Source organism: Mixophyes fleayi, chromosome 2, assembly GCF_038048845.1.
Source record: "Mixophyes fleayi isolate aMixFle1 chromosome 2, aMixFle1.hap1, whole genome shotgun sequence".
NCBI lineage: Eukaryota > Metazoa > Chordata > Amphibia > Anura > Limnodynastidae > Mixophyes > Mixophyes fleayi.
This window is the reverse complement of record NC_134403.1, coordinates 335,644,107-335,787,318: the sequence shown is the minus strand read 5'-3', so window position 1 is coordinate 335,787,318 and position 143,212 is coordinate 335,644,107. Positions and strand designations below refer to the sequence as shown.

Below are 143,212 nucleotides of genomic sequence, written 5' to 3'. Positions count from 1 at the left end.
TCCACAAACATAGAAGTCAGAACCAGGAAAGTAGTCAGGAACAAAACAAAACAGACAGAACTAAAATGGGTAAACCACAAGGCAGGTATGTGAAAAAGCAGATGCCCAAACCACTAGCCGCGAACCAGGCCTCAGAGTGCCACCCTTCTCTTGAGGAGGACCACTTAGATGTTTGGATGACTCCAAGACTTAGAACAATGAACCTGCCACTAAAGCAAGTGATTGTGATAGGACTATAATTGGGAAGGGGGAAATGAAATATGCACATTTGGAACAGCCAGATTAGCTCAGGAATAACAGCAGTATAGGATCACATGACTGGAAAGGCAAAACAAGAACACAGACAAAACAGAAGCAGGGTCAGGACACAAGGAAGATACTCAAATGAGCAACAAGAGAGACTATGGGCTAGATTTACTAAGCAGCGGGTTTGAAAAAGTGGAGATGTTGCCTATAGCAACCAGATTCTAGTTATCATTTACTCTACAAAATGACAGCTAGAATCTGATTGGTTGCTATAGGCAACATATCCACTTTTTCAAACCCGCACTTTAGTAAATATACCCCTATGAGTAGGACACAGCTAAAGCAAGGTAGAAGGTACAAGGCCAAAAGATATGGCAGAACACATTAGCTAAAGAGGAGCACTGGAGGCAAGAGGAAGCGATAGCAAAGAAAGGAAGTATTTCCTATCAGCCACCAACAATCTGTGAAACTACTTTTAATAATAATAAAAAAAAGTATTATTTTCCAAGTTGGTTTGTTGTTTTAGCCAAAAACAATTCCCATGCTGGTTTTATCACATAACAGATCCAATGTTATTGGGGTTTTTGTTAGATTTTCTGTAGCATGTTTTAGTTCCCAAATTGCGAGAATACAGTCAGTTTGATTTCTAAATTAAAGAGACGTTCACATTCCAGCAGAGGGCGCTGTGTAAAATGCATTTCCAATCCTTTATATTCCAGCAAATCAGAGAACATCTTAATGCATCATGTGCATCTCCTTACAATGTATGGAGCTTTCTAACAGGCTTCCCGTATGGTAAGATCACAAAAAAATATTATAGTAGATGGGAGGCCGATGAAAGGAGAAATGGGATAGGTTAAACATGTATCAATATTAAACTTGGCACCAAAACACACGCTCTGTCAGCTCTCTATATTTTCCATAAATCGTCCCCTAACCTGCAGTGCTATTTGTATTATCTAAAATAATTTATCCCCATTAAAATCATAACAGAATTGTCATCTATCTATAGCAATCCAAGTTAACTATAAACTCTCTTGTGATCTTGGCAACAAGTTAATGTGTATACACCTCATAAGGAGATGCAAGTTGATCAGTTTTAGCAGCCTTCTGATTGGCTACAGTATAAAGTATTGGAAATGTATCAATGTAAAAGCAGCATGTTGGTAATCTACATGCTAGGTACAAATGGAGGTTTGGGGGCAGTTTCAAGGACTAAGATTAGGTACACACTGGAGAATTTTTCGACCAATCAGTTATATCTACAACGATTGTACAACCGAAGGTCCGACCAGTCGGGAGATTCATGCATACACACTACACAAGATTTACCTTCAGATCTGTGCTCTTCATCAGCTTTTATAGTGGTTTAGAGAATGACAGCAGGATCATATCAAATAAAACGACAATCGTCACTTTGGAACCACTGTCATTCACCGTGTAAGTATACACACTAACACAGTATGTGGCTGAGCAGTTATTTATCAGGTGACTGGCCCGATAATTGGCTGAAAAACCTCGTGTGCACCTAGCCTAAAACATGGGTACAAAATGAATCAGTGCAGGTCCCTAAGTGACCCTTATGTATTGGAACATATCCTCTTGCTTACTGTGCTAACAGGAGAGGGTGAAGCTCAACATGATCACAAGACTAGAATCTGGACTGATTTATCTTCTTTTTGTATCTTTAAATACTCTTTACATACATAGGGAGCTTCGATCACAGAAGGTATGCAAACAATAAAATAAATAAGAATAGCGTGTTTATATTTTGGCATTATGTCAATATGTCCTTGTTGCCAAAAGACTCATGTGCAAGTTCAGTGAGACATGGTAACCCTGTGTAAACATTGATAGAGTAAAACAATAATCGAAGAATTGGTCTTAAATTGAATGCATCCTATACATAGGGGGGGCTGCCATTTATTAGACTGATCCAATTTTCGTAAGCATGCAATACTAATGTGGTGCCCCAAAATCTGAGTACCCTGGGGTGTATCTATATGTTTTTAATTTGTTAATTGTTAAAAGTGTTTATAAAGATGTAAAAAAAATAATAAAAAAAAAAAAATCTTTAGGGAGAAGTAACAGGAAGGAGGAGTGTGTGGCATAGCAACAAGTCCACTAACTTTGGTAATAACTGTGAACTCCCAGAAGGCAGTGGGAAGAGGAAAGTCCTAGACTTCTGAGGGAGAGAGATCCCTGTGTCTGCATAGACTGAGAGAGATCCCTGTGTCTGCATAGACTGAGAGAGAAAAATAGGGACAGAATGAAAATCGGGCAAAGTGATATATAAGCAGATTAAAAGTGAAGTGTAAGAAGAGAAGAAGATAAGAAGTGAGCCAAAGAGAGGTGTGAGTAAAAAGGAAAGTACTGAAAACAAATAAGCAGTATAGAGATCTGTGACATCACACTAAATAGACTGAGCTATGTACTGAGAACAGTGTGAGAGGAGAGAAAATAGAGAGGTCTGTGAATACACACAACAGAGACTGTGTAATACAAAAGATCATCAGCTTATTTGGCGTGAAAAAGTAATTTATGGGCCCCAACCACGTGCAGCACTTCTACTAAATTCCTGTGCACAGTTCAACCCAGGACTGAGTGTAAAATATGGTAACGTTACCAGGGATAATATTGGTTCACCAAATGTTTTAGTTGAATATTAATGTTAAGTGATTTACCTGAAAATTGATTTATTATTATATGTTAAATGCTATTACACCTTAATGTTATTTACTAACCTTAGAATGATTACATCAATAAATGCCAGGTATGTTTTATACAGATTTTTTTTTTATTAGATCTCTGTTACTGCAATACAAAAAGGGTGTTGTATAAACAAATTCAAGAAAAAAAAAAAAAAAGAAAAAAATTTAAACGATTGCTATTTATAAATGGAGCGTGTACTCATTTCACCCACATGGGCATTTATTTCTGTAAACTGTCTCACTGCATAAGATTACCAGTTACTGGGGAACAGACCAAGCTTCAGGCCACAATATACCAGTACTAATATCTTCTACTATCTGTGCGATATGGCAAAATAGTGAAAGACAAAATTTTAATAAAAAAAAAAACAACAAAATTCTAAAACACCAGTTTGCTTTTTTCTTATAGTTATATTTTAGAATTATAGATGTATAATGGCTTATGTACCTTTCTATTCGTACTTTAAATTGCATAGAGTGTTTTTCAGAAGAGTAGGACAAACAATTATCCTGATTAATAACTCATCAGTGCATAAAAGGTGAATGAAGATTAAAATGCAATCTGCTCCTATAGAAATGAAAAAAACATTATAAAACATAAAAGTTTCAATGTCTTGCCATATCTTATGACGTTAAATGTCTAACACTAAATACTTTGTGGCATTTAAAATGTTCTTTATACATTTACATCCGACTGCAGGGATTCAACTACCCTTTCTGAGTGGTGTCACATGGAACTACTTGAACGCTGGGCTTTGTCATCAGCTAGAAAAGCGCAATGGTAAAAATAATGTGATTACTACCTTGGTGACAAATTAACGCCCTACCTATGTCACACTAAAGAGATTCAGCTCGTAGTATCTTCTGAGCCCATGTGCTACATGGGAGGAACATTAATACAAAACATCTTACGTAAAATTAGCAACAAAAGTTTTTGAAAGTACAAACCACGCACCCATGGCAGATAATAGTACACTTTTGCACGACACTATTGTAAGGCTGGGTACACACTATTGCATTTTGCTGCAGATGTGATTTCTGTAACGATTTTCCCAACTACTGAAAGTCCCGATGATGATGCAGATTCATGTGTACACATCTATGTGACCTGCAGCTCTCATAGCCATCTGCCCGAAAAGACCGTGACTCCGCACACTCTATAGAGTAGCCTACACTGCTGGCCGTGAGTGCACACACACTTCCACATTTGCCAGACATCGTTCCATCGTTGATAGCGATATTTAGGAGTTTTATAAAACCAAATTAAGAAATGCTATGTGTTTTGGCAAGATAGGACATGATCGTGGGAGAGTACACATTCTTGCAACATCTGACCATACCGTGGTTTATCGTGTGATCTGCACGATAATTGCATCAGTGTGTACCCAACATAAGACAGTCAGAGCGCTCCCTCCCTCCCAAATAAACAAAACACATACAGATACCTAAAAAGCAAAATAGTATTTTATGTTCATACATAGCATTCAATAGTGGAGTGCTTTATTTTGTTTCTATAAAATTACAGTTTCCAGAATAATTTATATTTATTGTAGAAAATGATTTTTATCTTAAAACAATGTTATTGATCAGTCCTTCTCAATGTTGTTAGAAAGTAAGTTGTGGTAAGTTTACATTTAACTCAGTTTCTTAATTCCACTTTTGGACTTGGAGGTACACCATAATCTAGGTGGCCAATGCCATAGGGACTTCTCTGTGCAGTTGTATATTCTCTGTTTCTCTCACAGCCCCGAATGAAAACTGGAGAAGTAGAGGTGAAGGGGCGAATGTGGAAACCAATTACAAGCCACAAACAAGTGATTGGTCTACCCCGCTCACACCCATCTCCCCTCCGCAGAGCCGTAACTAAGAATTCTAGCGCCTGGGGCGAGAAAGACAAATGCAGCCCCCCTAGCACTCAATTTCAAACTAACCTAAAATACTCCTAAATTGCGCCCCCCTTCAGCGTTGCGCCCTGGGCGGTCGCCCGTCGCACAGCCCTAGTTACGGCCCTGCCCCTCCGCAGCCATTTAAACATGGAAAACAAAATGAATTAAGCTGCCAAGGAACACTGTTGAGCTTCTAAGAGGCAGATACTACCTATCCCTTTTACAGCTGCACTACTACCACCCCCCTCCCCCCCCCAAGGAAAAACTTTTCCTAAGGTGGCCCCTCTCCTTAACTGGAGTCCCTGGGGCTGCTAAGAGCAAACCTGTACCGGGACAAACCATGTTGCGATGCAAGGGGTGCTAATGCAATCTTGTTTTTTGAATGCAAGTAAATTACCGCCTGCTATTACATTTAGCACTAATACTGGGCAGCTTTAATTTTACACTGTGACTTATAAATGAGCTATGACATGCTCTCCTTCCAACTCTGTCCAAACATTTAGGGGGATTCAATTAGGTGTCTCCAGACCAGTCCGTGGAGAGAGACAGCCTCAATCTCCTCTCGTTTTCCCTCACGTCCTATAGAGAGGAGGAGAAAGTGAGTGCAGAGTCTGTACTGTATTGGCCGGCAAAGTGCGTAGCCAGACATTGAGGCCATGTCCAGCGGCACCTCACGGCTAATTCAATTCACCCCTTAAAATCAGTGTAACATGGCTTTGGTGCAAAATAGCACCTACTAGTCGACTCTACTCCTCACTCTAAATGATGCCCTAAGGGTCGCTTTTATAAATATAACCCCTATGCTATATGTAAGAATCTGCTAAATATACTCTCTAGTAGAGTGTACATAGCATTACTTGTCCTGTAAGCTCCCCCTATGTTTGGGGGGAGGGGTGGGGGTCTGGCGGTGGGGAGACCTCAGTGCATGGCCAGACTCCTCCACAAGGTCACAAACCTGACATCAGGTTTGATCTAAGCAGTGCAAATTGCTAGGAGCTATAGGACAGGTAAGTGCTTCTACTAGATAGTATGTTTAGAAAGAAATTACACACAGGATAGGTGATATGGTCTATTGTACACATTTAAACTCTAAGAAAACAAAAAACACCTTTATAAAAGTGTAATTTTCCTTTAAATGAACTTACACTATACTACATCGCCAGCAGAGATGGAGACATAAGATTTCTTTGCAGGGGGGAGGGAGGGGGACTCAATTAAGCATGAGGTGTCTCCAGAACGTAAACAGACACATGGCGCAGATGTTATGGCAGGAATCTCTGCTCAGGTCTTCCCTCAAACCCCAGAGGTGTGCAGAAAAATGAGATACCTACTCTGCACAGATTCCATGTTAGTAACAATGCATTGATTAAAATTACCAAATTCAATCTAATACAGGATCACTGAATACTTTCATTATGAAGGAGAAGAATTCTGTAAATGGACAACATTTTTTCAAAGTAATTACAATCATCTGCTTTGTCTTTGGGAAGTTTGCAGAATACGTTTTTTTAACGGCTCTTGTTCAATCTTCTGCGAGCGATCAGCTAAACAGTACATAGCACTGAAAACACGATGAAAAGAAAATATCTTGTAATTATTAAAATAAGAATAATCTGCTGAAACTGTTCTACATCTAGCATAGGATAAATCTGTCATGGCATTGGTGTGGCTGTATTTATACATTTTACAAAACATTAGTCTAGTATCCAAGAAATATAAGAGAGGATCATAAGAGCTGTAATTTACTTTAATTGTTCTAGTTTTCACATTCCAAAATTCCTCTGTATTTTAAAAATATCTAATGCTGGCCCTACAGTGACCAGATCCCGGTCAGACCTGGCCGTATCACACAGGGCGGCACCCCCCCCCCAAAAAAAAGCTCAGTTTCAGCAGCACTGTGCTATACAGCAGCCACGGCGCTGTCAAAGAAGCGTCTGCGGCGGTGCTGTATACAGTCATCAATAGCCTGAATTTTACTTGACCGGGAGTCTTGAGTTTGTCCAAACTGCAAATTACGGCTAATTAGCTCTAAAAGAACCTAATTGGTCATCAAAATCACAACATATATGTGCTACCTTTGTCCTACGATTATCTAGGTCATCATAGTCTGTTTATAAATTAATATAAAAAAATAAAAAAAATATCTGCAGATAGAACGTATTATGTAATGCTTATTGTTTATACATACTGAATATAAATTATAGGTTTATTATAGGTCCCTTAAACTCTGATATAATGCAACAACAGTATTATACGGTATGGACATATGTATAACTTTCTGTAGATATTTCTATAAACTAGACTAGTCACAGGAGTGTTAAAAGCCTTCATAAAACTACTCAGAATAGATACTGTCAAAGTTCCAATATGTATTAACACATTCCAACCAAGCAGATTTGGTCTAGTGCAAGTTAAACAATGTGAGTAATTTACTGACATGGTTAAAAAGAGCACAAAAACATAACAAATTAGATTATCTGTGATCGGTCCCCTTGGGTGATTGCACAGTCATGTTTAATAAAAAAAAAAAAAAAAGGTGCACGTAGAACACTTGCTGTACCCAATAGCTATAAATCAAATATAAGCTCGTCCTTGTCTGCCTACACTACACTTCTAAAAGCCCATATTTAACCGATATTGATTACAGCACATCATTGCTCTCTGCACCATCTTACTAAACAAGTCTCATGTTAGTGTTTGAGCTCCGATTAAAGCAAACGTCTCTTTAACGCGCACATAAAGTTTTGTTAACAAATAACCCACAGTATTCGTAAGTATGCATATTTTTTCCCAGAAATGCAGCCGTTATCTGCATTGCAATATTTTGTACATCCGGGAAAACTAAATACATATTTGTTCTAACTGCACGGTCTACTAAATATGTAAAAATACTGACTGTCCTTATTGCTGTCCAAAGTAGGGAAATGTCCGGCTACCAACTTAATGATCCATCCTGATTATTTCGAAAAAAAATATATATATAAATAAATATCAGAGTTTGCGCTATTTGGTAAAAAGCAATAGGTCATTTAGGCAAAACATTTTGAACTTCTCAAACTTAATATACCAGCAGGGAACATGGCAATGAAAGCACAGTGCAATTATAGGCAGCGAGTGCAACAGAAGGTTGGTAACCAACACGCAAAGACATTCGGAGGCAGGAGGAAACGTTGGCCTAGGATAACCTGGAAAAGTATGACGTAAACTGGTTAAGAAAACAGAAGTGTCCGCTGAAAAAATACTTTGAAGGTCAAAGCGTACAATCTAAAGATGTAATGGTAGAGACTGTAAGTGCTCTAACACTAAAATAATGACAGCACATCTCCCGGCAGACTCCAAAAGACTTAATGGAAGTCTTTCCATAGACAGAATTGCCTTTTCACAGTTTGTAATGGTCATTTGTTCCGTGATTTCTTAGTACAGTGTTTTCTCGTCCAGGCTCCTTCTGGCCCTGTGGCATTAACAGCGATGTCAATCAGGTAGTCTGGGGTTGTCCACCTCAGGAGGACTAGACATAAAAAACTAACTACTACAAACAGGGCAAAGATGCAGCCAGTGACTAAGCCACACTGAGTTATCAGTGTCTCCAGTCTTTCGTTCATAGGTAAGACGGTCTCATTAGCAACACGATCATACACCTAGGGGGAGAACACAAAAGACAGGTATGTGTAGTGCAGTTTTCTATGGTATATTATAGATAAAACAACAGTATTCAGTGTGATGGACTGTGGCTTAGACATATGGAATTTGCTTTATATACTGCAAAACAGTATTTGAGACCAAAAAAGGAACTACAATTTTTTTTATTGTTTTTAATTATCATAAGTACACTTGGGTGTAGATTTATCAAACCTTCTACAAAGGAAAAAAAAGTGGATGTGTTGCCCATAGCAACCAAATTCTAGCGATCATTTTCTAGAATGTACTAGACAAAGCTATAATCTGATTGGTTGCTTATAGGCAACACTTCCACTTTTCCTTTATGTCAGAATATATTATTATTATGCTTTATTTATAGGCCTCTGAAAAATGACAAGGAATCAGGGGTGGGAACCAGCGCTCCATATTTACTAGTGAGGGTTGCTGCCTTACTAAAGGGGGTGAAAGTAAAGGGAAGTCCCAGCCCCTCAGATGTGAATATGGAGATAGATTCCCCTAGGCGCAAAGGTACTTGGTATAAATTTGGATATAAAAGTGGTGATGTAGAAAATGCTATAAGCTCAGCATTAAGGTGATGGTCGCCACGCTACATTGTCTCTATATATTATGCATAAGGGTGGCAACTCTGGTCATATGTACTACTTGATACATGTTTATCTGTATGTAATAAATTGCATGACCACAGTGTTGGACTGCACATATAACCATACAGTGTTGTAACCATCACCTTAATTCTGAGCTTATATCGTTTTCTACATCCTCTGGAAAATTACACAGAGGTTAAACATGGAACATATGTGGTGTTTTGTTACGTAACGCCTGTTCGGTTCTTACATATTAGCAAACGTTTAATATTTAGGAGTGAATTCAATTTGACGTGTTACTGCCAAAAGTAACGCGGCCTGGCCATTATTACCGTTAGTACAGTAATTTTAACCTGGATTTCTCCCTGAGCAGAACTGTTCTGTTACTTGCAAGGTCTCTTTATAGGAACTTACAGGTGAAGCAGTGGCAGGAACAAGTACAGTGACTGTATTGCCTACCTCTAGTGGCACCTCACCACCCCAGAAGATAGTGTGAGTGTGTGAAGGTAATGTAGCATGCTCTGGGATTTTAACATCCATTAAACAAGAGGTACGTATAGAGCCTTGCTCCAGCTATATACTAAGAAGCCACTGTTTACTGGACATATTTGTCGGGTGTTATGTTAATGATATATTGGCAGTAGCATTCCATAACACTTTAACATCTATAGCAGTGTCCCCATTGATATAACTTATATTCTTAAAAAAGTAAAAATGTGTGCACTGAAATTGTATTCAAATGACAGTGTTTTTAGCACTTGTTGGCATTAAAATGAAATGCAATTTTAAATTTTATTCATATGATGCATGACAAAATCAGAATGCATAATTCTTTTTGAAGACTATTTACAATTTATCTATCTATATATCTATAGGGAAGAAAAAAATCAATTTCTAATATAATAAATTACAGGTGTGTGCTTGTTTATTTAATTTTTGGGAAATATTTAAAAGAAAAAAAAACAAAAAAGAAAAAAAAAAAAACTATGCAGATGAACTTACTTTTTCAGTTCTCTCAGCGACTTCTCTCCATGTATAAAAAGTTTTTACCGTGTTGTGGATAACTTCAGGGCCTGGTAATGTTCCTGCTTGTAACTGGTCAATAGCCTTCTCTAACCCAGCACACAGAGACTTTACAGAGGGCGCACACAGGATAATGAAATTCTCAGGCAGTACCTCCGGGATTCCCCCAACTCTTGTGCTCACCACCTGTTACAACAACATAAAGCTGAAAATTGATGACCGATGTCATGCTGTAAAGAACTCAGAAGGTGCAGCATTGACTCCAATGACATACATGTACCAACATTCTATTCTCCTTTATGAGCAGCGCTCATATGTGTATTAATATAGCTTCAGGCCCGTCATTCCCCTTCCCCCCCCCTCACCTACCTCCCTCTCACATCCATTGCTTTTTTGAACAGTTGTCTTTTTGTAGTGATGAATGAATAGTGCTGTACTTGACATGTCATATCATGGTGTATTGTGTTTCAGCTGCACTGCAACGCTGTACACTTCAATGTAATGTTTTAGGTCTGTTTTTATGGATCCTTATGCAAAATAAATCATACATTTTTCAATCAAAAAATGAATACATTGTCTCTAGATAGTGTAATCTGCCAAAATCTGCTTATAGTTCAAGTCAGACAAAGTGCAATCAGGTATTTTGCATAATTCAATTACATTGAATGGAGCTCCTGCTTTTAACATTTTACGGCTATTGCTGTATCACCCCTACTACTCTCCTTGGAAACCCCAGACTGACACAATACCAGTTCTAGACATTATAGAGAGCCATTTAATGATAAGGAACACAGTCGTTAAGATCTTAATTTACATAATTATTTTCACTCTCCTATACGCTATTCAACAACTGTAATTGATGTGGAAAATTTTGTTTGCATCTTAATTAAAAGTAGGTACAATAAAACGTTGTGTTTTCCTCACCAATATATAGTACAATGAATGGTTAATGATTTAACACACATTGATAAATAGGCCCCTTGTCTGTATTTGGACAGAAATCCGCTGCTTAATACATTTACCCCCTGATCTCTCTGTGTGCCTCACAGCCACTCCCTTCACAATATTAGCGGTTTCTGTGTGCCTCACAGTCGCTCTCTTAAGATTACAGGGAGCTAACTTTTTTTAGCAGCTGAAGTACTGGATGGCAGTTCATCATCATCATCAACACTTATATATCGCCAGCAAATTCCGTAGCGCTTTACAATTGGGAACAAACATTAATAAGACAATACTGGGTAATACATACAGACAGAGAGGTAAGAGAACCCTGCTCCCAAGCTTACAATCTATAGGACAATGAGAGATTGAAACACAAGTACACATGCTACATCATATTGCACAATGGACCAGCTAGAATGCAAAGGTAAAAGTATTGAGTGGGCTGTGTGTGTGGTAGTGTTGGTCAGAGGGTTGTTGTCTTGTGTTAGCTGTGTAGTGGGTGGTAATAGGGTAATCTAGGGAGATTAAGATGGTGGTTGAGGAAAATCATAAGCTTGTCTGAAGAGGTGGAATTTCAAAGAACACTTGATGGTTTGAAGACTAAAGGAAAGTCTTACTGTGTGAGGGAGGGAATTCCACAAAGTGGGTACAGCCCGAAAAAAGTCCTGTAACCAGGAATGGGAGGAAGTGATGAGAGCGGAAGAGAGACGCAGATCTTGTGCAGAACGGAGGTGTCGATTTGTAAGATATTTTGAGACCAGTGAGGAGATGTATGTCGCTGCAATTTTGTTGACGGCCTTATATGTTAGTAGAAGAATTTTATATTGGATTCGTTGAAATACAGGCAGCCAATGTAGAGACTGACAGAGTTGCTCAGCAGAGGAATAACCGTTTGCAAGGAAAATCAATCTAGCCGCTGCGTGCAAAATAGATTGTAGGGGTTCAAGTCTGACTTTGGGAAGACCAGTAAGGAGGGAATTGCAATAGTCGATGCGGGAGATGATGAGTGCATGAATTAATGTTTTTGCGGTGTCTTGTGCAAGATATGTGCATATTCTGGAAATGTTCTTTAGGTGTATGTAACATGATTTAGATATAGAGTTGATGTAGAGAATAAACGACAGTTGTGAGTCAAGGATTACACCTAGGCAACAAGCTTACGGGGTGGGATTTTTGGTCATGTTATCAACAGAAATAGAAATGTCAGGCTGGAAGCTTCTGTTTTTGGGTGGGAATATTATTACCGTAATTCAGTTTTTGAAAGATTGAGTTTGAGTTGGTGAGAAGACATCCAAGATGAAATTGCAGAAAGACAGTCAAGACAACACAGATGGTGAAAGAGCAGGAGAGGATAGATAGATTTGGGTATCATCCGCATAGAGATGATACTGAAATCCAAAAGAGGCTTATTCGTATTCCAAGAGAAGTGGTGTATATAGAGAATAGCAGAGGACCTAGGACTGAGCCTTGTGGTACTCCATCTGATAAAGGAAGCGGAGCAGAGGTGGATCCAGAGAAATTAACACTGAAAGCCTTCAAGACCTAAGGATTGTAGCGTTTGTATGAGGAGAGAGTGGTCAACAGTGTCAAATGCAGAAGAGAGATCCAGGAGAATTAGAAGAGAGTAATGGTTATTACTTTTTGCTGTGATCAAATCATTGACAACCTTGGTCAGTGCAGTCTCTGTGGAGTGTTGAGAGCGAAAGCCTGACTGAAGAGGATCCAATAGGTTCCCTTCACATTCCCACCTTTGATAACCTATATAAACTTGCTGTCACTTTCACAACAGACAGAGATGTTATCACATAAAAAATGAGCTGAATGCAGCTATGGCAATGCACTAAAACAATCACTATTACCAATAGAATTCAGTATTATAGTAAAAACATATATTTAGCCTATAATATTAGACAAGCCTTCATCTCCTCCAGCGAGGGAATTTATTGACCAGCTCTTCGACTATTACTTAAATAACAAATAGTTATCAAACATAACACAGGGACCATTGAAGTTATGTACTGGATTTATACCAATAAAAGTGACAGATCAATGAGCCCAGGGAGATACATTGGTCAATATGAGGATTTTCTTGGTATGTATTCATTGTGACATTATGGTGCATTACTTGTCAAAGATGGAGAGGAGCTGGTTTCAGAGAGTGGTGAACCACAGCGAAGGATTAAGTGAAGGATAAATACTATTTTATTTTTATATTTTTATACAGAATTGTTCATTACTATAAATAAATAAAAATTATTAAACAACATGATGAACTGTTCCCTGTAGTAAACTGTACTAAATCAAGACATGGAAATAACCCATCATTGACATGACAATAAATAGTGAAGATTGACGATCTGATTAAGAAGAAATAGGAATAAAATAAAAATGTAATAATCCAGCAAAATACCTGTAATCCACAGCTAGCAGCTTCCACAATTGCCATGCAGAAGGCTTCAGTAAGGGATGTATTCAGGAATATGTCCCCTTTCACTAGGACATTCCGCACCTCTTGATGTTCTAGAGCACCTAAGAGCTGCACTCTAAAAGCCACAATATAAAAACAGAGTTAATTACAATAATAATCTAATTATTGGCACCTAAATCAGTTTCTCCACCATCAAGTTGACCAATGTATTGCCCTGTATAGGCAAGTGTGTTAATTTTACTAAATATATTGTTTTTTCTTACTAGCTTCTTTGTGGATTTTTTATTAGCTATGTGTTCACATATTCAGATCTGCTGTGTCTGCAAAGGATACAATTGTATAGAAAGAGCAGCACTGTGTCATATCACAGGAAAACAAAAAGAAACAACTGTCCGATAGATAGATAAGTGAATGGCTGAAGCGTATAGAAAGATGTAAAGAAAGAAAAATCAATGCATTTAGTAAAATTTGCAGGATGGCACGTGCGAGCCAATAACCTAGTGATCTGAAGGCACAGGACGCCTTCTATAACATATTATAGTGGTCATGTGACTGATTGACAGCCACAACCAACAATCACATGCTGCATTGTCATGCTCACAAGCAATCATCTGCCCCTTTATGTGGTCTGTCTCTTCACCCTCTACCCCACAACAACCTTTCAAACTTCTAGCAGGCTGGGCGGAAACTGTTAAAAGCAACAGCCTGTGGCTTATAAAGCAAGGGGACTATTCAAACCTGTTTAGTAGTCATAAAAAAAGGGTGAGTCACATTTAATAAATAGAATACTCTGTTACAAGGAGAAGAGCATTCTCTACATCTAGGAAACCACTGAAGTAACTCTCCGAAATCTCTCCATAATTAAGTCACTGACAGCCACACAAAGCATTTTTGAAGTGGACAGATCATGTCAGCCCACAGGGAAAACACTTTAGTACAACATATAAGAAAATGTCCAATTTACTGTGTATTATAACTACAAATCCTTCACTTTTCTAATTTAATTCTCTATACACAACAACACTAGTGAGCAATCCTTCTTTCCAGTCTATTAGAATGCCTAATAAATCTGACTCATATGTTTTCTTTGCAGTAAAGTTCACTGGCATTAGACAAAGGACAAGAATAAAGAGCATGTAGATCACAGTTCAGAAAGAAAGCATTGCTGGAACATAACACAGAGAGATTATGGATATTAACATTAATATTGTTAACAAGTCCCTACCTCCAATTACATTTTACAGATTTTAGTGAAGCCTGAGGTGCGTGATCCTATAACCAGGTGTAGTGTAAAGACTGAAGGGGGCTTTGGTCTTTGGACCCTCTCGAAAAGGAGAAGGGCCCTGTTGATCCCTAAACCATGGAGCCATAAGGTCCCTTAGGGAGCAAGGATCTTCAGGCCCACCTTCATTGCAAGGCTTGTGTGAGCCCCTTTATCCCCAAGGTCAACTGAAGCTTCCACCGTGTAACTGGATTCTTCAACTTGGGAGTGGGTGACCAGAGGGTCTCACTCAAACTCCACAGAGACAATAAATTATCATCAACATTTATTTACGTAACGCCAGCAAATTCCATAGCGCTTTACTATTGGCATGGAAAATATAGAAAAATAAAATGCTATATGCATAAGTGCCAAGAATCAAATATGTGAATAAAAAAGTGCCATAAGGCCCAGCCAACAACAAAAAGTACCATAAAGGGGTGCCTGTACCAACACCGAGAGCACTAGCACCTCTTAGCGGAAGAACCATGCGATAACCTATCACCTACTGGGTGCACCTTTAAACCCCACAGTGTATACAGGCATCTCAACTTCATAAAAGCCAATAGGTCCTAACATTTACTTCTAGTAAAATCACCTTTTTCTACTAAAAGCTGTACATTTCCACTATGCTACAAGCCTTGTGACGCCTCATTTACTAACTGAGAAGAGATGACTTTATAAAAATGTGCCGGAGCTCACATCACGTAGTCAATCACTGTACACACACCCACACACATCAGTTGTGTAACGAAACATTACGGTCGCCACCCGCAGTAAGCACGCAACCACACGACCAATCACAAGCTGAGCAGCGCCACAACCCGAGCAGCGCCATCACAACCAGAGCGGACGAAGCACGCATGCATCAGACTCGACACACAAGCAGCCAGCATGCACTGTTTTAATGATTGTGCCGCCGACCTGCTACACTCGACAGGGTGATTCAAGACCACATGGACCAAACATCAAAATGTTCAAAAGTTACTTTGAAAACTTGGAAAATCCATCAAAAAAAAGTGCCGGAACTCAGTTCTGGTGAGTTCTACGACAAAAAAAGCACTGACTTTATTTAAAAGTAAAGAACACCGTGTTTTATACAGTTGGAGCAATACAAGTAATATATTTATTTACACAAAATGTGTGTTCCTAAGGCTTTCCAGCAAGTAACGGGATAAACAGGAGTCAGCCCCCAGACACAGGGTGGGTAAATCTCATCAGGCTGCAGCTTGGAATACGGTTTTGAATTACTTTATAAAAACAGAGGTTAGAGGTCATCTAATAATGTTTTATAGAGCAGGAAGAACAAATTATGCTTTTCCCAGAAATTTCCATCTGTCAGAGCTCTATGTTGGAAATAAGCCATTAGTACTAGTAGTGGAACTAGTACATAATGTTATACAGAAGCAGTCTCTTCATTTAAAGGGGAACAAATATAAACAAGTAACTTCATTTCGTTTTTCAGTATAAATGACCAAAGATACAAAGACACTAAATCAGGCCTGTCCAACCTGCGGCCCTCCAGATGTTGCGAAACTACAAGTCCCAGCATGCCCTTCCCGCTATCAACATGTTGTCTACTGGCAAAGCATGCTGGAGCTTGTAGTTTCACAACACCTGGAGGGCCGCAGGTTGGACAGGCCTGCACTAAATCATTCTGTCCAACCTATTGTCCTCCTAAAACCTCTTCTTACTGTCACCATTTCTTTGTATACATTCTGTGACATGGGCACACTTCAGGTGAAGCACACAGGAACACCTTCTTGCTTTTCAACGTTGCTTTTATTGTTAGGATGGTAAAGTAAATTGACAGCATAGAGTTCCACACTCTTTCTTGTGACCCCAACGCTAGATAGAAAGAGACCAACTCACTAGCCACTGGCTGCTATCCAGCATTGGTCACAACCGAGCAATGAAACAGACAGCCTTAAACAGTTTATACTCCTCCCACAGCTCTAACACGATAGCCTGATGACACTCCCACTTTGCCTTTAAAAAGGAAATTCGTTGCAGGTGTTCTGTTTGATTGCAGACACACCGGGTCATGCTGCTGCTTGTTGTGGAAAAGATGATTTTTAAACCACTTCAAAATATGTAAGTTAAATCAGACTCTTTACTATTATTTTGTCACACATACGTCCTTCACCTGTATCTCTTTAACTTAAGTGAACAACTACACAAATGTTTAACTCTGTTTGCAGCCTTTCTCTGCAGATTGTCAGCTAAATACCTGTCTCTTCTCTTAGAAGCCTGTGGCAAACACCTCCCTTTGTCACAATTCTCACTGACAACTAAATATAATGACAAATAAATTGCATTTCCCTTCCCTAAATCAGAATGGTTGGACAACACATTTCTTCAAAAGGGCAACACATTATTATTGAGAAAAAGAGTACGTTAAAAGCATATATTTATTCAAAAAGTGGAAATTTCCATTTGAATAAATCACACATGCACACCAAAATACCCCTCAGATTTCTATACATGTCAAAGTCCCACTGATTTCAAAACACCCCTCGGACCCCTCACAATGTCCATTAAAACAAAAATGCCCTTTAGAATCCATTTACCATAAAATGCCTCTCATACCATCCTTTTGCTCTAAAACAATACTCAGCCTCCCCATTCACTTATTTGATAAACTGGCTGGGCCATAAAGCTGAGCTTTAGAGTGAGGAAGAAGACGAGACATAAAAGAGAAAGGAGCTGGTGGCCACAGGTGAAAGCTTGGTGGGCCGCCTGGTCCCCATCGCTGTTCCAACACATTCCTCAGTGGTATTAATCAATATTTCAGGAGAGTGCCCAAGGAGACAATAAAGCATGATTTGCATTTATATTTTTTTCCAGAAGATAAATAAACATTATTGTGTTACCTGTCATGGAGCTGGTATCGTTCTCTTACTTCTTCCAAAATGATCCTCTTGGGCCCCTCACCCCCAATAAGAAAGTGCAGTTCTGGGTATTTCTGGCACATTTCAGGAATGATTCCACTCAGCAAGTCAATTCCTATAAGAAACAATAGGGGACTGTACTAATACACTGAGAAAAAAATACTTTTTTTTAACTGGATCTGGTCTGTGATCATGTATTTATAATGTATGCTTATTATTTTGCCTACAATCTGGGCAATACCTGCCATACAGATTTGTACATTTCTTTCACAAGAACTTTTTTGATACAGAGAAGCTGCGTCCCCCTGCGGAATGGTTTAGGCTAGAGAATGACTTCCCCTGCTGGCCGATGATTACAAAAAGCTTCCAAACATAATTAAAAGTAGCCAGCACCTTGGTTACCATTTGCAGGTAGCAGTTTACAAGGCTCCCTCACAATCAATGCAGTAACCACAAACAGAAAGAACATTTCTGATACTCTCACTACACCTCTTAGAGGATTCCTCCACCCAGTGTGGATAACGGCCACAGAGCTAGGTGGAGTCTAGAGAAAAAGGGTGTGTGTGATTGGTTAATAGTGACTCTGTCCAATCACAGACGGCTGACAACCACCTCGCACTCCTGTTCAACTGTGTGACTGGTTAATAGTGACTCTGTCCAATCACAGACGGCTGACAACCACCTCGCACTCCTGTTCAACTGTGTGACTGGTTAATAGTGGCTCTGTCCAATCACAGACGGCTGACAACCACCTCGCACTCCTGTTCAAATGTTTTACGATAGTACAATTTACACTGACAGTATTACTAGTATAGGTTAGACAAACTCTAATAGGGTCATTCATTTCAAAGGGTCGTGAAATTCGAAGAATTTCACGATTTATACAAATGATTGCAGGTTATGCAAAAAGTTCTCTGTTAAAATATAAAAAGAATAAAGTGAGTGTCAAACACAACACAAATGGCTGCACCCTTTCCTATATATCCAAAGGATCAATACTTGGACCTTTCCTGTTTCCTATGGTTAATTCATACAACGGTCTTTGTATGAATTAGCCATAACGGTTTACCCTGGAACACAGAAAACTCCCATGCTGACAGTTGTATCCAATGCAAAGAGCAGAGTTGATCTCTGTCATATCCAGAGGCAACACAAATAAAATCTCTGCAGATAGGATATAAAGGCTATGGTGAAAGACAAGGAAGCCAGACCAATGAAACCATGTATTTAATAAGGCTGCAAGAGGGCAAATCCAGCTCAATGAATTAAACTTGTCTGAAGGTGGAAATCTTTAAATATACAACTAAGTTGAATGAATGAGTAGCAGGAGTAACCACACCTGTTATAAAGGATTGCCAACATATTATGGAAACTGATGCCAAGGACAACGTGTTACCTTTTCTGTAAACAAGTCGGCTGACCACCACAATGGTGATCTTACTAGTCTTCTTTTTATGTAGGTCTGGGGTGAAGTCTGTGGGGTCCACGGCATTGGGGATCACAGAGACAATCTCGGGGTTCAGCGCCGCTCTGAGCACAGTGTTTTCTTTGCTGGTGTAAGAAACGCAGATGATGTGGTTGGTATCACATAGCGATACGGTGAGAAGCTTGTTGGTGAGCACGGAGCTGACATCGGCAAATCCAAACAGTGAGTGGTCGGTAAATACTGTGTGGAGACCCATAGTCTTAGCATGGAAGAGCGCATCATGGGCCATGGAAGAAAAAGAGCTGTGTGAATGAACCACAGAGACCTGCTCCCTTACGAATATATTTCTCAGGAGAGGTAGACTATGCAATAGTGTGGTGGCCGTGGACTGGTTATACATCACCTTCAGTGGCAAGTAATATACTTTCAGGCCATTGGTGAGGTAGCGGATTCCTTTCCGCTCCCCATATGCGTGAGTGACGATTATAACCTTGTGTCCTCTCTCAATCAGGCACTGCGACAGCTGATAGATGTGACTTTCCACCCCGCCCATGTTTGGATAAAAGAAGTCAGAGACCATACATATGCTGTGGGTCCTGCGAGGGGGGTGCGCAACTTCTGTAGTGGTGTAAGAGTTACTATGGGAACAGTACCTGCCCCCTTCCCCTCTGGGGTGAACCATGGCGGAGATGGGTGGGGTGGTGAGATCCCCACTGCGTGGATCTATAGAGCAAACACAGACATCACACATCAACCATTTTTAAAAACTAAGTGAAAATACATTGGATAACAGACTTAAATATTTATAGTATTATACACACATAGGTTCATACAAGCAATTGTTTTTATTCAAATTGAAACATCTATAATGTAATGAACATTGTCCCCCTTACTGTATAATAGTAACACCCCAGTGGCTTCTATTAAAATAATTTACTTATTTTTCTTTCAAGATCAGTGCGACAGCTAGGTGCAGATTCAATTCCCTAAACATCCGCAGGACGTGCCTCCAGAAGAGCCATGAGACAGCTCGTGCAGATATTTTTTTGCCTGAAGTAACGCAGATTTATTTTTTTAACTCGTGCCCCATAGAGGTGCGAGCAAAACTCAGCGTTACTTTTTACCAAAGTAACGGTAAAGAAAAGCGTGTCCATTGTGGATAATTGAATCTGCCGATAGGGGTTAAATGTGCAAAACAGACTCCAAGAGGGTTGAGTCAATACAGTGCAAGGTCCCGCAGAAAGCTCGTGTAATGTGCGGTTGTACAGATTACCGATAGTTACGGTAGATTTCAACCCAGACGGTGTCACGGAGTGTCATTGCGCGGGGCTCCTACAGGAGAACACGCTGAACTGAATTCCCCCCAAAGTCTATTTTGCAAATATAATCGGTAACCAATCTGTAAGAGTACGTTATATACACTCTAATAGTTTGTATAGCACTTTACTCCCCCAACATGCCTGTCATGCGTACCTGTCATCCTGGCTTTATTAAACCCTCTACCTACAATTGCCCCCATGTCTTTTTGCAGACATCATTGGATTTGAACAGAGTAACACAAAAATCTAGTTGTACTACGGAGTTCGAACATGATGACTTGGGGTTTGTGACGTGGACGTGGAAGAGGAGGCTGACTATAGACCCAAGGACTCACTACGGCCAACCCACTGCGGACCTCCCGTAGAGGTACCATGTATATACAACAAATGCTTACAGATAGGATAGGGGTTGTATTTGCAAAATAGACACAATGGTGTCACCATTTACATTTTCCAGTGAGGGACGAGAACTTTTAAACTTGGTCCTTTAAACGTATAGTATTTTAGGTTCAAGACGTGACTAATCCATCTGCAGACAAACCAAACACATTTTTATAATATTTTTTGCGAGATGCCCAATAAGACATTTATTTAAGTTTTAGACACAGATAACAATTTATAAAATATATGATCCAGAAATCCAACCTCAGTTCATGGTTTATGGGAAATGTATTCCTAAATGACTACCAATAAACACCTTTTACACTCCTCTGCAGTTATACGATGGGTGCCCCACCTCACTGATAACAATGCCATCTATTTTCAGAAATATATAGTACATGAAAACCAACAGGGTCATCTAGGCTTCTGGGCATGACTCACAATGCAGTTTCCTTATTTGCCAAGTCACCACAATAAAGCAGAGCAATATGAAAATTTATTTTTAATTCTGTTAATAATTAATCCTTTTAACAAATTTTGTTCTAGTTTATGAAAACAAAAATACCTGATCTGTTTGCATATTTACTATATGTGATGTAACACTATATGGCTACATGTATATGTATATTTAGACACAGGAGAGTGCAAATAGTGCAGTCAATTTAAATACCAAGAAAAAGGTCATAAGATTAAAACTATGTACATTAGAGTATAGAGAATGTTGCATATCTGGATGAATATGGCAATTTAGAGTGACAGGTGGGCAGAATCCATGTTTTTCTTTTCAAGTGGCGCCTGTAGAATTATCAAGTGCCCATTTATCCATAACAACTGCACTGTTGCACCTAAAACATTCTCCCTCTCTCTATAAACAGGAATACTGAAAATTTGTCTGATATCCAGTGGCAGGAGCACAAAAACAGTTTAAAAATATATCACAATGTGTTACTGTGGACTATATGTCAAATAACAAAACTCTTATTTGTGGTGAAGAACCAGTTTAAGCACCTTGGAAAACGGGCATAGGCCAACATCAAACTGTCATTTTTGTATCACAGAGAGATATTCCTTTTTAATTCAAATACAACACCATTCTGTTTAGAACAGCTTGTAACATTGTTATATTAAGACTCCTTGGGGCATATTCAATTAGGTTTGGTGATCGCAATTTATATTCCACATATGTATTGGCTGTATCCTGCAGTGTACTGTCTGTTAGAGCACAGCGCACCTAGAACTGTATTCATCAACTGACGTATCTTTACAGATCCGCTACCTTGTTGAATACAGACCTGCGTATGCCCAATGTATGTGCGTTTTTATAAATAGATACTTCTTAAATAAACCAGCGCCACGCTGGTCAGCACTGCCTGTACATTCTAATCAGATCGAATGCCATTTTCAAGACTTCCAATGCAGAGCTCAGCTCCTCTAAACTTAAACCCACTGTCTGATTGTCTGTCTGTCTGCTACCCCTCCCCCCTCCCCTGAGCCCACTGCCTGTTGGTCCGTCAACCCCGAGCCCACTGCCTGCTTGTCTGTCCGTCACCCCCCCCGAGCCTACTGTGTCCGTCCGTCACCCCCCGAGCCCACTGCCTACCTGTCACCCACGGCCGGCCTGCCTGCCACCCACCGCCGGCCTGCCTGCCACCCACCGCCGGCCTGCCTGCCTGCCACCCACTGCCGGCCTGCCACCCACGGCCTGCCTGCCACCCACGGCCGGCCTGCCTGCCTGTCACCCACGGCCGGCCTGCCTGTCACCCACGAAACCCACGGCCGGCCTGCCACCCACGGCTTGCCTGCCTGTCACCCACGAGCCTGCGGCCTGCCACCCACGAGCCCGCGGCCTGCCACCCACGAGCCCGTGGCCTGCCTGTCACCCACGAGCCCGCGGCCTTCCTGCCACCCACGAGCCCGCGGCCTGCCTGCCAGTCACCCGCGAGCCCACGGCCGGCCTGCCTGCAAGTCACCCACGGCCTGCCAGTCACCCACGAGCCCACTGCCTGCTTGTCTGTCACCCACAAGCCCACTGCCTGCTTGTCTGTCACCCACAAGCCCACTGCCTGCTTGTCTGTCACCCACAAGCCCACTGCCTGCTTGTCTGTCACCCACAAGCCCACTGCCTGCTTGTCACTCTTGGACTACCTGCCTGTGGCAAACTAATCTGATTACAGTGTACAGGTGGTGCTGTATAGAGCGGTGTCCCTATGATGAGAAAGTACTGTAAAAATGCATGTGCATATTGTATGCCTCTTCAAAAGTATGAAACAAATATTGAAAACAGACCTTTTTTTTTAATTACATTTGGGATCAAGTTACATTTTTTACGGAATTTATTTGAATAGCAAGAAAACAAACAAATACAGCCCTGCAAATAAGCAAAAGCAGAAAAAAATGTCCATGTACGTTATAAGGAAAATCTAAATAGACTAACATGAAACTGTCTTTACTCCATTTAAAGTAAAAAGATATTTTGTAAAAACAAAACAAAAATGTCAACAACAAAAAAATCATTTGATCCACTTTGCTGCTGCTGTGAAATACATCCTGTGTTAATAAAAACAAACCAGAAACTGTATTGTGTAATATTATATAAATAAAAAGCTGAGACTGAAGTCCCTGCGGAAACTGCAGCCTTCCCTTACCGGCTCAGCCGTGAGGCTGCTCCCTGCATCCACCTGCCTCCGGCTCTCAGCCGTTCCATGCACGGTGCTCTTCCTGGTTACCCACCCATACAAAGCACAGGCCAAACGCAGCTCACAATGCACCGTGAGGACAGCGCGTCCCAATGTTACATGCGTTCTCATTCGCCTTACACCGTTTGCTCTGTGATTGGCTGGTCTCAGGCTGGTATTGGCTTAGAGGCGGGCAGCCAGCCTGTGTGAGCAGATGGGCTCAGCTGTCAGTGTGGGAGGATGCGGCAGATTTGTGTCTGTTTACAACCAGTGAGAGTTAATATATTCTTGGCATGTGTTCTCCTTTCATAGGAAATATGCATGTATAACTAGTCCACTAACGCTCCATAAATCACTGTGTAGTATGTGTTAGTGTGAATGCACACCTCTTAGAATAGACCCCTGGTTGCACCATTCTATACCAGTGATGTGCAAAATTATGTATGAAGCAGGGGAAGGGGGGCATTTGCCCTCCAGGACGGTCCCATAGTGGGCTATCTTGGCTTGGGTCACCTGCATTTTTTTATCTTTGAAAATTTTCCTAATAGACTATTAAATCAAGTCTTGCTAAACTTTGCCAGCCCTCTCCTAATATGAAGTATGTACCTGTCAGCTGGAAACCATAAGCTCACAGAAATATATCACTATTAATATTATCTTTTATTTATAGGGCACTACAAGGATTAGGCAGAGTTTTATATAGAGGTTTAGAATAAACAACAAGATTATTTAAGTACATACTGATAAGAACAATAGGGACAAATAAGCAGAATAATACATGCATGGTTACAATTGCCAGGACAAATCACATGACATACAAGAACAATTCAGCATAAGACAAAACAGACAGAGGAAGAAGAGTGGGCAGACATGAGATAGGGTAGAGGAACCTGCCTGTGAGAGCTTACATTCTAAGGGAGGGCGAGAGAGACAATAGAGGGGAATTGGAATAATATGAGGGCATTCAGATCCAATATGAATGCAAAACAGTTTCTGCAACAGAAAATTAATACCACACTATAATTGTAATTGGTATATATATATATATATATATATATATATATATATATATATATATATATATACAAACACAAACCTATTAGTCACATCATTAAACTCACTGATAAGTTAAGTAAATGACATTGATTATCTCATTACAGTAGCACCTATCAAGGGGTGGGATATATTAGGCAGCAAGTGAACAATTCATGTGTTGGAAGCAGGAAAAATGGGTAGGTGTGTAAGGAGCTGAGCGACTTTGACAAGGCCCAAATTGTGATGGCTAGATGACTAGCCATCACAATTTGGTGAGACTCTGGTCTCACCAAAATGACAGGTCTTGTGGGGTGGTCCTGGTATGCAGTGGTTAGTACCTACAAAAAGTGGTCCAATAAAGGAGAACCAGGAAATCTGCAACAGTCATGGGCAACCAGGGCCATCTCAACAACATTATGGGCCCAAGGCAAAGGGGGGGGCAGGCCATGATGATGTCATCATGCCAGACATTCACTGCGAGCACAGCACCGAAGAGGGAGCCGGATCGCCACCTGACCGACTAAAAGGTACTTTTTTTTTGTTTATTTTGTTTTTTTTAATAGGAGTCCTGCCTCGGGACCCCTTGTCCGCTGGGTCCCCGGGCACCTGCCCATCGTGCCCAGTCGGAAAGACGGCCCTGTGGGCACCCAAGATTCATTGATGCGCTTGAGAAGCAAAGGCTAGCTTGTTTGCGTCAGTCCTACTTAAGAGCTACAGTAGTACAAATTGCTGAAAAAGTTAATGCTGACTATGATAGGTGTAAGCACACACAATGTATTGCAGCTTGCTGTGTAGCTGCCCAGCGGTCAAAGTGCCCATGCTGACCTCTGTACAGTGCCTCTTTTATATTGATAAATATATATTGTACCAAAACCACCCTTTTAAGGATAGGCCGTCACTTATGGGCCTGTGTGTATGCTTGTCCCCCAGGCCAAAGTCTGCCAGCCAACCCCTGTCCAGTTTAACCATACCTTGAAATATAGGCTAAAGAGATGGTGTGACAAGAAAATAGAGGTAAGCACAGTTTTTTTCATGTTTATTATTTGCATTTCAGGAATATATGCAGCTACAGTATTTAGTTGGTTTGAATAGTTTTATGGGAGATGTCTGAGAATGGTTTTACATATGCTGAAGGAGGGCTGAGAATAACAGACCCAGCGGTAGCCAAATGTGGTCCAGTTTGTAACCTAACTCAGGAGATGTTGGTTATAGCAGCTCCAATTGTCCAGCAGCATGTGTAGCAGGCCTAACAGCATCAGTAGTGAGCCTATAGCATATATAATAGGAATTAAATACACTATGTTTTCCATCCTCCTAATTCATAGCTTTGTTATTCATCATGATATTATTACTCCTCCATAGGTGGTGCCAAATCAGAAACCCTACAGGTTATTCACTTGTCACAGTACACAGCACTTGGCTGAGATCCTTAATCTCCTCCTGTAAAGTGACATCTGGGGGTAAATGTATCAAGCTGAGAGTTTTCCAGTGGGTTTGAAAAACCAAAATTGATTCTAGCTATCATTTATTTAGTACATTCTACAAAATGATAGCTAGAATCTGATTGGTTGCTATAGGCAACATCTCCACTTTTCAAAACCGCCGGAAAACTCTCAGCTTGATACATTTACCCACTGGAGGGGTTTGGTGCTGGAGCCAGAGGTCTGCAGTGCAGTAGCAGAGGGTGAGAAGACTTGTGGTGGTGGGAGAGGTGGAGAAGAAAGTATAAACTTAAATTTAGTGAAACTAATTGGAAATGAAGGGTAAGCAAGGAACTTTAAACACAGTTTAGGAGGAAAAGAAAATAATAGGTAAACTGGAGATGTAACAAAAGAGAGAATAATAGGAAAAACTAGCACCTCCTTAGAACCTATACATTGAGTAACTTCCATTTCTGTATAGTTGTTTGAGAGTCATGTTCTGATATCAGTAGCTGATGGGGAGTGCTGGTCCTCTATTGCAGTCTGGAGGCTCCTGGGGTGCCTCTTGGTTTATAGAGACTCTTATTGTTTCGAGTTATACAGGTAGAGAAAGTATTTTAAACTTTTTGACTAAGTTGGTCAGGAATTGGTAAATAAATGTACAAGCACAACGATGGGAGAAGGGATATTTAATAAAGAACATGCAATAGAAACATTTGGTCAATAGAAGTAATAAGATTAAGTAGAAATATAATTGTAAAATAAATGGTAAAATTACATAATGTAGAATACAGGTGATATTTTGAAAAGTAGAATTATTCAAACTTTGCAGCTTACTGTCATGAATAAATATTGTTGATTAAATAATACATGAATAAAAAAATATAATTAGAACTAATAAAAATAATGAATTAGAAAGAAGATGAGCAATCTGAGCCTGATTCATGTTTGGACGCAACCTGCACCCAAGTTGCGTTTTAATATAGAGCACGGAACGTGAGCACAGTTCCAACCATATTCAAAGTCAAGTGTATCCCAAGATACTTTCCAATTTGAATCTGGGTGTACGTACGCTCGACCTAAACATTACATTTAAAAATTATAAATTAAATTATTAAATCATAAAATAAATGAACAACTCTTAACAGTATTATCATTCATAAAAATATGGATTTTTTTTTACATTAAATGCATACATAAAATGCTTTTAATGCATAATTTTTGAAATCTATCTTCCTTGCATACACATGTTCTGTGTTAGCTAGTGACACACATACGTGTAGATGTAATACAAAGTCTATGCCGTATCAGTCATCACTATCAGTCGGCACTTACACCTGCACTGTAGCTGGTGCAAGTGGTGCAGCTGAATCCAGGCGTAATTGCGAGAAACCCAGGACTTGAAAGTAAAATAAAAATGAAATAAAGTTAGAAGTGGCTATAAATGAGGACCCTACGATTGACTGGTCCAGTTCAATTGTGATGACTTCAAAATCCGACCGGGCAATTGGTTTTTGCAGTCATTTCAATCATACCTCATTTTGATGCACCTCCAAGCCCAATCATAATGACTTCTTTGAAAGTTTAGCCAGTGCTTGGTATTTACAATTTACATTACCAAAGTCTACTAGCAGGTGCCTCTTACAGCTAAGACAAATACAGAGTTTGCTACTCCTTTTGGCCTGTTCCAATATAAAGTTGCTCCATTTGGCTTACACATGGCACCAGTTATATTTCAATGCCTTCTAAAGCCCCTTGCTGCTTGTTTAGCCATCTACCTTGATGCTGTGATGGGTCCTCTTTAATTAATGGTAGTAAGTGACACAGATATGCTGCAGAAGTACTACCAATTTAATAATTTAACTTACATTTAAAGTTGTATTTAGATAAAAGTGTAGAGAAATAGTAGCAGTGGTTCCAAAAATAGTGAGAATAGTGGTTCCAAGTGAGAGGTAACCAAACAAAATGTGTTTTCTGTTGTTAGTGAGCAGTGGTACAGAATAGTGTAAAGAGGAGGCAGCTCTGAGAGGAAGCATTCATCTGTCCAGGGACATATGGAGACCTAAGAAATTGAAGCTTTCATGTTGAGATTAAGGAGTTGTGGGTAATATGGTGAATGATAGTATGATAGGAAAATAGTAGGTAATAGGACAGATTGGAGTATATCATTGTAGCACCCCACATGGTTCTCATTTTTACTGTTTTCAGTGAGGCTGAGTGTTGATCATGGTTGTTTTTTGTGGGGACCAGTGTTGGGAATTAGTTTACATAGAACCCAGGACAAGATCATGTGGGGAGACCAAGTCGTCTGCCCTCAGGTCAGATAAGTGATCATAATGGTGAACAAAGCAGCAAAATAGGAAAATATAAGGCGACAAAAACTGACAGGATATGTAAGGAGAATGAGCAGCAAGTAGTGAGTGAGAGAAAGAGAGGGAGATAGAGGATAAAGGATAGTATAAGGGGAAAGAGACTGACAGGATATCTAAGGAGAATGAGCAGCAAGTAGTGAGTGAGAGAAAGAGAGGGAGATAGAGAATAAAGGAGAGTATAGAGGGAAAGAGACTGACAGGATATATAAGGAGAATGAGCAGCAAGTAGTGAGTGAGAGAAAGAGAGGAAGATAGAGGATAAAGGATAGTATAAGGGCAAAGAGACTGACAGGATATGTAAGGAGAATGAGCAGCAAGTAGTGAGTGAGAGAAAGAGAGGGAGATAGAGGGTAAAGGATAGTATAAGGAGAAAGAGACTGACAGGATATATAAGGAGAATGAGCAGCAAGTAGTGAGTGAGAGGGAGATAGAGGGTAAAGGATAGTATAAGGGGAAAGAGACTGACAGGATATGTAAGGAGAATGAGCAGCAAGTAGTGAGTGAGAAAAAGAGAGGGAGATAGAGGGTAAAGGAGAGAATAAGGAGAAAGAGACTGGCAGGATATGTAAGGAGAATGAGCAGCAAGTAGTGAGTGAGAGAAAGAGAGGGAGATAGAGGGTAAAGGATAGTATAAGGAAAAAGAGACTGACAGGATATATAAGGAGAATGAGCAGCAAGTAGTGAGTGAGAGAAAGAGAGGGAGATAGAGGGTAAAGGATAGTATAAGGAGAAAGAGACTGACAGGATGTATAAGGAGAATGAGCAGCAAGTAGTGAGTGAGAGAAAGAGAGGGAGATAGAGGATAAAGGAGAGTATAAGGAGAAAGAGACTGACAGGATGTATAAGGAGAATGAGCAGCAAGTACTGAGTGAGAGAAAGAGAGGGAGATAGAGGGTAAAGGATAGTATAAGGAAAAAGACACTGACAGGATGTATAAGGAGAATGAGCAGCAAGTAGTGAGTGAGAGAAAGAGAGGGAGATAGAGGATAAAGGAGAGTATAAGGAGAAAGAGACTGACAGGATGTATAAGGAGAATGAGCAGCAAGTAGTGAGTGAGAGAAAGAGGGAGATAGAGGGTAAAGGATAGTATAAGGAGAAAGAGACTGACAGGATATCTAAGGAGAATGAGCAGCAAGTAGTGAGTGAGAGAAAGAGAGGGAGATAGAGGATAAAGGATAGTATAAGGAGAAAGAGACTGACAGGATATATAAGGAGAATGAGCAGCAAGTAGTGAGTGAGAGAAAGAGAGGGAGAGAGAGGATAAAGGATAGTATAAGGAGAAAGAGACTGACAGGATATATAAGGAGAATGAGCAGCAAGTAGTGAGAGAGAAAGAGAGGGAGATAGAGGATAAAGGAGAGTATAAGGGGAAAGAGACTGACAGGATATCTAAGGAGAATGAGCAGCAAGTAGTGAGTGAGAGAAAGAGAGGGAGATAGAGGGTAAAGGAGAGTATCGAGGGAAAGAGACTGACAGGATATATAAGGAGAATGAGCAGCAAGTAGTGAGTGAGAGAAAGAGAGGGAGATAGAGGGTAAAGGATAGTATAAGGAGAAAGAGACTGACAGGATGTATAAGGAGAATGAGCAGCAACTAGTGAGTGAGAGAAAGAGAGGGAGATAGAGGATAAAGGAGAGTATAAGGAGAAAGAGACTGACAGGATGTATAAGGAGAATGAGCAGCAAGTACTGAGTGAGAGAAAGAGAGGGAGATAGAGGGTAAAGGATAGTATAAGGAAAAAGACACTGACAGGATGTATAAGGAGAATGAGCAGCAAGTAGTGAGTGAGAGAAAGAGAGGGAGATAGAGGATAAAGGAGAGTATAAGGAGAAAGAGACTGACAGGATGTATAAGGAGAATGAGCAGCAAGTAGTGAGTGAGAGAAAGAGGGAGATAGAGGGTAAAGGATAGTATAAGGAGAAAGAGACTGACAGGATATCTAAGGAGAATGAGCAGCAAGTAGTGAGTGAGAGAAAGAGAGGGAGATAGAGGATAAAGGATAGTATAAGGAGAAAGAGACTGACAGGATATATAAGGAGAATGAGCAGCAAGTAGTGAGTGAGAGAAAGAGAGGGAGAGAGAGGATAAAGGATAGTATAAGGAGAAAGAGACTGACAGGATATATAAGGAGAATGAGCAGCAAGTAGTGAGAGAGAAAGAGAGGGAGATAGAGGATAAAGGAGAGTATAAGGGGAAAGAGACTGACAGGATATCTAAGGAGAATGAGCAGCAAGTAGTGAGTGAGAGAAAGAGAGGGAGATAGAGGGTAAAGGAGAGTATCGAGGGAAAGAGACTGACAGGATATCTAAGGAGAATGAGCAGCAAGTAGTGAGTGAGAGAAAGAGAGGGAGATAGAGAATAAAGGAGAGTATAGAGGGAAAGAGACTGACCGGATATCTAAGGAGAATGAGCAGCAAGTAGTGAGTGAGAGAAATAGAGGGAGAGAGAGGATAAATGAGAGTATAAGGAGAAAGAGACTGGCAGGATATGTAAGGAGAATGAGCAGCAAGTAGTGAGTGAGAGAAAGAGAGGGAGATAGAGGATAAAGGAGAGTATAAGGGGAAAGAGACTGACCGGATATCTAAGGAGAATGAGCAGCAAGTAGTGAGTGTGGGAGAGAGAGAGAATAAAGGGAAAGAGACTGACAGGATATCTAAGGGATTGAGCAGTAAGTAGTGGGTGTGAGATAGAGAGGATAAATGACAATATAAGGGGAAAGAAATTAACAGGGTATCTAAGTGATTGAGCAGCAAGTAGTGAGAGGATAATTGAGAATGTAAGGGGACAGAGACTGTCAGAATATCGGAGGGGATAGAGCAGCAAGTAGTGAGAAAGAGTAAGAAGATAAATGATAATATAAAGGGACAGATTGGCCAAATATCTGAGGGGAAATAGCAGCGAGTGCTGAGAGTGAGAGGAGAGGAGAATATCAGGGGACATTGACTTGTGAAGTGTAAAGTTAGCTATACATTGTGAGTCAACTATACTTCAGGCCTAGTTGTAGTCTCTGTATTATGAAAGGATATTTCAATTTAAGACTGAACTTTTATCATTTTAAACCAGTACCATCTTGGTATTGTGCTACTTGGTGCCAGAGGTAGAGGTAATCAACAACTGGGGTCTAATCTTTCTTCAATTCAAAATAGTTACTGTCAATGAGGGGACAGAGATTGATAAAAAAAGAAGAAGATAATTTGTGAGTAAACATACAAAAAAAGATGAATATTGTGAGGTAAACATTGGAATTAGAGGGAAAATACACAGAAATTAGTGAGCAGACTAATACCACTTTCACATTGCCACCTTTGCAATTTCCCAGGTTTTTCAAGCTGGGATTTTGCCGGATCACAGAGCATCCCAGATCAGAGACCCCGCTCACATTGCACCTTGGACCCAGGAATTTCCCTGTTCATACTGAAAATGGGTCTGCCTGGGTCTCCCTGGCAATATCACAAGAGGAGCTCTGATTGACTCCTCTTGTGATGATTGTTTTTTTTTTTACTTTTCAATGGTGTTCGATGAGACCCGGGTTGAAAATCCCAGGTCGCACAGTTCACGCTGCAGGCAACCCGGGACTAACACAGGAATAACTCTGCAAAAGTCCTGGGTCTAATTCGCAGGTCATCACCCGGTATTTTGCACTGACCCCCTTTCACACTGAGCCTCGACCCGGGTCGTCAGAGCTCACCCCTGATATACCAAGAGCCGCATAGGAAAAGTGTGAAGAAGAAGACAGAAATACGAGCTCCGCCTGAGAGGGACCTACCATTCTCCCTTCAGGATTAGCAATGCAATAGTGAGCAATGCAAGGTTCCGTATCAGGACTGGCAACAGCACCATCCATTTCAGGAGGACTAGATATCCTAGGCCTCTAAGCTAGACAGATAAACACATTAAATAAACACTGCAGTACGCAACATATTTTAGCACCATGCAATTCCTGTCCATGTGAATGATGTAATCTTTACACTTATATTTGCTAACCTAACAGTTTGAAAAAGAGTTGCGCGAAATGGAAGAGGCTACAGAACTCTGCAAGTAAACAGGGAAATTAGTCCCAGAGAAGCTTGGAACACTTGTGAATTCATGATGTATTGTTAGCATATAGTGATCAGCTTGAACATTCATCATCATCATCATCATTTATTTATATAGCGCCACTAATTCCGCAGCGCTCTACAGAGAATACACATACATCAGTCCCTGCTCCAATAGAGCATACAGTCTAAATTTCCTAACATGGAATTAAGTTATTATTGTGGTAGTTTTGATACATATGTATAAATAAGTTAATAAATACTATTCTAACAGTTATTGAGATTATTTTTAAGGATAGCCGGGGTGATTTATTGAAACAGAGGATGATTATCATTTGTTAATCAGAACAATCCTGCCACACCAAACAATTTTTATTCCCTTCCCTATCTGTATAACTATCCATATCTCTGTATAATACAGCAGGGATTAAAAATGTCCATTTTTTTGGTTCTTAATGCGGAAGATGCTTCACCTCTCTCTGTGTTGGGATTGGCAACCTCGCTCCGGGTCTATCTCGGAAACGCGGATGTGGTGGATGTTCCCCATGAGGTATAGAAGGAGAGCACCACATAATAAATAAAAAGTGTTCTAGAGAGAGAGCGAGAGAGAGAGAGAGAGAAAACTAGCAGCTGACTTAAGAATGGACTGAAAATGGGGAAAAGGGGAAAGATGGGGGAGAACCATTGATGCTGAAAATGGGGATAAACTCGTTAGAGGTATGAGCGTGAGCTTAAATGATTGATATGAAGAAGAGAATTGAGGTGGAGATGGAAGCAGATAGGGAAGGTTTATAATGTGGATTGAAAGGAGGGTTGAGCTGTGTGTAAAGTGGGTGGGAGCTTTGTGTGTAGGCCTGGCTCATACTTTTTAGATTCTAAAATATTTTATAAAAGTAAAATTTTAATTCTGTATAAAGGTTATTTTCTATTGAAAGTACCAGTTTTCTTTCAGAAATCTTTTACTTTTCTCTGTGTTCAGTTCAGTAATTTTAGCCACAACCTGGCAGTCTTGTCAGTAGTCTCATAAGATTCGTCTTTGACAGTACCAGGCATTTTGTCATCAAGACTCATCATGGTATCGATGCATGACACATCCGCACTACTCCTGGTTCTTGTGGCTTTGAACACCGCATTGTAGGTGTCCTTTCACTGACCACTGGTTGATGTTGCCTGCCTCTATGGACCGTCCTATTGGTTTATTTAAACATATTTCTAAAATGTATTTGTGTGAGTCTAGCCACACCTCATCTATTGTAGTAAATAATCAAATATTACATATGGTGCTGTTATGCTCCAAAAACGGAGAACTATGTTTTAATGTTTATTAGTACATAGAGCTTTAAAGTCTTACGTTACATTACTTTAACAGTTTTCAGGTTGGCCACTAGATGTCCTCTGTGCTTCATAAACACTTGACATACCAGTAACCACAGAGGACCTGCTTCATCAATGCACACAAAAACGCATGTAATTCGGACATACGCACAGTCGTAGTCAACGACAAGTGGATCTGAAGAAATGTCTCTTGTTGAATATGGGTGTAGGGTACCATCTGCATGTACAGCACTTGCCATATTGAGTCAGACACAACACACTGAATGATGCAAACAATACATATATGTGCAATATAAATTCTCAGCAGAAAAGTGTATTGAAAAAATGATCGTCACCTTTTAATAATTTAATCATTTAGAAAAAGACATTGAATTTTTTTTTTTAAATTTCCACCAAATACATTTTCAAGATGTTCTCAATGCATACGGTATATAAAATGATTATATACAGTTGCTCCTAATTGCAAATACATGTTCTGGCATGCATACATGTCTATCATCACTATCACTTGGCACATCCACCTGCCCTATAACTGGTGCAAATGATTCGACTGAAAACCACGTACCTTAGAGATGCCCGATGCTTGAATCAAACGCTGGTGTGTGCACTTTTCCTCGGCACACCCCTTGCTGTACTTTGACTACAGGCATACACCCCCTCCCTCTCCTGTTGCACCGATGAAATTGTAGACTGTCGGAAGTGTCCTTTGCATTCAAAGATAATTTGGATGTACTCGCGTTCAATGACGTATAGTCCTTTTCTGAGCACGCACAGTGCAATTTTACGCAAAATACGGCACATATTGGCATTTACGTTCTTTAATGTATTAGGCCCTAATTCTGAAGTACCCTATTTGATGGCGTATAAGACTACTTTTTTGTCCTGAAAAACATGCCTCCAAGTGGGGGGGTCGTCTTATACACCGGGTCCAGTATCGCGCGTATCCAGTGCGGCCGCGGCGGGTCATCAGCGTGGCTGCGGCGAGCATCAGCAGCGATACAGGGGTGCCAGCCTTTTTGGCGTGACCGGCCCGTTCTGCTGACAGGGAGGGCAGACAGGGAGCAGGGACCAATCCAATCAGGCTTTGTATACAGCCAACAGCCAACCACAGTACTGCACCATTGTCCAGTACAATACAGCATAGAAAATGTCCAGCAGTCAAACCCCTATCAACCCTATCATGGCACCAGCAAAAAGAAACAAATATGATGCAAGTTTTAAACTTAAAGTTGTAAACTTTGCCATGGAACATAATAATTGTGCTGCTGCAAGACAATATGGAGTAACAGAAAAGATGGTTCGGGACTGGAAATCAAATGAAAAAGCATTAAAGATTATGCCAAGGGGTAAGTGTGCACTTGCTCTCTCCCTCTATTTGTTATCTTCCTTCTATCGTTGACTAGTGAATTACGTTTAATAAACTTGCACTGTTTTATGTTTACTGTACATGTTTGATAACATACAGCCTTGTGACAGTTTTCCTGCATGTCATAGGCATTCGAATATAAATTAACATGTTGAATTCAAATCTGATGTTCTTTTATGTTTTATTTGGTGTGTGGAAGGTGTGCGGAAGAGGGGGTAGTCTTATACGGCGAGTATATAACAAACTCCATATTTTGAGTGGAAATGTTGGGGGTCGTCTTATACGCCGGCAAATACGGTATGTATAATTTAAAGCTGATCATCATAAAACTATTTGTTCATGGTTGAGCCTTGGAGAGATCTCTAATATGGGACCATTTTTTTGCAATCGAGCATAGAAACTATCACATCCATATACAGTCAAGTCCATAAATATTGGGGCATCGACACAATTCTCATATTTTGGGCTCTATACACCACCACAATGGATTTGAATTGAAACTAACAAGATGTGCTTTAACTGCAGACTTTCAGCTTTAATTTGAGGGTATTGACATCCAAATCAGGTGAACAGTGTAAGAATTACAACAGTTTCTATATGTGCCTCCCACTTTTTAAGGGACCAAAAGTAATGGGACAAACTAAACAATCCTACATCAAACTTTCACTTTTTAATACTTTGTTGCAAATCCTTTGCAGTCAATTACAGCCTTAAGTCTGGAACGCATAGATATCACCAGACGCTGGGTTTCATCCCTGGTGATGCTCTGCCAGGCCTCTACTGCAAATGTCTTCAGTTCCTGCTTGTTCTTGGGGCATTTTCTCTTCAGTTTTGTCTTCATCAAGTGAAATGTATGTTCAATCGGATTCAGGTCAGGTGATTGACTTGGCCATTGCATAACATTCCACTTGTTAGCCTTAAAAAAACTCTTTGGTTGATTTTGCAGTATGCTTCGGGTCATTGTCCATCTGCACTGTGAAGTGCCGTCCAATGAGTTCTGAAGCATTTGACTGAATATGAGCAGGTAATATTGCCCGAAACACTTCAGAATTCACCTTGCTGCTTTTTTCAGCAGTCACATCATCAGTAAATACAAAGGAACCAGTTCCATTGACAGCCATACATGCCCACGCCATGACACTACCACCACCATGCTTCACTGATGAGGTGGTATGTTTTGGATCATGAGCAGTTCCTTTCCTTCTCCATACTCTTCTCTTCCCATCACTCTGGTACAAGTTGATCTTTGTTCCAGAACTGTAATGACTTTTTTAGAAGTTGTTTGCCAAACTCTAATCTAGTCTTCCTGTTTGTTTGGCTCACAAATGGTTTACATCTTTTGGTGAACCCTCTATATTCACTCTTGTGAAGTCTTCTCTTGATTGTTGACTTTGACACATATACACCTACCTCCTTGAGATTGTTCTTGATTTGGCCAACTGTTGTGAAGGGGTTTTTCTTCACCAGGGAAAAGATTCTTCTGTCATCCACCACAGTTGTTTTCCGTGGTCTTTTGGTGTTGCTGAGCACTCCGGCTCGTTCTTTCTTTTTAAGAATGTTCCAAACAGTTGATTTGGCCACACCTAATGTTTTTGCTATCTCTCTGATGGGTTTGTTTTGATTTTTCAGCCAAATGATGGCTTGCTTCACTGATAGTGTCAGCTCTTTGGATCTCATATTGAGAGTCGACAGCAACAGATTACAAATGCAAATGTCACACCTAGAATCAACTCCAGACGTTTTACCTGCTTAATTGATGATGAAATAACGAGGAAATAGCCCACACATGTCCATGAAATAGCTTTTGAGTCGATTGTCCCATTACTTTTGGTCCCTTAAAAAGTAGGAGGCACATATAGAAACCGTTGTAATTTCTACACTGTTCACCTGATTTGGATGTCAATACCCTCAAATTAAAGCTGAAAGTCTGCAGTTAAAAGCACATCTTGTTAGTTTCCTTTCAAATCCATTGTGGTGGTGTACAGAGCCCAAAATATGAGAATTGTGTCGATGTCCCAGTATTTATGTACTTGACTGTATAGTGAGAAAAAACAGATGCAATGGACCATTTGTGACAGTGAAAATGTGCACCCCAGCTGTGCACAAGCTACTCTGTGTCGCAATGCACCTGTTTTTGTAGAAAGGAGCCTATATTTTTCATTTCAGCACATTTGTGCCTCCTCTAGCATTGTTATTCACACCTCCTGTCAGACGCCGTCCCTGTGCTATGTCCGCCGCACAGGGACGGACGCCTCCTTTTGTTGCCGAGCGCCTGGTTGCTAGGCAACTGGGCGCACTTCCGGGTCGGCGGTCACGCGTTCCGTTGCTAGGCACAGGTTTCCTGTGAATTATCCGGCTTGTTCCTGACTACTCCTGTTCTGTGCTCCCTGTGAATTGACCTCGGCTTGATTGACTATTCTCTCCTGCGCTCCTGACACTGACCCGGCTACCCTGACTACGACTTTGGATTTCCCCTGTGACATCTCCTGATCTCTCGGTTGGACCCGGCCTGCCTGACACCGTTTTCATCTATCGCTTCACTGGTTACTCCCTCTGAGGACCGCGACCTGCGTGTTCCCCGCAGCTAAGACCATACTTCCTTGCGGGGGATCCTGGCGAAGACCTGGGACATGTTAGACTCCGCGCCTCTTTGGTGAGTAGTGCAAAAACCAGTAAGCAATACCCTGAGTTTTGTGACACCTCCTAGTGACTGAATTTTTGGTCCCAGCACTAGGACCCAGAGGAGACACATGAGGAAAAGTTGATTAGCAACATAAAGCTGGTATGAGCTGAGGAGAAGTGTGTGGGGAGAGAGTGGGAGGGTCCCAGGACAGAAAGTAGGAGGTCACGGGATGCCCAGGCAAATTTGGGGTTAGGTCTATTACCTGCTGCCACAAGGGGCCAAAGTACATCATAACTGAGAGAATATGAGTGAAAGGGGACAGATTTGGGGGCAAAGTTACCTTAGAGCGTAGCTGCATATAAAGAGGGGAAAGAGTCCTAGGGGTATATTTACTAAACTGCGGGTTTGAAAAAGTGGAGATGTTGCCTATAACAACCAATCAGGGGGTAAATGTATTAACCTCCGGTTTCTTGAAATCCCGCGAGTTCGGCGTCTTCAGCGCTTAAATTTAAAGCGGTGCTGCCTTGTAAAGTGAAGTTTCCCTTTACAAGGCAGCGCCGCTTTAAATTTAAGCGCTGAAGACGCCGAACTCGCAGGACTTCAAGAAACCAGAGGTTAATACATTTACCCCCAGATTCTAGTTATCATTTATTTAGTACATTCTACAAAATGACAGAATCTGATTGGTTGCTATAGACAACATCTCCACTTTTCAAAACCCGCAGTTTAGTAAACATATATTTTTTTTTTTGGGTTTACAGCCCGTTGTGTAAGATACAATTAAATCATATAATTCGCTTTTAACATAATTTGGCACAAGTTAAGTCCGACTCTGCATGAATACACATATGTTGCTGTCATAGACTGACCAGCGGTAATTGTACAATACCTAATAAACTGGCTGTGCACCCGTATGTGTGTGTTGTTTCTAATGTATATTTCACTTGAATCAGACAAGCTGTGGAGCATAATTTAGACCTATTGAATGTATTCGGTATTTCTTGAATGTATAGAAATAGCTGCACCAACTGCCTACAATATCTAAGACATTACTGACCCTGCCTCCTGCTGACAGTGCTTTAAACCACATGTAGGACTATTTTATTTTGGCAGACTACTGATGTCAGGAGAATACTTGTAAACCACTTTATCGGGAAGCAGCAGCTCTGTATATTTATCATGTGAGCTATGTCTGTCTGTCCATGCTGCTAGTAATGAAGAGACACTTATTTATCCTCACTGGTAATTTGTTATGTCATACCATAATGACAGTAATACAAGTCTACATTTTCTAACTCCCCATCCACTCATTCATCCTGCGTAGACTGTGCCTGCTAAGACATATTCTGAATATGTTACATTTTTGCTATTCCATTGTAATTCCATCATTGCTGAGATTTCCAGATGTACAATTCCTGCACTGGAGATTTAGTTGTGAAACAATAAGGCGTTTCCAAAACACCCCCCATAATCGTCCCTACATCCCTTTTTAATATTAAAAATGTGACATGTTTAATAGGAAATTACATATTGCATATAAGTTGCTTCATATCAACCCATTCCCCCAAAAGGATAGGTCATCCAATGTGGGGGTGTAACAGGAGTACATTTTGGGTGTGGTTTTGTGAAGCAGGCTTAGTAGTTAGCACTTCTGCCTCACAGCGCTGGGGTCATGAGTTCAATTCCCCACCATGGCCTTATCTGTGTGGAGTTTGTATGTTCTCCCCGTGTTTGCATGGGTTTCCTCCGTGTGCTCCGGTTTATTCCCACACTCCAAAAGCATACTAGTAGGTTAATTGGCTGCTATCAAAATTGACCCTAGTCTGTGTGTGTGTGTGTGTGTGTGTGTGTGTGTGTGTATGTTAGGGAATTTAGACTGTAAGCTCCAATGGGGCAGGGACTGATGTGAGTGAGTTCTCTGTCAGATCAGTGGCGCTATATAATTAAATGATGATGATGATGATGACTTGGGGTGTGTGTCGCATTGGGGTTGTCTAATTTCATTCCTTATTTTCCAATGTCATCTCTTTTTTATGTTTGGAAATTTATCAGAATTGGTTATTTCAATGAGACACACTTTTTTTTGTTTTTGCACAACAGACTTCACCTTAGTTTATAGTCATCTGTTGCATAAATACATCCTGACATGTGTGAAGTGAGAGACTGACAGACTGTTTTGTATGCCGCGCATACTTCTCAGAGCTAGTCATCATTTGGAAGATGCCGCTTTGTTTTTTTAGCCTTTTGCCTGTTTATTTGGACATCTATTTATTTCTACTGGAGTGCATCTGGAATAAACAAACAACAAATTACCTCACTACCCCACTATAAAAACACAGGACATCCCTTGGCTGCTATTAAAAATATGTAAGTTAGGTTAAAGCGTTCCTGTTATGGGGATGCTTAAACATAATAATATAGAGCAGCCCAATTGCTGCATAAGGAAGTAATTCCATTCTAAATCTACCGTTTTCTATTTATTCTTCTGTTTATTCGTCCTCCTCGGCCAAGTGTTAAAGTCATTTGTACGTCAGCATTGTGCAAATGCCGAAGGCTTTTGTGAGCTCTGCGCGCCAGAAGTTATTTTTGTGCCTTCTCATTGACGCTCTCTGCTAATAAGCAGCAACTTACACTGTATCTTGTATATAGGAGAGCAGGATTTTAGCAGCTGGGCAGGTACTTAATTTAGCATATTGGACACCTACAAAGCTATGACATCAGAAAAGAAGGTGATGATCACGTTTTACACAGCATGTGAGGGAAGCAGGGCCCGATTAAGGGTTCCAGCCGCCCTAGGCTATTTCAGCTGTAGCGCCCCCCCCCCCCCCCCCTATCCAGCCACCTCACCTGCCACCTTAATCCTGCTCACCTGCCCATCTGCTGCCCCTCCCCCCGAGACATTAGAACGGACTTACCTGCTGTGGAGTCCTCTCTTCAGCGCTGTGTATGACAGGCAGTCTGGCAGCGATCGCTGCTAGCCGCCTGTCAGTGTGGCCGCGGGCGCTTCTTACTCTGGTCACGTGAGATGTGGAAGTCCTGATCTCACGTGACCAGAGTAAGAAGCGCCTGCGGCCACACTGTACCATGTGATAGTGACAGTCGGGACCGCTCCTTTAGACCAGGGGCGGTCCCGATGAATCCGGCTGCCACATTTAGAAAAAAAACAAACAAAAAAAAACATCTTGGCGTCGCTGCGTCCCCCCCTGGCTTCAGCGCCCCAGGCTGCAGCCTGGTCAGCCTATTGGCTGATCAGGCACTGGAGGAAAGTCAGATGCAGACTAAGGTATGTAAACTGGAAATTAGTGGCAGAACTATCGTAGCTGCAGGGAGTGTGGTGGATAAGGGCCCCTAAAGTAAGGGGGTGCAGCGCTGCCAGTACATTGGCCCCAACTATGCACTGTTGACTTGCGCAGGGCCAGCGCAAACTCAGTGCAGTCTTGTTTGGATTTTAGGTTCCGGAAATCAGAATGTGTAGCAAAATAAAAAAAACATTTTATTGCAGTACCGTGTCAGCCAGAAAAATCTATGCGACGTTGAATAATTTTGTGTCAAAAAATTCAAAAGTATTATAGGTGTGATACCTTTATTGGCTAACTAAAAGAAATTTTTATATTTGCTAGCTTTCAGAGCACAGAGGCCCCTTCATCAGGCTAGTTTACAAATGAATGACTGAGAAATGGGCACAACATTTAAGAGATGTTACATCAATAAATTTGTATGATAAGAACATTCCAGTCATTGACTCAAGGACTCAACCTAACACCTGGATTTATGACCCACTACATGGACACACTTCACACCCCACAGCGGAGTGACTCCAGATCTCTGAACTCTTAGGACTTTAACTCTTCCATCCTTAACGGTAACGAAAACCTCCGTTTTATTATTTTAGCTTATCTTTATGATGTATTCCTACCCCCCCCCCCTCTGTATAAATTGCTTGATGTAACATCTCTTATATGTTGTGCCCTTTTCTCAGTCATTCATTTTTAAACTTGCCTGATGAAGGAGCCTCTGTGCTCTGAAAGCTAGCAAATATAAAAATGTATTTTGGTTAGCCAATAAAGGTTTCACTCCTAGAATACTTTGGTCTTTTTTGACACGAAAATATTCAACATAGGTTCCGGAATTGAAAGAGTGGAAACTGTAAAAGGGTTGGGTACGTATTAACGATGACGATAAATCCGACAGGCATGACACCTAAGGTTTTCAACACTTAACCTGCGGGGTCCAGGCATTGCCACTTTAAATTAACATTGATGTAAGACGCACTGATGTCAAACTCAAACTGACGGAGAGCTGTGTCTTCGGAATCATCATCATCATCATCAACATTTATTTATATAGCACCAGCAAATTCCGTAGCACTTTACAATTGGGAACAAACATGAATAAAACAATACTGGGTAATACATACAGACAAGGAGGTAAGAGAACCCTGCTCGCAAGCTTACAATCTAGGGGACGATGGGAGTTTGAAACACAAGGGCATGTGCTACATCATATTGCACATTGGACCAGCTAGAATGCAAGTATTGAGTGGGCTGTGAGATCAGTCACACAGCAATGTTGGTCAGAGGGTTGTTGTCTTGTGTTAGCTGTGTAGAGGGTGGTAACAGTGTAACCTAGGGAGATTAAGATGGTGGTTGAGGTATATCATTAGCTTGCCTGAAGAGGTGGGTTTTCAGAGAACGCTTGAAGGTTTGAAGACTAGAGGAAAGTCTTACTATGCGAGGGAGGGAATTCCACAAAGTTTGTGCAGCCCGAAAAAAGTCCTTTAACCGGGAATGGAAGGATGTGATGAGAGTGGAAGAGAAACGCAGATCTTGTGCAGAACGGAGGTGTAGAGTCGGGAGATATCTTGAGACAAGTGAGGAAATGTATGTTGGTGCAATTTTGTTGACGGCCTTGTATGTTAGTAGAAGAATTTTATATTGGATTCATTGAAATACAGCCAACCAATGTAGAGACTGACAGAGTGGCTCAGCCGAGTAAGAACGATTTGCGAGGAAAATCAATCTAGCCGCTGCGTGCAAAATAGATTGTTGGGGTTCAAGTCTGACTTTGGGAAGACCAGTAAGAAGGGAATTACAATAGTCGATGCAGGAGATGATTAGTGCATGAATTAAGGTTTTTGCAGTGTCTTGTGTGAGATATGTGCATATTCTGGAAATGTTCTTTAGATGTATGTAACATGATTTAGAAATAGAGTCGATGTGGGGAATAAATGATAGTTGTGAGCCAAGGATTACCTAGGCAGCGAGCTTGCGGGGTGGGATTTATGATCATGTTATCAACAGAAATAGAAATGTCAGGCAGGAAGCTTCTGTTTTTGGGTGGGAATATTATTAATTCAGTTTTTGAAAGATTGAGTTTGAGTTGGCGAGAAGACATCCAAGATGAAATGGCAGAAAGAAAGTCAGTAGTACGAGACAACACAGATGTCGAGAGATCAGGAGAGGATAGATAGATTTGTGTATCATCCGCATAGAGATGATACGGAGATCCAAAGGAGCTTATTAGTTTTCCAAGAGAAGTGTAGATAGAGAATAGCAGAGGACCTAGGACTGAGCCTTGCGGTACTCCGACTGAATAAGGAAGCAGAGCAGAGGTGGATCCAGAGAAATTAACACTGAAAGAGCGATAAGATGGGTAGGATGAGAACCAGGATAGGACAGTGCCTTCAAGACCTAGGGATTGTAGTGTTTGTATGAGGAGAGAGTGGTCAACAATGTCAAATGCAGCAGAGAGATCCAGGAGAATTAGAAGAGAGTAATGGCCTTCATTTTTTGCTGTGATCAAATCATTGACAACCTTGGTCCGCGCAGTCTCTGTGGAGTGTTGAGAGCGAAAGCCTGACTGAAGAGAATCCAGTCGCCTCACACACTTTCTTACTGTAAGAAAGTGTGTGAGGCGAGTGTAGGAAAGTCTCTCGAGAAGCTTGGAGGGGCACGGGAACTGAGAGATGGGGCGGTAATTTGAGAGAGAGTTTGGGTCAGAATTGACTGCCGGTCAGCATGCGGGTAACCAACGGAAATCTGGAGCTTCGGTGTTCAGGTAAGTCTGTGTATATTGTATTCGTTTTTTTCTGCAATCGTTTTTTTTTGTAGGTGTCATGCGTGTTGGATTTATCGTCATCGTTAATACGATTACCACCGCTGTAAAGAGTGATAGAAAACATTGCTGGTATGGGCAACACGGTGGCTTAGTGGTTAGCACTTTTGCCTCACAGCGCTGGGGTCATGAGTTCAATTCCCGACTATGGCCTTATCTGTGAGGAGTTTGTATGTTCTCCCCGTGTTTGCGTGGGTTTCCTCCGGGTGCTCAGGTTTCCTCCCACACTCCAAAAACATACTTGTAGGTTAATTGGCTGCTATCAAAATTGACCCTAGTCTCTGTCTATGTGTATGTTAGGGAATTTAGACTGTAAGCTCCAATGGGGCAGGGATTGATGTGAGTGAGTTCTCTGTACAGCGCTGCGGAATCAGTGGCGCTATATAAATAAATGATGATGATAGTATAATTTCTTGCTTTACATGACAGCTCCGTCAAGTTATAACAAGACTACACAAATATTATATAGGCTGTATAACTATAAATGCAAATGTCTGTATAACCGTTATATGTACACGTGTTAATGTATACAGTATATATACAAGGAATTTAAATGAGCAGAGGTTGAGCTTTACTTTGGCCATAATGAGCAGCCAATTGACAAATATTGTCAACATATGCCTCTGACTGCTATAAGTCAGTCCATGATAACACCTCTAGGTATTTGTATGAGTTTCACCGAGCTCTTAACAAAAAAAATATTGATTTTATATTGTTCACCCAGCCAAACAACCACATTATTTCATGTTGCACAACGTACATTTTATTTATTACACTGAGTGGTTTTTCTACACCAAACATAACAAACAAGTTGACATACTTTTGACATCCTGCTCTGGTGCTGTACAAGACTATAGTGAAAAATAAACATTTTATTGTATACCATTGATTACAGGGCACAACTCTATACTACAATCATAAATAGAAACACAAATCCCTTTCCTTAGCAATGTGTCTAAAGAGAAGTATAAAATAAATAATACAACATGCAAAGGTATATTTTAAATGTGTCTTTATTTGCTGGTGCCATATTCTCAGCCACTGGGGATATAAAAAAATAGTTACATATATATTTTTCATTTCAGCACATTTGGGCCTCGCTAGTTACAGTGATATTGGTGTCAGAGGTTTGCAAACAACGGAAGCACTTTGCAGGTAAACCACATTACTAACTTAACATAAAACATTAAGATAATTAAGAAAAAACAAACTAAAGTGGAATGGTGGTATTTTCGACACAATGATAAGTCACAACCAACAACAACCCCCATCATTGAATATAAATATTTACTTATTAATGTTCACATTTAAGTTTTCATTTTTTAAATTACTTTAATTTGTTGTCATGTTTGTGTCCTTGTGAAATTTTTAGCGATTACATTGCTTTCTTGTTCTTTCTGCTGTACTTTTGAGCATTACATTTCTAAAACCAGAGTTGTCTATTTTTATTACCTTGAGCTATATTGTGCTCTCAACTGTTGTATCCAGGGAGCAGCTTTGTAGCTCAGCAACAGAAATAAGTCTGTAACATGATATAAATAAATGACTTAGTACAGGAGAAAAGAAAATGCAAAAACAGCTCATTTGCGGAATGCACAAAAATATAATAGCAATAGAAATGGCTCATAGAAAGACATAACAAGCTATAGCCAGCCATGCTATGGAGTACTTGCCTGCTCTTCCGAAATGTCCAGAGACTCATGAATTTTAGGGAGTCCTCCTGACAGAGTAGGTCATCCCCCCGAATCCCGCTGCACTTTGTTCTGAAGCGGGAGGGGCCTTGATTGCCGTGATTTGATGCATCATGGCCTCCCCCCAGTCTGTGTGATGACGCAAATCACGCTGTTGCACAGAGGGGGCGGGGAGGTAATGGCACAAATCGTATTGTCATGACTCCCTCTAGGGGCAAACGCAGGATTTGTAGAGAGAGGTTTCCACACCACGCCGCTAGTGGGCGTGACAGGCATGCTGGGGGAGTGACTTTAATTTTAGACAGTGCTTGGCTGCTCTTCAACTCTTTCTATCCCCGTAATATACATGGGCAATGCTGCATGCACTACTGTTAGGAGCACGCAGCTCTCCCTTTTCAAGCAGAGCCGTGTGAAGCGGGGGCAGGGTCCACCTCAATTATACTGTCTCTCAGGCTTGAAGGGGGGTTTCCAGGCACTAAGAAACCCCTCCCCCTCGGTTTGCCTATGCCCTCCCCCACACATGAACCCCTCTGGGAGATCCTTGAGTGGAGGTTCAAAAGGTATAAACCACGTCCCTCTTATAGCCTCTGGCTTGATAATCATTTATCCAGGCAGTAATAGTAGGTATAAAAAGGGGGTAGGGAGGGAGCAGGAAGGCAGTTCCTTCTTTGAGAAATTCTGTTTTTACAGTGCTAGCTGAGGCTTCTTCTTTCAGTGCTAGAGATAATGGACTCTGCTGTGCTGTATACAGCAACTTTATAGCGTTTTCCTTACTGTTCTAGATTTACGAAGGCTGTAGAAGAGGAAACACACTTACACCTATGGATATTTTACAGCTCAGTTGGTGCTGATCATATGACACTGATATGCCTGCTGGAAAGTCTGGTTTAAATCCCTCTGTCGGCTACTTGTGATCTGGTACAAGTCACTTTGAAGCCAAGTAGCAGTTTTTCCTTTGTAGCCAAAACATTTTTATACCATATAATCAAAAATATCATCCCACAACGCACCCAGTAGGAACATTTGGCTGAATTAGACCATGCCCCCTAATAAACCATGTCTACTCCACATTACACCAATTTCGACAAGACACATGCCTCTGGGCTCCAATTATTGGAACTGCCCCATATAAATTGGGACTTTTGGGAGGTATGACTTACCCATTCAATGCCTTTCTTTTGATCTCCTAATAACTAGGGGCCTGAATCATTAAGGAACTTAAGCAAGAATTTGAGTAAGTTTTCTTACTTACGTTTTCTGGACAAAACCATGTTGCAATGCAAGGGGTGTAAATTAGTTCATTATTTTGCACATAAGTTAAATACCAGCTGTTTTTGTGATTAAGTGGTTTGTGGTATTTGAGCTGTGTATAGTAAGCTGGTTCTTACAATAATAGTTTCTGTTATGTGTTTAAGTGGTTTGTGATGTTAGGAGTTCTGTATTTATGTATGTCTGTAAATGCAAACAAAATTTCCTCTTTGCCATTTGAAACATTGTTAGCACAATATTGAGCTCCATATGGAAACTAATTTATGCCAACAAAAGGTGCAAGAGCCACCTTACTGAATAACATAAATCTTTAGTACTAATGTTCTCCAAATATACAGTGATAGCGGCACTGATATTGGAAAATTGGCCTGTTATCACTGTGTGTGAACACAGCACAAAGCCCAAGAATGATTCAAACATCGGTCCCCGTGTGGTTCAGGTTATTGTCATGAATGCCAACAACCAGATCTATCCAATTTGGAAACCTATCTTGACACATGGGCCAAGCGGCAGTATCAACCCATCTACGGCCAACTTTATGGTTCTGAAATATTACAGGAGTAAAAAAAAATAAACAGGTGTTCTATACCATTGTAATAAACATGTTTGCTGTTCATGTTTATTACTTTGTAATATCTGTATGTAGTTCTACAAATGAGATTTGTTAGGGGGAGGGAAATAAGTACGTAATAGGCTTCTTGATGGCTCATTTACAGAATGTGGACAATGATCTGCATTTTTATGAGTTTTAAGTCTTGTAAACAACAGTAGGTTCACTTCATGTTGTGGATAACCATTACACTTTATCAATAAGATGGCTCCACACTAATCCTATGTTATATTGTTGTATTATTTAGTAAAGGTATTCTGCTGTTCACTTTATGTTGGGATATCTTATTCTATAAAATGCAGAAGATCTATCTTAAGCTTCCCACACTGACAGATATGATCAGATTTGCATCCAATGTATTTACATATGTGGAAGACCAAACTGGGGACAAGACCATATGACGTAGAGCCTGACCAGTGCTGTAGGTCACCAACCACACAAGTATGCAGAATATAACCATTGGCTCACTGGAAAATCAGCACTAGCCAATTAAAACCCACAATCAGATGCGAATTGTTGCAATTGTTTTGGGATGACAAATTGAGCAAGGCTTGGTCAATTTAGTAGAAATTATGAAACTGGCTTTGCCTGTGTATTCTAAGCTTTAAACATACATTTCATAGACTATCCATAATATGGTTGATTAAGATACAGGACCCTTCTCCTTTACAACACTGAACATTAGATTGATATTTATATTGAAGCTTCAAAAAATGTATTGTCCACTTTATGGACAAATAATGGCATAAAAAGGAAAACAATTAAATAGTTACATAAATGTGCTCTTTAATTTTAAAGTCCGGAAATGTTTCTTAGGAAAGTCTTAGAACTCTGATGAATTCTGTTTATGGGTTTTCTCTGTTGTTGTAAGAAAAATGTCCTCTTTTCGTGCAGTTAAAATGCTTTGCACACACTCTTCTTCCACCTGGGCATAATGTGGCTCGGAATGGACAGTAATCCTTACAACTGTGGAAGAGAGAGAAAATTTCAGAATGTTGTTGCCAAACCTACATATCTTAGTGTGACCCTTCCATTTAAACATTCTTGTCACAATCGTACTACGCATGTAGATTAATGATGTGCATGAAATGTGTGAATACTGTTTGTGAATCAAATTACTAAATTCACTTCCCAGGGTAAATGAATGAATCAGAAGCATCTGTAGTCTGAGCAGAGATAACTCTCAGTCACTTACAGATATACACATGTGAACTGCAAGTGATTGACAGTTTCCACTGCTCAGACCACAGTTGCTGCATGGTCTAAGAAAGAAATAATAATAATTAATAATCAGCCAATAATGCCTGTTTCTTTAATCCTTATCTAACCCCATAGCTAAACAACCTGTGCTGGACGGTGGCTCAGTGGTTATCACTTCTGCCTCACAGCACTGAGGTCATGAGTTTGATTCCCGACCATGGCCTTTTCTATATGGAGTTTGTATGTTCTCCCCGTGTTTGCGTGGGTTTAGTCGGGTGCTCCGGTTTCCTCCCATACTCCAAAAACATACTGGTAGGTTAATTGGCTGCTATTAAATTGCCCTTAGTCTCTCTCTATCTGTGTGTGTGTGTGTGTGTGTGTGTGTGTGTTAGGGAATTTAGACAGTAAGCTCCAATGGGGCAGGGACTGATGTAAATGAGTTCTCTGTACAGAGCTGCAGAATTTGTGGCGGAACAGCCTTTTAAAGGTCAGTTCTGTTTAACTTTAGAAACTCAGATTGGCTGTTCTAGAATACACTGTAAATGACAAAGTAAAGTAACTGTTTGTAGAATTAGGAGCAGAGATTCTACGTGGAGGTGTAATTATAATCATGTGGCGTGGAAGCGAGAGTTGGTGGAGGATCATTCTTATTCTGCTATGTGACAGGGAGGCACTGCTGATGTAATATGTATGGGTGGACACCCTGATGGTATAATGGGAGGTATTAGCTGGAGAGTGCACTGAGCCCCTTTATTTCTACAATATTAGTCTATCACTTAGTTCACATAGTTATCCAAAGATAGGTCTTGAATATATCAAACACTACACTCACCTGCAGGTTTCTGGGTGAAATATTTGACTTTTCTCGCAGCAGCTGTCCATACTCTCACTGCACTCATTACAGGTGCAGTTCTCTGTATTTAGAACCTGGTTCCTGGGGCATTTGAGCTTGCAGACACATTCACAGCTATCTTCAAACTCCATGTGTGCTCCACATAAGGCCAACTCTGAGCCAAAACAAACAATATCCTCTGATGTTTATTTTCAGAAACAATATAGAAAGCTATACATAGAAGTCACTTTGTATAACAAAACACCTCTCTCATACCTGTCCACCCAACTCCTTTACACAACATAAAAATGCCTGGTTCTGGGTTTTTCACTTGTTTTCCAACTACAGTAACCTGGGCTGATTCTATAATCCCCCTATATTATATTTTCTCTTTGTATTTGTCTAATGTAAATATTGAGGAATGGATAAAAAAAAATCTCTTTGATGGTGCCATTAAGTCTGCTTGCAGAGCTCTCGGTGTAGCACAGTTCTATTAATTGTCAACTCTACCCCAGAATTTCTTTAGAACTCTCAGGAGGGAATTCAATAGGCTGCGTTACAGGTAAAAGTAACGCGGCCTGCGCAATATTACTGTTAAACTATTCACTATATAATCGCATGTGCCTAGCGTCAAGGGAGGGCTGGCAAATTTTAGTCTGGAGGGCAATACTTGAATCAGCAGCCTATTTTAAAGGGAAGAATATGCTGGTGGCTCAGTGATTCAGCCCAAGGTAGCCGACTACGAGACCGGCCTGAGGGCAAATGCCCCACTGCCCCCCAGCCCAGCCAGCCCCTGCCTAACGTAGTGGCTCAGGATAAGTGTGGGCATAGTTGTGGTTGGTTATAATGTAATTGGGGGAGTGGCCAAGTTGACAAGCACCAACAATGTGAACAATATTCAGCAAAGAGGTAGCAGATATAACCCTATAGCCACACGTCCTATCTAAATAGGATAAGATATGCATATTAAATGTGCCACCTGATTGGACAGAGGCCATGGCTAGCTTTATTAATAGACACCCTGTCCTAGCAGCATTAATGTCTAGGATGAATGAAGTCCTGCAGCACTGAATAGTCTCAGCTACTCCTTCTCACAGTAAGTGTAACATTAAGTATCGTGTGGGGCCCCCTACAATCTGATAGCGGTGAGCTGGCTCCTTAATAAAGAGGATTATGTTTGAATAAAACTTAAAAAAAAGTCAACACTTTAAAACGTAAAATATTTTATGTATAATATGTTTTTTTTACACAACTTGCCATCATGTACTGTATGTTTAGAAAAATGAATCAATACATATTCAAAATATCAAAATGGTCAGAATGTTACATTTATATTAAAAATTGATCAATAGACACAATTTTGACTCTTCATTATTCTTAGTAGTCACAACAACATTCTCAAAACTGTAAGAGGCAACCAGAAAGAAAACTGTATCTCAATGTCAGCTTATATTTAGACTTTTAAGCTGGTGACATTCTTGCCTTTAAAGAAACAGTACCTTTCTTTCTTCTATTAAGCGAAGAATCCTTTTCGAGCACACACTCACACAGGCTACTGTCCCATCTCCAACCAGAAGGGCAATGTCTATTTTCTTGAAAACAGCTATAAAACAAAATGTAGGTTATTATGACACTTTGTACTATTGGACTTTGCTAATGGATAACTACTACTTGATCATCATCATCATTTATTTATATAGCGCCACTAATTCCGCAGCGCTGTACAGAGAACTCATTTATATCAGTCCCTGCCCCATTGGAGCTTACAGTCTAAATTCCCTAACACACACACACACGCACGCAGACACAGACTAGGGTCAATTTTTTAGCAGCCAATTAACCTACCAGTATGTTTTGGAGTGCGGGAGGAAACTGGAGCACCCGGAGGAAACACCACGCAAACACGGGGAGAACATACAAACTCCACACAGATAAGGCTATGCTTTTATACTACTTGTATCTCGTGGGGTAATTCTGCCAGGAGCATTCTATGCAAAGGAGAGGAGGGAAAGTGTCTTAAATTATTATTATTTGTTCTTATTGATAGTATAAAGGGATTAGAATGTTTGTTTTTTTTATGTAATTTGCTGGATGGGATTTTGACACATGAATATAGATTACAAGTAGCACTAGACTATGGGCTTGTTAGGATTAGCACTTCCAGTATGTTTTGTAGATCTTGCTTGTGTCACGTTCTGGATAGAAGGGAAGTAAAGCACTGTTGAAATGCTTCATGCTTAGGTCAATTAATCCCTATTCAACAATTAAAACTGTGGTGCTGACTGAAAGGGGAGAAAATCCGTAATCTGAAGCATTTTCACAACTTTTTACACATATCAATCTTCTGTTTAAAAACTGTGACGCGATTAAGCACTTTCAAAAATGTACAAGTACCACCTAACAGAAAGAGCCCTAAAAAGTCATTTTAATGGATATGTGCCCTAATCAATGCCCAGGCGCGGGCTGGCAAGATGCAGCCCGGGGGGCGGGGGGCGCAACGACTGCCGCGTCACATGACACGTGATGCGCGCCGCGTCATCAATGACGCGGCCGCATCGCGTGTCATGTGACGCGCCCGCCTGTGCGCTGAGGCGGGCGCGTCACATGACATTTTTACCGGCGGCCGTGTCACATGACGGCCGCCGGTAAAATAATCTGGTTATAGTGCAGCCGGGGGGAGGGGGATCTGGGCGGCCGGCCCTAACAATGCATAAACTGAGCGGCCCGGGGGACCGATGCCCTCCTGCCCCCCGGGTCAGCCCGCCCCTGTCAATGCCTGATCTGATATGGGGCAAAAATGACAACATATTTCATATTTTAGTTACATCAATTTACAATATCAGGCTTACATTCTCCAGAGTACCACATTTTGTTTATATTGTATTACTTTCATAATATTTACCATAAATATAATGAATATAATATAATATTTGCCAGTTAAAGCCTCTTCCTAACAAATATCCATTAATTCATGTTGTTTATGTTCATGGGGAATGGTTGTCGGTCTAATTATTACCAGACGTTTGTCTCATTAGGTATTTTTCCCATTTTGCTGCATACTGCAAATTAAATATATTATTGCATTTTTGTATATGCTATTAAGGTACATTTTTTATTCTAATTTTAGCCATCATACCTCCTGCTTTCAGTTTGTTCACCCAGAGGTAATTCATTATTTGGCATGTACAATTTTACATCGCAGGAGATCAGAGTGAAGCAGAATAACTTAATAGGAAACAGAATTCAGTGAACTATTTGTATTTATTCCTCTGTCCCCACTACTGAAGCCTGCACATATCATAGCAATACTATTGCTTTAACGTATTGGCATGCCAAAGGACAAAATGTAAACAATGTGAAATGACAAATGAGGCTGAATAGGACGAATGCACTTAAAGGGCGACAGGGTTTGTAGTAAACTGAACACTTACCTGAAGGGGTTAACATGGGTTGGCCCGACCAATGTGTAATCCAGTGGGAGGGACCTTGATTGATATAGGAGTCTACACTTCCTGTTCTGCCTCATTCTACAGCATGAGATCCCACCCACCCACTCCTTTGGTATGGTATGTCCGGTTATGTTGCGGTAGGAAGGCACTGCGTTCAGCGGCTGATTTGTGGGCGCACTGGTAGTTGTCGTAGGTCACTGCCCCCCATTGAGGCACCAGTAACTCCCTTTTGGCCCTTCGGTGAGGAGGGTCCCTGTCCGGCTCGGTGAGGGAGGGCAGAGTGAGTTTTAAAAGGGGCAGTCACTCTGACGCCAACTCAGCGCAAAAGTTATGTTGGGATTTGTTCCCCGTGGTGGTGGACGTACGGCGGTTTGCGCCAGTCCACTCGTGATAGTGTTTGTCAGCTTAAGAGTTGTTTCGCAGTACCCTTTCTTCGCCACCATAGGTCTAGTTAAAATTAAAATCATAATAAAAGTTCTGGCAATTTTTAATAACTTATACAAGTTTCCGTGTGTTTATTTGCATGCAAAGGTTTAGAATTATAAGGTTGATGTAAGCTTTACAAAACATACACGGTGAGCCCTTTAATACCCCTGAGATGGTGATAACTTCATGTCGTTACGCAGAACCATTTTACCTATTCTGCATATTGATTTAAATCATATTTACCTCATAAAACCCTTGCTCTGAGAGAGGAAAACAGACCCCTTGGTGATTCACGGTACAAAACACATGTGTTTAGGAATGCAGACAGTAATATCCCTGCTTGTATGTCAGACATTCTTGCTTATTGTGTAAGACTTTGCATTAGACACGCATGGCTCTGTCATATTTTGGTCAATTTTGACAACATGTTGAAGATTTCAATGCACAATTTTTAATAGACTGTGAGCGGAATTATATTTTTCAAATTATGAATGTATGTTCAGTATTTTACTAATCTTGTGTATAAAGTTTTGTGTCACGTTTTGGTGCAAAGTTGCAGCGTGATGATGTTTTTGCTTTGGTGCCTTTTATATTATTTGCAAGTAGGTTTGACTGGCACTCATTGTGGTTGTGATTCATTAAGGTACGTAATTGCTGATACATGCTGTATTTTGCGCGAAATCACTATGCATTAGAGAACGCAGCAACGTCCAATTCATCTTTGAGCGGCTAGGCCCTTATTAAAGCCTACCATTTTAAGGACGTAATGGGCAGAGGAATGGGTATATGCACGTAGTCAATGTACAGTAAAGGCGCGCCAAGCTCGAGCGCACACAGCAGTGTCTGATTCAAGCATCAAAGCTGCGTGTTTTTCTGTCGTATCACTTGCACCAGCTACAGGTCTGGTGTAAGTGCCGATTACTAGTGATGATGGCTGTGTATACAATCAGAAGCAACTGTAAAAATGCATCTTTTGTACAGTAGACATTAATGTATTTTATGGGGTATGGGGGATAGAAAAAAACATTTATTTTTTATTTTTTAATGTTTTGTCATTAATTATTATATTATTAGCAGATGACATTAACTGAATAGTTTTTTTCTCTGAGTGTTCTTTTGGGACCTTATGTTTCACACATGTATTGAATGTATCCTGCAGTGTATTGTTTGTTAGAGCAGAGCGGCCCTAGACTCATATTTATCAAGAAACCTATCTTTACATTCCTCCTTGTTGAATACGGACATGCATATGCCCGATTTATGTGCGTTCTTACAAAAACGCACAACGGGCCTGAGTCATTAAATAAAGTAAGGCACAAAAAAGAGTAAATGTTCTCTGGGACAAACCATGTTACAATGCAAGGGGTGCAAATTAGTTTTACACATAAGGAAATTACTGTCTGTTTTTTCATATTTTTACACTGAAATTTAAAGCTGAACTAGGGCACGCCCTAACCCAACTATAAATCTGCCATCACATTTTAAATTGACATCCCCCTCTAATGCAACATGGTTTTGCCCAGGTGCAAAGTTATTCCTTTTTTATTCTTTGCCCGACTTAATGACTCAGGCCCAATATATTATTTTTGCGTGCCATCATGAATCATGCCCTGCACCTCTTAGAACTGAGTGCACTAGTCTATTGTTATTATCTGGCTAAAAGGTTGCCCCAATTTTCATTTCAGGTATTTTGGCAGGTGTGAACGTATCCTTTAACGTTGCTAGAATGAATATGTTCATATACACATAAAAACACAGGACACTGGTGTGACATATATTGGTGGCTAAGAAGGATACTTAGACAGATTTAGTAACTTGTTACTCATACTTGCCAACTCTCCCGGAATGTCCGGGAGACTCCCGCATTTTGCGAGAGTCTCCCGGACTCCCGGGTGAGTGTGGCAATCTCTCGAATTCTGCCCACTTCACTAGGAAGTGCCCCACTTCCTAGTGAAGTGGGCAGAAATAGTTCCCAAATGCTGCGATTCCCGGTGAATCGCGGCATTTGGCCCCGCCCCTTACTGTGAAATGCGTCATGATGTCACAGGGGCGGACCCAAAATGACGCGATTTTTGACACCCCGCCCCCCTCACGCCCACCTCCACTGGCAGGCTCCCGGAAAAGAGCTAAAGAAAGTTGGTAAGTATGGTGTTACTGCTCACCAAAATGCTATAAAGGGTTTTTCTGAATATCATCATCATCATCATCACTATTTATATAGCGCCACTGATTCCGCAGCGCTGTACAGAGAACTCATTCACTTCAGTCACTGCCCCATTGGAGCTTACAGTCTAAATTCCCTAACATACACAGACACACACACACACACACACACAGAGACTAGGGTCAATTTTTATAGCAGCCAATTAACCTACCAGTATGTTTTTGGAGTGTGGGAGGAAACCGGAGCACCCGGAGGAAACCCACGCAAACACAGGGAGAACATACAAACTCCAAACAGATAAGGCCATGGTCGGGAATTGAACTCATGACCCCAGTGCTGTGAGGCAGAAGTGCTAACCACTTAGCCACCGTGCTGCCCATATAAGAATATAAGAACAAATAATGTATTATAGACCTGTATGCCCTAATGCATACATATATACATAATATGTTATTAAATTTAGGGGAATGATGCATTTCACTCAAGAATTATAATCTCGTAGGGCCTGATTCATTAAGAAAAGTTAAGTAAAAAAATTGAAATAAATAGTCTCCTGGACAAAACCATGGTACAATGCAAGGGGTGCAAATTAGTTTTCTATTTTGCACATACATTAAATACTGACTGTTTTTTCATGTAGCACAAAAATGTAAACTTTAAATTTCAGTGTACAAATAAGCTATCAAGTATGTGTGTGCTACATGAAAAAACAGACAGTATTTAACGTATGTGCAAAACAGAAAACTAATTTGCACCCATGCATTGTAACATGGTTTTGTCCAGGAGACTACTTACTCAATTTTTTTTTACTTAACTTTCCTTAATGAATCAGGCCCGTAGTTATTTAGTGATCCTAGTTCATCAGTTCACTGGAATGTCTCTTAAATATACAAGGCGGGCTTGCAGATGGTGGACTTAGTGACTTTGCAATAAAAGAGAACAATGTATAGGTTTGAAAAACATAGCATGACGTAATACACTGAGATATATGAAACATAATTAAAAATAATGTTTGCAGATATATTTGGGGCATTCACGGGAGATAATGACATAAAAACCAGGTCTCAACAAAGTCTTTGTGTGCCACATTTTTTCTCCTGTCTCCCGCGCATTCTGCAGAAAAAGTATCTTAAGGAGAATGCAAAGTCATAGAAAGGAAAAAGAACATGTTCAGTCTGGTACATGATAACATTTCTTCACTTCACTTTAGAAACACATAAAAGACCTAATCTAGAAGAATGCTATTTATGTGGAAAATATAATGGCACCGTTATATCAGCTCTCAAAATAAATGTTCTGCACAACACAGATAATTAATGCCAGACACTGAGACAGCCACTCTTGTAAATAAGCTTGATAAGGAATTTTTATGCAGTGTTAATAGTCAGGATTTGAGCCCCTTCGAGTGTAGAGAAACAGGCAACAGTGGAAGGAAGGAGGGAATAGTTACCCATATTCTGGATAGAGAACTGATCTACGTATGATGGTAGATGGATGACGAGGACCAACCGGTGAACATTTGCAGCTTGTATGATTGGCAACTTTGATAGTTACAGGTTCTGGTGCTTGTGTCAGAGGCACGGAAATTTGAAAGACCTGATAAAATAAATTGATTAGTTATCTCTTATAATAATATAGCTTTACTTGACATCATTTAATTTGTTTCATTTTGCTTGTTGTGTATAGTTGAATGTATTGATAAATGCATCACCTATCTAATGGCTCTTTGTTGCTTTTATTCCATGTCAGTTATAGAATCTATGCGTAGGATCAGTGGTGGAAGTGTGGCGGTATATGGTGGTATGTCATACCGCCACTTCTCCTACCTCTTCATTGTAACATTATTACATTCCATTCACTTACTGTCCCATTACATTTTTCATACTGCCACTTCTAAATTTCCACTTCGACCACTGCTTAGGATGCATTTATCCCCACCCAATATCAATATAAGAACACATATAATGGCAAGCACACAATATTTAATATACATAGGGCATAGTCCTAAGATGCTGTGAACATGTTACACATGCTTCTTTCCGTAGCCATCATATCGATTAACAAATTCCATTCTGTGTTATGTAATAAAACATATATTGTATCAAATGTATAGGTAAGTGGACAGTTAAAAAATAGTGATCTTAACATGGTAACTATTGATTTGTGTTTTAATAAAAATGCATACGCTCACACCCACTGGTGTTTGATAGAAGTTTTACTAGCATCGTGTTGCAGGAAGCAGAAAAAAATTGAAAAATAATTGTGCTGTAAATCACTACTACAATATAATGGAAAAAAATGAAATGGGAACAATTACACATAAACAATAACCTAAACCAACATTATCGTCTACATATATTAAACAACGTGCAAAGATGAGTGACTGATAGAGCGATGGTCCTCCCGCCCACATCCCTACAAAATGTCAAACAGCCCTGATTGTCATCTGAAACTGTGATTCTAACCACAAAGCCCATGTAAAAATTGCTGCAAGGAGCAAGTGTTGGCTCTGAGGTGGTGCGAAGCTACAAAGCTCCAGTCCCTCCTTTGCTGGTAGTTTAAATCTAAGAAATGTAACAAAATATTTAAACAGAAATCAGGCTGAAAAAGACAGGGACTGAAAAATGAATTGCTAAAGAAAGCAAGTCTATCCCCAAAAAGGTTTTTCAAATATATAAATAGCAAAATATTAAAAGCTAATAGCATTGGGCCACTAATATATTGAGTCAATAAATTGGAGGAAAGAAAGAAAAAGTAGATATATTCAACATGGTCTTTTCATCTGTGTTTGCAATGGTGGAAACAATGCTAAGAAAAATGTTGTTCCTCAATGACCCATGCGCACAAGAAGATAAGATTGGTCCCAGTAGGAAGTACATTTCCAACTTACCAAAATTAAGCTTGATAACACACCTGACCCAGATTGTATCCACCCATGTGTGCTGAAGGAGCTATGTTCAGTTAAATTTAATCCACATATTTTATTTTTTTTAGAATATATTTTATCTGGTTTTCCAATAATAATAATAAGGTGGAGGGGAATGGGGTACAGAAGAGATAAAAAGGGAGGGGAAGGGGATACAGTGTCAATTGAACACGTACATTTGGCTTGAGGAGCCATGAGCCGCATATTAAAAAGCTTTACATTATCTAAACAATCAAACTAATAAACATTAAAAAAATTGAATAATAATCTGAGGGACAAAGGCTAGACAGGGGGATACCAGGGAATTGTTAGTATGGGTGGAAAAGGGGAGATGACTGGAGCAAAAACAAGTGGATGACATTGGTTATAGAGGCTGATACTGTACCTGGTGGGGATTGGCCACCAATGGGGCACAAGCGGGCCAAGTATTAGAGAATTGTGCATTTGCCAGGTTTTGTTAAAGAGCGCTTGAGTTGGGGGGGTCCTCTTTTTTCCAGTTAAGAGCCTAACTGCCGTGAGGATGTGTTCTATCAGCTTTTGTGTATGTTTCTGCACCTCAGGGATGGGACATGGGAGTAAATAAGAGAATTGCGATAAGATAAGAAATAAGTGATAAAAAGAATAGTAGGGAAGGTGGATTTGTGCAATGGTTGTGATTAAGTCATGGATTTCTTTCCAGAAGTTTTTAAGTTTGGGGCAGCTCTACCAGTTATGGGACAAGGTGCCTTCCATCCCATAGCCATACCAACAGGAGTTGGAAATCAAAGAGTAAATGGTCCTAAGTACCAGAAGAACAGCAATTTGTACAAATTTTTTATTTGCATACAAATTGAGCTCTTAACATCTCTCTCACAAATTTTGGACCAGTCCTCCTACCTCAGGGCTTCGCTCCATCTTTCTTCCAGTGTAGCTCATGCAGTTCCTTGGACAGTTGGCCGTGTTTAGTAAAATGAGAATAGAAGGTAGACATTAAGCCTCTGTAGGTATACCTGCTCAGGCAACAGGCTTCTAGAACAGATGGGAGATGAGGAGTCCAATATTTTATTTTAGTATTGTAGAAGTGATGGAGTTGCAGGTATTGGTAAAATATATTTGTTGGTAGCCAAAAGCAATCCCGCGGGGTAAATGAATCAAACAGTGATGTTTGCAAATCGCCGATATCCGGCGACTTTGCATGGTAAATCTAAAGCGGCAATGGCTTTAATGGCGAAACTTACCTTTAAAGCTATTGCTGCTTTAAATTTGCATGCAAAGTTGCCGGATATCGTCAATTTGCAAAAATCGCTGTTTGATACATTTACCCGCCGGAGTTCTAAAAATTTTGGGAAGAATTTCAGGGACACTATTTGATGGAAGAAGTTGATGTTATACTTTAAGTGTACAAAAGCATAGGGATCTAGTCCCAGCGTAAATTCTGGATTGTTTCAAAGTGAAGCCATCTTGCGGTGATTGTCTATGAGGTCAAAGGTGCAAATATAATAGTAACAAATCGCAATTGAAAAGCAAAGGGTGGGAGGGAGGCATGCAAACTGTGGATAGTGCGTGGGATCCATCCAGAAAAGGTGTAAGGGGAAAACATATGGAGCAACTGGCTTCAGCATTTGCATGAGCTAGTACAGGGGTCGGCAACCCCCGCCACGCATGCCAGACGTAGAACGTGTACCACTTCTGGCTGGCATGCCGATGCTGCAACTGTATCACTAAAGCAGCTATTTTGGCTGTCATGGGCTGCTTTACTAAACCAGTTCCCGGGTTTTTGGAGAGGAAGATGCATTTCTCCAAAAGGTAAGTAAGAGCGGCACTAAAAATTGAGGGGCCAATCCATGTGGCATACTATCAATAGGGGGGGGGGCAACTTTTGCATACTATGACTAGGGGGGACAACTGTGGCATACTATGACTAGGGGGGACAACTGTGGCATACTATGACTAAGGGGTCAACTGTGGCATACTATGAATATGAGGAGGCAACTGTGGCATACTATAAATATGGGGAGGGCAACTGTGGCATATTATGAATATAGTGGGGGACAACTGTGGCATACTATGACTAGGGGGGGCAACTGTGGCTTACTATGACTAGGGGGGACAACTGTGGCATACTATGAATATGAGGAGGCAACTTTGGCATACTATGAATATGGGGGGGGCAACTGTGGCATATTATGACTAGGGGGGACAACTGTGGCATATTTAGACTAGGGTGGACGAGGATTTTCTTTACTTTGAAGGAAAAGATATAGCATTAAAATTCCTAAGTAATGAAGATTAAGTTTCAAAGCATGAAATATTTGGTGCGCTAGTGCTATGTTCGTGACAATCTTCAAAAGAGTTTATACTTTAAATATTAGAATGCATTTAAAAGAACATTCCCATAGATAAGATAAATAATTTTATAACTAGGACACATTTTTGGAATGTTTCCAAAAGAGTGAATTAAGATCTGCATCCAAGTAAGTGACCTTGTCATATCCAATGACGCAGCATTGTGTTACTTTGTATCTGTTGCCAATTTTGACAGATAAAATAGTACAATGGCTATTTATCAGCATAAGCATGAATGAATGATAGTATATGTTTGTTCTAATAGTAATAAGTAACTAAATTAAACCACAAGTGAACATTAATTAAAACCTTTACATAGGGCCATAACAGTCACACAATTGTTTAAACACTACATTTATTTTGGATAAAAAAAAAAGTCTTCAGCCCGTGTGACACTTCCCTAACTAAATCTGATCAAAATACTATGTCACACATTAATGTGTTCACTTATGACATGTCTAAAAGTATGTGCATCTCCAAAAATGTCCTCTTTATTGAATCTCCTTCTTTTCCCTCACATCTTATAATTCATATGTTGCCTTTTAAGATCACCTGAACAGTGACCTCTCTATATTTTGTTTCACGGCATGTTTGTTTGTACTGCAACGCCAGCACTCATTATTGTTCAATGCTGCAGAATATATTGGCACTTTGTAAATAGTTAAAATATTTATTATTAATAATAATAATAATAATAATGCAGGGGTGGAGCATCTGTGTACTGCATCACTTGGGAATTGAAAGAGAGATTATGTACAAGTCTGGTTGTCTTGTAATATCCTAGGTAGCATAAACATGCTTGCCAACCTTGGAGACCCCCCCCCGGGAGATCTTCAAAGATGGCCGTGTCTTGGGGGCATGGCCACATTAATGGTGTCATTAGGCCCCGCCCCCTGCTATACAATACCAATTTTGGCCTATTATAGCAGGGGGGGGTGATGTGATTAGCCCTGCCACCACCCACTTCAACAACAAAGCAAGCAGGATTTGGGAGGTTGCCCTGCTCTCCCGGGAGAGCTCCCAAACATTCTGGAGTCTCCTGGACATTCTGGGAGAGTAGGTAACTATGAGCATAAATGCTCTTTAAATATTCTTATATTCAAAAAACAAGAACATGACCAGAGAGGTCACAGCAAGACTAAACTCATCTATCTGAACGTAAAAAAATAATAATTGGGCAAGGTACCCTTGGCGATTTGGACACATATCAACTGCATTTTACCCACTGACAACATACTATGGGATGGGCTTGTTGCTTTTATTGTGTGTAGGTGGAATGTCGCATTTCAGTAGATTGTACGCTCCTTTGAGCAGGGTCACCTCTCCTCCTGTCTTCACCACTTTTAACTCTGCTCTCCAGCTACCTTGCCCTCCTCCTCTAGGACCCCCGTCCCGTCCCCTCTTGCTCCCTTCTCTCCCCCCTGGGGGTCTCCCTGTCATCCGTGCCCTCCTTCTTGGGCTCCGTCGTATGCGGACCTTCCCCTCTCCCCTCCCCCACCCCTAGCTGTGCTTTGAGCTCACGGAGTTACTGTGCTTATTGTTTACTGTACTGTGCTGTCTCTCCTCGTATTGTAATTTCGTTTGTCCCTGTACGGCGCTACGGACACCTAGTGGCGCCCTAATAATAAAAATTAATAATAATAATAATAATAATTTCACTGTAAACAGGACTACAGTGTAAATTCAGGATTAGGCTGACTATTACAAGCTACTACGTGTAAAGTTAAAGTAAAGACAGTGTTTGTGGCATAAAGGAAATGTTATTACCGATTTCAAGACATAGGACGTGCTGGTATTCAAGCAGGACACACCCTCCTCATTGCAGCAGCCTCCACATCTGTAGACTGAGACGCAGGGCGGCTTGAAGAAGGTGCTGGTGGCCGTGCCAATGTCCTTCCCCACATCCAGGCAGGTTTCTCTGGGCATGCACTGCGTCTTCTGCCATTCCTCATCAATAACTGCACAGGGAGCAATAGTGTAAAAATATGTCGCCTATATTGATGACGACACTCTATGCATTATGGATTGTAAATTAATTGTTTTGCATCATGTCATATAATCTCCTTTTATTAACATATGTTCAGCTTTGTAGTATCAGCTTTGCTTTTTGACCATAAGCAGGGGGCAGCTACAATTAGAGCAACCATCAGTGCACTGTCACTGCAGATAGCACATAGTAAGAAATAGTCACAGATATGATTAACCTGCTGCATGGTGTGGCAGCTGGCTCATTATGAATTGTTATTTGTTCCAATAATTCCCTGCTTATAGTGTGTTTGTGTACACCAATGCCCCCCCCCCCAATCATACCAAAAGTTCCAGACATCACATGACCACTAAATAACAATATTTTACATTATATTAGCACTCTTGTTTTAAATAATATTGGTTGTAATATGTCAATAATTTCTCTTGAATAGGTAAAAAAAAGTTACTTTTGAGTGAGTACAGCATTGTGTAGGATGCACTAATATATGTCAATTTCCTATAAATTCAAAGAATTTGATATGTTTTAGACTGCTGTTTTTTAAGACATAGTTACATTTTAGGAGTCAAGTAAATGTTGTAAAAAAATGTTAAAAAAGAAAAACAATAAATATATTTAGTTATATTTACACTATGTATTATGCACCAATACCATATGATATTTTTTTCAAGGTGGCAAACGTAACATGTGCAGGCTAACACTTAGGGGATATATTTACTAAACTGCGGGTTTGAAAAAGTGGAGATGTTGCCTATAGCAACCAATCAGATTCTAGCTGTCATTTTGTAGAATGTACTAAATAAATGATGACTAGAATCTGATTGGTTGCTATAGGCAACATTTCCACTTTTTCAAACCCACAGTTTAGTAAGTGTACCCGTTAGTTGTTCTTGTTAGATAAAAAAAATGTATTCATACATACTGAATTATACATTGTCCAGCGCTAGTCTAATCCTCATTTTAGAATATGAATAAATCTGCAAACTACTTATCCCTTAAATCAAATTAAACAGCTATTTTAGTTAATTCTGTAATCAATTGCATTCATAATGGGACTAATTTTCATTTATTATATTTTTAATGGGAAACATTCAGGGGCAGGCTGGGCTGGGGGGCAGGGTGGTATGTGCCACCCGGGCCGGTCCCATAGTGGGCTACCTTGGGCTGGGTCACTGGGTCATCTGCATTTTTTCCCCTTTAAAAAGTTCCTAATAGGCTGCTGAGTCGAGTCTTGCCCCCCCCCCCCCACCCCCCGGGCTAAAATTTGCCAGCCCTCCCCTGGAAACATTTTTATACATTTCATTGTAACTAAATATAGGCCCATTGTAAAGTCCTGCCAGAATTATCCATTTTAATATACTTTTATATATATCTGGAAACACTACACAGAAATATAAGATCATGTTTTCAAAACATATTTTCTCCATAAATATTTATTGATATTCTTATATTAGCATTCTACAGTAAAATGCCAACATAAAGGATCAAAGAATTAATATTAGAATGGTTGGTCATCTATGTAATTTGCTGCCTAAGCCAAGAATGTAAATTAGTGCAAAACAAACTTTCAAAATAATTTAATGTAGCAGATGGGTATGATGCTATGAGAAAAATAAATTGTCAGATAAACCAGCTGCTAGTGAGCAAATTCATGAAGTAAAAGCATCATCAAGAAATCAGTTATTTTAGAGCAAGTTATTGTCATTTCACAGCTATCTGTATTAATTTCGGTTGGCGCATTGTAAGTTAACGAGAGGGATGGGACAGGTTCAGCTAGTCCCACAAATGTGTAAAAAGACGGCTGCTCCATGCAGAAAACTCCTTTGTTTTATCAAGCACTAAAGTAGATTAATGCTTATATTGTATTTTTAATACGAAATGGGGGGGGGGGGGGGCATATTAAGTCTGTTGCAGTGAGCCTGGTTTGGTTTGATGAACATGATGCAATAAGCATCTCATGATCAAATTAATACAATTTCAAATGGTCTGCACATTTATATTAAGTCTCCCTCCAATGCCAACTTCCTTCACTATGAATTCATCCTTTCATCCTACAACACTGCCCCATCACTTGTCAAGCAAAGCTACTTCATTTTTCTGATATACACTCAGTCTTCTAACCCTTGATGCCACCATCAACGTCCTTCTCTGCCCACCTGCACCACCTTCCCCTTCCCTTCTCACAGCCCATGCCTTTACCAACTACATAAAAGGCAAAATCAACACAGACAGGATATATCCTCATACCAGACCTCACACACATGTCCACCTTCTCCTGAACTCCACTACCCACTCTTGGTTCGTTCTGCCCAGTAACTGAGGAAAAGGATCTCAGTACCTTGCCTCACAACCTGCCCACTCGAACATATTCCCTTTCAACTTCCTCTTCAGCCAGTCTCTACACTGGCACATTCCCATCCTTCTTTTAACATGTGCTCATCTCCCCAATCCTAAAGAAACCAACTCTTGACCCAGCCCCTCTCTCCTACTACCATCCTATATATCTCCTCCCCTTTGCCTTCTAATCTGAGTGACTTGTATGCAACCATCTCCCATTCTCTCTTCGCACTTCTTCTCTCGACTCTCTGCAATTGGGTCTCCGACTCCAACATTTCACTACGACTCTACGCCCTCAAAAAAGTGAGCAATGATTTACTTACAACAAAGTCTAAGTTCCACTTCTCCATACTCAGGTTTTCTCCTGCACACCTTTCATTCCAACAGCCTTTGTGACACATATCTTACCTACCCAATCTGTGCTACTAGTACTGTATTTATTCAGTCCTGTCACACACACCGACCCCGCAGACGGCCACCGGCATTGTTACCTCTCTCCCATAAGCGGTGATCACGGTATCCTGAAACTCAGTTTTGGTTCTTCAGCCACCAACTGACCTCCTGTTCTGCGCATGTGTCATCTACCACTCTCTCTTATGACCTCCTACCTGTTCCCATTGGTCCTGGCACTTTGGAGTGCTATTTAAACCTCCTATTTCCTGCTATCCGATGCCTGTTCTTCGAGTTACTCACTCTCATCAAGGATTGGGCTTCCTTCGGATTGACTCACCTGTTGCTGCTTGCATTACCACTCTGTGACCAGCTGTAGTTTCTCACCGTTGTCTGTACTAGAACTACCGATGCACCTGTACTCCTCAGCCGTGTCCTGTGTTCCCTCTTCGGGTCTACCGGTCCTGCTCTGCTACTACGTTATTGGAACTCCAGCCACATTAGGAACTCTCCACACCTGCCGCTGCTCTGAGTTACCATCTATGGATCAGCAGAGTTCCACACCACTACTGTTTCTAATTGAACTGCCGCTGTACCAGTAATTCATCTGCTGCTGCTCTGAGTTACCATTTACGGATCAGCTAAGTTCCATATCATTACTGTTTCTATTGAACTGCCGCTGTACCAGTAATTCATCTGCTACTGCTCTAAGTTACCATCTGCGGATCAACTAAGTTCCATATCATTACTGTTTCTAACTGAACTGTCCCTGTACCAGTAATTCACCTGCTGTTGTTCTGAGTTACCATCTACGGATCAGCTAAGTTCCATATCACTACTGTTTCTAATTGAACTGCCACTGTACCAGTAATTCACCTGCTGTTGTTCTGAGTTACCATCTACGGATCAGCTAAGTTCCACATCGCTATTGTCTCTAATTGAACTGCCACTGTACCAGTAATTCACCTGTTATTGCTGAGTTACCATCTAACGGATCAGCTAAGTTCCACATCGCTACTGTCTCTATTGAACTGCCGCTGTACCAGTTATTCATCTGCTATTGCTCTGAGTTACCATCTACGGATCAGCTGTAGTCCCATCCTGCTATTTACTTTGCTGCATTACCATCATCCTAGTATTCACGGATGACGTCCCGAGTTTCCATCAATGTGTTTGCCTAATCATTTCTGAGCAGCTCTGTTACTTACCTCTGCTCAGCGTTACGATCAGACCAGATTCCTGTTGTTGCCTTCAGTGGTTCCCTACTCTACCATTGCTCTCCCTCTGCATCAGGCTCTACCTATTGTTCTGCCACCATTCTTTCTCGGAACCGCGACCTGCAGGAATAGGTGATGCAAATTCCATACCCTCTTGTAGGGGTCACTGGTGAATACCATCTAGCGTTAGACTCCGCGCCCCTGAATGAGCACCATTTTTTGGCAGTTACACGGGACTCACTAAATATTTACCAATTATCGTGACAAGTCCAAAACAATCTACTAATTATCTAGTGGCTATTAGACCTCGTGCATTAATCAGATTTCAATTTGTGATGGACCATACTTTATTGTGGTGACTTTGTTATACAGGAATTGATAAGACACTTATAAGGATACTTTGGCAGTTACAATTGTAATCATATATAGGCTCATTAGATTAATTTGTGTCCTCTATTGCCAATGTTTCTTTATGTTCTTCTCAATGGAGTTTATAACCAATGCCAATTTCTCAGATTTTTGGCTCTAATAGTAACATTACTCCAAGTGAGATCTCAATTGGTTCATTTATACAACTGCATATTAGGGATGTGCACCGGCCACTTTTTGTGTCTCGTGTTTTGTGTTTTGGATTCGGATTTGCTTGAGGTTTTGGGTTCGGATTTGTTTCGCAAAACACCTGACGAAAGATTTTGGTTCGGATTTAAGGTTTTGGATTCGGATTTATTTTGAAAAAAGCATAAAAAATGCTAAAAAACAGTTTTGTGGTTTTTTTTTTTCACTCCTACGCTATTATTAACCTCAATAACATTCAATAACAATCATTTCCACTAATTTCCAGTCTATTCTGAACACCTCACAATATTGTTTTTAGGCCAAAAGGTTGCACCGAAGTAGCTTGAGCACATAATGCCAAAAAAAGAGGTACAAGATGGAATTGTTCTGGGCCCTCCCTCCCACCCCTCGCGAGATTCGACGCGAGACTTGGACGACAGAGCCTCGTTTTCAATTTTTTTGCCCGCTGGAAATATCCGAACAGTGTTCGGATCCCGTTCGGATCCGCACTGTTCGGGTGGGCTCGGATTAGCGGAATCCGAGCCCGCTCATCTCTACTGCATATATCCTCTGAGTGAATCTTTAATGTATTAACCTTTGAATAACATCTCTGTACTTCATTATATAATGTTGCTGATTACTTGCTCTATATTCTCATTCTAACATGAATGCAAGGTGTTTTAGCGGATGCTATGTAAGTCCATTGTTAGACTTCAGTCAGATGTTGGACTCAGCATAAGTACACACCCCTTATGTACCATTGTACTCATAAATTTGAAACTGCTTGGCAGCGGGACATGACACCCACGTTGGCTGAGAGCCGCTGCTTGACCAACTGTGATATGGCAACCATTGGAAGCTTAACCAATGCCTGCACACATTAAAGTATATAAGGTATGTTTTTCTCACCTGGTTTCACTTTTATTAAGTCCCCCGAGTGGTGAGAGTACACTGACACAATATATAACTCTTTGTTTGAGGGCAATAAAAGGAAAGTATTAATCGTCTGCCAACATGTATGTCTTTACTTAACTCTACAGAGATACAGTACACCGCATACTGCAAAAAATGAAACAAAAGTATAAGAATAAAAGAAATAGAATGGAAAGAGAGTCTTGTGTCAGAAAGCAAAAAAGCCAGGCACGTTGCCATTCCAAAATTACGTAGCAGTCTACTTTCAATTAATCATCATCGGACACAAAGAAAACAAATATTTTTCACTGGTTCCACGCTTCAAATATAGAAGTTATCCCAAACATAAGTCATTTAAATTCAAAGCAAATAAAACAAATAGATGCAAAATAAATGACTGGAAAAGAACCTGAAACAGCCAAAATCAACATGGAGACATGAAGGAGAAGCTTAATGAGCCTCCTCGCTGATAGACACTACAGTTTTATGAAGTGTGTTATGATAAACCTCATTGGAGCCAGACTCAAAGAGCTCTCGCGGTCCCTGCCAGTAACTAGTCTGTATTGTTTCCCATCACATACCTATTCATCTTTAACTTCCTCTACATTTATGTTAATTGACATTATTATAAAATTAATTTTCCAATATATGGCACATTCGGTGGTGCGTAGTTTTATGTTTGTATCCGTCTTTCCGTGGTTTCATTCACTGAGATAACAGCGACACCAGGCCACATGTTCTGGCATTTCGGATCACATCTGGAGCGCTGGAGCCAGCATGTGCTGCCATAGTGTTACAAGATACAGCTGTATTACATCACGTAGAAACAATGTACAATGCAGCAAACTAAAATGTGATACAGTAAAACCCATGGGCTGCTTAAATGATCAGGAAGCTAATTTACCAAGCTTATGTTAATAAAAAATAAAACTAAAATGTCAACTTCACCAATTGTAGGAAATGAAACTCACCAACCAATGGATTAAAATGGACCCATCACCCTAAATTAACAATTCTAATTCAATAGCAAATCGAAGACCTAATTTCCTCATGTATATAGCAGTGCTAAAATTTACAACTTCGCATAGAACTTTAGGAGAGCTGGTATCCTACAGATTATTACCGTATATATGTGCATTTCACACAGACTTATAGATATCGACCAATCAGCAAATCATCCTGAAGTGCTTCTAGTCACCCCAACCTGTGGTCTAAATCCATGTTTTGAAATATGGAATACAATATGCTTAAGAGGTAATAAGCATTGTTGGGAGATATGCTAAAACATTTGTGAGCCACATTCGTGAAGTCCACCAAACTAGTATAACTGTATGAGGATGGTGGAACATGTGCAGGATTATTGGCCGATTTGGTCTGTTTTTGCTATTGAACTGATTAATCTTAACCATCAAAATCCAATTGCATTGGGTATATTGGATAGATTGGAAAATAGTGTGTGGGATCACCAGACAACTTGATCTGCTTGCTCATCCTGACCTCCAAGAGGCCCACTATTCAATTTGACCCCTTATGCACTTGGCTATGCGGCCACATCCAATTATTTGCCAATCTGCTAAAATGATTGGATTGCACCATGTGTGGGCAGCATTAGGTTTTATCATGGGCAGCAGGGTGGCTAAGTGATTAGCACTTCTGCTTCACAGCGCTGGGGTCATAAGTTCAATTCCCGACCATGGCCTTATCTGTGTGGAGTTTGTATGTTCTCCCTGTGTTTGCGTGTGTTTCCTCCGGGTGCTCCGGTTTCCTCCCACACTCCAAAAACTTACTAGAATTTGACCCTATTCTCTCTCTCTCTCTCTCTCTGTCTGTGTGTGTATGTTAGGGAATTTAGACTGTAAGCCCCAATGATGTGAGCGAGTTCTCTGTACAGCGCTGCGGAATTAGTGACGCTATATAAATAAATGATAATGATGATCATACACACAGCTTAGCATCTTATATATAAAAATCATTAGTCTGTTTGTCTGTCCAGTTATGCATTCGGACACCCCTACATTGATTAGGATGAAACCAATGCGAGGTAGTCCCGTTAGACCCTGGTCAGGTTTTAGGGGAGTTAGGTTCCCGGTCAGACCTCCTGTTGGTGTACGCTATGTAGAACTTTGACCAGGGAAGCCTGATCTGAGTCTGCATTCGGACACCCTTGCACCGATTGGGATGAACAATGTGAGCTGGTCCAGTTGGACCCTGGTCAGGTTTTAGGGGGGTTAGAGTCCCAGTTGGACAGAACTTTGACCCAGGGACCCTGCTCTCTGCATTTCACTGCATAGACGTGGATGAAAACTTCACAGACTGGTAACATTAGATCCCAGAAGACATACTAGGGGGTTGAGGTCGCGATCGGTTCTCGCGGTGGTGTACACTGGGAAGAACTTTGACCCCAGGGAGCCTGTTCTGGGCCTTCCACTGGATGAATTTGGATGACATCAAATATAAAAACAAAACCGACACTGGGCAGCCACCTCATGGGTGTGTTGGAAGAGCTTCTAAGCTGCTAATTATTTTGAAATGTTTGACAGTTACATCCAACTCATTGATAACTTAATATAACTTAATATCTTGAAGATTTAAACCCAGACAAAGCCGGGTACTTCAGCTAGTACCTTATAGAGGGTGGACTATTCATTATAGAGTATGTTGCTTTGCATTCCGTATGTACAACAGACATAATTGTTCCCATGGTCATCTAGACAAATTGTGGTTCTCATGCTGTTAACAATCAGTCACTTTGCGGTTCCCATGCTAAAAGCTGGCACATTTCAGTAGATGGTATTTTTATTATGGCACATTTCAGTAGATGGTATTTTTATTTACCAGTCATCACTTTACACTACTTTTATCTGTCATGCAAAAGCCATTTTTTTTAAAACCACATTATCAGGTTTTGCTTTGATGTGACTCTTCCTTAACATAACTTACAGAAAACAATTTAAATTAAGTTGAAATAATTCACATTCACTGAATTCCTTGAAAAGGAAAATGTTTGTATATTTTATATATATTTTAGATGCTTTATAAAGTTCAATTACTTTGAAACTAATAAAGTTATTTTTTATACTATTGGTTATTTACATATCTGACACAGGAAAATTTATATATTTTTTTTTCTATGCTTAACATAAAAGTAATTGCAGTGCACTTCATTTTGTTTTATTGCTATTATTGTTATGTTGATTTATGTTGTACCTTTTAGTATTTCAATGTCATAAAATGCTGCAGCAAATCTGGTTGAGCGATGAGGCCCAGATCTGGAGTCAGTGCTGATGTAGGACTTGAGCTTCGACCGGCACCTCCACAGCTTCAATTCTCTGGGATGAGTAATGCGAAGGAGCTCTTCCAAGTTGGCAGCAGATCTGATCTTGTGCTCTAACTCGCTCTGCGGCACCCCCTAAGCATTGCAAAAAATAACAACAAAGCAAGGTTAAGTAGTCTGGTATTAGTAGGCACTTCATATAGGCAAACTATATAAGCAAAGTAGGCACATGCACAGGGAAGCACTGGTCATTAAAAGGTTTTATTTCATTTCAATCCCCCCTTTGATTCTGGGTCTTTGCCCATACCTCCAAAACCTCCCAAATTGCCCACAAACCAACAGTATAGTTAGTGGTATGAAAGGCCACCTACTTTTTCCAGTAAAATAATGGTGCAAGCGTTGTTGTATAAAATGGGTTTGATTATATAGGGTTTACAATTGCTAATTTAAATTGTGTTCACTCAATGACTAGAGCAGGATTCTCTCTAAATAAGGCTAAACCAGTAATAAACTTACACCACAATATAGGTTTCTGCTTAAACGCAGCTAAGAGCCAAATAGCCCAGACTGCCTTTGTTGACAATTGAGCAGAATCATACAACCTTAGTACTGAAATGTCATTGTTTTACATATTTAACAGTATTTATATCTTACATTTTACATGCTTTACCTTGCCTATTCGCAGATGATTATTTTCTCCAATACTCCACACATAGGAGCATGTACAGGGTGATGGGTGTGACCAGGCACACCCATATGCACAGCTGTAATAAAGTGGAGCACAGATGCAGTCCATTACTACAGCACCATGGCTGCTTTTCTCCAGCAGCTGTTAAAGATACAAGATGGCCACAACTCACCTGCTGTGCATGCCCAGCCGCAGCACCTCCTCCCATGTTCCTGTGCGGAACTGAAAAGGTCTGCACTCAGTGTTGTAACTCAACAGGTGAGTCACACATAGACACATAGAGCTGCTTACATATGTGTTATTAACATATATGTTTAATGATAATGTGTGTTTACACCGATCAGCCACAACATTAAAACCACCTGCCTAATATTGTGCAGGTCCCCCTCGTTCCGCCTAAGCAGCTCTGATCCCTCGAGGCATGGACTCCACACGACCTCTGAAGGTGCCCTGTGGTAGCTGGCACCAAGACGTTAGCAGCAGATCCTTTAGCGCCTGTAAGTCGCGAGGTGAGGCCTCCATGGCTCAGACTTGTATCTCCTGCACATCCCACAGATACTCGATTAGATTGAGATGTGGGGAATTTGGAGGCCAAGTCAACACCTTTCACCCTTTTCATGTTCCTCACTCCATTCCTGAATAATTTTTGCAGTGTGTCAGGGCGCATTATCCTGCTGAAAGAGGCCACTGCTATCAGGGAATACTGTTCCCATAGTACATGTCAAAATAACATCCACATGAATGCCAGGACCCAAGGTTTCCCAGCAGATCATTGGCCACTGCCTCCGCCAGCTTACCTTCTTCAAATAGTGCATCCTGGTGCAATCCCTTATCCAGGTAAACGAGGCACAGTCACCAGGCCGCCCACATGATATAAAAGAAAATGAGATTCCTATCGATTCGTGGTCCACATCTGACACTTACATGCAAGCTGCGATGCACTGTGTGTTCTGACACCTTTCTATCATAATCAGCATTAACATTTTCAACAATTTGTGCTACAGTAGCTCTTCTGTGGGATTGGACCAGATGGGGTAGCCTTCGCTCCCCACGCGCATCAATAAGCCTTGGGCGCACACGACCCGTCAGTGGTTCACTGATTGTCCATCCTTGGCCCACTTTAGTAGGTATTAATTACTGCATACCGGTAACAACCCACAAGAACTGTCGTTTTGGAATTGCTCTGACCCAGTCGTCTAGCTATCACAATTTGGCCCTTGTCAAAGTCCCACAGATTCTTACACTTGCCCATTTTTTGTGCTTCCAATACATCAACTTCAAGAACTGACTGTTCACTTGCTGCCTAATATATCCCACCCCTTGCCATTGTCAGGACATAATCAATGTTATTCACTTCACTTGACAGTGGTCTTAATGTAGTGGCTGATCAGTGTATAAGAAAGTGGTGGCTCTACTGTGGGGCATAATATGAATTGGGTGCACTACTTTGGGGCATAATATGAACTGGGGACAATTTTATTTGGCATAATATGAACTGAGGGCACTAATGTGCCATAATATGAATTGGGGACACTACTGTGGGGCATAATTTGAACTGGTGACACTTCTATTTGGCATAATATGAACTGGGGGCACTACTGTGTGGCATAATATGTACTGTGAGCACTACTGTGTGGCATAATATGAACTGAGGGTACTATTGTTTGGCACAATATGATCTGGGGGCACTTCTACACACCCTCCTACATCTTCATTCACTTAACCATTAACTACAAATATATTATTCCCTTTCCCAATCTCAACCTAACTATCCAAAATTGGCATTATATGTCTGCAATCCTTTCTGTATAAAGCACACGAACAAAAACCTGAATTTACATTTTATTTTACTATGTTTTTCACTAAATTCCTTCCATAAACCCTTGTTAATAGCATCATTCCAGGAACACATTCCAAAATATAGAAGGCATATGGTCCAATTTAAAATTCTAGTGAGTCTGATGCTCTCCTTGGGTAAACACGTTATGTCACTGATAAAGAATACAACGTTTTCAACAACAAAGTATAATACACCTTATCCATTTCACTTAAGTAATGTGCTATGCAGCCAGTGAAAAATTTGGCTTATATACAGCAAGCCGTGCAAAAGGGAAAGATACACATGTATTAAATTATGACCACATTCAAAATAAAAATTGTCAGTGGATTAAAATGACAACATTTAGTAAGGGCTCAGCGCATTAAATATTTGGGCTACATAATCTGCCAGGTTTCTGCCTTCCAGCCCTATGCACCCTACAGTGCAGTTTCTATATTAATGTGTCTATCAACTCTTAGGTGGAAGTAAACCCCATACTCATATTTTTGACCACACCTGACCTAGAATTCAGGGCAAACTATCAATTAAGCTGAAATAAAGGGGATATACACAGCAATATTCTAATTAATTAAATAATGATTATAATAAAATGTGTCAAGACTTGATTTAAACAAATTAATGCAGTTTATATACTAAAAGACATCAATTCATAAAAATAGACATATAAAATATAATTAAGTCCTCCTGGAAGTTAGATGACACCATGCTATCGAATCTAACAACTGAGTTGTGCTCAACTAATATTTCCTATGTAACTCCACATGCGATGTCTCACTGGTCACCCTCTGGAAAGCACAAAAGGGGGAGAGAAAAAAGAATGCGTGCTAATCCTAAAGCTAGAATCACAAATGCAAACACTGTGGACCCAACATCAAACCTCTCTCTGGGATCAACTCAATGCAATCCTCTCCACATAAGCTATCAATTATCAAAAATTCTATGACTAGAGAGAAAAAGAAGACAGCCTTCTGGTGAATAGACATCGGCATGCTCACAATGTCATCTCGGCAGGCCCGGTGCTCCCATTAGGCAAGGTTAGGCAGTTGCCTAGGGCGCCGGGCTCTGGAGGGCACCACAGATTAAAAATTCTTTTAAAACTGTTCGGAGACCGCTGACCATACCTTTCACGGCTGCCGCACAGCTTCAGATACATCCACAGGGAGGGGTGGATATATTGCTCACCACCACCGCCTCTCTGCTCCGTCTCCTCCCCCCCCACTCACTGACTGACTGTCGGGCGTGACATCATCATCACGGCCCGACAGTGTCAGTGAGTGGAGGGGAGCAGACGGAGCAGAGAGGAGGCAAGTTAAGGTAAGAAAAGACGCACATTTTCGAAATCGCCGCTTTTGAAAATGTGCCTAGGGCGCCACGGACCCTAGCACCGGCCCTGCATCTCGGAGATTAAAAAACATGTAATGCAGGTCCCCAAAAAAAAATCACTGAAGAGTTCTCAACCAAATGGCCCAACTTGGAAATAAAGTCTGTCAATGTCTTGATTTCAGAGGAAAAACATTATCAACTATTTGCTAGATGAAGTCTGATTCCACCCCTTGCACAGATGGGTGCTTCACTCTCTACTATAACAAATTTAATGAAACCCTAATAATACCTCTTTAACTTGGTGCGACACTGAGCCCCACTTGGTTCAGTCTCCATGACTTCAATCTTGGCCATTCACAAGGAATGTAAGCACACGACTTCCTGTGGGGGTTACCATCCAATATCCCTCTTGAATGTTGATCTTAAAATTTTTGATAACATTTTAGCCAATCAGTTCAATATATGGCTCTTTAGCCTTGTCCATCCCAATCAAGTAGGGTTCATCCCAGGATAAAAACCTATGGACAATACCAGTATTTGATCTAGTCCACCATATAAACAGAAAATCCGTCCTTATCCGTCTAGATGCCAAAAGGCCTTTGATAGCATTGGTTGGCACCTCATTACAGTGAGAGTTCTTGGCTGAGATTACTACGCTCTACCATAACCCTTCCACCTCTGCTCCTTATAAAATTTTGAATAGAATACGCCTAGACTGCCCTCTCTTACCACTTGGTGAATGAACGTTTGCTGCCAGGATTCTTCAAAGCCCTAACATAGCAGACAGTGTGGTGGACTCACTGAAGCACAACATAACCTTATTTGCCAATGACATTCTCCTAATTTCAAAGTTAATACAGACAAGAGCAAAACTTCAAATTATTTCCTATCAACGAGCTCCAAAAAACTTCTTGAATATAACTTTCAGTTTCATTGGTAAACAAGTAAACTTAAATACCTGAGGATCTATATAACTAAAAATTAGAGATGTTCACTGACCCCCGTGTTCTGGTTTTGGTTTTGGATCTGGATTAACTTCATGTTTTGGTTTTGGTAAAACCTCCCTCGTGTGTTTTGGTTTTGGTTTTGGATCTGTATTTTTAAGAAAAATTGCTAAAATATGCTAAAATCACATAATTTTGCTCTTTTTTTGTTCCTACATTATTAGTAACCTCAATAATACTATTTTCATTTGCAGTCAATTTTGACCACCTCACAGGTCACAATATTATTTTCATACAATTTTGGACCAATACTGCAGCGACCTGGCTGGATGCTAGCAACAGAGCAATGACTCAAACGCATGGCAGTTTCTAGCACATCTAGGAAACATTGCCACACAGCAGTGGCAGAAAAGATAAGTGGTGCAAGATGGAATTGTCCTTGGATCGTGAAACCAGTTATGGTTCATTTGATCGCTCCACCCGTTCCTTGGAAAACTGTGGTAATTCTACAGCTAATACATGGACAGTGTGAAGCTGGCGTTCAGCCAACACCTATGTGGATTATAAATTCGCCGAAGAGTGCACAAAACAAATACATAAATATATAATTAATGCCACCTGTTAATAATATAGGCATTAATGATCAAACAGTAAAAAATAAACGTTTAAAAAAAATAAAAAATAAATTTTTCTCTCATGCAATATATTTACTACTCTGCTGTTTACTGAACATAAAATAATTTCTGACTGCAAACACATAAATGGGAGACTGTTATCACTACTGTTCAGGATTTAGACTACTTGTAGCTGGAGCAAGAGATACGGCAGAAAAACTTTGAGATGTCCAGAGCTTAACTTAGACGTGACTGTGTGTACCTGAGTTTGGCGCGTCCTTACTGTACATTGACTAAGGCAAAATGCACCTTTCCCGTCCCGTTCACTCCTTGAAATCGTAGGCTGAAGTAAATGTCCTTTGTGTTTGATGGTGGAGCAGGTAGGACTGCTTTTATTGGCGTATGTCCTGGATCTGGCCATGCGCAGAGTGATTTTGCGGACTATACGTTCAAAATTGGCACAAATATGCCGTGATGAATCAGGCCATCTAAAGGCATATTTGTCTACCTCTAAATGATGGATAGATAGATAGATAGATATCTTTGCTAAAAATGTACTTTCAACTACTTGATGCTATGTCTCAGAGAGAGAGATTAATGAGAGTATAGATTTTTTTCCAACATCAATGCTTTTGGCAGACATAAATCTCCAATCTTCAGCCCTTCATGCCCAGTAAGCGGGGGCATAGTGTGGGCAGGGTTGCCTAAGCAGGTGCTAGGTTAGTGGTGTGCACTGACAGGAACAGGTTGACTGTGACTGGCGGCCCCCTGCATCTTTTTTTATTTTTCTTTACTATTAAAGAGTGTCTAGCAGGAACAGATATGACACCGCTGCATCATTTCCATATTCACGATACAAGCGATGACAGCAAGAATGCCCCCACACCGTTCCCTCTATTCCAGTGGCCACTGCTTACATTTGGGCATAGTGCACATGCACGCCCCCTAACTTATGCTCCTCCTGGCTGACCTTTGCTCCTTCTCCACCTGATGCTTGGCTCCTGAGCACCTCTGCTCCTCCCCCTGTTTCTAACATTGTTTAAATCACCCCCATGTCTCTGCCTCCCCCTGTATGTCTCTATCACCCCCATGTCTCTGCCTCCCCGTCAGTTTGTCTCTCTGTCTCCAATTTTTTATGTGAACCTCACTCTACTCTCATGTGTGAGTCTGCCACCCTTTGTAAGTGAGAGTGTGTGTATCTGTCTGTATGTATACCGCTATCTTCCCATCTGTATCTTTGTCTTCCCCCACCTTTGTGTGACTCTGTATTGTGGGTGTTTGCCCGTACTTTGTCCATTGTGTGTCTGTCTGTCTCCTTTTAGCTCTCCTACCATATATATCCTCCAACCTTCTTCTATCATTTGACCCCTTTTTTCCTTGTGCCCCTCACAACCCAGTTTTACTCTTGTCCTGCACCCTCTCCCAACTCCCCATTATTCTTCCACCTCTCACCTTCTTCTTCTGCTGAAGTTGCCCTATAACCCTGCTATTTCCAGCAATAGCCTTGGCATTTGAAAGATTCGCCGGCTTTCACCAGCGAAGGCTTCCCCATGGGGTGCTTTTACCGACACAATACCTATTCTTTTAGTAATTTTAAAAACAACTTTATTCCTTGAATAAAGCATTTTTCATGTGTAAAGGTTTTTAAATACATTTTATCTATTTTGAAACTTTTATTTTTTCAATTTAGTGAAAATGGAAGCCCTAATCTGGCAAGGCGGCTCAAATGCTGGTCTGTCAAATTAATAAGTTAACTGCTTCAGGTCAATATACAAATACATTTTGGTGACTAGGGAATTTTTAATCGCTGTGAAAAGCAGCAATAAAAAACAAATATTACATATTGCCACAAAGGGTCTGTTCATAATACATAGGTCACTATACCTTTGAACTGGCCTTAGCATGCCCTTGCTCCGGGGGCCGTGGTTCCACACTACACCTTCTGTGCCAGTAAGGGCAGATATTATTGGCATGTTGTATATTTGGGAATAATACATACACTTGCGCTCCCGTTTGCACATTAGGGTAGTCCTCAACTTCAATTCCTACTTTCAAACAGGTTTTTCTCAAACAGATAAATCCAAATGTCCTTCTTAGGACTTACATATAAAAAAACACAATTTATAACATAGTGTGATATGTCATATAATCATTAATGACATCAAGTCCACCACCACTTGACAGATGCCCTCCTCTTTTTTCCGTGTTTTGATTAAATGTGTAGATAGAGACATACCAAGTGATTCTAATATCCACTAAGCCCCCTCAGGGTCTATGCTTACAGCCATTCATAGAATCATAAGCCTTCTTAAATCTCCTTATGGGTGCTGTTCTCTCACAGGCTCCTTATGTCAAGGTCTCCCATCCGTACACATTATTCATGTAACAAAAAAGAAATGCAAAAAAAAGGGGATCTTGTGCATTACCTTTGCAACAAGTTCTTCTTCTTTTAATACAAATTCTTAAAAACAGTTATAAAAACACTCAACTTATGAAAAAATAATCAATGATAACATCGCATATGGATAAACTCGTACCAGAAGTCCATATAAAATCGCATGTAGGAAGATAATCAAAATGGAAACCGCTGAGAGGGGAGGAGAGTCTAATTGTTTCCCATGGAATGCATGAGGTGATTCGGCTGCCACTACTATGTGTTCAATTATATGAAGAGCTTATACTTAGTGTCATGTGCAAGCTAATTTTTAGGCATAAATCTGCAAATATGCGTTTGTGAATTAATTCCTAGAAATAGTGTGACATGGCTCTCAGAAAAGCTGTTTAGATCAATGGATTTTGTTTATGTTAAACTACCCAGAGGGGGCTGGTAGATAAGGGTATTTATGGCAGATCGCAAATGTGAAAGCCTTTGAGGATATCTCTTTCAAGACAATGAAATCTAATACATGTTTGGGAGGCCCCAGACATGTCGAATGCAGAGACCAGGTTGTATGTTAAAGATTCAAGCTGAATAGGGTCACAGGAAAATATCATATAATTTTCTCCAATATCATACTTACCAGAGGCATGTGTGGTATGCAGATGAAGGGAAACTTATGACATGTCGTGTGGAGATAAAATCATGTTTGTAAGTCATACTGGTGAAAAGTTAGGACAGAGTGACAAAAACCTGATTTAAAAGGTTTCTACAGCAGAATCATAAAACCCTAATTTGCATTCTACAGTCCTGTTGGTTCTGACCTCACAGGAAAGGGGGCTGGGGGACCCTGCAGCTTTGTTTTAAAACTGTAGTGTAAATGTAAGTTTGGTTCACTCTTGGGGAGTCAATTTGAGATTGAAGAGGGTTCCCTTTTTCCTGCTTCTCCCAGCAGCAGAAACTTGATTATAAGCGATGTATCAATTCTGTGTTTTATCCTTTTTATTTTATAAGAAACAATTGTATTATATGCCTTTTTATTAACTGTTTTATCTTAAGCATTGTGGATGTATTTTCCATATTACATTACACTTGATAAGTTCAAGTCTCTGTGTTCTTACGAATTCAGTTTGGTCAAGACGCTACATTGAAACGAGGAGAACATTGTGGTTTATGTGAACTCTGATTAAAGTAAATTGTGCTAGATAAATGCTAGGGAGAGCCGAAGGCTTCCTAAATAAGAGTGTCAGCTCTTGTCAGAAAAAACCTTGGTGGTGGCATAGTTAGTACCGCAAAGCTAGTGTCTGGCATAGATAGGGAAGGATTTAATCATTTTAGACAGACCAGATGGTTGTTTTTTTGGTTAACCCTGTGTCACACATGCATCACGCAGGCTCAGGTGAGTGCTGTTCGTGACACTTAGGTTTTGGGAAGCATAACAAAGGATGTCTGCAAAATGTCTGACCTGGAAATATTGAGAGTCTCAATTCAGGTTTTTTTTTTCTGGATGAATGGTAAGGTGATCTCTGCATTTAATGCCTATGTTGGACCAGAGATCTGAGAATCCAGGTGAGCGTCCTGAAAGGCAATGGGAGTTATCCTGTATGGGGGTGGTTATCCGGATTATTTTTACCCTTTAGTCATAAGACACCAACATACTATGCAATGCTTCACATAGAACTTTAAATCAGACAGATCAGTTCCTGCCCCAGTGAACTTAATCTAATTTCCATATCACAGGCTCTCTCACACACACACACACACACACACCAATGCCAACTTTAGGTGGGAACCAATTAATCTACCTGCGGGTCTTTGGACTGTGTGAGGAAACCAGACCACCCAGAATAAACCCACAAGGCCAATATATAAACTCTATACATAGGGGGGAATTCATATAGCCACGATGATCCTCAGAACATCACGGCTGCCCATTTTTACTGTTACTACGTCATAATCTCCGCTCATTTTTTCCTTGCACCTCTATGGGGATGCAAGGAAAAATCCAGGGGCAAACGCAGGATTTGAGGAGGGGTGTTTCCACAGCACACCACCAGTGGGCGTGACCAGCATGCATGGGGGCGTGGCTATAATTTTAGACAGTGCTAGGTAGCTCTACAATTCTTCCAATCCCCCTTTAAATACATGAGCAATGTTGCGTGCACTACTGTAAGGTGCATGCAGCTCCCCCTCCATGAGCAGAGTAGTGTGAAGTGGGACATACCTCCCAACTGTTCCTGTAGCCGGGACAAAGTCCTGACTGAGTGGGCCAGTCCCCAAACTCAGGACTCCCCCCCAGAATCAGGACAGTTGGCAGACTCTCCTGCTCTCTCCTACCTGTTCTTCCTCCTTTCAATACTTGTTGCTGCTGCTCGTGTCCTAAGCTCAGTTGTGCTTGTCTGGATCCTGGAATGTTGGGTCCCTGTTTGGAACTAGAATAGGTACATGAGATATAGAAATACCAGCAATGAGTGAACACAGTAGGCCTCCCTGCCTCTATGCAGTCCGACATTAAATAAAAACAACTCATGTTTTATTATTAGTGCCCCTTTCCTGCAACCAGCCCACTGTAAAATAATTTTATTCACCTTTAATAAAAATACCTATTTCCCCCAAACAACCCCAACATTAATTGTAATCACATTTATTAAATAAACCTATTTCCTACCATACATTAAATAACTTGCATTCACTTTTAAGAAATAGCAATCCTTTTTCCAAAACTCTGCAACACATTTAATTAATAGCGCCCAAACCATCCCAACATTAAATGATTCATCCTACCCTACATTAATAAGTCTGCACCAACCCCACTATTAAATTAAATTGCCCCACCATAACCCCACAAACAAAATAACACCCAATAATTAGACACCACCTACCTCACACATTACATTACCACAAGCCCCCTGTGCCATCACACACTACATTGCCACAAGCCTCCTGTGCCATCACACACACACTACATTGCCACAAGCCTCCTGTGCCATCACACACACGCTACATTGCCACAAGCCTCCTGTGCTATCACACACACACACACACACTACATTGCCACAAGCCTCCTGTGCCATCACACACACACTACATTGCCACAAGGCCCTTGTGCCATCACACACACTACATTGCCACAGCCCCCTGTGCAATCACACACACTATATTTCCAAAAGGCCCCTTGTCAACACACACACACACACACACACACACACACACACACACACACACACACACACACACCTCTCCCACTCACCTTTAAGTGCACTTCTGCATCGCTCCTCATTGCTCAGACAGGAAGTTAGGTGAGCACTTTCTGCCTGAGGCCAATCAGCATCACTATTGGCTGCCTGTTGTTGCCACGGACCACCAATGATTTCATCGTCACCCCTCCTCCCCCGCTCCCCCTTCCTCCACCCGTGCCGAGTGGGGAGAAAAAAAAAAAAGCCAGGCAGGACAGGGGTTTCCAAAGACTAGGAAACTCCCCCTGCGTGCGCCCCTGAAATCAGTGGAGATTTCTGTAAAAATACCACGGCTGCGATGTTCCTCAGAACATCGCAGCTGATCAGCATCAAACCCAGTACCTGAGAACCGAAAGGTAACAACAATAACACTGCATCTGTTTTACTCTTTTGCTTATAACTTCTGTAAAACGAAAACATTAACATTTTGTGGACATATAATCCATATGAAAAGTAACTTTCAATGTAACATTTGAACAATTTAAACAACATGGTACTTCATGGTAAATCAGTGTTTACCATAGCATGATAATCCAGTCGTCTTTCATATGGGAAAATAAATGCGGAACCATAAACTGCTGGACAAAACACAATCTTTAAAAAAATAAAAAAAAATCCAAAATAATTTTTTATTATGTCACTTTTTTTCCAGATTGGTTTACAATTTAATGTGAAAGGGACTTATGGTTATAAATAGATTTTATGTGTCTGTTAAACTAAACTGCCCTTTAATTGCTCTTCTGCAATTTAAAACAGATGTTTTTAAATATCTGTTCACCACTACAACTGGGGTTCAAAAACTGCTGCGGTAGCATAAATACTAATACTCAGAGCGATTCATTCCTCAGTTTCCTGGTTAGTCCCACGCAACAGTTTTAGATCATCATAATTCATTAACCAGCAGTTTACAACACTGCAAACTAGTATCAAACATTTGAACTACGTAATAAACAAAAGTAAGGCATATAACACTATCTAACTAAATATCTACCTAAAGTTTATAAAAACCATTAAACCCATAGTGCATAATAAAGTTACTTTAGTACTTAATTTTCAGGGAGAGTCCCAGGATTTAAAGAATTGTTGGTAACTATGATTAAAGCATTGATGCATCAACCATCGTGGGATTTATTACATTTATGCAGCACTCTAACATGATTCTGATTGCCACCCCCTACCTTATATCACTATAGTTTATATTTACATCTCAGTCTATGTTGTGGCAAATAATTGTACGCAACAGTTAGCAGTAACTATAACAAAGTCCCAGGCATGTGGTACAGCTACATGCCATCACCTTTATCTGAACAAGATGGTTTGAGGAGGGCTGAGTCAGCAGCTATATCTTCAGGATTATGGTTATGACTATTTCCATTCCTGAATGTGGGACTAAAACTGATTTTTTTTCTTTCTATATTCTGTAAGGTGCGTTGTCTTCCTTTTCCTTGTCAGAACACCTCTGGTTAATTGAAAAAAAAATGTTTTTGTGCCAGTTGTCTCCGGCCTATCAAAATTTCACACTGCCAGAAGGAGTCTCTTAAAAGGGACAGGTACCTGCAAGGGTCAGAGCAGCACTGATGTCACCTCTATAGATTTTTTTATTGAGTGTGTTAATGTAGTTTATATAGTCTTATATGTATGCCTATATATATATACGTGGTTAGTTCTGCTATGTTTAAAATGTATTTTAAATGGTCTACTGAATTGAATTAAACAATCCATTCACCCTAAATTCCATTTAGGGTGAATGGACTTGGATGCATGCTGCTGTGCGTAGTTGTGATAGATGTGGAATAATTATAACCATTAACTGACAACTATAATTAACTGACAAACTTAGAGCTTGCATGTCTGAAGCAGGTGCAACTTCAGTACCGTAATGATCAGGGGCGGATTGACCATAGACCTTACAGGGAAGTTTCCCGGTAGGCCGATGGCTTAACGAGGCCACCTGGAGGCCACCTCAGATTTTCCTGGGGGGCGCGTTTGGATGCGGCGGGGGGAGGCACGTACAGGAAAGCAATCTAAAATATTGGTGTTCAGTGGGCAGCAACAGGCAGCCAATTGCTAGGCTCCCACGGTGCTGTTCGGCAGACAGGAAGTCTGACTTCACTTCCTGTCTGATGTGAGAAGAGACGCTGCTCAGAGCAACTGAAGGTAAGTGAGGGGGGCTTAGTATACTATACTATACTAAGGGGGGCTACCTATACTATACTAAGGGGGGCTACCTATACTATACTAAGGGGGGTCCTATACTAAGGGGGACTATCTATACTATGCTATACTAAGGGGTGGCTGCCTATACTATACTAAGGGGAGCTACCTATACTATCTATACTAAGGGGGGCTACCTATACTATACTAAGGGGGGCTACCTATACTATACTATACTAAGGGGTGGCTGCCTATACTATACTAAGGGGAGCTACCTATACTATACTAAGGTGGGTTACCTATACTATACTATACTATACTAAGGGGGGCTACCTATACTATACTAAGGGGGGGTCCTATACTATACTAAGGGGGACTATCTATACTATGCTATACTAAGGGGTGGCTGCCTATACTATACTAAGGGGGGCTACCTATACTATACTAAGGGGGGTTACCTATACTATACTATACTAAGGGGGGCTACCTATACTATACTAAGGGGGACTATCTATACTATGCTATACTAAGGGGAGCTACCTATACTATACTAAGGTGGGTTACCTATACTATACTATACTATACTAAGGGGAGCTACCTATACTATACTAAGGTGGGTTACCTATACTATACTATACTAAGGGGGGCTACCTATACTATACTAAGGGGGGCAACCTATACTATACTATACTAAGGGGGGCTACCTATACTATACTATTGGGGGGCTACCTATACTATACTATACTAAGAGGGGGCTGCCTATAGTATACTATACATTTGCCCTGCATGGCTTTAGAGATGACCCACTGTGTGTAAAGTCATCACATCTAGGTTTTCCTAAATGTTACTACAACCAAATTCCTGTAGTTCTAAATCCCGCCTACTTTTGTGTTGGCCCCACCCACAGTTATTTTGGTCCCGCCGACATGAGGCCACTTCAATAATTTTTTCCAGGGCCACTTTAAGTTCCCAATCCGCCCCTGGTAATGATCATCATATATATCATCATCATCATCATCATCATCCTCCTGATCACATCAGCAACTACAGTAGATGTAGTTTGAGCTGCCATCATGGTTGCCAGGCATTGTGTTTTACTCCCAAAAGAGACAAGGATGCCTTCATATCCATTTGATCGATCAGGGACAATTAGACAGAAGATTGTGAGTTGGTGGGGCAGGCAATTTTTTATGCTTCTCTGTGTGCCAAAAGGGAGCTTTTTCTAACTCAGTGTTGGTTTCCTCTAAAATTGTCAGCACTTGACAACTTCGCAAACACTTTTTGAAAAGTGGTTGTCTTATGAAATTTAATTTTATGAGGCATTGTCACCAGTATCTACACATAAAGATTACTTTGCGTTTTGTACAATAGACAAATATTTGCTACCCACATTTTGTGGAATTTAAATATATTTGATGAGGACACATCAGTGACATTTTTCTTTTCTTCATTGCCACTGACACTAGCATTGCTGCTTTTACAATTGCACATCATTAAGTACATTGCACAGAGCACATTTGCCTGCTGTGGAGTATTGGATAGGAGTAAATGTTCATCATCATTCTCTGAGGATAACTATCACACTGCAGCACTACTCTCTCATGAACTTCATTCTCCAACTGCTGTAAATAACCACCATGGCTTACGTGGATTCATTTTCACTATTGCTAGGATCTTACATGCTGTCCTCAAAGTCTGCAGATGTATGACTAAATGAAGATGTGTCACAGTTTGCTAAATAAGACAATAACCAGAAGATGAGATGGCTAGTCCATAATTTGATGTGTTTGACTCCGATCTACAAAAATCCTGTTTTGCCTAAAGGAAAATGTGTCATTTTCTTTTGGCTACTATTCTATGCTTTATGCATGTCAATCTCTAAAGTGACTTATAGTTGAAACAAGTAGACTGCATTAGAAGCAGGGGGGGGGGGGGGGGGGCGGGGGTTAAACTGACTAGTACATCAAAAATTGTTCATTGTGCCAGTCAATATGAAAAACATATCAGGTGAGTTCATAATGCATTGTCTGTGTATTACTTTACAGTATCTGTATACAATAAGATAGGCGAGTTAATCCTGGCAAGATCTTTGCAGGCTGCATAAATAAACAGAGGACAGGAATGAACAGAGACAATGTACATAAAGTGAGATAACTATCAGCAGCTGCAGGAGAGAAAGATAAGGAGACTGAACCCAATACATTCCAATTAGATTTAAGAAGGTAACAGGTTATATTTCCCTTCATCACTAATGTTCCAAGTGGCTTTATTAGTGTCGGTGTTGCACAGGTGATTTACTTATGACAAATACAAATTAAAGAAAATCTGTTAGCAGGATTTCATGTGGGTTTTATAGACGGTCCACTTCATGAAAGCAGAGAACATAAAATATACCTACCCATGATCATCATTACCATTTATTTATATAGCGCCACTGATTCTGCAGCGCTGTACAGAGACCTCACTCACATCAGTCCCTGCCCCATTGGAGCTTACAGTCTAAATTCCCTAACATACACACACAGACAGAGACTATGGTCAATTTGTTAGCAGCCAATTAACCTACTAGTATGTTTTTGGAGTGTGGGAGGAAACCGGAGCACCCGGAGGAAACCCACGCAAACACGGGGAGAACATACAAACTCCACACAGATAAGGCCATGGACGGGAATTGAACTCATGACCCCAGCGCTGTGAGGCAGAAGTGCTAACCACTTAACCATCATGCTGCCCATCCGATATACTACAAAGTAATGAAATGAAGCAGCGAACTTTAGAATCAGTCATAGATTACAGTTTCAGAAGACAAACCTCTCTTCACAGATGTATATACATAAGTATTCACTCTTCTCTATCCTCAGAAGGGAGACTTTATTGGGAATGTTAATCACTACATAGAGTACTGTGCATCAAATGACTTAAAATATGTTCTATCTGCAGCACATACAAGAGAAGACCATTTTCTTCAGTTGCGGTTGCTAGGCAGGTAAGTTGACTGGACATGCACAGAAATGCGTTTCTGAGATACCTAACTGGCCGTGATTAATGCATACTAATGGTATAGCCTGTGAGTATGTACAGCAGGTGCAGTGGTTGCCAATTAAATAGCATTAGTGGACAGTTCATTGATCCCTATGGTGTGCATGACCCAAATGTTGCCAAGTATTTTCAGAAGGATTAAACTCTGGATTGCATATTACCTACCAGGCTATGGGCTGTTTTGTATATTACAGACTCCCACAGAATGGGACCAGCAATGCATACTAACACCCAGAGAATGGGGTATGTATTGTACACTAGTCAGCAGACAATTGGATCTATATTCTACAGTGGCCACAGGAATTGCATAGTGGCCAAAATTTTACAATATTTTCCAGGCGCACCTCTGCTGCTGAGGAATGCTGAGTGCATCTATGCGCATTCCTTCTTTGTTGGACCTTGAAGCATTAGAATACCAGAATCGGGTCATGTTCACTAAATTTGTTAATATCGTACTCTTAATTAAAAAAATATTAAATTATAAAGCATAACATGTAAGAATATCATCTAACATGTAAGAGTAATTGCATTGTGTCAAAACTGGAAAAGAGAGACTTTCCAGGAACAAATCTATAAAACCTGGGACCGTCCATAGAAATTAGGGACAATTGACAACTATGGAATGGGATCAGTCACTGTAATGGGATTGTGTTTAGGGTCTCTTCCTGGTTAGGTTGTAGGACCATTGAGTATAATGTATTTATCGCAATGGTCAACATAAAACAAAGGACTGGTACAAGTGTATTTTGGCACCATCACCTGTGTCTGTGAACTAAATAGCTGTGCCTGTTTCTGACATTTATACTTACACTGGCATTTTATTACTACTACTTTTAGGAACAGAGATACGAGAATCAGAACTGGATATCTATCCAGGGTACCTAGCACTGCACTCAATGTCATTGCTTTGTGTCTAAACAAAGCGGATAATCAACTTTAAAGTATTGGTTCATACATAACTGCTAGTAGTGATAGGGAAGAAATCTGCACGCACTCAAATTTATTGCTAGACAATGTATTTGGGAGCTGCCAAAACCAAAGAGGTGTCCAGCCTCTAATTAATAGTTAGGAATTCAATATAGAAGTTGGCTGGATCCAACTATACCCTCACAGTTCGACATGGATTCTGTAATACAATTTATTCTTAACACATAACCACCTGCAACTTCTTCAACATGCTTTGCTTCATTTGTCTTTCATCATCAGGTGTATTACTATGAACCTATATATTATCTAGGGAGATGATTATGTCTGTTGCTTTTAGACAGATTACAGCTCAGCTCAACTCTTTGGATAAGACTGCATCCATAGAGCAGATATGTGATGTGTCCAAGGACAAGACAATCAACAAATCTGCCTAGATGATATAAAAGAATTGTTGCAAAAACATGGAAAATAAAACAATGCATATCGTACAAGGTACATGAGGGAATGTACATGAGGGAATGTATCATCAGTAAAAGCATTTTAATTACGGCTTTATCTTTCTGCAAGACATGACACCAATGGTCTAACTCAATTTGCTTTTCTTGTGTCTAATACTACTGGGATTTTCTTTTTTTATTTCTAGTAATGTATCTGCAGTTTCTATGTCTATTTTTCTTGTCACTAAAATAAATTTATAAAATAAAATAAAACCTCTTCCGAAATCCAAAAAAAAGGTCTAAAGTACAACAGCTACGGTGAGGCACAAATGTCTTTCATTAGTACAGACATGGTCTAGTAATGTGAAGGGTGATTTCAAATATATGTCTGGAATGTTTAGAGTTGCAGATGTTCCGATGATTGCAGCACAGACTGCTCAATAAAACGTCAGGTTTGTCGAAAAGACTTAAGAAAAAAAAAAGAAAAAAGACATACGCTGAAGTTATAGCAATAACAATACCACTGAAGCAGAATTATATAAAGTAATAGCTCACGATGCACTTTTCGCAGACTTATATTTAAAGTTACCTACAAGCTTTATTTTAAAAGTCCACTAAACCAATGTTACAAGTGTCAGAAGCTTATAAGAACTGAAGATATGCGATAAAGTTGTTATTCAGGGGAGATGTTTTTCCTATACACATCAGACCAGAGCTGGACTGGGACTGTTCTCACCTAAACTTAAGCAAGATATTGCTCAGCATAGTAGTGTCACCAAGTATCACTCATTGGCCATGTGAGTATTGTGTCTATATTTACCACCGCTGACCCAGAACACCTGTAAGGGGTCCAGACATCTTATGTAATTCTATTTTGTAGTTTTATTTAAAACGGGAAGTATCTGGACTTCTATCATTTTCTATTTGCAAATATCAAATTCTATAGTTTTGGGTTTTTTTTTGTAAACCTTTGTGTCACCATAATGTTCTCAGTACTTTAATGTTATTCTGGAATTATCATTAGATAAATTGCTTCACCAATCAGGTATTGTAGCTCACACAGAGGTTAGCATTACTGCCACACTAATGCTGTGGGCAACCAGGGCGATATCGGTATGGAGTTAGTATGCTCTCCCTGTGTTTGCATGGGAGTCCTCTGGGTGCTTTGTTTTGCTCCCACAGCCCAAAAACATACTGGCAGTTTAATTGGTTGCTGACAAAATGAACCCTGTGATAGATAATTTAGACTGTTAGCTCCTGTGAGGCAGAGCGTGAATGATTCAATATAAAAAGAAGTCATCTTGGTAATCCTTCCTGCTGCTGTAGCTTCAGGTCCACTAGAGCTCACTTTTAACATTGCAATCAGGTGCTGAAATCGCACAAACCACAATCAAACAGTCAGCTTTTATCTGTCTAGTGCATGCGAGTAGTTATTATGTGCAAACTATGCACCTAAATGCAGTTAGTAACTGAGCCCTAGGGGTATATTTAGTAAACTGCAGGTTTGAAAAAGTGGAGATGTTGCCTATAGCAACTAGATTCTAGTTGTTTATTTAGTACATTCTACAAAATGACAGCTAGAATCTGATTGGTTGCTATAGACAACATCTCCACATTTTTCAAACCCCACAGTTTAGTAAATATACCTCCTAGTGTCCGCGCTCTGGGTCTTGGTATACAGTTTGTGACTGTGAATTAATAGGACTTGTCCACTCTTTCTCACCTTCAATCTAGCGGATGAGCGAAGGGACTTGTATCTGGACCTGATCAAAGTTGGCAGAAAGCTCCATTACACCCCCAGATAAGGCTACAGCTTCCACAGACTGAGGACTGGACAGGTAATCCAAATCTGCTAGGACAGGAGTTGAGCAGTCAATGCCCCAGTACTGAAGCCATCTAGTCAGGTGCACAACTCTCATCTAAACAGATTAAATCTTTAGGAAGGTTCCACTTTCCTGACGCCGAGAGCTATAGCCTCTCTCTCAGCTGTCCAACGCTCTATACGCCAGATCCTGAAATCTTCAGCTGGAAGGGGTCATTATAATTACACTGGTTACAAAATGTTTACATTTAGGAAGTTTAATTCTTATGTGCTGCGAATTATAAAAGGAATTGTGTTGAGTCTACATGATATGTGTCAAAAGATCCAGAGCTGCAGTCATGTTAATTTCTTTTTTTTCTTCGTTTTGTTTTATTTGCATTGTATATTATAATGCATCCATCACTGTCAAGACTGTAAAGGTATCAGAAAATAGCTTTAATTACGAAGGAGGTTTATTTGCAATGTAACCCTAACCTCCAGGATTATGCAAAGGTTATTATGATTTTTTGTTATTTATCACCAATAGACAATATATAATTTCAAATGTATTAATGCTTAACTGTCTCTTACTGTGCACTTAAAACAATGCAGCTGCTCTATGCAATACTGTGTAAGAAATTGGATGTATGTAAAATAATAAAGGATTATAATTCAAACCAAAGATGCACACAATATTTACAATAATTAATGAAAAAGTCCCTCAAAAGTGCTATAGGTAACAGACATAATAAAACACAAAATTATCAGCTACTTATAAGAGTCTTTACCTGGTCACTGACCCAAGGATATAAAGGGAAAAGATAGCACTGAGCCATTGATACTTTTTAAAGTCACTTGCATACCTATCTCATACATGATCACTGCTTCAAAAAAGTATAAACAACAAAACATTTCCAGCAATACAAGTTCCAGCAGACAGAGGTTGCCTGCTGTATACTAAAAGTCATATTACTATGCACTAATTCCACAAAACTCATCTTTGTTAGTTCACAGGAACAAATGTCCTTACCTTAACACTCCCACCGTCGTAATCAAATGCCTGCAGAAGATGCAAAGACACCACAAAAAAGCTTGTAACGCCCCACACGCAAGTCATATTGGCATGTAGGATTTCCAATAATTAGGAGCTGGATAAGGTACAGCTGCAGATACCTATTTTAATGTACATGGTGTTAAAACATCCCATAAGAGAAAAAAAATTTTTTTTTGCTGAAAGCTATTCCAGTAATTACAGGAAGAGATAATTGTCGGCCAGAAATAGAACAGCTGTAAAATGATTTATGCAGATTTACGTCGGTTTCCTTTCTTTTGAAACATAATGCAGACAGATGGACAGTTAGGTCAGTGGTCGTAGAGTATCCTCAAAGCACCTACTTAGGAATCAGCTCTTCAATGATTATATGCAACAGAAGCTTCATGGTGATGTTTGTAATACAGGAGAGAAAGTATTTGTAGCAAGGAACAGCAGTTATCCAAACTCTGGATTAAAAGTTTCTTTACAGCGTTGAAGGAAGCATGTGTGTTCAATCTGATACACAGCTTGGCAGAAGAGGCAGACAAACGTTGGCTTTTCTCCCACTCAGAGTCTTAGCTGATCACAATAGCCAATAGGATTGCAGTGTTTCACTAAATTAGTTTCTCTATATTATTATATCAAACCAGGATACCTAAAGCTGGGCAGCTCAACGTGACACAGACAGGACTCCCAATGAAATATATTTTTTATTTTTTTTTCTATAATGACATATTACAGCATGCAAACAATGTTTTGGTATAGTAAGATATTTTTTCATGCAAACAATGTAACAGTAAAAAAAGGTATAAAAATATTTTATAGTTGTCTTATTGACTTGCATACGTTTGTTTTCTAGATAGGAATGCCTTCAGTGGTCCCGTCACTAACATATCAAAGCACAACTAAGGATTCAGAGTTGTTGGGCTTTTATTTTGTTGTGGGTATTATTTACTACTAAGAAAGTTGAAAATATTTTTAAAAAGCTAGTTCATATTTTCCCCCATTAAAGTGCATCCATCAGCTCCATATAGTGGAAGCAGCCATTCTCCAGACTGAATCAATGTACATGAGAATGCCGTCTATCAATTTATTAACAACTAGTGACGAGTGAGGCAAGGAGTGATGTCACTACTTTCGAGTAACTTGGTTGGCTGAAGATTGGGTTTGGTTAGTGCCAAAGACATTGGCAGGTCTTCAACATTTACAGACACATTCTAGAAAGCATTCAGCAATACACACAAAATATACTATTATTGAGGCTAAAAAGGTAAGCTATGTCCTAATTATTATGAGATGGTACAATGTGCCATATTTATAATTATAACTTCAGTTTTTGGTACAGGAACTCTTCATTTTATTTATTCCCAATTTTTGATTTCCATGTTTTAGCTTTTTCAAATCCATTTTTGTTCATGTTGTAGTCTTCAAGGGTCTGTGCAATTTCCTGCGCTGTATTCATCACAAATGGACCTTAAAATAAAATATATAAAGCACTTATCATAAGTATGAAATATAACAATTAACGAGTATTATTATGTTATGTTGCAACAAATTCATTCATGCTCCAAATGGGTTCTCCACCTCTGAACGTCTAATTAATTGACGCGTCCCCTTCCAAATTTTACTAAAGACATTGCTCTATATTTACAGCTTCACTCTGATGATATAAAGATATTGCAAAAGAGCACAGACAGATGTTTCAAGGACACAGTTCTGCACTGGATACAACTGTGTTCCACTTCCAAGTGCAACGCAAGTAAAAGTACACTCTGATTATAGAATATGGCTGAAAATCACAGAAGATAAAAAATGCAATATATTAAAAAAAACCTACAGGTAAAAGCAATACAATACAATATAGGTAAAAGAAATACATAATGCAAGTCATATGAAGGTGAAAAATCCCCTTTAAATATTAAATAAGGATTTGTCCGACTGTGCATCAACATTTACATTACTCTCCCCAAATAATAACTGGTCAAAATGATAAAACATAGTTTGTAACTAAAGCTGGGTACACACTACACGGTTTTCAACCAATAATAGGCTAAATCAGTCGACATACGACCGCTCGTTCAAAAGTCGGGTCAGTGTGTGCAGTGACACGATGGTCGAAAGTCTACCCAAATGGACGATTGTCGCCTCATTTGGTTGGTCGTACCGTTTAATATTTTCGTTCCAATCTCGTTTCCATTGTGTAGTGTGTATAAACTTCCGACCGATCCACAACAGTGAGTACGAAATTACAGTCATTGCTCACGACAACATGGCTGTAAAAAGTCGCTAAAGGGACGTCCGCTCTTCCCTTTATCGTCCTAAACAAGGCTAGTGTGTATGCAGTCCATGGACCGAGCGATCGGAACATCGATCGCATGTAAAATTGCTCGGCATAAAAAGTTGGTTGAAATTTCTGTAGTGTGTACCCAGCTTTACCAGTGAATTAGAAAATGTTAATTTATGGTGACAAACATTTACTTTAGTTTCTTAGTTTTGTGACCCTCAACTCACCTTCTCTTAACAATATTCAGCCACAAACTAGCGATTAAAAATAGATACACTCCTTTGTCATGTAAATAAGTGTGAACTATTTTGTATAATGTATACTTGTGAATACCCTTTAAAACAATAAATGGGGGCTAAGGCTAGAAGACATCCAAGGGAATGACTCATAAGATTAATCTCTGCAGGTGGATTAGTAGCTTCTGGATTGGATGTACAGAAATAATGTGCAAAACGAAAAAAATAAAAAAAAAACACTCCTTTTGGGGTTTTTTTGTGTTTTTTTTACAGCATCAGTTGCTTTACTGAATAACAATGGTTCCCAGCACTGAGCATACAGCACGCTTTATCATATCAGAAAGAGCTTTACAGTTAAGATGTTCTACAATGCATGGCTAACCCTGCCTTTATGTGCCTTTCACTGCTGGGAAGCTCTGCTCCATAAAGCCCAGCCTAGGTAAATAACTTGTACTTTCAGTAGGGGTGGATGCACACTCTTTACAAGCTAGGTCTGCAATAGTTGTTCTAAGAACTTATTTATTAAGCATATTACACAGATATTCTGTCCATGATTACTCTTTATTTTACTAAAAAGATCAGCGCTGATCCAATTAACCGTGAGGTGTGTTTGCACACAATACCATCAGTTATGGTACAGAAATATCATCCTCATATAAGTATGAGCAAAAATTAGCAAATATTTTAAACTATAAACACTCCGCAGAGACACCCATAGGAACCTCACAGCTAATTGAATCAGTCCCATAGAGGAGAACGGTGGAATGCTTTCTTGCTCACTTGAGGACAACTACGTCAAACTAAGTTTTCTTAAGCAGTGTATGTGGGTTGTTAATGGGGGGCTCCCCTTTCCTGGCCTGTTTGAAGGACAAGATGTAGACTCCTGTCACTTGACAAGTGATCAGCCAATGACTTCTGTACAAACGGTGTTGGCACAGGACACTTTTTAACTGGCAGGAGCACTCATAGATATCTACTGCTCTGAAAAATGTAGTCAGCAACAGCTATTTGTCCAGTAGGAACTCTTTCCTATTTGGGACTACGACTGGTCATACACTGGCTGATCCAGTTCCCTCGTCTGACCTCTGCCAAATTTGGGTATACGTGTACAGAGCACTATTAGTGAGGTCGGATAACGACCACATGGCTGCATCTGATGGCTCAATATCAGATATTGATCAGGATCAGCAGATGTTTTGGGCACAGGAAAAAAGAATCTGCTGTAATTTTCCTCCAAATAGGTCTAAAACAGTCTAATTAACCATCAAAATTGCTGTGAATATGGATAGGGTGAAGCATTATTTCCGACCAGAAAACTCCTTTCACCAGATATGGGGCTTTTTCTTCCTGTAATAAATAACCTCTTATTTCTGAGCAAACAAATGAGTGAATGACAACAGATTGACAAAAACGTCGGATCACACCTAAATTACCGCAGCAGACATATTGCTCTTGAATGTAAGATATGCGGTGGTCCCTCAATGCAAAGCAATACAATACATCAATGCCCTTATTAAAGATGGACGCTGCACACTCTGAACAAAGAAAGTAGGTTTAATGTCATATTGGCAATGTGCCAAATTTGTGACATTTGCCAAATTAGATAATAATTTTAAGAGAATCCCTGATAGAAATGTTATCTTAGGAGATGGAGATAATAAAACAACTTTACATACCATGTTGCACAACAGGCTCCTTTATTGGTTCTCCAGCAATCAAGACAAAGTGGCACAATTCATCGTCCTGCAATATAACAACAACAACAACAACATCATTTTGTTAGTTATCTCCCCAATTATTTAAAGACTTCTCAGCAACATCATTTACTTATGATCTATACTGTGACTATGTCTATTTTTACTATGGCACACTATAGACCGGTCCTTTAGTTACTATGTTTCTAATAAGATGGTTATCTTTCACAAGTAGTGCTTTTCAGTACTGGGTGCAAAATCGCTCATATTTTAATCAGTACTAAAACAAGAAGGATAAAAATAACCAAAAATCTAATTCAGCTTGATACAAATGTATTTATATTACAAACACTTTACACTTTTTTGTAAAGGACAGTAGAATGGTCTGGCTTATAATTGATTTAAGTTTTTATTTGTTCTTGAAATTTAAATTGGTGACAGAGTTATATATTATTTATTTATTATTACCATTTATTTATATAGTGCCACTAATTCCGCAGCGCTGTACAGAGACTCACTCACATCAGTCCCTGCCCCATTGGGGCTTACAGTCTAAATTCCCTAACACACACACACAGACAGGCACACAGACTAGGGTCAATTTGTTAGCAGCCAATTAACCTACCAGTATGTTTTTGGAGTGTGGGCGGAAACCAGAGCACCTGGAGGAAAGCCACGCAAACACGGGGAGAATATACAAACTCCTCACAGATAAGGCCGTGGTCGGGAATTGAACTCATGACCCCAGTGCTGTAAGGCAGAAGTGCTAACCCCTTAGCCACCTTGCTGCCCATATGCTTGAGTGCCTTACGCATAAGTGTTGATTTTCGGCAACCAAAAAAAGGTTATATAGGCAGATCAGGGGCACGGCCAATTAACTTCCTTAGTTCTTTTCTGGGATGAAGGTATGTATACTGTACATCTATATTTCCAAACGGTATGTACTCCGTAAACAGACCTCACCTACTCCCATGACATTGCTGTGATGGAAACACTCCGTAGGATAATTTGTAAATTAAATCAGTTACATTCCTGGCAGTAAATAGTCAGTTAAGCAAGATGGGCTTAATTACTTATTGCAACAGAAACAATTGCTCTGAACCAGAACGTCCCCTTCTAAGTTGTATGAAATATTTATTGTGCTGCAGAATATATTCAACCACAAAGCTATGAGCTATGTCTCTGGGGATGCATACCTGCAGTGCCTTAAACCAGCTTGTTTGAAAAACAATACAGCACAAGTGAGATTCAGATGACATTTGATGACTGGATGGAATTTGAAAGAAAGATATAAAGTCCAAAACTATGTGGATAAAAGAGGTGACTCAACAAGCACTACACAAAGCCATATATATTCTCTACTGAATTCTCTGGATATCTTCAGTAAGGAGAACCTAGCAATGATCAGGCAAATATTTCAAGTGACACTGGTTAATATATTATAGGATGTTGGAATAAAACAGACATATGTACAAAGAATATGAAGGCAGAAGAGAATTCCCTGCACTGAGCAGAGGTGGTCACGTGACTCAGAAGTCATTGGCCCCCGACCTGATGAGATCAGGAGCAGCCCACTAGGGGGGTGAAGGCTTGGTGGGCTGCTGGCGGCCCCGTGGGCAGCACATTCCCCACCGCTGAGCTACAAGGTGCAATTTTACACCTTGCTTTTTAAAACTATGCAACACTGCAGTATAAAAATAAAGCTGCACGATATCTGTGAGCTACATGAGCAAGAAGGGAGTACCGTCTGCATGTGTTTGCCCTGCTGCGTCACTACATGGTTTGTCCAGGTGCAAATCTGCACCGTTTAGCTGGATTTGCTCCTAACTTTAAATGAAGCACTTTGTGTGTGTTTTGCTTTCTTATTATCAGCATAATTTTTAACAATAGTCATATGTTTGTCACATGTATTCTTGAACTGTAAGAATCCTGCCACAAATGCTGGGAGACACTTCCATGGGGTACATTACTAAACTGCGGTTTTGAAAACCATCAGATTCTAGTTTTCATTTATTTAGTACATTCTACAAAATGACAGCTAGAATATGATTGGGTGTTATAGGCAACATCTCCACTTTTTTAAACCCACAGTTTAGTTAATATACCCCATGGATATATCTCCTTTTCTGAAGTAAAGTTCTTCCTAAAATTATCGAACACAATTTTCAAAGTGTCTCTCTTTGTTCTAGAAATCTTATTATAAAACATCATTCCATCCTGACCTCTATACCTTTGATATATTTTAATGCTTCGATCATCTCATATCTGTCCCTATCAGTATAATTATGTTCCTGTTTAATTCAATCAGTTCTTCATAGTATTTTCCTTGTTGTGCCAGTGTCTCCGGTAGTCAATGTGCTGCAACAGACTGTTTTTCAAGTACAGCACAATCATCAAATTAAAGTGAATAAGGCAGCGGTCTTAAATTTTAAAAATAATTCTGTACAATTCTACCTTGTTCTCAAACTGGACACTGTCTTCGTCATCCAGCACGGCGGTGTGGTGAGGCTCAATCTTCTGTTGGGCATCAGTTGGTCCTTAGGAGAAATATACAAGCCACAATTATGATAATAGAAAGAATCCCGAAGTTTCTTGTTGCAAAACAATTTGAAATGCATGCTAAAACTAAATGAGGACAATAGTAGATTTGCTGGAATGCTCATAAACCCCCAATAGAAGTCTAAAGAGACAAAATAAAGAGAAAATATTGCCACAAATAAAGTATATATATATATATATATATATGGGAAAATTAAAATCCTAACAATGAGCCGCCTGACACCACTGCAATGTCCCGCTGCATTCATTATCTGGTACTGTGTTACTGGAACGCAGTGGCGGATCTGGGGGGGGGAAGCGACCGGGACAATCCCTTCCCCCCCCAGCAGCTCAAGTCCTTTAAATTTGGGTCCAAGACGCCAATCAAAACGTGTGGAGGGGTCGGGGACAATTGCGGGTGGTGGGTGGGGTTTTCCAGGGCCAGCTAATCAGAATGAAGTAGGGGCGTGATTATGCAAAATCACCCACCCCACACCCCCCCTAAAAATTACGTCTAGGTCCGCCCCTGCCGGAACAGCACAGATTTTGCAATGTTACATCACCGCGGAGCGCTTCTCGCGACAATTATGAAAGCATTGCGTGGCACATATTGAATCTCCCATTAAGAGACAAAACTAAGAAAAATTTTAAGTGAAATTTCATAACATGCCTTTAAGTGCTCATGCCACTCATACACAATGGAGGCAGTCATATTGTATGCTATTCCAATAATCATTAGTTTCCAGCCTATCAATTTAGCAGGAACTAGTGACATCACATGACAGGCACTTCATGATGAAATATGGATGAGACGCTAGTTCCTAGTGAATTGATAGGCTACATACTCATTAATACTGGTTCAAAACGTCTGGCGTCATAGCCTGTAGGTGACATTCTCATTAAGGTTAAATTCCTATTACCTCAGCAATTATATTACTTCAGTGATGTAACTAGTTCCTAGAGAATTGATAGGGGAAATCTTAGTTAACAGCACAAAATGGCTGCCTTCACCGTTTTTAGGTGATAGGTATGTTTTAGCAGTACAAACATGGGTACTGCCCCAATATTATTAGCACAAAGAACTCATATCAGTCTTTCATATTCATTAGAAACTTACCGACATGTATTACACCATGCAATGTATAGATGAAGGCAGTCCATCCTGCAAAGTAACGTGAAAGAAGAGTGTAAATTTACACAAATCAACAAAACTGCATTTTCTACAGGCTCCATGCAAAATGTTATCTGCAAAAAGTGAAGTGGGCTACAGAAGATGAGGTTTTGAGGATTGGCCCAAAAAAAACAAAACCAAACATGTCTAGTTTAAGGTTTATCATTTTCAGTACTGCGTATTTGCGTAACAATGGATCGGCTATTTTATCTGGAACTATCTTGATTAATCGTGGATAAGAAAAAACCCTGACATCATAGCACTCACCCAGGGCCATATATATATATATATATATATATATATATATATATATATATATATATATATATTATACACAAATTCAGATAAGTACCCTACAAATACATATATGATAGGCTTTGTAGCAGTCTATGACATTATAATAAATTTGCATACACTGGTGCAAAACATACATATACACAGTGTGCAACTGTCTTGACTTCCGAATAACACACAATAAAAAAATAACACACAAACATTTTGTTTCTTTTGCCTTAGTAACCAAGGATTGGACTGACCATGATACCAGGTCTATTTAGCTGTATGCCACAATAAATGTTAATCTGCACAGCTTGACCACAAACATCTGCTCCATGTTTATGGCAATTCATATAAATCTACCAACATCTATAAAATTGTGCCTCGTTTGCTATTTAGGATATAAAGTAAGGGCCTATCTGGTGTGACTGTATGCAAATATTTGTGGTTTCTCCTATCAAATAGTTTGAGACTCTGAGGCTATAGATGAGACATCTGTGCTTAAGGATTTAGGGTCATAGGCTCCTGATCAGTGACTGGCAACCTGATGCACTTCAGGGGGTACATTTACTAAACTGCAGGTTTGAAAAAGTGGAGATGTTGCCTATAGCAACCAATCAAATTCTAGCTATCATTTTGTAGAATGTACTAAATAAATGAAACTATAAATAAAACTATAAATAAATGAACTAGAATCTGATTGGTTGCTATAGGCAACATCTCCACTTTTTCAAACCCGCAGTTTGATAAATTTACCCCCAGGAGTTCTCTTCACTTCTCAGTAAGAAGTTAAAACAATACATTTAAAATCAATTAAAGACACCTATGTGTAATAAGCTATAACAAACAAATCTGACAAAAAGCAGGATTGAGCTGGGGCGGCCTCCTGTTACCCAGAACGGCTCCAGATGATACTTGCAGTAGCTGCACACCCTTAAATTGTGACAATGAAAACAGTACAGCATTTTCAAAGCATGTCATTGTATGGTGGCTTGAATGAAGAATAGGAGGCTGGCATGTTAAATAGCACTGAAACATGCAAAATGAAGGGAAAAAGATTATAGTTTGATCAAAGGTTCAAATTTCTTCTTTGTACCTTAACGCCCCAGGGACCAAGGATCTTTAATTCTCCAAAGGTTACGTTAAACATGGAATTCAAAAGATCAGGGGTCAGCTGACCTACATATTTTAGCTCAATTGAAGGTATTATTTTTTCCATTCAACTTTGATGTTCAAAAGCTCTTACACATTGTGTCAAGATAGGTGGAAAACCAATATTATAATGTTCTTTTTAACCGGACATCAATATAATGTGCCACATTTGAAAACAAAGATACTGATAGAAAGAAGTAAAATAAGAATTCAGTTGAAAGAGAAAAACACTTTAAAAGTTATCTAAAAAGATACATAGATATTTCACGTTTGTCTGTCTGTCTGTGTCTGTGTGTGTATATGTTATGGAATTTAGACTGTAAGCCCCAATGGGACAGGGACTGATGTCAGTGAGTTCTCTGTACAGCGCTGCGGAATTAGTGGCGCTATATAAATAATAATAAATAAAATAAAAATAATGCAATAGGACATAAAGAGGATCCAAAAGGGCCCAATCAGTCCAAGGGATCCGACTACAAAGACAGGCCTGGTGATAAATGAAAGCTTAATCTAAAACTGCTTTACTCAGTGTGAAACTACAGCGACCGCAGTGAGGACAGATACTACTGGACCTGCCAATGCCACATTCTGCCCCTGGCTCTACTGATCATTTGCCAGTTCTGAATATGTTTATATGACTGAATTTCAGGTTCCATGCCTCGTCTGTATTATGAGATTGAAACATTGGCACCCATGGTTTCAGCTTATAGTACAGGATTGCCCATTCAGCCACACCACAATGTTTATAATATAGCCCTTGGAATAAGAAAAAAGATCAATATTATAGACAAAGCCAATCTACAACAGAGTTCACTCAAAGCCAGACCTTATTCAAGACTATCCTAAATTGTACTTATGTCCTAAAAGCCAGGGGCATACATCCCACATTTAATACACCAACCATCTTATATCTTTATTTTGCAATACAATTTAGATATACATCCTATTAATCTACTTACTTCCTCTTAGGCCAGCACTTATTACAGATTTATAAACATTCTGTAGGCCCTTTGCACTATACTCTGACCAATCAATCTGGGGGAATCTTCCCACTTAACACCAGATATGTTATTTGTGAATGAAGAATTATACAAGATGGTAATTCTGCCCTTGGAAAAATAATGCACCAAAGAAAAGATTGTGGATAAGCCAGAAACTGCATCAAAGTTTTGCATGTTCACAGTAGCACAAATGGGCAATTGCCAATATTGTTCATTGTCATATCTTAGGAGTATCCCTCCTTTGTAGCCCTCATATCAGCAACTCTCTGTAAGCCACTGTTATACAAACTGCGAACAATTCTGAAATCAACTCCATTTAAAACCTTGGGTTTCCTATTGTCATGACTGTAGTATATCATTCTTGTTGTATTGTTTGCCTAACTTGTGCTCCTATCTCCCTCTGTTGGTTGCTCATCATAGACTGGTATTATATAGTGAGAATATAATGGCACATTTAAATAGCTGTGTGTCACTGGCCTGGTCTCTGTGTATAAATCCATCAATTCACATATGTAAGTCTGCAAAGTTGTCACCCGAAACTCTGCTTAGTTAAAGAGCACCTACCTCCTAATATGGCAAACTGTGACAGAAGTGCAAGAGAGGACACCTCCCAACTGTCCATTTGAGGTCAGGAAGTTGGAAGTTATCTCCCATTAACGTTGCTCTGCATAGCTCTGCTTCCGTAGAACTTTATTGTGAGCTATTGAAGGACTTAGACTTCAGGCAATAATGGAATTACACTTTAGGTAACATTGGTGGATGCCATAGGAAGGTTTAATTACTAAAGGGTTTGTGTAAAAGGTTATATACCCTTTAAAGCAGCTTGTATTTTAGGTGACCACAAGACAGTTGTCTTTAGAGGTCATAGAATCTTTCACCACTTGGTATGTAATTATATGGGCTGAAAAGATCCAGGATAACTGTTTGATGCAAACCCAAAACTGTGCATCATCCCAAGGACATCCTCCTTACTATGAGGCCGATTGCCTGCAAAAGTATTTCTTATTCGTTTCGCCCTAAACATCAAAGATTTACAGTCGGCAAAAATCCTGCTTGGAATATTTTACAACGTTCACTAAAAAAACTAAAAATAATTAGCCTTAGAGTCAAGATAGCTCTATTAATAACCCCTTAATCTCAGGCAATATCTGCAGAATGATTTCAAAAGTGTGCTTTCACCAACAGGCCCCATCCAACCTGATGGAGCTCCAATAATACTGTAAAGATGATATATTGTAAAGGGTGAACTTTGCAAAGCTTTCAGAGACCCAAATAAATTCTCTGCTCTAACTGCATCTAAAGGTTTTTCTACCAAGTAATAAAACAAGGGGATGAATACTTAGGTAATCAGTTCTTGGTTGCCTTTTATGTTTAATTAATTATTTTTTACAGTACAGAGCACTTTCTCCTGATTAGTGGTAAGAATGCCTCAATGAATCTATTTTAATGTGAATGTTTTTTTATAGTCACTTTTAAAGTTTCTATACTTTCATAGAGCTTTAGATTATTTTAAACCTGTTCCAGAATGGTCTGTAAAATTGACAAACGGGGATGATTTTCGGTTACGCTCTGGGAATGTATGGAATCCTGAATGTATTTTTTCCATAGGATGAGTTTGCGTATCGTCTATAAATTTTCCTGTTGGTGCCCTTTAACAAGTCTGGCTGTCACTCTTATCGCACATACTCTTCATGCCACAATCATCTCTCAGCAACAGTTTTCCAGACTTCAGCAAAGCCATATTTCGTCCCAAAAAAGTTCTCTGTTCAGTCTCCCGATTTGTGTATAATAAACCTCGTCTTTGTTTATTGTGCTCAGAGACGTATTTGGAGAGAAGATGGAAAGTATCTTTGCCAGTAAAACATAAAAAGACAAAACACAGGACTTGCTGCAGTGTAAGTTTTGTTTTCACACAGGGGACCATACAGGCACAATGTGTTTATATTCTCCCTCATCATGACATTTATGCCAGGCTCAAATACAGATGTAATAAAAATAAGGATAGGGAATAGTAGAAAAGGTCGCACTAATTGTAAGAAGTGAGAATACCCTCATAATCAGATATTTATAAATTATTTTATCATTTATTCCTGAATAAGGGGTGCATCATAACCCATGGATATGAGTTAAGGAGAAGGAGAGGGGGTTGTTTAGACACCATGCACTCCTCACTCCACCATAACTGGGTAATTGAATAGTGTTGGGGAGTTGTTGAAATAATATAAAACTTAACCTTTATTGTAAAAGAGAAAATGATACATAAGGTAGAGAATTACAATGATAGAGTTTCATGTAGTCTTTTATTTTACCCTCTACGCACACTGACCCCTTTCCTATGACACCCCTGACCCTTGTTCCCACTCCCCTGGACCTTGTCCTCTGTCTCCTCTGTCCCTCTCTTCACTGTAATCATGTCCCTTTGCAGCCTCTCCTTTCTCCACTGGCTTGTTTACAATAAAAACAAGATACATAAAAACATATATGGCATTTTTATTTTTAATGGTACCTATATTTTATTAACACTGAAAAACGTTGATCTTTTGCATGTGAAACCCAAATAACCCCACTCTCCCCCTGAAAAAGATCATAATTTGTCACAGCTTCATTGGTAATAGAGGAGGGACTGTCAATCAGCCAAATGATCAAGTTTTCATTTAGAGTCATATAAACAGGTAATGTATTGTATATACTGTGAGCTGACATTCTACCTAACTTCATGTTTCTTATCATTTTGAAACAGAAAACCAAAACTCCAAGGGATTTAATGCTTATCTATCCATAATCAACCATTCTCTGTTTTGGTGCCAAAATTCAATGTTTCAGATACCTAATCCTGATAATCCAGTTATTACATACTGTAATAATAGGAAAATTACCATTTCATGCTACACATTTGATACAAAATAGGATTCACCTGGGAAGACAGTGTAATTTATCACTTTTAGATATCACCAATGTTTCTTTAAAGAGGAATGGGACAAGACGTTACCGAATAGCAGTTTATGTAAAACCAGAGCGTAATTTGCTGCTGTGGTTGACTTGCAACCAATAACTAGATTTACTGCATTATGTTTTCAGTTGTGAACTTAGTTGTACACACTGTACTAGATTACAGATGACAAAAGCAGATCTGTTTGGCTAGGAGGGACAAACAAAGATCTCAACTTCCCCTCAAGCCAGCAAGAGATGTCCCTAGCCAAATAAACACATTCAGCAGAGTCAACAAACTAATTTACGGCTCTGTGGATAAAGTCTGTCATAAAGACATTACCCAAGCCACAAGTAAATAGGACAGCATCTGTGTCAGACAGCAGGTGGAAGTGGAGCAGAAGACCTTACAGCTGTTTGGCATGTCAATGCTTCCTGACGTGTAGTCCCCGGCACATGGACAGCAGAACACATTAACACGGCTTGCAGATAGAGAAGAATGCCGGTATGAGAAGTGTAACTACACGGTACAACCTTAATGTTTAGCGAGACAATTCTCTAGGTCAGTTTGGCAGTAAGTTTTAAGTCTTCCACTTCTTGTGAGTGAAAAGCAAGTTTTAGCCATGTCATTAATCATTTCATTATACATAGCTTTTGCATAAACAGCCAGTGAGCAGGATTAAAAAGTGTGTTGTCACCAGAGAACAGACAAGTTAGACAGCCTTTAATCGTGTTGTGCCTGTCAATAAGTTATATGAATGTTTTTGGATCATTAAGTTCAGTGTTGGTGAACCTGATGCACTTCGAAAAGGTTCACATATTGTCAGAGGCAGGCTAGGCTGCGGGCAGGGAGGAATTTGCCCCACCCGGGCTGGTCCCATAGTGGGCTACTTTGGGCTGGGTCACTGGGCCACCTGCATTTTTTTCCTTTAACATGTTTCTAATAGGCTGCTGAGTCGAGTCTTGCCCCCCGGGCTAAAATTTGCCAGCCCTCCCCTACACATTACCCTTAGGTGTATATTCAATTGTTGGCGTTACAGCCAAAAGTAACTAGCCCCGCGCACTATTACAGTCATTACGGTAATAGTGCGCATAAATACCGTTATTACGGTACTTTTCATGCTGGATTTCAGCTCGCGGCTCAGGGAGCTGCGAGCTGAAATCCAGCTTAGTATTACCGTAATAACGGTAATACTTTTTCCACGGCGGAAACCGCCAACAATTGAATATGCCCCTTAATGTCGGTAATACTTTAAAACAATACATTTAAGAAAGAGCACCTATCTGCAATAACACGTCAGCTTGCATTTTAAACAAGCGGGAAGGAGCTAAGGGTCGCAGGTGACGACTCAGAGGGCTACGTGTGGCCCTAGGGCACACTTGTTGCCCATCACTGTTCTACTTGCGCCTACTATTAAACTCTGGAGAAACGTTGGTAAATATTATGAAGTTAAACACACACAAAAAATATTTGTCCTTATTTAATACTGGAATATTGTTTCAAATAATGGTTACTGTAAGAAACTTACATTCATATAGTAGTTGTGCAGGCTGCATTTAGAAAAGTGAAACCTTCAGGCATCATTTTTTATATGGTTAAACGTCAATCACTTTGAAATATAAGCAACAGAGGTCAACAATGTGGATTTTTGTCTTTCCCTCATTTAGTCCAGAATTCTGCATAAAATGATGTATACTGATGTGAATGTCAAATATTCTCTGTACAGCGCTGCGGAATTGGTGGCGCTATATAAATAAATGCTGATGAGGATACTGTATAAATAGGAGTGCGCCCACCAACATTCTATAATGTCTAGTATAGAGGACCCCAGCACCAGTCTCCCTCCTGTAATTTAGATGGATGGGACGCCTCGTTCCAGTATCCATCCGTCATTACATCTGCACAATGCTTCTTTTACGATATCAGCTTTAGCCTATATGTCTACCGTTATATTCCGAAATGGAGTTTAGCTGTAAAGTTCTTGCTTTGATGTTCCCTTTACTTTAAAGACATTTCATGCACTTGTAACTTTTATGTGGTACATCCTGCTCTCTCTTTGTCTAAATATTTGGCATTACCTCTGTGCTAATTGTGCTATATTTTTCTGTTCCCCAGGGCTCAGACTATGATTAGACTGCACAGGGCATTGAACTGATCTTGGTCACTGTGCACTAAAAACATAATATTAATGTCTGTGTAGGGGACCTCTCTTATGGAGCAAATTAACTATTTTATGACCTTGAGAAATTCCTCTGGCAGATTTCTTTTCTTAAGCACATCAATTTCTTGTGTTTGTTCTAAACCATCAAAATAATAAGTTCTGTTATCAACTATTCTAAAAGGAGATCAACCTCCACTAGCTCATAACTTGCAAAAGAGCAGTATAGAATTATTAAAAGAAAAGAAGAATAAAAGAACCCCACTTGCTTATACCAACTTCTGCCCACTTTCCAAAAAGTAACCAGAAAAAGTATATTTGCTGTTGCTTACCTTTAGGCACTGCCTGTGTGTGTTTGGCACCTTTTTCAAGTTTAAAGTCCAGATACAGAGTGGGTGTTCTTGTGTAAACTTTTGACTGCAATTACAACAAACAAGAAATTAGCAATACATTATTATTATTAGCCTGCGTTTACCATAAAATAGTATGAAGAACTAAAGAAACGGTCAGAGTTACATGCAAACTCTGGTACGTCAGACTTTAATATGTGTTAGTGTGTAAATGGGCGAGGTGTAGTAGCATAGGGTTCAACGATCCAAAGCCTGCGGCAGATCCTGGGTGCTGTGTATGCTGGCGGCATTTACATCGCATGCCAGTTACCTTGTGTGTATGAAACACAAATCGTTATACTCGTTTGCACCAAAACTTTAAGTATGTGTGCCGAAATGGGCAGCACGGTAGCTAAGTGGTTAGCACTTCTGCCTTACAGCACTGGGGTCATGAGTTCAATTCCCTACCATGGCCTTATCTGTGAGGAGTTTGTATGTTCTCCCCGTGTTTGCGTGGGTTTCCTCCGGGTGCTTCGGTTTCCTCCCACACTCCAAAAACATACAAGTAGGTTAATTGGCTGCTATCAAATTGACCTGTGTGTGTGCGTGTGTGTGTATATTAAGGAATTTAGACTGTAAGCCCCAATGGGGCAGGGACTGATGTGAGTGAGTTCTCTGTACAGCGCAGTGGAATTAGTGGCGCTATATAAATAAATGGTGATGATTATGATGATACAAGCTTGGCTTTATAAAGCATTTTTTAAATCTGTTTAGAAGTATATTTGATGCATTTTTAAATCAGAGCTGTAATTGCTCTATACCATCAATGTTAACCCCCCCCCCCATAAAAAAACAAACAAAACAAAACAGAAAAATGCTAAAAAGTTGAATGTATAGTTAAATACTGGCAGTTTTTTCATGTAGCACACAAATACTTGATAGCTTTGTTTTTAAACTGATACTTAAAGTTGATCTAGGACATGCCCTTCCCCGATTAGAAATCTGTCCCTAATTTTTAAATTCACATCCCCCGCCAATGCAATACGGTTTTGCAAAGGTGCTAAGTTACTCTTTTTTTTTTTTTGCTTTACTTTCCTTAATGAATCAGGCCTACTGTGTTTGTGGGAACTAACCCAGATGACAATGCGGTAAAAATGGCTTGGACGAGTTGTGACAGGGGCATCTGCCCCCCGGGCCGGTCCAATAGTGGGCTACCTTGGGCTGGGTCACCTGCATATTATTTCCTTTAAAATGTTCCTAATGGGCTGCTGAGTCGAGACTTGCCCCCCAGGCTAAATTTGCCAGCCCTCCCCTGAGTTGTGCGCTTATTAAAAACAAAAACAAAAACAAACACAACAAACTTTAATACAGTATCTGTTAATTACCCTCCCTAAGGCAATAACAGTAATCATACTTCTTAAACTACCAGAATATCTGGTTATCTTTCTCCTCTCTCTGCACAGACTGTTAGTGACCAAAGGAGAGGAATATGAAATGTATTTCTGATATATGTTTGCACCATTTAATAAAAATCCATAAGTATTCATAATGGTGATTATTTTAATGCAGGGTAATAAAATAATATTTTCCTTTTTCTATTAGTGCTGCAGAGGTTTAAATATTCCTTCCGGTCAGCGCTCCAGCCGACACCCTGCAATTATTTATTGGGCATTCTATACTGCAATTACTCGGCACACAGACATTCATTGACCGTTTCAGAGTAAGTGGAAAAAGAACTAGTAAAGACAATGAACATCGGTTTTCACTTATTATACATGTTACCAATTTACATACTTGCTGTCTGAATTCCTTTCCGTTTCACAAAAAAGAAACAAAACTCACATAAGTGGAACGCCAGTTTAATTGTAAGGAGCAGGGAGATGCAGGGCAGTACGGAGTGATTCATCATTTGTTGTAAGACATGTTGTTTTCGTCTGTGCCATGTTATAAGGTTGATATAACACAACTGTGTTACATCCAAAAAGCAATTCTTGCTTTCAGAAAGTAACTGCAGCTTTTCAGTGTGTCTGGCTAAAGGCATGAGTACTATAAGTATTTGGCCAAGATCATCTCTATTTGTATAGTATTTGATAAACGCGCTGCACTCTTGTGCCACTTTGCAATTTATAATATTCTATGGATCTCCATTCAATTGCGTTCAAGTTCACAGCTGTGCCCAGTGCCCAGGCTGTGCCTTCCCTGTGCTCTTCGGAGATGCTTCCACTAAGTGCGCCTATGTGTGCATACCGGTAGAAAGATATCCAGAGGTACACAGCACAAAAGTGTAAGTGTCAAAGAACAACAACAAACATTTCCATTTTTATCCTAAAATGCTCATTTATGGCTTAAATGATTGAGGGGACATCAGAATGGTCTTTATTACATGTGGCATTTGTGTGCGTGAAACTTTTTATTACATTGCAAATAGAAATGTGTTTTTCCACAGAAGGCCAATCTGGAGAAGCATAACAGTACCCATAAAGTAAGGACCATAAAGGTCTGGGCTGGTGTAACATTAAAGCTCAGCACGCCAATTCTATAATTCTCAAGGAACCCCTCACTCTGCCCAACTCCTCCCCTTATCATGTACAAACTTCTGCTGCTCAGCAAACCCACGCTCCTTGGTGGAACATAATACAGCTGCCACTCCTTCAATAAAGAACCAGCACACCATGACTATTTCAGCAGACGTTTAGGAGAGATCTCTCCTGCGGGTGCTGAAGGGGTTGGCGCTGTGATACTCACTGATGATGATGGTGGCAATTTACAGCACTATCTAGTCACTTCTGATTGGCTGTCTGTGTACCGACCCCTCCAGCAGATAGTTCTAAATCATTACCGTCGGGGCTAGATTATAGGATGCCACAGTCGGTTATCTCATTACTTATTGGACATTTCCATTTAGACTAGTGCAGAAAGAAGATTCCCCTTTGATATTTAAAGGGGGAAAACAACAGATGGTTGTACTTCATTTAATTTGTATTTATTTACAATTTATACTGAAAATTAAACATTCATATTTGTTAATAATGGTTAAGACTCTATCCTCCCGTGTATGACACTTCACTACAGGATTATATTGTGTACAAAGATGGTAATGTGACTTTCACATTTATTACTAACACGATCATGCCAGATCTCTATGACATCTTCATGCTATTGTGTGTGTAAGTACAGCCACCTGCATATTTCACAACTGTCCCTATTTATGAGGAACATCCTGATTCGCGGACCGCAAAAGGGGCGGAACTTGACATAAAAGCTAGTGGAGTTTTAAATAAATATGTATGTGGACGAGTTTGGGTGAAGCAGGGGCGGGGCTTATTTTGTCCTGCTTTTGGGATTCTACATGTTTGGAGGTATGCAGCTATATGCCGGATGTATGTATGGGGCAAATGCTTTGAAAGCCGATTACATCCTGAGATGCATCGGACTAAATACATGCACATAAAACCACTTTTTCTTGCGTGTGTCTCTGCCATATATTCAGACACAAATGCGTCCTCCTCTTAGTTTTTCCTTAGTGTGCAACGTCACATAGGCTCATCTTTTACAATCTAATATTATTTTGTAATCTTAATCTTATCTTTTGTGTAGTCCTCCCAGGTACCCTAACCTGACCGGCCTTCATTTTAAACTAAAAATTATTTCATTTACACACAAGAAAAAAATAACCATAAAATTATATTTTTACCATAACATTATATACGACTGACCTTGACTCCCATTGACTCCCCAGAAATAACAGTAACAGTTACACCATCTTTTGATGGCTTGGGAATGCTGGCACTCTTCAATTCTTGGTATTCGGGTGGAATCATCTTCTCTGAACTTTTCAGATTAACCCACAGTTGTAATCCATGTGCTGGCTCTTCTGTACACGGCATTTCGGCATGTACAATCCCACGGCCAGCTGTCATCCACTAAACACACATGAAGAAAGAGTCACTGAAGGAACAACAAACTAAATATTAGAAGATTAACACTGCCTAAAGCTGGATACACACTACTGGGTTTTCAGGCGATCATCAGGCCAATTACAATGTAAACGGCCGTTCGGCCCAATATCGCATTGTGTGTATACTCCAACGATGAACTATTATCGTTTCAAAGCTCATCATATTGTTTCATTTGATTTTTAAACTGAACTAAAAATATCATTCAAGGATGGAAGGATTTTGCTCCAATCCAGCAGTGTGTATGCACTCATGATTGGCAGGTTTCATAGAGCTCTATAGAGTTTACAGTCACAATTTTTTCAGCCGATGGTTATGACAGATGAATAGCAGAAATCTGCAAGTAAATTGTGTAAAATGTGTTTAGTGTGTCACATGAATCGGCATGGACTTTTTTTTAAAAATTGTTGGTTATATCGTTAAGAATATCGCATTGGGAGAATATTTGTATTGTGTGTACCCAGCCTAAAGTTGGGTACACACTAGAGAATTTTCCACCAACTTTTTACACAGATTGATTTTACATCCGATCGATGTTCCGATCGCTCGGTCCATGGACTGCATACACACTAGCCTTGTTTAGGATGATAAAGGGAAGAACTGACGTCCCGTTAGCAACTTTTTACAGCCATGTTGTCGTGAGCAATGACTAATTTCGTACTCACTGTTGTGGATCGGTCGGAAGTTTATACACACTACACAGCGGAAACGAGATTGTAACGAAAATATTAAACGGTACGACCAACCAAATGAGGCGACAATCGTCCATTTGGGCAGACTTTCGACCATCGTGACACTGCACACACTGAACCGACTTTTGAACGAGCGGTCGTATGTCGGCTGATTTAGCTGATTATTGGATGAAAACTGTGTAGTGTGTACCCAGCTTAAGCCACTGTTATACAAACTGCGAACAATTCTGAAAACAACTCCATTTCAAATCTTGGGTTTCCTACTGTAGTATATCTAAAGGCAACATTTCCACTTTTTCAAACACACAGTTTAGTAAATATACCCCCAAGGTCCCAAATTCCTCAGCTTCATATGCAACAAGACTGTGAGAGTGAGGTTTTGTCACTCTCCCCAAAAAAGGTTTGAGAACACCAAATTTAGGTTCAGGCTTGTAGCTTGTATCCCAAGCCCTCCATTTAGTTACCTGGCTTGGCGACAGAGCTACCGTCCAAACCTGGAGCCTTATAGAGATATCTATAATTCCCAGAAGTACAAGCAAAGTGTTGTGTTACCTCCAACATTAATTTAAGTGTTTTGACTTCTCATACTGTATATATCAGTTTCATTCTCCTTGAAGAGGCAGTCTGGGTATACTAATGTTCAGTGAAATATATGTGGTTTCTGTTGTATCACTGGTAGGGTGTATTGAATACAACTAGGCCTCATATGCTTATTTTTGTTTTACCAGCTCTAATTTAAATAACTTGCTGTTTGCCATTTCTGAATGTGTGGCAATGGACGAACGGATACTAAATTGTCTATACAGTGCTAGTCAGCAGGAAGATCTAATTTAGATGAGGTGGAGATCTAAATGTATCTTCATAAGATCAATGTGGATGGCACTGCAATCACATATCAGCTGTATCCAGGCATCATACAAAAATAGACCAGATCATCAGATACTTTTTACGTAAGTCACAATCTGGTCAGTGAAACATTCCTTTATACTCACAAGGCCTTTAACCAAAGGTCAGCCCCAATGTCCTAACACCAGACTTATTATCTGAGGTATTAAGGAGAGAAAAACATCTTAGCACATAGGACTCGTGAGTATAAAGGAATGTTACACTGACCGGATTGTGAGTAGAAATGAACTATTAGGATCAACTAAGCAAAAACAGTCTGACAGTTCGTGTTATATGGACAGTGTCTTATAATTGGGAAATTGCAACTGCCTTCACCTCTATAGAAACTGCATTGAGATTGGGACATTTACAGAAGGAATCATGCAAATTTTATGAGGACAGATTGTTTTAAGGTTCTACTGAGAGGTGGATATACAGAAGGCAGCAGGCTTATGTTTTTCTGTTTTTGGAACAGATATTTCTTTATTGCTCCTAGTAGCAACATTGACTTTAAAAGGGTATATTTACTAAACTGCGGGTTTGAAAAAAGTGGAGGAGATGTTGCCTATAGCAACCAATCAGATTCTAGCTGTTATTTTGTAGAATGTACTAAGTAAATGACAGCTAGAATCTGATTGGTTGCTATAGGCAACATCTCCACTTTTTCAAACCCACAGATTAGTAAATATACCCCTAAGTCTTTTATTAAATGATATGGCAACAATCCAGATTTACCATATAAGTACAGCAAAGTTGTATTTTATAGTATAGGCAGAAGGAATGTTTGATAAGCTGCTGCCAGACCATCCCCAATCCCTGATTACCCCTTCTATCTTTATATTCCCTCCCCTTCTTCCCCTTTGTTTTACTTCTATTATAAAACAAACATAATTTGTGTTGTTGAATGTTTGGTTTAATCTATACCGGATTGTGAGTAGAAATGAACTATTAGGATCAACTAAGCAAAAACAGCCTGACAGTTCGTGTTATATGGACAGTGTCTTATAATTGGGAAATTGCAACTGCCTTCACATCTATAGAAACTGCATTGAGATTGGGACACCAATCATACCATAACATTATATACGACTGACCTTGACTCCCATTGACTCCCCAGAAATAACAGTAACAGTTACACCATCTTTTGATGGCTTGGGAATGCTGGCACTCCTCCCTCCCCCCCCCCACTACCTGCCCCCTGGATCCCATCCCCTCCCACCTTCTTCGCTCCCTTTCCCCCACCACTTGCTCCCACCTCGCTCACCTCTTTAATCTCTCCCTCTCCACTGGCATCTTCCCCTCCTCCTTCAAACATGCTCTCGTATCCCCCATTCTTAAGAAACCTAATCTCGACCCCACTTCTCTCTCGAACTATCGCCCCATATCTCTTCTCCCTTTTGCCTCCAAAAATTCTCGAGAGGCTTGTCTGCAGCCGTCTCACCTCCTACCTTTCTGAATACTCCCTCCTTGATCCTCTCCAATCTGGTTTCCGCCCCCTCCACTCCACTGAAACTGCCCTGGCTAAAGTCACCAATGACCTCCTCTCTGCAAAAGCCAGGGGCCACTTCTCCCTTCTCATCCTCCTTGACCTCTCTGCAGCCTTTGACACCGTTGACCACCCCCTCCTCCTTCACACCCTCCAGTCTTTCGGCCTCTCCGGCCCAGTCCTGTCCTGGTTCACCTCTTACCTTACTCACCGTTCCTTCTCTGTCACCACCTCTGGGTCTCTCTCCCCCCCATCCACCCTTCCAGTCGGGGTCCCTCAGGGCTCTGTTCTGGGACCCTTACTCTTCTCTCTATACACCTCCTCCCTGGGTGAACGCATCAGCTCCTTCGGCTTCAGCTACCACCTTTACGCTGACGACACTCAACTATACCTCTCCTCTCCTGATCTCTCTCCCTCCCTCCTCTCTAGGGTGTCCGCCTGCCTCTCTGCCATCTCCTCCTGGATGTCCTCTCGATTCCTCAAACTTAACCTTGCCAAAACTGAGCTCATAGTTTTTCCTCCCTCTCATACCCCATCCCCTTCTGACCTCTCCATCACTGTCGACAACACCTCTATCTCCCCTGTCCCCCAACTCCGCTGCCTTGGTGTCATCCTCGACTCCTCTCTCCCCTTTGGCCCCCACATCCTCTCTCTTGCTAAATCCTGCCGCTTCCAGCTGCGCAACATCGCTCGCATCCGGCCCTTCCTCTCCCAAGATGCCACCAAATGCCTTATCCACTCTCTGATCATCTCCCGCCTGGACTACTGCAACCTCCTCCTCACTGGCCTCCCCCACTCTCATCTCGATCCCCTTCGATCCGTCCTTAACGCTGCAGCTAGGCTTATTTTCCTCTCTCGCCGCTCCTCTTTTGTCTCCCCCCTCTACCTAGCCCTTCACTGGCTCCCATTCCCTTTCAGAATCCTCTTTAAGCTCCTCACACTCACCTACAAGGCCCTCGCCAACTCCACTGCGCCCTACATCTCCACCCTCCTCTCTTTTCATGCTCCATCCCGCCCTCTCCGTTCTGCCTCTGACCGTCGCCTCTCTTCCCCCCTTATAACCTCCTCCCACGTGCGTATCCAAAACTTCGCCCGCGCTGCCCCCCTCCACTGGAACAAGCTCCCTCCCTCCATCAGAACTTCCCCTAATCTGTCCAGCTTCAAACGGGCCCTAAAAACCCACCTTTTTCTTAAAGCCTTTTTGTCTCCCACTTAACTTCCTACCTTATCTTCTGCCTCTGTCCCCCTACTCTCCCCTGCGTCTCTCTGTCTGTCCACCCCTCCCCTTAGATTGTACGCTCCTCTGAGCAGGGCCATCTCTCCTCCTGTTTCCACCACTTCTAACTCTGCTCTCCAGCTACTTAGCCCTCCTCCTCGAGGGTCCTCCACCCCACGTCCACTCTCGCTCCCTCCTCCCCCCTGGTGGTCTCCCCGTCTTCCGCGCCCTCCTTCTTGGGCCCCGTCGTTTGCGGATCCTCCCTCCCCCTTCCCCGCCCTCTCTAGCTGTGCATTGAGCGTACTGAGTTGCTGTGTTTACTGTACTGTGCTGTCTCCTATTGTATTGTGATTTTGTTTGTCTCTTTACGGCGCTGCGGATGCCTTGTGGCGCCTTATAAATAAATATTAATAATAATAATAATAATAATAATCTATATTGAACTGCGTTATATTATAGAGCGGTAATAAATGTTCTTCCCTAACACCCAGTATTGTATGTGTTAATCAGCTTCTGCTTTCGTACTAAGCTATGCAATATTGTAATGCGCTTATTGCTACCTGTAATGTGGCTGGCCGCCCAAAACTTCAAATGATAATAAACCAAAAACAAATATAATTACGTACAGATTAAAATGCAACAGCAATAAGCCAGTTTGATTAATTTGGTTACCTGCAAATCTCCTGGGTCCAATCTGCCAACACGTCCACAAAAGTCTTCATGTGCCATAGAGCCTCCAGCCAGCAAATAACTTACCTATAAAAAAAATATATTGTCATTTTCCATCCAATGGGAAAACTATGGGCCTGGAGTTGTCAACCCCACTGTTGCCCAAAACCTCAACCGAGCAAACGTATACCTACGATACTAGACAGTTAGAGTCAATCCAGTGAAGATCTAGTGATCCCAGGAGCAGAGGTAAGTACCTTGTATATTAATGTATTGTACCCAATTGCAACCAAAACTAAATTATTAGCTGTAGGGTGAATTAAACTTTAAACTCTTCATGGACAACAGTGCCACCTGCAGCTTATAAACCATATTAGCTGGAGAAGCTTCATAACATAACAATTAGTAACATAAAAGCAAGGCTTTCTTTTCTAATGAAATACATGCAATTGACAATTACATTTTTGGATAATTATTTTTCAAATTTGTAAGTAAATAGTGAAGATTAAGTATCATGGCAGAAATAAGGAAATGATTTTCACATGACAGATGACATAAAAACACAAAACTGAACCTACACTAGTTACATAAACTGTAGCACTAAAGGACGTTATTCAAGGCTAGTATACAGAGGTTTTTATGTGCCCATAGTAAAGTTGTGTCGGAGATGCAGTCACTTCATGCTGAATGCAGCATAAATAGTCACTGTAAACTGACAGACTGTGGATGCAGCATGACTACTGATTCATCCAGCATTCACCGTGAACATTTAGGTGTACTGTTGGCATATTCAAATGAAGCCCCTGCAAGTATGTGCCAGTTATGCTACATTCACTAAGTGATCAGTGTAACTCAGAATATGCTATGGGCAAATGAAAAGTGCATGTGTGTCCAAGTTTTTGTTGTGAAAGTGTTACCCCACCCATTTAAAAATATAGTTTTATATATATATATATTATATTTTGCAGTGCGATTTGCTAAACATTTATTTTCTGCAGCTTTTTGGCTAAAATACAGAATGCCCGAATGCTGCTAAACTCCTTTTCTGTAGCAGTAAAGTGTCCTTGTAGCAGGGAAGGGCTGGCAAGTCTTTGCCTGGGGGGAAAGACGCAACTCAGCAGTCTATTGGGAACATTTTAAAGGAAAAAAAATGCAGGTGGCCCAGTGACCCAGCCCAAGGTAGCCCACTATGGGACCGGCCTGGGGGTCAGATGCCCACCTGTCCCCCAGCCCAGCCTGCCCCTGCTTGTAGGTGAGGCAGCTTCGTGTAGGTGACATATACACTATAAATTAACTGTGTTCCAGTATGAACAGTACTCAGAGAGCTCTAAGGTGCCCATACACGTGCAGGTCTGTTCACTTGATCCCAACGCTGAGCGGCCAGACTTACGTCTACTTTCATCAGACAGATGTGTGGACAAACCGGACAGAGATCAGTCCTTTCAATCTACTCCTACACACAGATTGCCCCATCATCCCACTGAATGTTCTGGCTGTCCCAACTAACACCTGAGGATACCAACCAGATGCTGAATGGAGTCTGCAGTCTCTGTGGGCCCAGGCACGCTGCAATGTGACATCACTGAGGTCCAACGTTACCTAACTGGTCTGTAAAATCATAGAGAGAATTAATCTCTTAGTATGAGCAGCGAGTAGGGACGACCTGCCAAGTTCTGCCGTAATTAATGTGTTGAGCGGAAAAGTGACAGCATTTTTGGATCAAAGCGCTTGGGATGGATTCAGCAAACATGTAACTTTTTGGCCTCAGACAAATTTTTCTAACCAAACAAAGACCTATTTTTGCAAATGTAAATGTAATGATTATGATGACAGTGTCATAATACAGACACTTGTAACTATTAAGTCATATATTTATATCATATAGTATAGACCATGTAATGCCTCAAATACATAACATTAATTCCATTGCTGCAGAACGTGACTGCTTAGGATTCCTACAGACATCGGTAAGACATTCTTTACATGTCAGACCCCCGTGTGACAGTCTGCACAGTATATACTGCTGTCTGTGGAGTTCCCAGAAGTCTCTGCAGTGATGTAACCTCACACAATGCTTTATGTCATTTTAAATTGTACCAATATGGCTCCAGGTGAATGCCATGTGGTTCCAATCGCGCGGGTCATATTTTAGCTGTAAATCCACTGGTTTAACTACAGCTTTCAGGGCCCAAGTTCAATACTTGCAACTGGGTTCCATCTGAACATTCCTACGGTTATACACAAAAGTGTGGGCACCCCTGGTCTAACTGGTTGTTTCACGCTCTAAGTGAAGAGAGTATAACACAACCTCTGCTGGGTACAAATACATTCATATTTATACATGACCTATTTCTGCACATCTTAACGCACATTTACTAATAATTTGATTACGTTTTAACAGATTAAAAATGCGTAGAAGTGTCATATGCAAAAGTTTGGGCACCCGTCCAGTTGATTTATTAATATGCTTTTCAAAGGGCCTGGAAACATGGTTGAGATGTTAGGTTTCAAATCAAGCCAGGTGAAGACAATTCTAGTGTTGAATAATGTTGACCCTTTTAACCTCTGAAGATGTAAGTCTCTACTCTCAACAACCATGGGCTCCTCTCAGCAGCTGACTAAGAATTTGGAAATACAGATAGTTGACGGTTAAGCTGGGTACACACTACAGAAATTTCCACCAACTTTTTATGGCGAGCGATTTTACATGCGATCGCTGGTCCGATCGCTCGGTCCATGGACTGCACACACACTAGCCTTGTTTAGGACGATAAAGGGAAGAGCGGACATCCCTTTAGTGACTTTTTACAGCCATCTTGTCGTGAGCAATGACTGTAATTTCATACTCACTGTTGTGGATCGGACGGAAGTTTATACACACTACACAGCGGAAACGAGATTGGAACGAAAATATTAAACGGTACGACCAACCAAATGAGGCAATAATTGTCCATTTGGGCAGACTTTCGACCATCGTGTCACTACACACACTGACCCGACTTTTGAACGAGCGGTCGTATGTCGGCTGATTTAGCCGATTATTGGATGAAAACCGTGTAGTGTGCACCTAGCATTACAAAGCAGGAGAAGGCTATAAAAGATATATAAACACTTTCAGCATGGAATGTACAGTGTTAGAAACATCATTAAGGAATGTATGTTAAGGTAAACTATTGAAATGAAGATGTGGAAGACCCAGTAAGTTATCTCAGATCATTCCTCATGCATACTTGTTAGACATGTAAAGCAAAACCCAGATATCATTGCAAAAGATCTGCTGGTTTCGCTGACATTGGCATAGGGATCAATAGGTCCACGGTCCAGTGGAATAGTTGTCAGAAGAAAACCTTTCCCATGACCTTATGACAAAGGTCTGTAAAACAATACTCAGATAAGCCTGAACCATTTTGGAACAAAGTGCTTGGGACTGATGGAACACAAAATTAACTTTTTGGCTACAATCATAAAAGACAGATTAGGAGAAAACAGACGCAGCAGTTAAAGAAAAGAACGCCTTAAAATACATTAAGATTTGGGGTGGAACCATCGTGCTTTAGTGTGTGGTAGCCACTTGCACAGAAAATATCTGGGTGGAAGGAAGAAGTAACTAGAAGCTAAGCTGTCTTTTCAGTGATGAAACTCAAGCTGATATTTCAGATATTTGAGCAAGACAGCGATCCAAAAACATATTACAAAATCATTCATGAAGAACAGCACGGTGGCTAAGTGGTTAGCACTTCTGCCTCACAGCGCTGGGGTCATGAGTTCAATTCCCGACCATGGCCTTATCTGTGTGGAGTTTGTATGTTCTCCCCGTGTTTGCGTGGGTTTACTCCGGGTGCTCCGGTTTCTTCCCACACTCCAAAAACATACTAGTAGTTAATTGGCTGCTATGTAAATTTAACCCTAGTCTCTGTCTGTCTGTCTGTGTGTGTTAGGGAATTTAGATTGTAAGCTCCAATGGGGCAGAGACTGATGTGAATGAGTTCTCTGTACAGCACTGTGTAATTAGTGGCGCTATATAAATAAATGATGATGATGCTCATCGGAGTCCCCTTAGACTTGTATGGGGACAGCAACGTGACCCAATTTAACAAGCTTGCTTTTCACGGCCAGCCTTTATAAAAGAACGCTATCTCAAGATGGAGTTAGCTTACCTAGGACTCCATTTCCGCTGGAGAAGACGACGTTAATCCAATGTTGGGTTCCATCGCTATGTGCACGCGCAAGTTTAGTTGTGCACGTGCAACAGCCACACAGTGGTCAGATCCTCCATTCACAGGCACCGGTTTCTCCAGAGCTCGCCAATGAGCCCTGGCATGGTAAATACAAGCAGCAGTACATTTTGTATCACTGAAAATGATACTTATTGCCGCTCACTAGCCACCAATGATAAATAGACCCCCAAGCCAAGAAAACAGTAATTGTGTATTAAAATATGTAGAAATAAGTTTGCACCCTGTAGAGCGCATGTTAAATTCTTTTTACTTAAAGACTAAGTAAAACGTGCAGTTACTGTATAAGGTGGCACAGAACAGTACAAGTGGATATTAATATATTCCAATATGTATGGTATACGTTGTGTGGGAGAGCGCATTTTTATATGAATATAAACCTTCAGACACACAAAGTGCCACACATATTAAAGGCAGCACTGATGTCCCCTCACTTATGATTCATTTCAGAAATTAAACTAAACCAATTTCAGGGGAAAAAACACAAATGTCGAATTAATAAAAGGGTCTGTTTTAAGATGATTGGACTACAATGTGACGTTTTATTCTTTTCACCTTTACCCACCCAGAACATCCGCCACCGCACCCCACAATGTGCAGACTGATAATATGGGATTTTCAAAGACCGTGAACTGGGCATGTACTCTGTGGCCAAGTAGGGAGAAAAAAGCATCACAGGTCTGCATTTGCAGTTCATTAATATATGGTTATAAAGAAGTATGTAAGAATATAAAGTGTGGTTACAAAGGTCTTGCATCCCCTATGTAAATCTTATATATACATCTCTAGTTGATCAGGTGATGAAGCCAATGCTTTCCAGCACCCCATCTTTAAATGTGGAAAGTGGTTACTGCAGCAGATGAAAGAAACTGCGACAGGCGTCCTGTCAGATGCAGCAACATCCCTCCACTGAGCAGTAAACAATTATAGGTGAATGAAAATAACCTTTACTAACAGGGTCCATTTTCCATATAAAAGTTATATGAACCTATGGCCAGGACTCTCTCTAAATCAGAGAACAAATAAGAGGTTTGTTTCCATGTAGCTGTTAAGGGAAATTGGAGCCTTTTTCCTGGCAGAGATATTTGGCCCAAAGGAAAGGTGTACATAATTTCCACCTTGCTTTTACACACACAACACACCCTTCCTATCAAAGTTTTTTGGCAAAGCTTTCCTGACACACTATTGCTATAAAATTGCTATATGAAAGTTAAGACAAAAGAAGCAGACGAACCCAAAGTTCCTATATAAAATATATGTGGCCATTGTTGCCACTACATTATTCCATGTGCTACTGGTAAATAATTATATATATATATATATATATATATATATATATATATATATATATATATATATATATATATATATATATATATATATATATACGCACATACATATATATCTATATCTATCTTGTACTGGTCACTATTTAATCAAACAGTGACCTCTAGTGATAGTCTTGTAAATTGCAGTCAGGAATCTATAATGTAGACCTGTTATTTATGCACAGAGGCAGACTTTTTTTTGCAAAAAAAATTAAATACAGGCACCACGATCATGTTGTAGACTAATGTAAATTTCTATCTAGGAGAAGCTATTATGACATACATTATGCGTGATATAAACATGCAGAGGGATAACAGTCTAAGGGGCATATTTATTATCCACTGCATTTTGAACACAATTAATTTCATTTAATCCGTATCACAAAGATAAGGATTGAAATATCCTGACTATATATTAAAATTCTTCACTAAAAATTCAGTCACCGAAAACTGCTGTTTCTGTGAAGACCTCTCTGCTATGTCATCCATGGTCACTATGGCAAAGTGGTCACCTTTGTGATAGTGACCAGAAGGGACAGCAGGTAAGATGCGATGAGGGATCCGAAGATCCCTCTACCGTAATGCTATATGATTCAATGGCTAACGGAACTTGTTAAATGGTGCAAGACCGCAGTCCCCAAAGAAAGCTATGGGACAGGGACAGCGGCAGATATCTCCGATATGTCCTAGTCATAAATTAACAGGATACTTAAATATGTGGCTATTCCCCAAAAACTGATGTTTTCTGGGGATGTTAATGAAAGATGTGATTGATAACTAGGACCCTGTGTGTTATGGTTCTTTTATTTTGCATGGAGTAAAGATTTGCAAAAGCAAATATTGTCACTAACATGGAATGTGGTATGAACTGATTATATCATGTATGTATTATTTTTTTTTAAATTGTGTTTCCACAAGAACAAGGCATGCTTTATTTACAAGAGGAAGCAGACATAATTTGCAACCTATCAGGGACATATATGTCTATGGGGTTATGGGGCAAGTGTTCAGGTAAGCTTGGAGGGGAGTTGTGGGAGAAAAGAACATGCTGGTAAGAGGCAGGATAGAGAAGGACATTGAGCGGAGAGCAGGGCCATCTTTCCGACTGGGCACGATGGGCAGGTGCCTGGGGGCCCAGCGGGAAAGGGGGCCCAAGGCGGGACTGCTGGGGAAAAAAAAAAACAAAAACAAAAAAACCTTTTGCGGTCAGCTGACCATTTAGGTCAGGTGACGGTCCGGCTCCCTCCCTGGTCCCCTCTTCTGTGCTGTGCTCGCAGTGAATGTCGGGTGTGATGTCACGCCCGACATTCACTGCGAGCACAGCATGGAGGAGCGCAGCACAGAAGACTAAATAAAGAAGAAGAGAAGGGGATCGGCGATTGAAAGGTAAGTTAAGGGTGGTGCACAATGTACCATTAATAGCATCGGTAATGGTTAAATGATCAGTGTTTACTATTTTCTATTTACAGTTCCCCTTCAGGCAAGGTTAAATATTTGTTTAAATTATTTTTATAGACAGACAGTGTATAGAGTTTAAAATATGGATTTAAAATGTCGGTGGCTAAGTGGTTAGCACTTCTGTCTCACAGTGCTGGGGTCATGAGTTCAATTCCCGACCATGGCCTTATCTGTGTGGAGTATGTATGTTCTCCCCGTGTTTGCGTGGGTTTCCTCCGGGTGCTCCGGTTTCCTCCCACACTCCAAAAACATACTGGTAGGTTAATTGGCTGCTATAAAAATTGACCCTAGTCTCTCTCTGTGTGTGTGTATGTGTGTGTGTGTGTGTGTGTGTTAGGGAATTTAGACTGCAAGCCCCAATGGGGCAGGGACTGATGTTTGATGGTTGAGTATTTATTTATAATAAAGTTGGGCTTTTTTCTGGCTTGTGTGTTTGTTTGGTTTTTTTTACATCATTTTTCCATGGTGCACTACAGGTCCCAGAGGTGCCTGGGTGCCAGTGCATGATGGTACTTTTAGTTATACAAAATGCCAGCATGTTTTGGCAGCCGTGGGTATGCTGGCACTTGTAGTACTACAAGTGTCAATATACCCAAGCCCTTTGGCTGCAAGGGATTGCTGGTACTTGTAGTTCACCACATAAAAATATTTAAACTACTTTTTATTTTTAAATCAAATAGTATTTTATTTTTGGGGGAAATACTTTAGACCACACACATACATCATGTGAATTTCAGCTGCTTAGAAAAACAGATACATTTCACAGACCAGGTTTCTTCTTTAGAACATATTTTCAGTGACAAACTCAATCAAAATAAAAAACAAAAACAAAAAAACAACAACATTGCATACATTGCTATATAGCGTTCCAACGACAAAAACAAAAACAGTTTGTGTATATTCAATAACGCTAGAAGGTGACTAGGCGTCTTTTATAAACATCATCATGTGGAATGAACTAGGTCCCCTAGTTCTTTCAACGCAAAGGAAGAGATTAACCATCTATGTCAATTTATTTTGTATCTATCCAACACATTACAGCTTGTATACTTGAACGTTTCATGAACTTCTGTTTTCTTTACTAAACTAATCCAACTGCAAATTTTTGGATTTGCAGGAGCTATCGTTTCTAGGCAATGCTAAACTAAGCCAGCATGACCAGGTTAGATGCTAACTGACTGGTGAGTTCATGCATTTTACACTGTGGGTCAAGTTCAAAAAGCCATATTTTTGGGTGTACTGGAAGCAATTCTATTCCCATTCTTCCTATACATCACATAACTTTGCCCCAGAATTCAGACACTTTAGGGCACTCCCAGATCAAATGCCGAAAGATGCCCTGATGGTTCCCACATTTAGGACAAGCTGAATCTAGCCTCTCACCAAATTTACAGAGTCTAACAGGTATTAAATGTGCCATATGAATTATAATAATTTGAATGTGTCTAGAGTTTGCAGAACCAGTTGCTTTACATGCACTTTTAAGAATCATCCCCCAATCCTTATCATCCAGCAGGCCCATATACATTTCCCAAGTAGACCTTAAATTGGAAAGGTTGCCTGTACTGCGACCATGTAGAAGAATCGAGTATATCAAAGATATAGGATGTCAATGGCCAAGTCTCATTAGTGTTGTATTCAATGGGACATCAAGAATACAATGTCCATTACTATGAAATTGTGAGTCTACAGCATGCCTCACTTGTAGACACCTATTCAAATATCCTCTTGACACATATTTTTCTCTGAATTGTTCAAAGGACACCTCCTACATACAGTTATCCAATCTGGTGAACCCCAAATTTATTCCAAGTAGCTTCCGGATCTATATGTAATAGCGCTCCCGATTTGGAGATTGACCAGAAGGGAGTATCAGAATCATATCCAGACTCCCCACTACATTTAAGTCAGAGATTCTACACTTCATTTGCTTGAGATATCAAGGGAGGATTATTAGTGGTTCTTCTACCTGTCAAAAGAAACTGTGCTCTGAATGTCCTGTGTCTCACTGACTAAATAACCTTGGAGATCGCTTTGACCCCTCGCCATCAACCATAACCTGACATGAACAATACTAAATCCATTATCCCACATCCTCTGCATGTGGGGTACACGGCTGGCTTTTACTAAGGGACGGAGGGGGCTCGTATTTCTTTTTTGTGGGCCAGGTGCCCTCAAGAAATTCAGGTCCATGCCTAACGGCTAGAGCTGGTTGTCACTATGGCAGGGGGACCCCATGCATGAGTTTCCCAGCTATAGTGGTACTAGCCTTGCCTGTCATAGCCTAGTGCTGGGATCATGTGCTTAGTGGTTAGCACTTCTGCTTCACAGCACTGGGGTCATGAATTCAATTCCCGACCATGGCCTTATTTATCTGTGTGGAGTTAGTATGTTCTCCCCGTGTTCGCGTGGGTTTCCTCCGGGTGCTCCAGTTTCCTCCCACACTTCAAAAACATTCTAGTAGGTTAATTGGCTGCTATCAGAATTGAGCTTAGTCTTTCTCAGTCTATCTGTGTGTTAGAGAATTTAGACTGTAAGCTCCAATGAGGCAGGTATTGATGTGAGCGAGTTCTCTGTACAGCGCTGCGGAATTAGTGGCGCTATATAAATAGAAGATGATGATGATGATCAGAATTTTCAGGGGAACCCCACTCTTCACCCTGCCCTCATTTTGGCTATTCTAACCTGGGCTAAGAGCACTAGTTCTGGTAGTACCTTTGGGGGCATCTCTTTTCCATGAAATATAAAACGATAAACTGTACCTGAACATTTTTATGAAAATGTTTTGTGACATTGGGATGTTTCAGAATCTTTGGTTCTCAAAGCTTATTTTGTGCTTGAAAGCAAAAGGAACACCATTCTAGAACTCCTTTTGGTCCATAGTCTTTAATATTTAAATATAATTATTAAAGTCCTCCCAGCGTACATCATAAGTGTTTGAGTTTAATTTTTCATCTACAAATTAAGCACTGCTCAGAGTCACCAATGTGCTCTACAATCCTGTCTTTCAATTGTCTGTTTGTATTTCCATTGTCTGAATGTCGCAACATGAACATGTTATTTACATATTATCTTCCATGTACTGCAATTTATATTTTTTATTTAAAAAATTATCTGTTACATTTGAACTTTGTTATACTATACATTTGTAGAGTATTTTATTCACTGAATTAAACCCTATACTACATCCAATTATTTATTACAGTCTTTAGCAGAGTATCTAGCACTGCCCTTTCTTGCAGATTTTCCAGTTTTGCGCATCACTCTCTATACCAAGCCCTAATAGGTACGTCACATACTAGTGGGTTTGGACTAAGTAACATGAATAGCTTTTATTACTAGTCAGTTAAAATCACTGACATCACACCCATAACATGGTAGTGGGGGTTGCAGATTTGAATTCTGCAACATGATAGCTTTTTGGGCATATAAGCATGTGCAGGCAGGATTTAAAATAGCAATTTAATTAAGGCAAAACTCACACACTGTGTTTTGCCTTTAATTAAATCCCTCCGACAAAATTGGTGAAAGTCGTAGATTTTACAAAACCACAAGTTAATACATCTAATTATAAGGAAAAATGTGTATTAAGGTGCACTATTCCTTTAAAATACACCTGATCAAGAAAATGAGCAGGAAGTGGGTGAAGACTCACCAGTCGTGGCTGATATCAGAAAACAGTGGCTTGCACTTGTAATTATAATGTATAAAAATCTTAACTTTGGTCATAGTCGCACTTAAGGCCAGTGCATCAGTTATGGAAGTTTCATGCTGCACTGACCTCCGCCTGTTCTTGGGAGTGCGACGCTGGGCTGTGACATCATAACCCAGCACCACACACCCAGCCCATTACAAACATGGAGGAGCAGCAGCCGCAACTTCACAGGTAAGAAGCTGCCAGCTTCTACCCCATCCATGTCAGCTGCCTGTGGTCAGTGTGGGGCCGCTGCTGTGACAATCAAGACATCGAATGATTGAAACCGTGTCACTTATTCAGTGATTTAGGCAATCACCTAGGTTCGCCTAGTGGTAATGCCGGCCCTGCTGACACTAAACTGAGATTACTTCACTCCATAACCAGATTCTTTAGGAACTGTAATTTTTCTAGTATAACTTAGCAAACAATGAGAAGATTTATGTTTATATTTTTTGCACAACTACTTGTCCACTAGCTTTCACAAAATGTCCCCAAGAGCTTTATTACTATTCAAGTGGCGATTCACCTCAGAACATCTATGCAAGTTATTTTCTTTGATCTGCAGTAAGGTACCCTCTTGTGAGTAGATCATGGATAATGTAGTAGTCCTTTTTTGTACCACCCCTTATAACAACACTCCAGGTTTTTACTTGACACAAAAGTGTATTAAAATACATTTATTCCACTATAACATGTACGATTCAAATGTCTTAGCTAAAGTTATACAGAAGAAGCACAGTAACAATCATCCAATTTCTATCTCCAAATATTTCCACTGGTGAAATTTATATACAACCAGTGTCGGAACTGCAAAAAAATGGGACTACTATGGGGACTGACATGCCGGGTGATCCTCCTCAGTGATCTGGCATTAGCTGCTCTATCCTCAATTGGGGGTTCACTGTAGGTACACCTACACCGTGCATGAGGAGGGCCTAGCAGGCTATAGCGGCATTGCTGGGATCTCCCCCAAATTTTGAGGCCCAGCGATACCATGTTTCACCCCTATATACAATTACTGATGAAAAAACAAATTAACTTCTCTAGTTCCATTATTGGTCCAGATTTAAAATTGTAAGAGACTTTTCTTAATACAACAACATTAACTACTATGTAAACCAAGAATACATTTATTTAAAACAGATCTGACACATACATGTAATTTTGCAACTGGCATTGGTTGGTTTCAGGACAATTAAATGGAGAGATAGCTTTGTTGCCTATACAGTTAGTTTGCCTCATGTTTTTGAATTCCCATCCTGCCATACTTGGAAAATGAAGGCCAGGTGTAAATGAACTGATAAAACACACATGGTTATCCCTGTACTTCTTACCGTTTCAAAACCTCGATGAGGATGGTCTGGAAAGCCCCCAGGCTTACCTCCTTTGAATTCATCCAGCATTAGGAATGGATCCAAATTTCTTAGCTAAAGTAATAAAAACAAATAAAAGTGTACAGCTATTAATACGGAACATTCAACATCCTTACACTTCAATACAATAATACATTGTAACATAACACATTATAAATTACTCACTTTTCACATAAATTCACTCAAGTAAACACTGAAGCCTCATTCAGACAGTGCAAGTCATGGGGATTTATAAACCCGGGTGCAGATTTCTTAAATTTCCATATCCACCATTCCTTGACAACCAATGCCATGGTATCTCTGACAACCCTGGTCCCTTCTGTCATTGGCTATGCGATTTCTGACAGCCAATCACAAAAGCAGGAAGAAATGAAGCAGTGCTGAAGCGGTATCTGCAGATGGCCTTACTGTTCGATTCAGTCATTAAATTTGTTATTTAAACACCAGCAGTAGATCCTACTTCCGGTACTTAAACCATTCTTGTTGTGGACTGGAGCGTTTCCCTGGTAAATCTAGACGTGGACAATTTTAGGTGCTTGTATGGTTTTTATAATGCACTCCTGACTGGACAGCATTGGTTGTCGGAAATCCCCCTGCACATGCAGAAGTACCAGTGCGGCCTGTTTAGTAGATATTGGAGACTATGACGTTTTGACTTCTTGTGTAGCATTGTGGGGCTGCAGCAGGGACCAGGGGGCCACTGGGCCCCGAGTGCGGTTGCGGCTACCCATATAGTTATGTGCCACTGGATAGGATTAATAATATTGTTCAATTCATCAACAAAAAAGCTCATGGGTAGACAGGAAAAAAAATGTTTCATCTGTTGCACATGTTAACATGTGTACAAACAATAGCTTACAATGATTATGGAGATAAACGTGTCATGGCAGAGTAACTGGCATCATTTCTAGCAGAGGGTAAGTGAGGACAGTGGAAAAACACAAGTAGCTTGAGGGCATATGGAGAGAAGAGGGAAAGCTGGAAATAGGATCCACCCAAAGAACGAGCCTCACAGTCAGGATACTTGTATGCTGTTCCATATGCATGAAGTGAAGGCTCGGTTATATCATATACACCATACTGAAAAGCAGGGGGATCGCAACACAAACTAATAACCAAGAAATATGCAAAATTCTCTAATTGGGAAAGTTCAATAATATATGTAACGTAAATACAGCACTGCAGCTGTAACACTGAGAGCATTTTATTTTGATGATCGTTAAACCAGCATTTTGTCATAATCTCCTTCACATGAGCTAAACGTGGCTGTTTCTAGCACATTAATATGCTGTATCTGCTGTCTCCATACAATGTGAAGGAGACCATAAGTCACAAAGCAAAAACAGCTACACACACACATGAAACCCACGTACATGAACTACGCCAGAGCACCAGTCCGCACAAATATAGCCAAAAACACTTTATATGCCAAAGGATTGAAAGTATTTAGTCACGAGCAAAGCAAGATTTTTATTCTGTGTTCAAAAATCTTTAGTATTAAATCATAGTTTAACTTTTGTACTTATTGCGCTTAAACACAAAGGCATAACTTATTTCAAAATCAGAAGCAATGCAAAGACAGCAGTTTCAGGTTACAACAATTAGTTATAATAAGTCAATAACATTACACAGAACTCTACAAGTAAGATGTAATAATTGACATAATTCCCTGCCCTATTGGAGCATACATTCTAAATTCGCTAACACACACACACCCACGCCATTGTCCATTTTAGCAGAAGTCAATTAACGTAATATTTTTTTTGGACTGTGAGAGGAAACCCACACAAACATGAGGAGAACATACAAACTCCACACAGATAGGGTCTTGGTTGGAATTGGACCCATGACCCAGTGCTGTACAGCAGCAATGCTAACCTCTGTGCCACTGTGTATGGGCTACCTAAAGTTCATAAAAGTACAACTGAGCTTAGAAGTAGACAAATAGGATTGGACAATGAGAACCTTATGTAAAAATGTCAGGAAATATCTAGTCTCCATATTCAAATCTTTTGTGCTTTGTTTACCATTATGTACCAGATATATGATGAGTGTCCAAAATAATCTAGAGAAAATTCAGGTTCCTGAAGACACTATGAGCCAACTTGGATGATGAAGCTTTGTACAGCAGTCACCCAAAAGGGGCCTGGGAACTATAGAATATTTTATTGAAAATACAATATCGGGAGCATATTAATTTTATCTACCTCCTTCATTCTGATCCACAACTATTTTTTATTTACTGGAAAGGCTTCAGGATTTAATGAAAAAGCCAAAGACTTCATAAGATTTCTGGATGGGGGTATTTGCAGAAAGTACCATGTAAAGGGTATCATCATGCCTTTCAGACTCCTAGGGAACAATAAACGAACAAGTGAAAGTGGCATTTATAAAAGGGACTTTTGATTGTAAATAATGTGAGGTGAAGGGATCCAGTCACATTGCAAAACAATCAGGACCGATCCACACTTAGAGAAGTATGTACGAGAGACACTATAGGTCACTTACAGGAAAGAATGAAATTTGAGAGACTGGTTTGTGCACATTCATTTGACTTATGTACTACACTGAAGCACTTTGTTAACTACCTTAGGTACATATGGATAATGCAAAGAGAGCTGGGCAAAAGGATCCAATTATTTCCATGTAAAATCTTACAGAATGTAAATTCATGGGGGCAGATTCAAATGACCACATTGCTCTCGAGAGTAACTTGGTCTGCGCACTATTAACGTTACTACGGTAATTTCAATACTAATTATTGCTTGGGGAGCAGCAAACACAAATCCCGGTTAAAAATACTGTATTAATGGTAATAGTGCGCAGACCGCGTATTCTCGAGAGTAACGTGGTCAATTGAATCTGCCCCATTGACTTTAAAATTGAACACTCACAGGAGAAGCTCCTGAAGGAAACTTTTAGATATATATGCATGGGGTTTAGTGCTCAATTGTCCAAAAGCTTGGGTTTTAATAAATAAAAAAACATTTTGTTTTATTAAATTATTTATATGGACTTTTTAGTATATAACTAGCTATTAAATGCGTATGTTTATTTTGTTTTTCAGCAGTAATGTTTCAGACGCAAATCAGAAAATACGAGATGCAGATTTTAAAAACAATGCAAAACGTCAGCTTAATACATTTTCAGATATATGCATTCACTCCTGGTTTGTGCAGATGTAATCGTAATTTAACATAAAGGGGGACGCATTTTAATCAAAATGAAAAAACTTGCACATTAATTTGTGCCAACATCAGAAAATACAAGAACAAACAAAAAAGTGTAATGAAAATATTCACTAAACTTCTAAAAACTGAGGTGACCATTGTTATACATGTTCCGCAACATGCGCTTTGTAAAAGTTCACTTGTCAAATCCAAACTGTTTCTTACACAAAAAATGCAGTGCATGCAAGACCTGAGAATATTTCTGAGCTTCAAGAGTGGAAAAAACTTGCACGATGGTCAGCTGGAATTCCTAATTTACAGATCGAACTCACAAGTGCTGTATTTTAACCATAAGTCAGAAGACAAGTTAATAAAAATAATTTGAAAAAGCTTTAAACAATGAACAGAGTCATACTTAAGAAATAAAAATCAGCTAAAAATGTGTTTAAACCCACGTTTAAATTTAATAAGGCAATCTATTTTGCTCCCACATTCATATTTCTAATTTAAAATACGCCGAGCAGTTATATTCCTTAAATGTATTACTGGAAGAATAAGCAATGCTTTTTAAATGGGTGTATTCTTCCTTATAAGCAGTTATGCTATTTCAGAAATTGCTAAAGGACCAACAACAGATTCACAGCTCTCAGTTATGACTGATAGGAAGAAGGAGGGGACTAAATTGCTGTGCACACTGAGCTCAGAGGGTCAATCAAAAGCATCTCTGCATCAGGTGCCATGTGACTGTGGTTGCCATGGTAGTCACATGACACTGTGCAGAACTATAAATCAGTGATAGCAGCAGAATAAAAACACACCTCATTTGTTCATGGGATTGCATCTAACACTTTACCTATAGTTTTATATTTGTACAATTTTAATTACACACACGCACAAAGTAAAATGTATTTAATAAATGTCACCTAAAGAACCTATATTTTTGTTCTGCTGAATGTACTGTCAATGAATGAATGTACAGTGTATACGTCACACATATCTAATTTAGGCAACGTGCACTTTACCACATGATCAGTTTTGTTTGCAACTCAGGCTGGAATGCATTTTTTGCAAAATTGTAATAAAGAAAATTCACCCTCCAGTAAATCAACCAATGATTACATTATTTTTACACCACAAAAAATTCAAAATACATAAGACACTGCTGTCTTAGCCCCCAAGGGAAACAGGGAATTATTTACACAAGCTTTTCTTTCAGCACGGATTAGGGAAGAAAAATATATACCTCCTTTCGGCCAATACTTCTTCGAACACGGGCACCAACTCCCTCCGACTGCTCAACGCTCAGGACAGTTTTCACGACCTTTCTGCTAGACATCCTTACAACTTGGGAAAGCATACACACGTTAGAATCCTGTCTTGGGCACTGGTGGCTGTAACATGAATCAACGTGTTCAAACTGAGATTTTAGTGTACTGCCTCCAAAATCTGTACACACTAACAAATATACAACAGTTCTCAAAGACATGAGGTTAAAGCAGGATACTCCAAGCTCCCTGGTTTGTTTTGTTTATCAAAGAGAAGAATGAACTGAAAGTTTGCCAGAGGTCGAGTTTCCCTGCCATACATATTTAAAGGAGAACACCTGATTTTTTTTTTCTTTTAACATGTAATTACCACAGCCACCACCGATTTTAATATGTGCAGTTGCAATCTTATGATATATTAGCATACTCACTGAAATAAGTAAAAACAAAAAATTACTTTTATTGTAGTCTTATATAAACAAATGTTACACATAATTAAGGTACAAAATGCAAACACTGCCATTGGTATCTCTACAAGCACTTCACATTTACCGAAGTGTGTTTTAGGTTTGTCTGACCAATGGAAAACTGAGATCTAGAGCTTTGCAATTATACAAACCAATGCAATTATACAAGCCTGTTATTTATTTATATTATGCAATATGTTACTACATATTGCATAATATAAATAAATAACAGGCTTATAAATACAGAGACAAAGACATTGCTATGGTACAAAATATTAACTAGCTGTAGATAATAGTGGGTTATTCTGCTACAATCAATTTACCTGCTTTTGCTTCTCACAGGGAAAGCTTGTGTCCAATGACAATGTAGTGTGTGCTACAGCTACATATATAGACTGGTAGAACTTGCTCACCATGATTCAGCATAAATGAATTCTGCACTGTAGTGAAGGTGTCAGCAATCATGTGTCATTATTAACAATATATTCTGATCATCGCCTGCACTCCTACTTATTGTAAGTTAGTACAAACAATGCAGCGGGTGCCAACATGGGTGTATAGATAGATACAAGTTGGAGCATAACTAGAAAAGCAACAATGTGATTGCGGGTCTATTATATTTACATGTTGCCTATTGGCCAGCCAGGATACAATGATACAGCATACAGAGCATACCATGTGTTACAGGTCATATCAGGACAACACACACAACGCCCTCTCCTAAAACTTGGGTTATGTACAGGGAACCCTCTGACAGCACCAGCAACACCATAAAGGGTTACTGTACCTGCTTCTTCTAATGCATAGTGATACAAAGTTACAGCATAGCAGTGTGCAGCACTAAGCTCCTTGGCTAATATACTCATTAACAGCATGCTGCCTGCACTTACATATAGTGCTGTATGACATGGATATATGTCATCTAAGTGTGGATGGGGTATTCCTATCATGCGGCCATATACTCACTTGTCAGATGACTCCACCAAGCACAACATAAACACCAGGACAGCCGCCTCCCCCGAGAGCATGACAGTCCCGCCCTCTAAAGACTGACAGACCAAAGGACCAATTAGAGAGAAGCTGCGGTTACTATGGCGACCTACCTCGCTGGCTAGCTAGTTACGTAGCAGAATAAGAGCTCGCTAGTTCCTGCTGCGTCTGTACATAGGGCAGAATCAGGGTGGGGACAGGGAGGTGTATCTGGAGGTATTGCTATAGTGACCCATCACAACTGAGGAGAAAACACATGACTATACTGTATATAGCAATACCTCCCTTACTATAAGCAGTGTGGATATGTGACTAATATTTCTGAAGTATGGGAAAAAACTTTTAGAAAAATGTCACTGTCATTTATGTGACCTTGTTTGTGTGTTGTGCAGGGTGTGGGACATAATTAATTAAGTGTGTCACACTATGACTTTACAGCTCTACACTCTGGACAGGCAATGAGTTATATTATTCCAGCGTACAGACCACGTCACGTTTATATTGGCACGCCATTGCTGCAAAAATGGTATAATGGGCAGAGCCGTATATTAAAATTTTAGCGCCTGGGGCGAGAAGGAATATTGACGTTCTTCTAGCCTTCAATTTTAACCAAATTAACCTAAAATATTCATAAACTGTTCAGTATTGCCCCCTGGGTGTTCACCCCTCTCGCACAGCCGTAGTTACGGTCCTGAATGAAGGTAACCGGCCATGTTGTCGAATGACTGACATACTTGACAACTTTTGACCTTGCGCTATTTGAACAACAAATTGTGTGGTGGTGTGCATACAGCATGGGTGCTAAGTGGCTCTTTACCCAACTAAGAAAGGCCCCAAAAGCGAAGCGCTCCAATGTCAGGCGCATGTCAAACAAAGGTTCTGACTGCAAGGACAGTCCCCTCAAATCAGAACTGTGCCATCTGGAGGGACAGTTTGGAGGTATGCTGTGGTGCCCTATAATGAATGATCCTATCAAATCCTATATTAATATTGTATTTTGAAACGTAGTGTAGAACTTCTGGTGCTGGAGTGGAATAGCACACAAAAAACATGAAAACTGAAATCATACTGAATTAATAGAAATAAACCATTACGGGTAGGCTGCCCCTTTCTTAAAAACCTGTTCCAAGTGTACATCTAGTATAAACCATAAGAAAAAACAAGCGCCATTGTGTAGTAAACCAGTTTGATAGCAATAAATGTGCGATTTTAAGCCACGTGTCAAAATAACACAAATATGTAGCTTATCTGGATATTTAAGGTGTCCTCTTCAAATAACCATCGACAACTAAATCTTCCAGAGAACAAGGTGCTAATTAAGACGCCACCAAAACCATCATCCATGCACTCATTATCTCCCGCCTGGACTACTGCAACCTCCTCCTCACTGGCCTCCCTCTCTCCCATCTCGCCCCGCTCCGATCTGTACCCAATGCAGCTGCCAGACTTATCTTTCTCTCACGTCGCTCCTGCTCTGCTTCCCCTCTCTACCAGGCCTTACACTGGCTCCCTTTCCCTTACAGAATCCTCTTTAAACTCCTTACTACCACTTACAAAGCTCTCTCCCAGTCTACTGCTCCCTACACCTCTAACCTCCTTACCATTCATACTCCCGCTCGCTCCCTGCGCTCGGCGAACGACCGTCGCCTCTCCTCCACTCTCATTACCTCTTCCCACTCCCGAGTCCAAGACTTCTCCCGAGCTGCCCCCCTGCACTGGAATGACCTCCCTCGCTCCATCCGTCTCGCTCCCAATCTGTGCTCCTTCAAACGGGCACTCAAAACTCACCTGTTCCTGAAAGCCTACCAACCATCCACTTAACCCCTCATCCACTCTGCTTGTTCTCCCTCCTCTCCCCTGGTACCTTTTTCTCCCTTGCATCACTGCCTCCCTTCGTGCCTGTTTTGTCCACCCTCCCTTAGGATGTAAGCTCGTATGAGCAGGGCCCCTCTCCCCTCCTGTCTTCATACCGACTCTTCTGCTCAGCCCTCACTCCATATGTCTGCCCGGAGTTTCCGAAGCATTGGTACTTAGTGTTTATTGTTCTGTGATGTTTTACCCTGTATGGTCTACTGTTCGTATTATGTAAGGCGCTGCGAAAACCCTGTGGCCCCCAACAAATAAATGATAATAAATGATAATAATAATAATAATAATTAATTAGCTCAAAGTAGGATATATCATAGTGTAGTATGTTATTACATGTGGAAACTCAGTCAAGGTAAAAAAAAAATGCGTACCAGAAACACATGATATTAATAGAATTTGTGACAAAACTAGAATCGATTCTTTGAGTGAATTGGGATAATTCAATTTAAAACCAAGAAATGTAACATCTACATAAAAACAGTAAAAAAAACAGCTTATATGTAGAGATTTCATAGTGAAGATGTTCAAAGTAGGAGTATGTCTCTGCCCAGAAAATAACTACCCAGGATAGTCTAAGAAGTGATCCAAACTCCAGATAGAGGTTAATTCCGAATGTGACCTAAATGGGTATTGTATGGACGAGTTTCTCAGGGGGTATGGTCAGACGTCACGAGAATCTGCAATTTATATATTTAATCGCAACAGGTCTTAGGCCTATCAAATAATAACAGCAATCAAAAACACTTCTGTCCAAATGTAAACTTAGTGTTGCTAAAATAAACTAAAATTAATATACCAGATATATTTTACATCATAATTCAAAATGTTGCCTAGACAGGGAAAACAAAAGTAGGGCATAATATAACATAGAAATGAAGATGAAGAAAGGAAGAGGTGCCATATTGATGGAGTATAATGGATGACACCATTTTTTTATGTTAGATAGATATATAAGAATATATACTAACATCAAATAGTAAAAAACTGCCGTTAATTAGAGTTAGGTTAATAATATAATTGGAGAATAAATGAGGCTCTTAAAAATCCCTCAGTAAGGCTCTATTGTTCCAAGTATTGCCAATCAAATGAATGGACCTATTTCAAATCCCTCATTCAAACCATAAGGTGCCAGAATGCTTAACTTATAGATCCAAAACTTCTCCCTATATGATCTTTTGTTAGTGGCACATTATAGTGCCTTAAACTTTTATTTACTAGATTATAAAGATAGCACTATTCCAATTACAGATCTGTGAGAGATATACATTTTATGAACTTCTTAAAGTAATGCATTTTGTATAATTACTGCTGAAAGAAGAATAGTCTGCATCTTACAGAATATTCTCTATGAACTTTGCCTTACATTCTTTTCTCTTCGCCAACATGTCTCTTCTCAAGAATGTGCACATCCAGCAGCCTCTGTACCAGGAGCCCACGACCCCCACTTGAGGCCTACGTGACTGAGATAAAGACATCTGCTTTACATCATGCCCACAAACTGCTGACATGGACAAGTTGCCTTGACAAACCTTGTATTCCTTATCTTCCTTTTTCTGTGAAACTATGTATAAATAAAGCTACTCTGACTTAGGGCTGGTCAGAACCAGATACATTTTCAGCCTAACATCTGAAGTTGTCTGTCTCTCTATCGATCGCTACCCACAAGGTATAGCAGCCGGAGTTCAGGAGAAAGGACCCGTTTAGGTCATCTCTGACAGTTTCAGTGGGGGCTCGTCCGGGATCTCCAATACATCAGACCTCCCGACAACGGGGTTCTCCCTTTCCAGACAGACAGACGTTAATCCAGCGCTGGTGAGCAAAAAGCTTTATTTTTGCTCTTAGAGCTGTCTCTGTGGAGGGGGAATTATCCCAGCTCGAGGGTACTGCAGTCTGATTGACAGAGATCCCTGAACTCTGGCAACAGATACTATTAAGACTATCAAGGTACTTGTGTGTAATCTGTCTTGTATTGTTACATGTATTGATATATTGTCTTCTCTATGCCATGCACCTGATACATCTGTACACATGAATAACACCACAGAACTCAGTCAGATCACACAGTTGACCCTGCAAATAATATTGATTGTATACGTGATTGTGTTTTTTGTTGGATTTTAATGAAAGTAGTCAGGAACATTCAGAAAGGCAGACCCGCTGCAAACTTGTTGTAAGGCAAGACAGGAACAAATAAAAGTTTTCTCATTTAAAATATATTGGACCATAAGGTAATCCCATCATGGGAAATAAAGGGTCCAAGACAGGATAGAAATCCGAAAAGTACGGGGATCTAGACCCCATAGAGTATATGCGAAAGCATAAAGGCAAGGATTTCACAAAAGGAATGAGAAAACTGTTCAAAGCTGCAGGGGTGTCTGAAACCGGTACATTAAAGGTTCCATTTTGGAAACAACTAATTAAAGACAATGAGAAAACACTGAAAGAAAAAGGTTATTTTGACAGATGTGTTGCATGGTGTAAAATGTCAGAAGAATTAGAGAATGACAATGAATCAAGTAGGTTGTGTACTAAAAATATATGTTTAAATGCTGCGCAGCTGAAGAGTGAGATGTGCCCCTCCCTTATTCTGTGTAAAAGATTTCAGTGTGTTGAGATAAGAAGCACTCTGTGTTTTTTTGTTATCTGACAATGTATGTAACATTGATAAAATGGTTCTTCCAAGTATGTTTCTATTTTTCAATAGGAAAAATATGTCCTGAGTGCTGATTGATATTAGCATGTTGAAGCTAATGTGTATTTAGTCTAATGCTGGGACTTGTAGTTCCACAGCAGTAGTCTGGAAGATAGCAGTTCATTTTTCTTTCTCTGTATGTGAGTTTTATCTCCTTCTTACTGTGTTTGAGGGAGATCCGTGTTTGTCTGTCTTGACCGTTTTACAAGAGACATGTTTCAAGGTTGAAAAAGCTGTACAGTTGTAAATGTAATGTTTTTGAAGAGATGCAAAAGAAGTTTTAAAGTCTTTGGTCCGTCACAAGACTGTAAATAATGTACATTATCACTATTACTGGTGTCAGAACAAAGTTGGCTGGGGTCCAACAAGCCGTTTCTATATTTGAACAAAGTAATTTTTATTTTATTTATTTATTTATTTATTTTTTGAGAAAAATAGCTTTCTCTTTAATGAAGTTGAGAATTGTGGGAGTGAGCCTTACATGGAGAGATATTACAAGCTGTTTTTATCTGTGTAAAATGGCGCTGATAAATGTTCTCAGAAATCAGGAGGGTTTGTTATGCCCATAAAGAATTGTTACGAGATAAAATGTCGTCTGTGAGCGAGAATTGTGAATATATATTTGTACTGTAAACATGGAAATCACAGAATCTGGAAATATGTGTGAATATTTGGTTTACAAAGAGATGATGAGAAAGGAGTGGCTTTGAACACTCGACCAGGTCTCGTCACTTTGACATTCCCTGTTTGTGAGATTAGGGACTGCCTCTTTGAGGAAATCAGTTTTTCATTGCATGGAACGCATAGCGTCACAGTTAAGCTACAAAGAGATATTTTTAAGCAAGTGTCGTATTAGCATCTGTTCAACGTGAATTAATAACAGTTACTGTAATTCCTAGTGAATAAATGTTAATCTTTATGCAAAAGTTTTTTTCTTCATAGATCTTCAGCAAAAAAGACCATTTAGGCAATCCAGATTGCATTGATCTAACTTCCAATGAATAGAAGTAGCAATATGTTTTGGTCAACAGCTGAACAAAAAGCAGCTTTTGAGCTGATCAAAGATTTAATCACAAGCGCCCCAGCCCTTGGGCTCCCTAACTATGAACTCCCGTTTAACTTGTTCTGCCATGAACAAGAAGGGCACGCTCATGGCGTACTAACACAAGAACATGGGAGCAGACAAAGACCATTGGGGTACTACTCACAAAAATTAGACCCCGTCATAGTGGGAGCCCCAACATGTATAAAAGCAGTAGCAGCAGCCGCTTTATTGCTACAAAAAGTTGCAGACATAGTGCTGGATCACCCTCTCACCATTCAGGTACCACACTCAGTCATGGAAATACTGAATCAAGCCAGAACAAAAGACATCTCAGTGGCTGGATTAACTAAATATGAAGTAGCACTACTGACACAATCAAACGTTACACTAAAAAGATGCACAGTTTTAAATGCAGCAACATTGTTTCCAAGTTGCATGGATATAAAAGAGGGGAGTAACAGTATAGATGCTGCAGACACAGACAGTAACAGTACAGATGCTGCAGACACAGACAGTAACAGTATAGATGCTGCAGACACAGACAGTACAGAGAGTGTTGAGGCTGTGACAAAGCAGGAAACACAACAAAAAAAATTTCTCTGTGATCATGACTGTCTAGCCTTAATGGATCTGGAAACTAAACCTCCCGGGGATGTTAAAGAGACACCTCTTAGCAACCCTGATTTACTCCTGTTTGTAGATGGGTCCAGGTACTATGAGGAGGGCTCTCCCAAAACAGGTTATGCAGTTACAACAGAAACAGACATTGTACTCCAGCAACCCCTCCCACCAAGTCAATCGGCACAGCAAGCTGAATTAGAAGCACTTATAAGTGCATGTCAGTATGCAGAAGGGAGAACAGCTAACATTTACACAGACTCCAGACATTCCTTTGGGGTTGCACATGACTACCAAAGTATTTGGAAGAACAGACACTTTATGGCCTCTAATGGTAAACCCATTAAAAATGCAGAAATCATTTTGAGGTTGTTTGCTGCATTAGAACTGCCCAAGGAAGTGGCAGTCATAAAGGTAAAAGCACACACCAGAGAGCAGACTATGGAAGTAAGAGGAAACAGACTAGCAGACCAGGCTGCAAGAGCTGCAGCAGACTTACCGCTAGTACAACACTATTTAGTGTCCACCACACCCCCCACCCTCCCTATAGATCTGGAAATGCTAAAAATCCTCCAAAAGCAAGCAGCAGTATTTGAAAGAGAGGAGTGGAAAAAGAGGGGGGCGGAACACATAGAGGGCATATGGGCCACAACAGACAGACACTGTCTCCCTAGAGTCCTTTTTCCTACACTGGCTGCTCTAGTGCATGGGCCTTCCCATGTTTCAAAAGACGCAATAATTAACTCTGTATTCAGACACTGGATCGCGCCAGGCTTCAGCATAGCTGCCAGTAATCTGGTAAGGCCTGCGCCATCTGTAACACACACAACCCTGGTCACACAGTAACAGTACCTCCCAGGGTGACACTGGCTGCAATGCCTTCCCCTCGCCCTATACTCAGTCAGGACAACACCTAATAAGAAACACAGGCTAAGCCCCTATGAAATACTGTTTGGGGGGCCGCCAAAGACAGGGTGTTATTTTCCACAATCTCTAGTGAAACACCAAGGTGAACTGACTAGTTATGTGAAAGAACTACAGAAGTCCCTCACTAACATACATTCTCGAGTTTTCTCTTCAATCCCAGATCTAGAGGATTGCACTGGAACACATGCCCTGGTGCCAGGAGATTACGTCTTCGTAAAAAGACACGTGAGGAGGTCTCTGGAACCACGATTTGAGGGGCCATATCAAGTTCTGTTGACTACAACCACTTCTGTGAAACTTGAAGGGAAGGATCCTTGGATCCACGCCAGCCACTGCAAAAAGGCTACGGTGACCCAGGAAAAACCATGAAGGGGAGTAAGGTCCTTTTAAAAATTGTTCTTTTTCTATGTTTTCCTATAGCCTTTTCTAATTTAGAAGAGCCAGAGAATGTTATAGCACACTTGCACAAAGCCATTAGTCAAATAACCAATACCAGCAACTGCTGGGTATGTTCTCGTACTCCTTCCATCAGTAAAAATATAGCCCTGGTTCCCATACCTTTGAGTAGTGAAGAGCTGACTAAAATGAGAGAGGGAAACTTCTCATGTGGACGCATGATCAGCCACAAGTATAAAACCATCAGATACCCAGTAGTAAAACTAGGCACGAATGGAGTCAGACCAAAATACTGTTTCAATAAGGAGAATTTCAGGAAAGAGAATTTTGACCCCGATACGGTTAATGATGGCTGGTGGACATCAGCCTTCTCATGGTTAAATCCTAGCAATTGGGGCACAGGTATTTTCGCATGGATTTCAGGCATTTTAATATGGATAGCTAAGATATTCGCTTTATTGTTGTTGCTATATGTCATTTTTAAACTAAGCTTATGTTTTTTCCAATGCTGTTTGAAAAGGTGCAAAAATGATCTCATTCTGAATAAAAAGTCTCTTAAAAGACATGTGAAGCCCAAACCGGTATCAGAGGTTTATCTCGTCCTCTCTGAGCTTTAAGGCCCTTTTGTACTCTCCCCCCCCTCAGTCTTTCCCATTTTCTTTTTTATTTTTAAGAATTAGGTGTACATGAACCATAGACCTGATTGAATGTACCTTTACCATCCTCTAAGGGCCTATTAGAGGTTTCATTGAATTGAATGAAGTAGGTCGGGTGCAGGAGTGCTTCATGCACACCAAAAGGATAGGCAGGGCAATTATAAAAATGATAAAAAGAGGGGTTTATGTGAGAGATATACATTTTATGAACTTCTTAAAGTAATGCATTTTGTATAATTACTGCTGAAAGAAGAATAGTCTGCAGCTTGCAGAATATTCTCTATGAACTTTGCCTTACATTCTTTTCTCTTCGCCAACATGTCTCTTCTCAAGAATGTGCACATCCAGCAGCCTCTGTACCAGGAGCCCACGACCCCCACTTGAGGCCTACGTGACTGAGATAAAGACATCTGCTTTACATCATGCCCACAAACTGCTGACATGGACAAGTTGCCTTGACAAACCTTGTATACCTTATCTCCCTTTTTCTGTGAAACTATGTATAAATAAAGCTACTCTGACTTAGGGCTGGTCAGAACCAGATACATTTTCAGCCTAACATCTGAAGTTGTCTGTCTCTCTATCGATCGATACCCACAAGGTATAGCAGCCGGAGTTCAGGAGAAAGGACCCGTTTAGGT

General features: G+C 40.2%; 3 protein-coding genes and 1 long non-coding RNA gene across 7 annotated transcripts; 1 reads left to right on the top strand and 3 right to left on the bottom strand.

Moving 5' to 3' along the window:
- Positions 1–7,371: 7,371 nt before the first annotated feature.
- On the bottom strand, positions 7,372–23,557 carry PIGA (phosphatidylinositol glycan anchor biosynthesis class A). Its single transcript, XM_075196986.1, has 6 exons — positions 23,404–23,557; positions 19,029–19,781; positions 17,615–17,747; positions 13,463–13,595; positions 10,090–10,296; positions 7,372–8,481 (listed from the first exon to the last, which is right to left on the bottom strand). The coding sequence occupies exons 2-6, from the start codon at positions 19,738–19,740 to the stop codon at positions 8,239–8,241; spliced, it is 1,428 nt and encodes a 475-aa protein (XP_075053087.1). The 5' UTR covers positions 19,741–19,781; positions 23,404–23,557; the 3' UTR covers positions 7,372–8,238.
- Positions 23,558–44,731: 21,174 nt separating this feature from the next.
- Positions 44,732–91,804, bottom strand: VEGFD (vascular endothelial growth factor D). Its single transcript, XM_075196981.1, has 7 exons — positions 91,711–91,804; positions 71,234–71,435; positions 62,396–62,586; positions 56,828–56,973; positions 50,838–50,941; positions 49,339–49,513; positions 44,732–48,272 (listed from the first exon to the last, which is right to left on the bottom strand). Exons 1-7 carry the CDS (start codon positions 91,795–91,797, stop codon positions 48,152–48,154), a joined length of 1,026 nt encoding a protein of 341 aa, XP_075053082.1. The 5' UTR covers positions 91,798–91,804; the 3' UTR covers positions 44,732–48,151.
- Positions 91,805–92,404: 600 nt separating this feature from the next.
- On the bottom strand, positions 92,405–134,430 carry PIR (pirin). Of its 4 annotated transcripts, none has more exons than XM_075196982.1 (10): positions 134,345–134,430; positions 132,890–133,037; positions 128,438–128,530; positions 116,389–116,472; positions 111,198–111,404; positions 107,485–107,569; positions 99,583–99,627; positions 98,382–98,464; positions 95,910–95,976; positions 92,405–93,186 (listed from the first exon to the last, which is right to left on the bottom strand). In XM_075196982.1, the coding sequence occupies exons 1-10, from the start codon at positions 134,404–134,406 to the stop codon at positions 93,071–93,073; spliced, it is 990 nt and encodes a 329-aa protein (XP_075053083.1). In that variant the 5' UTR covers positions 134,407–134,430; the 3' UTR covers positions 92,405–93,070. The 4 variants fall into 4 exon arrangements, with proteins under 4 accessions (XP_075053083.1, XP_075053086.1, XP_075053085.1 ...); XM_075196985.1 differs by having other exon boundaries at positions 132,890–132,990; positions 134,345–134,412; XM_075196984.1 differs by lacking the exon at positions 134,345–134,430 and adding an exon at positions 133,702–133,808 and having other exon boundaries at positions 132,890–132,990.
- LOC142139406 (uncharacterized) lies at positions 105,359–132,048 on the top strand. Its single transcript, XR_012688198.1, has 3 exons — positions 105,359–105,498; positions 126,649–126,692; positions 131,547–132,048. It is a non-coding gene; the product is annotated as an uncharacterized LOC142139406 (long non-coding RNA).
- Positions 134,431–143,212: the final 8,782 nt, after the last annotated feature.

Bases quoted from the DNA above. Each gene is read 5' to 3' on its own strand.
- PIGA (XM_075196986.1), bottom strand. From the start codon at position 19,740: ATGGTTCACCCCAGAGGGGAAGGGGGCAGGTACTGTTCCCATAGTAAC. The intron at 17,748-19,028 runs GTAACACGTTGT...TGTTTCTTATAG, and splicing joins CCGACTTGTTTACAGAAAAG to GAATTGACTTGCTGAGTGGA. The intron at 10,297-13,462 runs GTATTTTGCTGG...TTGTTGTAACAG, and splicing joins CTGCTAGCTGTGGATTACAG to GTGGTGAGCACAAGAGTTGG.
- VEGFD (XM_075196981.1), bottom strand. From the start codon at position 91,797: ATGACTTGCGTGTGGGGCGTTACAAGCTTTTTTGTGGTGTCTTTGCAT. The intron at 50,942-56,827 runs GTAACTATTCCC...TTTGTTTTATAG, and splicing joins GTTCTCTATCCAGAATATGG to CTGTTTTCAAGAAAATAGAC. The intron at 48,273-49,338 runs GTGAGTGTAGTG...TCTCTTCCACAG, and splicing joins TTTCACCCAGAAACCTGCAG to TTGTAAGGATTACTGTCCAT.
- PIR (XM_075196982.1), bottom strand. From the start codon at position 134,406: ATGCTCTCGGGGGAGGCGGCTGTCCTGGTGTTTATGTTGTGCTTGGTG. The intron at 116,473-128,437 runs GTAAGAAGTACA...TTTTTTTTATAG, and splicing joins CTCATCGAGGTTTTGAAACG to GTAAGTTATTTGCTGGCTGG. The intron at 107,570-111,197 runs GTCAGTCGTATA...TTGTAATTGCAG, and splicing joins GGGAGTCAATGGGAGTCAAG to TCAAAAGTTTACACAAGAAC.